At 39.0% G+C, this 144,179-nt stretch overlaps 2 protein-coding genes across 2 annotated transcripts; both read right to left on the bottom strand.

Annotated features, from left to right (window-relative positions):
* Positions 1-6,036: 6,036 nt before the first annotated feature.
* TMEM168 (transmembrane protein 168) lies at positions 6,037-26,193 on the bottom strand. The gene is made up of 5 exons (XM_055122942.1): positions 25,908-26,193; positions 17,062-18,306; positions 13,138-13,280; positions 10,557-10,831; positions 6,037-7,992 (listed from the first exon to the last, which is right to left on the bottom strand). The coding sequence occupies exons 2-5, from the start codon at positions 18,187-18,189 to the stop codon at positions 7,445-7,447; spliced, it is 2,094 nt and encodes a 697-aa protein (XP_054978917.1). The 5' UTR covers positions 18,190-18,306; positions 25,908-26,193; the 3' UTR covers positions 6,037-7,444.
* Positions 26,194-39,396: 13,203 nt separating this feature from the next.
* Positions 39,397-100,436, bottom strand: BMT2 (base methyltransferase of 25S rRNA 2 homolog). Its single transcript, XM_004602083.3, has 5 exons — positions 100,133-100,436; positions 82,498-82,639; positions 57,790-57,960; positions 46,901-47,015; positions 39,397-42,253 (listed from the first exon to the last, which is right to left on the bottom strand). The coding sequence occupies exons 1-5, from the start codon at positions 100,290-100,292 to the stop codon at positions 41,624-41,626; spliced, it is 1,218 nt and encodes a 405-aa protein (XP_004602140.1). The 5' UTR covers positions 100,293-100,436; the 3' UTR covers positions 39,397-41,623.
* Between the last annotated feature and the right edge of the window lie 43,743 nt (positions 100,437-144,179).

The raw sequence follows: 144,179 nt of genomic DNA on the forward strand, positions 1-144,179 counted from the left end.
CTAACAGAGGAAATATGTAATTTCTGGCAGAATTTTCCCAGGACTTTATACAGAAATCCAAAACCGCGCGGACGCTCCCGCGTCCGCGCGACTTAACATTTATAATTGTCATCAATGTGAAAGGGTTCCATTTGAACAGGTCAGACTTGGGGGGGAAACTCCAAATAATAACAGTAAGTTTTTGTTGAAATATTGAAGGTTCTTAATGTAAGAGCCACCTCTGGACTATGAGCTAAGCAAAAGCCCCACGCTGGCCAACGTGGCGTGGAGTACACCATACTATGAGGCGCAGGAAGGGGGATGAGGGGGAAAAATTAAAAAAAAAAAATGGAAAAGGAAAAAGAGAAAAAAAAGAGAGAGAGAGAGTTATGTCAACTATAGTGAGTTTTGTGTTGAATTATGGAATGTAATCAAGGTAAAGAAAAAATGAAGTGAAATTCATTAGTTATACAGTAGGGGGTAGGGGGTGGGGGCGGGGGGTAAACTGGGGTTTCTGGTGGTGGAATTTGGGCACTGGTGAAGGGATGGGTGTTTGAATATTGTATAACTGACATATAAACCTGAGAACTTTGTAACTTTCCACATGGTGATTTAATAAAAATTTAAAAAAAAAAAAAAAAAAAAAGAAGTGGTTTGTGGGTGTGGCTCCCACATATCTAACTTTTGGCCATTTAGTTTCTTGGTAAACTTGGCCCTAAGTTGTTGGGGTCTGACCAAAGGCACAGCAGCAATTTTGGGGTATCTGGAAGTCTGAAGGCACCATCAGGCTGCTGATGCACTCGCCCCACAGGTATAGGCTGACCTGCTGCCGGCACCATACCCCCATGATTCAGCTGTTTTTATTGCAAAATCTTCTAGTCAGTTCTACTGCTAATCCCTAGAACCAGATAGTAATTTGCCCTCAATGTAAAAGCCACCTAAGTCTATTTACTTAGAGAATGCATCCCCTACCCATTGCCCATTTTCTTGATCTAAGTTTGCTTGTATTTACCATGCTGCAATTAAAATGTTTCTTAGGAAGCATTATTTGCCTGAAGTTTACTTCTTTTCTTATTAAATCAAGAATGAAGAAATAAAGAAGTGACTATGCCACCAAGAAAAGAGAATGGGATTCCTTAAAAGAGAGATTTCAGCACACAATCAGAAATCAAAATGGCTGGGGAACCATGAACTGAGAGAGAGGGGCAAACTAGAGGTGGCGGCTTCACAGAAGACACTTCTGGGGAGAGGACTGGCTGGCCAGCTCAGCCCACCCAGGAAGGTTCCAGCATCAGAGGTAAGTGGAAAATGTGCTATTAGATGTATGGATGAAAGATATAATTCACACTGTCACTGTCTGTGTCATCCCGTTGCTCATCGATTTGCTCCAGCAGGCACCAGTAATGTCTCCATTGTGAGTCTTGTTGTTACTGTATTTGGCATATCAAATACGCCATGGGTAGCTCACCAGGCTCTGCCTTGAGGGCGAGATACTCTGCATAGCTTGCTGGGCTCTCCGAGAGGGACAGAGGAATCGAACCCAAGTTGGCTGCATGCAAGGCAAATACCCTACCACTGTGCTGTTACAAATCCCAGTTCCTCAATAAAAATGGTTAAGAAAGCCCAAGAAATAATCATATATATATATATATATATATAAAAGGTTTCTAAGGAACCCTGAAGTAGCTCTTAGAAAACTGCATTACAATGGTGGCTATCTGAAATTACACACACACACACACACACACACACACACACACACACACACACACACACAAATTTTTTTAGTGGAACAAAATAGTTTTTTATTAAAAGAATTTGAGAGAGATGTGAGGGGAGAGCCTGAGAGAGAGATACACATTCAAGATAGAACATGGGTCTCTCCAGAGTGGAAAAAGCAGAGGGAGAGAGAAAAACATGTTCAAGACAGAACCTGGTCTTGGAAAAAAAGTCAAGAAAATGGAGATTTTAAAAAATACGTATGCAATGTTATTAACATCCAATGTTGTATCCAAAGAACATTGTGTTCTGGGGTAAGACTATAACCAGTGATTTATTGAGGAATTAAAACTGTTTTGAATTCATGTGAAACTAAAAGTCATTAAAAACTAAATTTTAAAAAACGTAGACATGTGTTTTAATATGAAAATATTTATATTCCCTATGAGGAAACATGTTGTAGAAGTGTAGGATGCTGTACCATGCTGCACGTGGCATAAGCTAAAATTATTCTTAATTTGTGGCATATCAATATTTATTGGCTTAAACCAAAAATAAACTAAATTGCATTGAAATGTTCCATTTAATTTAAATTCATATTTTTTAAATTGTGAGATCACCACACAACGTGACTGGTCCATATTTTTTATCATAATGATTTTTACGCTAATATTAAAAAAAAAACCCTAAATTAGTTTTTAATTTCAAATGTTTTGCTCTCTACTAGGAAATACTCATCATTGCTAACAAACATAAATGTAAATTGCTTTATCAAAAAATATTTGCTCAAATCAGGAAGGGCTTAAGACTGTTTTATACCTTATACTTTATATATTGTAACTAAGTACTGGGGAAATACTCTCAAAAATGAGAGAATTTTAGTTTTTGTATCGTCCTTAACTTGAATATGCTTAGGAGCCCATTTTTCCCATTTACATTCTAGTTGTTACTGACAAGATCGCCATCGTTTTGTTTCTGAATGTATTTCATTATGACAACTCTCTTCATCCTGTCCATATGTTTTTGTTGTTTCTTTGGGCCACGGCCAGCGGTGCTCAGGACTTCCTCTCGGCTCTGAACTCAGAGCCAGGGCTGCTGGGGAGCCAACTCCGGTCAGCTGTGAGCAAGGCAAGCAGCCATGCCCAATGTACTATCTCTCTGGATCCAGCCATATATCTTTAATGGGAAATCAATGAAAAATGCACTCTTAATCATGAGTCATAAAAACGTACTCAAACCCACAAAAAAAAAAAAAAAAAGAAGTTACTGGTGACATCAACTTATGTTTCAGCCACACCAATATGAGATTTTCAGTCACTGATCTTGGCACTTACTGCTTTAAAACTATAAATATGAGCTCCCCCTCCCTTTTTTCCCCCTTTTGCTGTCATGGTGTTTAGGAATTGTTAACTTAGCGAAGATAATATAGTTATCTGAAAATAGTCATTCAAAACTACAAAGAAGATGTATTGATTTATCATCAAGGTACCACAATTTCCCTTTAGGATTATAAATTCTCTCAATAATGCGTTTGGGTCATACCCAGCTGTGCTCAGTGCTCGCTATTCCTGGCTCTATGCTTAGGAGTGACCCCTGACAGGGCTAAGGGGCAGCTCATGTGTTATCGGGGATTGGAACAGGCGTCGGGCATGACGCAAGGCAAGCACTTTAACCTTTGTTTCACAGGCCCATCTTAAAAACATCTCCTGTACTAGTCAAAAAAACTCTTCTAGATAATTATGTACTAATCACTGTGTCACTGTCATCCCGTTGCTCATCAATTTGCTCAAGCGGGCACCAGTAACATCTTCATTGTGAGAATTATTTTACTGTTTTTGGCATATCCAATACACTATGGGTAGCTTGCCAGGCTCTGCTGTGCTGGCAAGATACTCTCAGTAGCTTGCCGGGCTCTCCGAGAGGGATGGAGGAATTGAACCCGGGTCGGCAGCATGCAAGGCAAACACCCTACCCGCTGTGCTATTGCTCCAGCCCATGTACTCATCAGACTCTTAAAATTAAGCCATTTTCTTTGGATATACATATAATAACTATACATTATCTACAGATAGTGTAAACATTACCTCAAAAGCGATTAAGCTCTAAATGTGAAATAAATTTGAAAAAGACATACCCAAAACAATGTATTTAAATAAAATTTTATAAAATGCAAATAGATTCTAAATATTTTACTTGAAAAAAAATCTATCCATGAATGCATTTTAATCAACAATGTAACATTTTTAAAGCATAAAATGTATGGAAACACTGGTTATAAGAATGCTCTGAAAAAAAAATAAACTTTTATGGAGAACTTAGTATTTAAGTACAAGACAGAAGGCAATGCAAAGACAAATCTAAGTAACCCACGGAGGAAGCATTTAATCAGAGCAAACAAAAAGTTTTGAATGAAGGGTCAGAGTGATCAAATAGTGGGTAAGGCACTTGTCTTGCCCCGCCAGCTGGATCCCTGGCACCACATACGGTACCCAAAGCCCCACCAGCAATGACCCCTGAGCACAAAGTCAGGAGTTAGCTCTTAGAACCACCAGGTATGGCACAAAAGCAAACAAAATTAAAAGTCTGGATGAAATAACAGTTTAAGTGAAGCTATGGGAAGAGAACTTGGCTTCTTAAATTATCACTCAACACCATATACTTAAAGTTATTTTTAGGGTGCAATGCTTTTGAGCTTTAAAAAGGTCTCACATAAGGGAAAAATTAAGTATTTTATGTCCTGAAAAATATCTCCAGGTATTTTTTTTAATGGAATGATAAAGTGTTGCCCTAAAACAATTTGTTATTTCTAGTAACTCCTGCCTAAATACATGCATACAAAATAAAGACGTATAAAAAATCAGTTGTTCAATCTAATTTTTAACTTTTAGGTAAATGTAACCCATTTATTCTTCCTATAATATTCCTTCCCCCTTTTACCACTTCAATGAAGTTGAAAATTTTCAGATGTCATTTTCTGATAAGTAATTTATAATTATTTACTCAGAGAGTTCATCAAAGTGGGTTTTCTAAAACCATTGGCAAATTGGCTTGTCACTCTCTTTGGTTTTATTTTTGTTAGTTTTGGATGACACCCAATGGTGCTCAGGGGCTACTCCCTCTGTGGTGCTCATTCCTGGTGACAGATGATGTGGTACCAGGAACTAAACCAGATGATCCATAAACATGCACTACAGCCCTTTGAACCATCTCCCAGACCCTTGGTTGAACTCTTACAGGAAGTGATCACTATATTCATTTGGTGGCTACAAATGGCTTTTTAGTATTTACTATTTAGTACCATCATGATCGTGATAATCCTCAAAGAATGCATAAGAAAAGGCAAAAACTTAAGACCTGAGAATAAATCAGGCATAAAATAAATAGAAATGTTTTTTTAAAAAAGAATGTACAATATGCCATTATATTGGTGTTCTCAACATAAAAAAGACACTTAGCAAATTTACTAATATTGGCTCAGATATTAAAAACGATTATTATTACATAAATTGGGGGTGGGGTGTGTTTGGACCACACCCAGCTGTGCTAGGATTTACTCCTGCCTCTGTGCTCAAAGAGCCCTCCTGACAGTGCTCGGAGGCCCAAATATGGTACCAGGAATTAACTGGGGCAGATTAACTGGGCCAGTCACCTGCAAGGCAAGTGCCTTACCCACTTTATTATCTCACCCTGTAACGTTGATTTTTTTGGTTTTTTTTTTTTTTTTTTTTTGCTTTTTGGGTCACACCTGGTAATACACAGGGGTTACTCCTAGCGGTGCTCAGGGGACCATATGGGATGCTGAGGATTGAACCCGGGTTGGCCGTGTGCAAGGCAAACACCCTACCCGCTGTGCTATCCCTTCAGCCCCACGATTTAAAAAAAAAATTTTTTTTTATTGAATCACCATGTGGAAACCATGATTTTGTTTTTAACGCTGCATTTTTTGTGTTTGTAAACATGAGCCCATAATTTTAAAAAGCCCATAATTTTATGGCTTTTTCTATTTCTGGAGAGCATAATAGAAATAAATCACCATACTTCTTCTCTGAATGATGCTGATATCATTATATAACCAAAACCCAACCTGCTATTAACCAAGAACTCTTATTAGAGTTGGGCATCTTTTAGTATCTTTGTTTTTGGCCACAACTGGCAGTGGCTAGGGCTTATGCCTAGTTCTGTGCTCATAGAGGGGGGGCTTGCGGGACTATACGGGGTACCGGGTACTGAACCCAGGCTAGCCATGTGCAAAGCAAGTGCCCTACCCATTGTACTCTCCAGCCCTGAGTGTCATTTTTAATACAATAAAGTATACAAGTATTATCTGCACAATACATAAAAATTTTAAAACAAAATTTTATTCAAGGTAGTAGGTAAATCATATTCAAAACACGGAAATAATCAGACTATAGCAATGCTGCATAGATAGTGGTATATAAATTCCCTGACACTAAGTCACTTCTTTCTAACTGAAACTTTAGTTTTTAAACTGTCAGGTAGAAAGTGGTAGAGGCATTATTTCCTCCTGCCGAGGCTGGATAAATGGCTTCAATGGTAGGAAGTCACACCATTTAAACAATGAAGATCAGAATATTCCCCAATTTAATTCTATTTTCCTCTTGCTATTTCTCAGAAATGAAAACCGAGAATTGGAGAGGTGTGTAGACGGTAAATTACCTTTTGGGAGATACCCTAAATCCCCACTTTAATCAAACAAAACACTGAATTAAGGTTAAAAATTAGAACTACACAATTATGCTTAGTTAAAATTGCCTATATGAACACTTCTTTACATAATATATGTTACAAGCAAAAAAATGACCTATCTCCAATTCTTTGAACTGTAGTAGAAAAAAAACCTATTAATGGGGAATTAAAAAATAATTTCTGTGGTAGAGCATTCATCTACAAAGATCAAAATCATATCTGGATGCAGAAGTCTTATAAATCTGTGAAAAACTGCTTTTTGTAAGGTAACATTTGAAAGGGAAGACAATTTATTGGAAGAAATTTGTTGGTGAAATATTGTTCATTATGAAAATACTGTTACCCTGAGAAAGAGTCTTAAAATTGACAGTGCTTTTAGAAGCTTCCAATAATACATAAGAAGCATTTCATGGGCTCCTGCCTTTACAAGTTAACTACATGAAGAATGTTTTGATCCGAAGAGTGATTTGGGTTTCTCTGCTAAATTGGTAATACTGTGCAACCAGACTTCTCAATGTACATAAGCAAATTTTGCTTCTACATCATGCAGACGTTCATTTTCTAAGAAAGCATCTATAATTCTTCAAACCACCTTGAACTCAAACCTACTGTTGATAGAAAAATGATCTCTAAGCAAATTGGTAGAATTCTTACCAGTAGTAAAAAAACTGTCTGGCCTACATTCTCATGCCTAGAAAATAAGGCATTAGTAATTCTTTGCAGGCCACTGCAGTGCAGACATGTGTTTTCTTTCCAATCAGGCATATATAAAACATTCCTCAAAGTGCATTGTTATTTTTAACATGTTACGCATTTACAGTCAGTATTTATGACTCCCCACTTCTTGTATAAAACGTTTCTTCCCAACAGCTTACATACACCATAATTATTTGAAAGACACTGAAAGTCGCCACAGAAGTAGCAAGGTAATTTCCACACAACCCCTCCCCCCCCAAAAAAAATACAATATACAAAAAATGGCAAGTTAGTCATAACTGATGGTATCAATTCTCAATAATACTCTACTTTGGATTTCACATCAAGATTTGACAAGTTTGAAGCCCTGTCCTGTGTCCAGCACCGTAGGAAGAAACCAACTCATTTTTAACCTTTTCAAGCACCTAAAACAAGTTTTGCAGATCCAAAACAGGTTCAGACCGCACAGCCAATTTGCGAGATGTACTACGGGGTACGTAATACGAGGAAAGTGTAACATCCAGTGCTTGGCCACGTCACTTCCGGTTGGCAGATGCAGAGTGTAGTCACTCCACCTCTTTGACACACCATACACCGCTTTCACTGTGCGCCCCTTCTCAGTCCAACAGATGTTATTGCTGGAGTTGCAGTTATACTCCACCCAGTCTTTCGTAAAGTCTCCCAGCTGTGGTGGGTCCGCTTCTTCAATATCAACTGTCTTTGTCATCTCTGCTCCTTGCACGGCAACATACTGGTCATTGACTTTTCTCACTTCTTTCACCCATGGGGTCGAATTCTCACCATCTAATACAATGATAAGTCGGGAACAGAAGGAACCATTCTTTTCTCTCCACCATTCTAAAAGTGTGTCAAGGCGTAGTACGTCTCCACCTGGCATCAAAAAGAATTTCAACAGAATATGACTTCCTGAAGTTTCTCATTAGAAATACACTTTTAAATGTACTTTCAATTCCTAGAATTCAGGCCAGTGAGAGAGTATAGGAGGTAAGAAACTTGCTGTGTATGTGTTAGCGATGGCCACACAAGCCTGGTTCAAATTCTCACTACCAGGGATACTCCTGAGCACTGCCAGGTAGGTGAAAAAATTCTCTGTGTGTGTGTGTGTGTATATGTGTAATGGTGATGACTGGATGTTTTAGATATGTTTACTGTTTGATTTTTTTTGACCACATACCCCAGCACTCAGGGGCTGTTTTTGACAGTTAGAGGTCACTCCTGGCTAATCTTGGTAGCTTGCCGGGCTCTGAGAGGGGTGGAAGAATCAAACCCTGGTCGGCCAAGTGCAAGGCAAATGCCCTACCCGCAGTGCTATTGCTCCAGCCCTTGTCTCAAACAAGTCATGTAGTTTTATTTTTAAGTTAATATTTTGTTTCTGGGTCATACCTGGCAGTGCTCAGGGAACATATGGATGCTGGTGATCAAACCCGGGGGAGGTCTGTGAAAAGTAAGTACCTTACCACTGTCCTATCTCTGTGGCCCAGCTGCCTAGCCTCACTCCAGCCCCAAGCTTATGACGATTTAGAGTTGACTACATTTAACAAATTTTTTTTTCAAATGAGTGAAGATCTCAAAAAATACCTACTTAACCAGAACATGCCATTTCTCTCACCATTGGTAGCAACATGGTGCAGTGAGAGGAATTAAGTAGATTTGGCTTGAACCATGTTTTCATAACTTACCAATAATTATAACCAAATACAGGCTTGATTTTCAAGCCTGGGTTCTACCTTGAGCGTATGTCTTGCTTGCTTGTCTCTATGTCTCTTTGTTTGCTTATTTCCACTCTGGAGAAGCCTGTGTTCTCTCTCGAGCATGTCCTTCTCCCTCTCTCCTCTCATTTTTCTACATAAGTTTCAATAAAAACCGTCTGGCTTCATTAAAAAATATATATATATATATATACATACATACATACATATACATGTATATATACAGTCATCTTCTGGAAAATGAAGAAGGTAGAGGTGATTTTACATGTGTGTGTGTGTGTTATAATGATTTTAAGTGATAATTAAATTTATATTAAGTACTACAGTAGCTGAGTTTCAAATGTGCCTAACAAATGTGTTTGTTCCTTCTTTATTCCGTCTAGATGCACACTGTTTAGTTTTTAAAAACAAGAAATCAAAATACTTTTCTTCAGAATAAAAACTGGTTGTAAATGAGACATGAAATTAGAAAAAAAATATTATGGCTTAAAATCTTCTATACTTTGAGTTTGTTTCATTTTTCCTTTTTGTTTTTAAAATTTGGGGGCCCCACCTGACGATGTTCAGGGGTTACTCCTGGCTCTGTGCTCAGGAATTCTCCTGGCGGTGCTTAGGGAACCATATGGGATACTGGGCAGTAACCCAGGTTGGCCACATGCAAGGCAAGTACCCTTCTCACTGTACTGTCTCTCTGTCCCAATCTTTCAGAATTTTTGGATTAGCATCTCACCTCTTTAACTTCCACTAAAAATTAACTTCCACTAAAAATTAACTTCCACTAATATTTTTCTTTGATCTCAAAATCCATTTCTATTTATATTTTATGACTAAGTCACTTTAAATTCTTGGAATAAAATACCCAAAATATTTTATGGAAAAAATCAGGGTCTAATTAAACCTAGAAGAACTATTTCTAGTCTAAAATATGAAAATTTTCATGATTTACCTATCAATTATCTAAGCACTGTTCTATGTACTTATACTAGGTACAAAGCTCTTTTATAGGTGTCAAACAAATAATAATTCATAAAGCCCATTACTTATGGGTCTCTCTCTAGTCTAGTTTGGAATAGTAACAAATTTGTGTAAATTTAGAAATGTCACATCTCCCTGGCATTAACAAAAATGAAAGCATTTTCTTGGCTACAGTAAACAAAGTTTTTAAATGCCTAAAAGCATCCAAAATATAGAGAATTTAATGCCTTAGAATAAAGTTCAATGAAAGTCACTGATCGTTTAATATCACCCTTTTGTTTCACAGACAAAAGAACTGAAGCTGAGAGATAGTAGGTTATCTACCTAAAATTACTGTGGCAAACAGGATTAGAACCAAAGTTTCCTGACCAATGTACTACCCCTATCACATAGATTTGCCCGCTGTTTAAAATTTTGGTGAGTTTTCCAACATAAACAAAATCGCACATGTGAATGATTACTAAAATTACTATTTATTACCTTTAAAGGCTTAATCAACTTCTGAAAATATGCTAAAGGGAAACTGAGCATAAGTTTCAGATCAAGACCCATATTTTTCCTAATCTAAAAATGTAAATCTCGAAACCTCTAGCTATCACAAAAACTATGCTAAACAGGTATGCCAAAGAATAGAAAGAACAATCATATGTACACTGACTGGGGAAATGGCGAAATGGAAAATGGAGAATCCTGGAAATTTAGAGTTTCCAATGTAAAGGAGAAATTGTTTGCACAATAGTGTGAATTTACCTGCAAGAGCCCATTCGCCTGTACCATGGGTGTGCCCACTGTAATATAAAATGTAGGTATCGTGTCTAGGTCCGTCCACAGTTCGAAGTTCAAGGAAAGATTTCAATTTTGAATGTAGAGTATCAAAAGACAGTCCACTTGTGGAATAATCACATCCGTAAGTCTCAATCATGTGAAAAGCAAAAAATCTTTGGATAGCGTTAAGCATGCCAGTAGACCTCAAATTTAACTCTTGTACATGCTCTGGTGGAAGAAGTGTTGGCTGGCCATCAGGACTAAAAGAGAAACAAAAAGGCAGTTAAGAAGTATTAACTGTTACATTCTCATCCTTTATTTATAATCCTCTAGCAATAAAAACAGTTGCTCTGCACTAATAGCGCACTAAAATTTAAAAAAAAATTACATTCTTATCCTTTATTTATAATCATCTAGCAATCAAAATAGTTGCTCTGTACTAACAGCACACTAAAATTTTTTAAAAAATCAGCTTTCCTAAAATTCCTAAAATGTTAAGAGTTAACTTTCAGATAGCAAAGTCTTCTTCTGTAATTAAAAAGACAGCCTTTGTACAGTTGTGTTACAATTGTATTAGCTTAAATAATTTCTTGTATCACTTATGTCTTATTTAAAATATGGCTACTCTAATAAAGATGATAAACCAAGACATAAATTAGCAGCTTCAAAATACTACCAATATAGCTGGGGGAAAATCATTCTTAGAAAAAAGCTTATTAGAAATTTTGAAAGTTTTTGTTTCATTATAATAGTGAGATTTTAGCTTCCATTGACGGATTAATACGAATGACATATTCATTTAATGATCATAAAAAGTAAAAGAAAGCGGGACACAAGCGGCAGCAGAGCGGGCAGGTGTTTGCCTTACATGCGGGAAACTCCCTGCACTCCACGCAGTGCCCCAAGTCCTGAGCACAGACCAGAAGCAAGCCTTGAGTACCACCAGGTATGGCCCCCAAACCAAAAAAATAAATAATTAATGTCCCAAAACTTCTGACAAAAAAAATTTAACTGCAAATTACTTATTTCTACATTAATTTTTCTACAAAGCTGTTCTATTTTTATGGGACCCTTTTAATTTTAGGAGAAAAAAACTTTGCCACAAATAGTCTATGTTGTATTTCTATATCAAATATTTGAAATAAGAATTTGTGTTTTTGTTTTTTTTGGGTCACACCTGGTGATGCACAGGGGTTACTCCTGGATCATGCACTCAGGAATTACTCCTGGTGGTGCTTGAGGGACCATATGGGATGCTGGGAATTGAACCCAGATCGGCAGCGTGCAAGGCAAAAACGTCCTACCCACTGTGCTATTGCTCCAGCCCCCTGAAATAAGAACTTTTTAATTTCGACTCTTTCCATACCTACTGAGGCACATATCATCAAATTTGGTCATCAGAATTCGTTAATGGCAAATAAATTATTTTTATTTTTTCTATTTTTTAAAATTTATTTATTTATTTTTTAATTAGTGAGTCACTGTGAGGGTACAGTTACAAATTTACCCATTTTCATGCTTGTGTTTCCCTCATACAATGTTTGAGAACCCATCCCTCCACCAGTGTCCATTCTCCACCACCAATGAACCCAGTGTCCCTTTCATTCTCCAATCCCATCCCCCACACCCCACCCTACCCTGCCTCTGCGGCAGGGTATTCCATTTTGTTCTCTCTCTCCTTTTGGGTGTTGTGGTTTGCGATAGGGGTATTGAGTGGCCATCGTGTTCAGTCTCTAGTCTATTTTTCAGCACACATCTCCCTTCCCGAGCAGAATTTCCATCCACATTTTACTTGGTGTTCCCTTCTCTATCCGGGCTGGCAAATAAATTATTTTTAAATAAATGCAGTCAATCACTGATTAAAACTTCATTGCCAATCTTAGACCCCTGGTATTTGTATGGCATTTGTAAATCATGGAAATGCTAGTGGTCAGTGGTCTTAGATTTATAGTCTCATTGGCTCTTTGTAACTACTCTTCTGAAAGAGGCCAAACCTATTATTTGCATTTCAGAGAAGGACCCTGTGGTTCAGAAAAGTTATGATTTACCGAAGGTAACAACTAGAATTTAGGGTTCTCAGATTCAGTGTATATTCAATCATAATTTACACATTATGCCAAAGAAAAGACAATAATACCTTTCTTTAGAAATTCATTCACATTGGGCCGGACAGAAAGCATAGCAGCTAGGGCATTTGCCTTGCACAAGGAAGACCCAGGTTTGATCCCAGGCATCCCATATGGTCCCCTGAACACTGCCAGGAGCAGAGCCGGGTGTGGCCCAAAAACAAAACAAACACCAAACAAACAAAAAGAGAAAATTCATCCACATGAATTTGTATGATCACACTTATCAAGAAAATTTAAAATGAGCTAACATAAAGGTATTAGAAATAAGATGTTTACCAAGATGTTTAAAGTGAAGGTTTTAAAACTTCTTGTGCAAATAAACAATGCAAGGGTATTACAGCTTTGAAAAAAATAAGCAATTACATTTTATGTTCATATTCATAAAATACTAGGAGAATGTTAAATAGTTTTTACTGATTGTACTAGAATTACTATACCTGCAAAAGTTAGTGGGAATCACAATAGCATATCCAACAGATGTTCCTCCTAAACAGTTACCCAATTCACGAAAGAGGCCATGAGCCATGGATTCCAATGGCAAAACAATCAGAAACATACTTAAGAATATTCCGTTTGTTGGCTGAAAGAAATTAAAACAACACGTTTATATGGTGTGTGCAATTATACTTATCCCAAGTCAAAAACAAAAACAATCAATCCAAAAGTTTTAACTGACTCATGCCCAATTCAATCAGCTTAATCAATGGCTGAATAAATAGCAGTGCTCCTACATTATAAAAGAAATAAATTAATTTAAAAAAAAACAAAAGTTTTAACTGACATAACATAACCTCAGACCATCTCCCTGATTCTTTAAAACTGACTTAGTAGAAACAAATATAGATTAAACAAGCCTAGAAATAAATTGACCCAAATATACAACAAAGGGAGCTAAGTTATACACTGAAGGAAAGTCCCTTCAACAAACGATACTGGGAAAACTGAACAACTATAGGTAAACAAATGATGCTATATCATTATCTTACATCCAGTGAACACTATGTATTCTCTAGTGCAAATATTCTCCATATACCAGCCCACATACAGCTATGTTCTTCAATCAGATGACACTAAATTATAAATTAACAGGAAAAAAAGGGGGAAAAAAACCTCAAATTACGGTATCATATGGCAAATTTCTAAATAACCCACAAGCCAAAAAATTTGCAAGTGAAATGATAACATATCTTGTGAGACAGTACAGTATTGGCATAAGAATTAACATCGATTAATATAACAACAACAACAACCTCAAGAGGGCTGGAGAAATAATACAATAAGTAGGGCACTTGCCTTGTATGCAGCAAACCCTGATTCAATCCCTGGCACCGTATATGACTGCCAGAGCCCCACCAGGAGCAATCCCTGATGTAAGCCCTAAGCACAGAAGATAGAGCTCAAAAAACAAAACCAAATCAAACAAAAAATAACAACAAACCCTCAGAAATAAAAGTCATATTTACATTCAATTTAATTCTGGAAATTCAGGGGGGAAAAGGATAATGTTTTCAATAAATGGTGCTGGAACAATTGCAAAGCCCTATTTAAACAAAAAGATCCTTCCACCTCACACAACAAACAAAAATTAACCAGCTGGGAAGATAGTACAGAAATTAAGTGCTTAGGGACCAGAGTGATAATACAGTAGGTAGGATATTTGCCTTGCACGTGGCCTACTGGGGTTCAATCCCCAGCATCCCAGAAAGTCCCCCAAGCACGGCCAAGAGTAATTCCTGAGTGCAGAGCCAGGAGTAACCTCTGAGCATCGTCAGGTGTGACACACACACACAAAAAAAAGAAATTAAGTACTTGGGCTGCACAACCCCAGTTCAATCTCTGACTTTGTACAGAGTCCCTCAAGAACTGCAAGGAGTATTCCCTAAGCAGATAGCCAAGAGTTAAGAAATGAGCATCAGGGGCTGGAGCAATAGCACAGCGGGTAGGGCGTTTGCCTTGCATGCGGCCGACCCGGGTTTGATTCCCAGCATCCCATATGGTCCCCTGAGCACCGCCAGGAGTAATTCCTGAGTGCAGAGCCAGTAGTAACCCATGTGCATCGCCGGGTGTAACCCAAAAAGCAAAAAAAAAAATAAAAAGACATGAGCATCACTAGGCATGACCCTGAACCCCTCACTCAAATTAATTTAAATGGATCATAGAACCTAAAAGCAAAAATAATTATTAGAATAAGACAGATAAATCTTTTTAATATATGGCTGAGTAAAAAAAATCTCTTAGAAATACTAAAAACACAGTTTATAACAAAACTGAAACTGGATCACATAATCTATATTCTTCAAAAGATATCACTAAGGACCAGCTAACATTAAGATATCAAAAGAAAACTAAGGGGCTGTGTTATCTGTACTGTGAATACTTGCCTTGCATATGGCCAACCAGGGTTCATTCCCCGGCACCATATAATCCTGAAGCACCACCTGGAGTGATCCCTGAACAGAGCCAGGAGTAAGCTCTAACCCACAGTGGGTTGTGGAACAAAAAAATAAATAATAACATGAGATAAAGGGTAAAAGTAAAGAGTTAAGAAAAAAAGTCATAGATTAAAAAAAAAAAAACCTCCAAATTTTACTTATAATAAAGGCTCCTATCTAGAACATAAAAACTCTTAAGAGTCAATTACAGGAACTGGGACAATAACTCAAAGGGCTGAAGTGTCTGCTTGGCATGTGGAAGCCTGAGTTCAACCTGCCAGGAGCAATCCTCAAGTACCACCAGGTGCAGTGCACAAAAATTAAAAAAAAAAAAAAAATCAATCATATGAAGACTACTATACTCTAATAACAGACAATTTGAATACTTCAACAACAAACAGAAATGAATGACTAAAATATACATCAAAAGTGCTCTTCAGTTTTTCATTATTTGGGAGGCTGGCGAGGCAGGACTTGGGTCATCCTGTACTTAGAAACTACTCAGCAGTGCTGGTGGGGGGTTTTGGGGGGGTGGGGGGGACATGAGGTGCAGAGAGAATCAAACCCAGGCCTCTAGCATGCAAAACACACCAGCAAGCTCTCTGGCCCAGTTTAGTCAAGACATGCATTACGAGATGCTGCTTCACTTCTTCACACCTCAATTGAGAGGCATTTTCAAGAAGCTCAACTTTGTGAAAGAGTAGACTGGAATGTGAGAATCTGGAAACTGATTCTCTTTATTTTTTTTAAATTTTGCTTTTTAAAAAAATTAAATTCCATTTATTAAGTCACCATGAGATACATCATTAAAAAGCTGTTCATGACTGGGTTTTAGTCATGCAATGTAACTGATTCTCTTTAAATTATCTTTGATGACATACTGCTGGAAAGCACTTTTTATACCTCAGTAGTAAATATACCATATCTGAACACTAGAAAATGAAAAAAAAAAAATTGGTGATAGAAGAAAGAACAAGGTAAGGAAGGGGATGGAAAACTCTTGTTCAGACTTTTCAACATCTTCGCCACTCGGACAGTCCCTAATGCTGACAGTAAAGTGAGGAAGTCGGCCTCAGGCACACCGAAGACGTGGGGTTGTCTTTGTCTTTTGGCCGCACATGACTGTGCTCAGAGTCTGGCTGGCTTGGCACTGAGGGGTCACCCTTGATGGGGCTGGAGGACCATCTGGGGTTCTGGGGATCGACCCAGCGTGGGCCTGGTGCGAGGCAAGTACATTTACCCTCTGTACTGTCTCTCCTGCACCACATTTTATCATTCGGTTGACTCCTGCACAAGCTCCTGGCGAGAACCCACACTGACTAGAAAACACCATGTTCTGGGAAGTCTCCTCATGCTCCTTCTCATGACGGATGCTGAGCAGAGAACTGCACCAAGCAGCGCTGACCCTCCTTTATGCTCTACATCCCAGCTGAGGATGCAAATTATACCATGTGCCACACTATAATAGTTGGCTGCTTGCATGTCTATCTTCTCCTCCTTCCATTAAAGAGACATTTGTTACTCATCTGCGGTACCACCAGTGACCATTTCTCCTCTTTCCTTAAGACAGACTATCTATAATTAAGAACCTAATATGCTTTAATATATCCATACATATTATTAATATAGGTATTAAAAAAAAACCAACAGTGTGACAGTAAGGAGATCCACATAACTTGGTTCTGACTGTAATGCTGGATATGCTTTTTTTGGACTTTCCAGTTTCCTTATGTGTAAAAAGGAAAAAATAACAATATTATTCTCTAAGCATCCTATAAATGATAAAACCTGAGAGTCTTTATCTATGAGTACTTTGTTAATAATTCAAAGATAAGAGGTATACCACAAGTGGGACTTTACAATTTAAAAAAATTCACATCATGAAGCAACAATTATGTAACAACAACAACAAAAAAATCATAAGCTTACCTGCCAAGAAACTGCTCCCAAAATTGCTGTTGCAATAAGACTGAAAAAAACTAACTGCTCTGAAATTAAGCAAAAATGACGCATCCCTTTAGATGCCATGATTCTATCAAGGCTATTGTTATCTATCCTGTGAATAAAGAATACTTTATGGCAGTCATTTAATTTGGTATGGAATCCCCAAAGAGTTAAAAGAAAGATAATATGGCAAATCATCCAGAAAATCCCAAAAATGGAAAAGCCTGGTATAACAAAATACCAGAGATGAGTGTCTCTAAGTTTAAATGCGGAAAGAATGAAAAATGTAAGTTCAATCATTCCAGTGAAAACAACTGAAAGTCTTCTGCAAATTCTTCCACGGTACAAGAAGGGTTTCCACCGTTCAGTTACTGACAATCCACTGAAATATATGTCAAGGAATGGATCAGTTATCAGGTAAATAAAAAAACATGCAAAAGCAATGGGATTCTGGGGGGTATCTAAGGAGGAGAAAAACAATAAGACTGCAAAAACAACTAAGTTTGGGATTGCTAGGAAAGATTTCATTCTCAGGTCAACAAGCAGCATGGCCAAAGCTACAACAAGTAAAATGATACTCAAAGATTTCTCCACTAACATAGTTGTGCTGGCAATGGCGAATCCAACAAGTTCCAGAAATTCAACTGTGGTGATTAAAGTGGGTTTGTGACGAACATAACCAGAAATTCTCTCCACCAAAGCGCATAATATCCTTAGTACTATGGAAGTCAGAAGCAAATATTTGGTTGATTCTTCTTTCACATCATTTTTAAAGGACGAATTATCAAGAAAACACAGAAGGCCAAGTAGGAATCCAAACCAAAGATTGGATAGACTTAAACTTGCTGCTTCCATTGAAAAATAATAATAAAGTATGCTGGCAATTCCAAGAACAAAAAGGCCAAGAATAAAAATCACCAAAATTAAGGAGTTTGCTGTTTTTTCCCATCTTACATAGAGGCCTAAGCATATGGCAACTAGTAAATTGATCCTGGCTAAATAGCCAAGATATCGCACTGAAGAATGCATGTTCACTTCCCGGTTTACTTCTTCCAGTCTTGTCATTGCTAAATAGAGACAATGACTAAAGCAATAGCGCAGTGATCTACACATGTATCTGACAACGGGGGCTTTCCAAAATGTAACTCCTTGTATTTCATCCAGCAAACAAAACGTATTCGTAGCTTCTATTTCAACATTTTCACAGGCAGAATTTTTGTTTATAGTGATCTAAAAAAAGGAAAAAAAAGTGAATGTTAATTTATACAATTACCTTTCATATACAAATATTCTTTATACAAAATTAATAAGTAACAGTTTCTTTTGAACCCCAGTTTAAAACTTGATTTGCATGTTTTTCTGAATTAAAAACTCAACAGTGTGGGCAGTCCCAACCGGGGCCGGGTGCCCGTGCCTCTGCACAGCCAGTGGATGTGGAACGAGCGGGAACCAGAGACAGCTTTAGGATTTGGGGTTCCAGCAAGTGCTTGCACCCATGTATGGAGACTGTGAACTAAGCTTTTGCCCCACGCCGGCTAACGAGGAAATATCCTTCCTTCTTGGTCTCTCTCCTCTCCTGGAGAAGGCGTGGTGTCCGACATTTTGTGGGTCCTTTGAGAAGGCATGAACTTTTGGCGCGGAAAAAAAAAAATGTGTGTTTTGAACTTGAAACAGCTGCGGGATACCGGGGCAGTCCCAACCGTGGCCGGTGCTCGGCTCCGGCCGGGTTTCGGCCCGGGTGCCCGTGCCTCTGCACAGCCGGTGGATGTGGAACGAGAGGGAACCAGAGACAGCTTTAGGATTTGGGGTTCCAGCAAGTGCTTGCACCCATGTATGGAGACTGTGAACTAACTTTGGCTACATGCTGTTCCAGGAAGGGAAATGATTCATTTTCCAACTTAAATCTTCGCGGACTTAATTACTATAATACAGAAATTGTAAACCGCGCGGGCGCTACTGCAGCCACGCGACATTTTATCACTTCATTCTCATCAGTGGAAAACTTATCAAATATTTCCTTGTTAATAGAGCTGTATTCTTGGGGGATAAATTCCAACAAAAATAGTGAGTCTGTTTTGAAACTCTAACAACAATAGTGAGTTGTGTGTTGAAATCTGGAATGTAATCAAGGTAAAGAGAAAAGGAAGTGAAATTATCACTCACGCACGGGGGGGGGGCGTTGGGGGTGAGGGGTGGGATGTATACTGGTTTTTTTTGTTTGTTTTTGCTTTTGTTTCTGTTTTGTTTTTGTTTTTATTGGTGGTGGAATAGGGGCACTGGTGAAGGGATGGGTGTTTGATCATTGTGTAACTGAGATATAAGCCTGAGAACTTTGTAACTTTCCACTTGGTGATTCAATAAAATAAATTTTAAAAAAAATTTAAAAAAAAACTCCTTTTAAAATAAAACAACACTAAAAGCTAAAAAAAAAACAACTCGTTAAATCTGTATAATGCTTTGGGGAGTATTGCCATTTTGACAATGTTTATTCTCCCTATCCATGAGCAGGGGATATTTTTCCATTTCCTCATGTCCTCTTTTATTTCATGAAGTAGCGTTTTATAGTTTTCTTTGTAGAGGTCCTTTACTTCTTTAGTTAAGCTGATTCCAAGGTATTTGATTTTCTCGGGCACAATTGTGAACGGGGTTGCTTTTTTCATGTCCCTTTCCTCTGTCTCATTGTTTACATATAGGAAGGCCATAGCCAGAATCTGGAAAAAACCCGAGTGCCCTAGAACAGATGACTGGTTGAAGAAACTCTGGTACATCTATACAATGGAATACTATGCAGCTGTTAGAAAGAATGAGGTCATGACGTTTGCATATAAGTGGATCAGCATGGAAAGTATTATGCTAAGTGAAATGAGTCAGAAAGAGAGAGACAGACATAGGAAGATTGCACTCATCTGTGGACTATAGAATAACAGACTATAAGACTAACACCCAAGAATAGTATAAATAAGTACCAGGAGGTTGTCTCCATGGTTTGGAGGCTGGTCTCTCATTCTGGGCAACTCAGAGAAGGGAACACCAAGTAAAATGTGATTGGAGGTCATGTGGGGGAAAGATGATGCGGGCCCAATATAGACTAGAGACTGAACACAATGGCCACTCAACACCTTTATTGCAAACCACAACACCTAATCAGAAAGAGAGAACAAAAGGGAATACCCTGCCATAGTGGCAGTGTGGGGTGGGGGGAGACAGGATTGGGGAGTGGGGGGAGGGATGTTGGGTTTACTTTTGGTAGAGAATGGGCACTGGTGAAGGGATGGGTTATCAAACTTTGTAAGGGAGAAACATGAGCACAAAAATGTATGAATCTGTAACTGTACCCTCACGTTGACTCACTAATTAAAAATAAACTATTAAATTAAAAAAAAAACAACTCAACAGTGTATTGAAACAAAAATTTCAGTGCATTTTTACTCACCATATACTAGGATTGCATGATGAATCACCAAAAAAAAAAAAAAAATCAATGGAATTTATTTTTCCAGAGATGGTGAAAAATTCACAAAACCTATTCTTATCTTGACATCTCATTTTTTTTCAGTAATAGGCAAATGTAAGATATTCAATTTAATTTAGATTACAACAGATAAGCTAAGCACAATGGAAAGGCAAACTAAACTATTATACAGAATAAAGTATTTATCACTGGCAATTTTAAAAGTACCAGCATGTAGTAATACTAACCATTACTTCCAGCCTGAAACACATTATACATGTTCTATCTTCTGATCACAGTTCTAAAGACAGTTCTAAAATGCTATAAAATCTTAGTTTTCACTGCTTAACTAATAAACTTTCTAAAAACAAAGTTTAACAGTATTAAAGTTACTAAACCACAAAAGTTTCATAATTCTTCTATGCTTTTCACCCTTACTGAATGTTTACTACTAAGCTGCCTTCCAAATAAAAATATTTCTCCACCTTCTAGCTAAAACTGAGATGAGTGAACACTGACCAACAGTTATCGTACAGTAAGGTTAATCTTACAACTCTAGTTTTTGGGGGAGTATCCTCAAGTGGGGAGGCTTGGGGGTTGGTGTGGGGTGGGGAGTCAAACAGTATGGATATGAGGGCCCCAGGACATAGTGGCGCTCTAGCCTGTGGCGCCAAGAACCACAGGGATCTTCATGCTTGGGGGCCACCAGGCCACACCTGGCGATGCTCGGGATCCTGTGGTGCTGAGGACAGAAACGGGGTTAGGAGCATGTAACCCCTGCACTCTCTCTCCAGTTCCCCAACCAAGTTCAAATTTTAAAAAGCTATCCTACTGATGAATAGACAACCGAGATGATTCTATATTAGGCTTAAGTGCCCTGACAGTTTGAAATAAAAACATGACACAGACCATTATTTAACACCATATACAGAAATAAACAACATGGGCTCAATATATATACATTTTAAACCCCGAACTATAAAATACATTTTTTAAAAAAGCACCCGTGGTACACTCCAGGAGAGCTCTGGGCGGGCTGGAGCCTACACAGTACATGCCAGAGGCCCAGCTTCAACCCGGGCACCACACACTTCCCCGCTAGGTGTGGCCAAACCTCCCCCAACCCCAAGAATCAGAAATTAGTAAAATCTAGAGTATACAAATTTTTTTTTTGGGGGGGGGCTTTGGGGTCACATCCAACAGTGCTCAAGGCTCACTACTGGCTCAAGGATTACTCTTGGAGGAGCTCAGAGACGGTTCCAGGGATTGAATCCAGGTCGGCCACACGCAAGGGCACGTAAATGTTCTATCTGCTGCAGCACTGATCTGGGCCCATAGAATGCACTGAATTTCATTTCTATAGCTTATCCAAATCATTCAAAAATTCATGTTGGAATACATAACCTCAAGGGTCGATGGTACAGTCTGGGCCCAGAATGCAGAAGGGAAAAAAAAAAAAACACCCCCAAAACACAGCACTCTGGGTAAAACAGTTGTCACTCTACATTCACAAGATTTCCTTCTTTTTCCCTGGTGAGCACTCTCTCCCATTCTCCATAACTATGCAACATGTTTGGCCTTTCTCAGACCTCTGATACCACTTGCTACTGCATTTTCTCACAAGATGACTCTGCTCCAAGAGCCATCAGAAGGGAAATAACTTGAGGTTCTGCCGCAACCCACTACTAACCACCACCAACCCAACTCTTACCACATTTCCTGACCAACGAGGGAATAGCCTCTCTTCTCTAGCTAGCTAAGGCTGAATCTTTGAGTCATTCTGCGCATCAGCGCAGCCTGTAACCTGTGTGGACTTCGTGTGGTAGCTGGAACACACATAGCTGTGCTTAGGACTTACTCCTAGCTCTGTATTCTGGGATCAGAGTAGTGGGGCTTGGGAGACCATACACAGAGCTGTGGATCAAATCCAGGTGGGCTGCTTGCAAGGCAAGCACCTCACCTACTGTATTCTCTCTGGCCCCCTCCTTCTGCAATTTTTAAGCTTCATGCTTCCGTCTCCCCGACACTCCCCGCCCCTCCTTGTTCTCCCAGACTCTCATTCCTTCTCTTATCTATCTACTTATTTTGTTGATCACTCCTGGTGGGCTCAGGAGCCGTATGGAGTGCTGGGAATTGAACCCAGGTCAGCTGCATGCAAGGCAAATGTCCGACCCACTGTACTATGGCTCCAACACCACTTACCAATCTAAACAGTTGTAAATCTCTTATATAAACTCCCCTTAAAATCCCACAAACAGGAATAACAAATAAAACAAATACAATTCTCAGTTACTTTACCAACTCCAACACCCTATTTACTTGAGAGCTCATATTTAATGACTCCATTTCTCATCCCACGAAATGGTGGTTCCCACCCTGTACCGATAAGCTGCTTCTGATACACTATGAGCTGATCTATAGACTCCTAAACCCAACGGATACTTTTTCTTCAATATCCCACATACCTCCAAACAGCCCTTCCTTCCTTCGCTCCCGAAGGCCAATCTCCTGGTATTCTTCCTAACGAGTGTCCTCTCCCACACGGTCTCCTTACGGGCTCTCCTCAATTCACCCTCCCCGTGTCCAGCGCCAAATCTAAGCTTTTCTCCCTCTACACAGTTTCTAGGATCAATCTCATTCGTTCCGATGTCTTCAACTATTCTCTCCTTCCCTAAATACACATATAGATTAATCTGATGGGGGAGAGGGGGAGTTTTAAACCATCTCCCAGGGTTCTGCCAGGTGGCCCTCCACCCAAAGAGGCCCAGGCTGCACAGCATCATGGGTCTGAGCGGCACAGCAGGGCAAAGAGTCAATGGCCCTTTCCAGGCAGCCACTCCCCTAAGACAAACAAAAGATGGAAATTAGGTGAATGTAAACAGAACAAAGTATGTCATGTGAGCATAGCCGCATCATAAAATGCAAGCAGTCAGTCTTTTAGAGGTTAAAACAACACGGCAGGTTAACGATTTTTATTTGCCTCTTCAAGCTGTTCTCCATTATGTCCTCTTACAAACGGCCTGAATCAGGGAGCCGAGCCACACTGCAAGGGGGTAGGTTGCATTACCCTTGCACCCGGTCAACGCAGGTTCCACGCCCAGCACCCCACACGGTACCCTGAGCCCCGCCAGGATGTGATTCCCTGGGTGCAGAGTCAGGAGTGAGGCCTGGGCACCCAAAGACAAAAAGTTTAAAACCAGCTTGAAAGAGTGTGTGTAACAACAGAGCACAGCCCTTTTCAATGGGCCCGCGGGTCACTAACCCTGGCATTTCACTCGGAAATTCACCAGGACAGGGCTCTGGGTAAAGGAAATGTCGAGGTCTCTGCTGGGCTCTGTTTTATCAAACCTCTTACACAAAGCTAACCTTCCTCTCCTTCCCCACCTGCAGTCAGTCCTCCCCAAATCCCGCCTACCCTTCCTCCCAGACACTTATTCAATGTTTCTTCTTTGTATCAGCAAGGGTTCAAGATGTATCACCAAAGGCTCCCTTCCCACTCTGGCCAAGGGCTGGTGCTGGAACACTCTACCCACGCTTAGAGTTCGTGTGGCTCTGTACCACACTTTCCCTTCATTTAAAGCCATAAAGAGTGAAACTCCTTACAGTCCCTGGTGCAAGAAAGGCCCTACACACAGGTGAAGTGATTTCCCCCTATCTCTCTCCGGGTCATTTCCCCTTTTCTTCTTTTTCTGCAATCCAGACACAGTGCCAGCCACTCCTTAATCATACAGATGCGGTTCCCTCCTTCGGGCCCACTGGGCTTCGGCCACGGGTTTTCTCCTACAGGTCTGGTGTGATCCTTTACAAGGGCTGACCTCCCCGGATCCACGCCGCTGCCCGCACTTCCTCTCCTACAGCAAGACGACTATCCCTCGCTTAAAACCTGCCTGTCTCACTCGAGGCGGTGCTTTGGCAAGGTTGCCCGCCGGACGGTCTACACGCAGCCTGGCACCAAGGAGGTGGTCTGGGACATGCTCTAGAAACGATGCGCGGACCGAGTTAACAGTGAGCTCGCCGCCGGGCACCGGGATGCACCGGGAGAAATGAATCAAGTGTCCGGGAGCCCCCCCCCCCCACCTCCCCGTTCCTTAAGGAACGGAAGGGAGAGTGCACGCAGCTCGGGGTTCGCTTCCCCCTGGCTCCCAAGCCCCCCCGCGTCACAGGATTCACCCCAACTGGGAGAGCTGCGGTCCAAGTCCCATGTCCCGCGGAGCGCTGGGCACTCTGCAAGCGCTGGCACCCTGGCTCCGCTTAGGAGCAAGAGTCAAAAAGCCCCACGGGGCTGGTCTGATAGGGGGAGTGTGTGTGAGTGTGTGTGTGTGTGTGTGTGTGTGTTGTGTGTGTGTGGGGTGTCTCTGAATTCCTGCAGGTCTGGTGTGTGTGTGTGTGTGTGTGTGTATATGTGTTGGGAGGGGATCTCTGAATTCTTGCTGCTCCACATCCGTTCACAAGCTAGCAGGAGGCTGGGCGGGTCTGTGTGTGTGTGTGTGTGTTTTGGGGGGTGTCTCTGTATCCCTGCTGCTCCCCGAGCAGGAGGCTGGGCGACAGGTCTGGATGTGTGGTGTGTGTGTGTGTTGGGGCTGGTCTGGATGTGTGTGTGTGTTGGGGTTGTCTCTGTATCCCTGCTGCTGGTGTGTGTGTGTGTGTTGGAGCTGGTCGCGCGGGGGGGGGGGGTATGTTGGGGCTCTGTGTGTGTGTGTGTTTGTGTGTGTGTGTGTGTGTGTTGGGGCTGGTCTGGATATATGTGTTGGGAGTGTCTCTGTATCCCTGCTGCTGGTGTGTGTATGTGTGTTGGGGCTCTGTGTATGTGTGTTGGGGCTATGTGTGTGTGTGTGTGTGTGTGTGTGTGTGTGTGCTGGGGCTGGTCTGGATGTGTGTGTGTGTGTGTGTGTGTGTGTTGGGGCTGGTCTGGATGTATGTGTGTGGGGAGTGTTTCTGTGACCCTGCTGGTGTGTGTGTGTGTGTGTGTGTGTGTGTCCCCGCTGCTCCCGGGGCAAGGCTTCCTCACACCCCCCTGCACGCACAGGCTGGCAGGAGGCCGGAGGCCGCGCCCGGACCCCTTCCCCCTGCGACACCCCGAGAGCAAGAAGCGGCGCCTGCAAGAGTCGGAAGCGGCGAGGGGCGCGGGGGGCGCGGGGGGCGCGGGGGGCGCGGAGGGCGCGGGGGGCGCGGGGGGCGCGGGGGGCGCGGAGGGCGCGGGGGCGCCCCCACCCCGCGGCCTCCGCCGCTCCCTCTCGCCAACTTCTCCCGGGGAGGCCGCCGGGGCGGGGCGTGTGGCCGGGACCCCGCGGAGCGCGGGGCGGGGTCGGCGGGGTCGCGCCGGGGCCTGCACCCTCCGCCGCCGCCCTGCGTGCCTCCCCCCCCGCGGGGCCGCCCCTACCTGCCGCGGAAACTTGGGTCCCGGGAACGCTGGGGGCTGCGCCGACACGCGGGAGGCGGGAGGCGGCAGGGCGCCGGGGGAGGAGCGGGGCGGGAAGCACCGGAGAGCCGAGGCCGCACACGGTCAGCACAGGCCCGTCTCGTGGCAAACTTTCTCCGTTACCGGCCCGGCCGCGGCCGCCATGTTGCTGCCGCCGACTCCGCGACGGTACGGGTCGGCGCTGGGCTCAAGCCGCGCCGCGCGTTTCCGCCCGCCCCGAGGGCCGGCCTCCGCCGCAGCCCCGGGGGCTCCCCACCCCTCCCCACCCCTCCACACCCCTCCCCACCTCGGGCGCTCGGCCGGCCCCGGGCGTCCCAACGCCTACGGGGCCTGGAGCGAGCCCCGGATCACCGGGAAACCGGAAAGCCCACCGCGGCCGCGTCCTCGGGCTGGGTGGAAACTGGGACAGCGCGGCCCGGGCGGCCCCACGTGCACCGTGAGCTCGGCGGGGGGCGCGGCCGCTCTTGAACCTGCGGGCCGCCAGCGCGAGCCCACGCTCCTGCAAGGCCCTTCTCTCCCCGGCTTTGATCTTTTAAGCTTCTCGTGGAATGCCGGGGCAGGGCTTTTCCGGCCTCCCACCGCACCCCCCAACCCCCCAGGGCCTCAGTGACTGGCTGTTGCAATGCGCGGCTTTTCCTGGTCTTCACGGGTCACTGGTTCTCCAGGGACCCAAGCTGCAGGTCCTCTCCTACCAGGCGGGCCTAAGACTGTGCCCGGGGGCCGTCGGACCTGTGGAATTTCGACCTGTGCGACCCTTGGTTTCCCTTTCTAGAAAATGGTAGAGCAACCGCCCTTTGGCAGAGATGTTGGCAATAGTAAATAAAGCCTCCCTCCGCCACCGCCTCATATTATAGGCTTGGTCTCCGAACTATGGATCCCGCTTTTCTCTCTCGGAAGCTGTTACTCTCCTAACCCTGTCCCCATCACCGTTTTCTAGTGCTGGGAGTTCTTAGGTCAGTGAACCCCTGTGCACATCAGTTTCCTCCTAAGTAATCGAAATGCTGATAGTACCTGCTTTGCAGGGTTCTGCTAGGGATTAAATGAGATTTATGCAAAAACCAAACAAACAAATCCCACAAAACCTTAAAGCCAGTGCTTGGTGTACTCCGCTTAGAATAAAGTTCAGAATCCTTAAACAGCTGCAGATGGTTGTGCAACCTGGGCCCTTGTATTTTTTATCTCCAGCCTGGCTGGCCTCACTCTACCTGCAATGCTGCACCCCACTTGCCTTCATTTTCATAAATGCTGGGCCAAGTTAGGTTTTGCTTACTTTAAACCAGCCTAGCATAGTGCCTGATGGACAACCGACACTGGAATCACTGTTACTGTCACTGTCATCCCGTTGCTCATCAATTTGTTTGAGTGGGCACCAGTAACATCTCTCATTGTGAGACTTATTGTTCCTGTTTTGGCATATTCAGTATGGCACGGGTAGCTTGCCAGGCTCTGCCTTGCGTGTGTGCGATACTCTGGGTAGCTTGCCGGGCCCTCCAAGAGGGGCGGAAGAATTGAACACAGGTCCGCTGGTGAAAGGCGAATGTCCTATCGCTGTGCTATGGCTCCAGCCCGACACTGGAATGGTGGTTAAAATAAACAGTTCAAAATAGATTCTCAGCCATCTAGTTCTCTTTGTATATCTATCTTCTTGTCCCAGCCTCTCTTAACAATATAAATGTCTTCATTTTCATAGATGTTGGAGGGGTTAAGATAAGCATTACATTATAGCGACTCAGGTGTTTATAACAGACTGAAGCACGTGAGTTAGATTCTCTCCACAACTCCTATGTAACTCCGGTTAGTACCCAACTCTCAAACTTCCTGGGAAGCACCCAGTGAAATGATTTAAAATGCTTGCCAGATAATTCTACTTGAATATGTTGTCATTGCTTTCAGCTTGCTTTCAATAAACATGCATTCCTTTACTTTCCCATGCCTAGTCTCTGAAGTTCTTCCATTCTGGGAAGTTTCCTTGTCTAGGGACTGGGTGGGAAATGCCACATACTAGCTCCATCATGGACAGTGCCTGGGGGACAAGCACACGCAGAGGGTATGGGCAGGGAAGCTCAGGGACTAAGTGGTGAATAGGAAGGGTTCTAGAGGTCATTTTAGGTTTCCAGTATTAGCAACTGCCAGTGATTCAAGGAGCCTGAGCTTAGCCGCTGTAACCCCTGAACCAGCTCTCTTCAGCTCTGTGGTCTATTCTTACTGTTTCTCTGCCCACGCAGATCTAAATCTCACTCTAGCAACCTCCCAAGCCACCCAATATCCTTTAACCAATTCCTGCTTAAATCAGCCACTACTGTTTTAAGACCTCTTAGTGAAACAGTGCTTTTTCATCTTCCACACACATGATCTTCCACCTAGTGGCCTTAAAACTATATTTGATGCTTGTTATCTGACAGAATATTTCAGTGAGATGTGTGTTTTATGGTTAACTATAACTTGCATGCCCCAGAATGTTATTTACATTAGAAAGTTTCAGGATTTCTCACCAAGATGTTGAACACACCAGTGCTTCCGATAGAACTAGGTAAATCAGTACTAGAGGTTGGTTACTAATGTAAAGGATAGAAAGAATTTTTGATTGTGGAAGAGATGTTTAATACAATGGTGGACAGAATATGTGCAGGCACTCTTTCTTTGCACAAATGTTTTATAAGAATTTGGGGCCGGAGTGATAGTACAGTGGATAGGGCATTTGCTTTGCACGTGGCTGACCTGGGTTAGATTCCTAATATTCCATATGGTCCCCCAAGCAGTGCCAAAAGTAATTCATGAGTGCAGAACCAGTAGGAACTCCTGAGCATCACTGGGAGTGACCCAAAAAGCAATAAAAAAAATTTATTTTTTTACTGAGGGTTAGAGGATTAGAGACATACAAAATAGGTTGCTTTCTACATTACTGACCCAGGTTCAGTCTGGGCCCACATATGGGTCCATGAGTCCTTCCAGAGTAATCTATGAGCAGAGTCAGGAATAAGCTCTGAGCACGACTGGGTGTGACCAAAAAACCTCAAAACCAGAATCTGCTGAGTCAGATGGACACCTCTCAGAATGACTCTCCAAGTCTAGGTTACAATTTAGTCCTTTACCACAAAATATTGCTTATGCAGTGTTTAGTCTGCTTGTTGTTAAATATTTGTGTGGTAACATTACATCTGACACGTGCTTTCACCCAGGAGGCAGAATAAAAGCAAGGCAAGACACGGCTAGCTCTCTTTAGTCCTTGAAGACCATTAGTGTTTATGGAGAGAACTAACCATTGTGAGTGCCAAGTGTTGTTTATTTTCATCCAGCACATTTCTCACATGTATCAATTCCTTTCGATTTCCACTGCCATGCTCTTTGTTGAGACTCCAACTCCTATAATTACTTCAGTAACCTCAATGTTGATCGGGGTGTCGGCCTGAGACCCTGCCTCAGCCATCATACAGACATCCTGAGAGGTAGCCTCAGGGTACCACTCTGAGATACTTTTGAATTAAAACCAGCATCTTCCACAGGCTGTGGAATACAGTCCAAAACCCTTAGTCTGGCACCAGAAATCCTCTGGGGCTTGATCTAATTTTTTTTTTTTAATGATCCTATTTGTCCTGAAATGAGAAGTGTCATTCAGTTCCTAAAATCAGGCATATCCACAGCCAAACACCTGGATATAAAGCAGGCGCTTGGGAATTGTTCCAGTGAAAAGACATTGCAAGCCAAGATTTGATGGCAGTTGAATTATCCTCATAGAATGACACAGGCAATTCTCTATGCTATCAGTTAGTATTTCTCCATTAGGGCTTATTTGTCTCCCTGTGGGGCCTCAGGATATTCCAAGAAGTGAAAATTGCATAAATGGGAGCATAGCCAGAGACTGGGTGGGGGGCAACCAGTAGGATGGGGTGCACAGGAAGTAAATGGAGTAGGGGGAAGGGGGTATGGTGGGGAAAGGTTGAGAAATAACTGCTCTAGGTCATTGTTTCTCAAACTGACCACACACTGGGATCTCCTGAGCAGACTTTAATATACTGATGTCTGGGTCTCTCTCTTAGAGATGTTCTAGTATCATTGTCATGGTTGTGGTCCAGCCATCAACCGTGTTATTAGAAATCTTAAACAGACATTAGGAATTTTAAAAGCTCTGTAGGTGATTCAAATCAGAAGGATGGTTTGAAAACTTCGGCTCAGGCCAGCAATTTCACCCAGAAGGATATTTCAGATTAGGAACACCTGTCGGAAATATAATCATGACTTTTATTTTTCAATGGAAGGAAAGAGGAGGACACTGATCTGAAATTATGGTTCAGTCCGACGGTCCATGTTAAGTCATGGGTGAGTTCTGCATGACTTCTTCATGTTTCTTCTTATTTTCCTCCTTCTTTTAATTCTTCAACTCTACCCCGAGAGCAGACGATATTCTGGGCCAACTTGCTGGTATGCCTCCCTATTTATATTACTAAAGCCTGTTTTGATATCAATATATTAATGTTTTAAAAAGGCTTTTATGCCCATTTTTGCTTTTGTCTGATACTATTTTTTTTGGGGGGGGGCTCATATTTGGTAGTATTCAGGACATTCTGGCAGTGCTTGGGACCCTTAAGTGATGCTGGGAATCAAACTGGATGCAGTCATGAGGGCTAAGAGAGGCAGAACAGCTGATAAGGCGCTGGCCTTGCACACACATATCCAAGCAAGGTTCAGTCCTTGGCACCCCATATGGTATCCTGAGCCTACTGGGAGTAATCCCTGAGACAGAGCCAGGAGAAGGCCCTGAGCACAGCTGGAGGTGACCCTCAAAAACAAAAAACAAACTGGATGGAGTCAGCTGTGTGCAAGACAAACAGTTTTTTTTTTTATTTTATCACCATGTGGAAATTTACAAAGTTCTCAGGTTTATGTCTCAGTTATACCGTATTCAAACACCATCCCTTCACCAGTGCCCATATTCCACCACCAAAATCCCCAGTAAACCCCCGCCCCCAACCCCAACTGTATAACTGATGAATTTCACTTCATTTTCTCTTCACCTTGATTACATTCCATATTTCAACACAAAACTCACTATAAGACAAACAGTTTAACCTCCCTATTATTTTCCCAGCTTCTCGTTTATTTTAGTTAACTTATGAAATGGCCGCTTTGTGGCTGCGTGACATCTTATAGCCTAGTTGTCCTAGTTGTCCCTCTGGGAGAATCTGGCAAGCAACCGAGAGTTTCCTGCCCACATGGGAGAGCCTTGCAAACTCCCCATGGAGTTTATGCCAAAACCAGTAACAATACTGGGTCTCATTCCCCTGACCCCTTTTAAAGAGCCTCCAATTCGGTACCATTGGAAAGAATGAGTAAAGAGAGGCTTCTAAAATCTCAGGGCTAGGACGAATGGAAACGTTACTGAGATCACTTGAGAAATTCGACGATCAACTGGATGATGATGATGATGATGATGATGATGATGATGATGTTATGAAATGGATACAGAATCTTTTGTACTTTGACTGAGATTGCAATGGTTTATAGATTAATTTTGAGGAAGGTTGAAAAATGCCCAAACTTGAAATTGTCTCAAATCACAGATTTAGCTCTGATATTTAGTCTTTCCTTCAGAAGCTTTGTAGTGTCTACAGTTTCAGGTCCTCTGGTAAAGTTTTAGTCTTTATATAGATCTTAATGCATTTTATGTTTTTTTGTTACCAAGTATTTTTTGTGGCTTCTGTTTTTGTAGCCATGAATGCTATTTTTTCCATTATATTTGTTAACTGGTTTTTGATGATTTATAGGAAGGTTAGTCTACTAAATTTTCTTATTAATACTGTCACTTCTCTTATGCTTTTAATGTTATCTATAAATAATGAGCTATTTCTCTTTCCAGGATCATATTTCATTTCTCATTTTATTAAATTAAGTCTGTTTATACAATGCATAGTCATGGCGCCATCGGACATGATTGTTCTTTCTGTCCATAATAAAATAGGTCTTGCATTTGTTCACTGAAAATGAAGTTTTGGTTTGGGAGATGGCCCAAAGTGCTGGAACCTGTGCTGAAAAGGTGGGAGCTCAGTGCTCTATCTGCAGCACTGCACTGTCCTCAGAGAGTGCTAGGACTGGCCTAAAACTGTAGCACTGTAGCACTGTTGTCCTGTTCATCTATTTGCTTGAGCAGGCACCAGTAACATCTCCATTGTGAGACTTGTTACTGTTTTTGGCATATCGAATATGCCATGGGTAGCTTGCCAGGCTCTGCCGTGCCTGGCCTAAAAAGAAAGGGAAAATATAGTTTTTTTTCGTAGGTTTCTGATAGATTCTTTTTACCATCTCATGGAATAGTCTAATAGCTTATATATGAATAGGTACTAGATTTGGTAAGTGCTTTTCTCAACATGCAGTCAATACAGTTTTCCCCTTATTTGGGGGATTTAGTCATTTATATCATTATTTATCTATAATTTTGAAAGTTAAAATAAATACTATTCAGAAACAATGAATATTTTTGGAAAGGGGGCAGAGTTATTGAGCTTCAGCCAGTGGTGCTAAGAATTATTTGTGGTTTATGCTCAGGGGTCACGGCTGGTGATACCCATGGGACCATCTGCAGTTCTGGGGGTCAAACTGGATTGGCCACATGTTAGGCAATTGCCTTAAACACTGTACTATTACCCTGTTAGTAATTAATGATGACAATTCTTTTAACTTATTTTGTGTGTGTGTGTGTGTGTGTGTGTGTGTGTGTGTGTGTGTGTGTGTGTGTGTGTGTGTAAGTCCTGAGCACTAACATCCAGTAAGTGTTCAGGGCTTACTCCTGGCTCTGTTGTCAGGTATTACTCCCAGTGTGGCTGCATGCAAGGCAAGCACCCTACCCACTATACTATCTCTCTAGTACTATCTCTGACATTTTTAGTATTTTATTTAGCTTTATATTCATGTTTATAGGTGGAATTTGGCTGTATAGTAGGCAGAATAATAATGATCTGAAGATGTCCTAATTCATGAAAATGGAATGGATACTCTACTAGGTAAAAAGGATTTTGCATTTATGACTTAAAATTTTCCAGTAGGACATTATCCTGGATGATTTGCATTACCCTATGCTAACCATGAGCCTTTAGGAAGAAGGGAAGCCCTTTCCCAGCGGCAGTGAGAGATTGCAAGTTGAAGAGGACAAAAGGAGGTTCAGAGCTAATCATGAAAAGGAGTCAACTTTACATGATTGGATCCAAGGATGGAGGAAGAAGACTATGAACCGAGGAAAACTGATTGTTTGCAGTCAGAAGGGGCTGGGAAAAGGCAATGTGTTCTCTAGTGCCTTCAGAAAGGAATTCAGCATAGAAAGCACTTTGGTTTTAGCTCAGTGAGCCTGAGAGGGGTTTCTAACATGTAGGACTGTAAAAAAAATAAAATAAAATTTGAGGGTGGTGGTGCTGATGGCAATGCTTAGGGACACTCCAGACTTGGTGCTTAGAGGTCACTCCTGTTGGTGCTCAGGGGACCATGCTCAGGTTCTGCTTCTGCGTGTAAGCATGAACCCTGTCATTTCAGCTATCTTTCTGGCCCCACATTAATTTAGTTGGAAGTTTGTTTTTACTTTCGGAACTTTTGATTTCTATTCGTATGCTTTGGAACAGTTTTCTTAAAAAAAAAATCATTGCAAATCTGATGAAACTCACTAGTGAAAAAAGTCTTGTTCTCATATATTTCCTTTAAAACATGTCATTTGCTTTATTGTAGTGGAACTGTGTTTTCTGAGAAATGCCTCGTAACTGCTTTGGTTCACCACAAACTGTACCCATCTAGGCAAGACTGATACATGTTGTGTGTGTTTTTTTTTCTTTTAAATTTTAAATTTGAGGCCTTGTAATTTACAACTGTTAAATTGGGTCTCATGCATACAATGTTCCCTCACATTACCCCCTACCGGTGTCCTTCCTACCCTTACATGGTAAGCTAAGCTCTGTTCCTTTAGTTAGTTGTTGGAACACCCAGTGATGCTCAGGGGTTACTCCTGGGTCACACTCAGGAACCATTCCTCGTGGTGCTTGGAGGACCTTATGGGATGCTGGGAAAAGACCATATGCAAGGCAACTGCCTTACCCACTGTATTGTCAATGTTTTCTTTTCATCTTTTCAAAGAAACTATTTGACTTCTTTTTTTCCAGTTAATTCCGTGTTGTCCGTTTTTTGGTCTTCTATATAAATTTTATATATTACGTACTCTTCCCTACTGAAATAGAAACTTCCCTTTTTTGTGGTGGGGACATGGAGAGACAGCCACTGGGGGTCTGCTGACATTATTAAGGCAAGTGCCTTAGCCTCTATACTGTTTCTGGCCCTGAAAATGGAAGCTTCTTGAAGGTATAACCTGCCTGATTTATCTTGGTGTCAGAATTCATGACATAATGGAATGCCTTGCACACTGCAAACATCCTCATACCGATAGCTCAATAAACTTCACATCCTTACAGTATGCATACAATGCTGTGCTTATGAAACCAATTCCAAATGTATTAATATGTTCAAACAAATATTCAAATATATTCTCAAGACAGCTTCACTGGTTAGGCAACTTAGTGTGGTGAATGCACCAGCTTTGAAATGAGACTCAAACTGCATTCTGCCTGAACCACTTTCCTAACTATAACTTTAAACAATTGCTGAATATCTGAATGATTCCATTTATTTTTCGCTATATACAATAATGGTAATAGTACTTTGTAGACTTGAAAGTAGGAGGCAGTATTTGTAGAGCTATACTTGGTACATATAACTATAGTAATGATACTTATTATTACTATGACCATTGAAAAGACTATTTAAAACTGAATGGTGATTTTCTATTGTAATATTTTGGCTGTTTTCATGTCACAAGGGAATATTAACTTTCCAATCTGTTCTTGCATACAAAGTAATGTTATACAGTTCGTGGATCCAAACAAGTAATCTCTAGGATAAGGTTATATTTGCCACTTGGAATAACAGAAACAGGGAGGCTTTTGTAGAGCCTAGAGCTAGAGAAGAAACAGACTATATTTCAAGAGGTTCTTTTCTATTTTATGTCATCACATCCCTGATCTCTTACTGTAAAGAAAGTTGGTGAAGTTCTGTTTACATAAACTGCCTTTATGTTAATGGAAACTCCTTCATGCTTTAATTTCAGTTCAGTCAAACATACTGAAGAAGTAGTGACCGACTTCTGTGAATTCATTTTTAAAGAGATTATCTTTGCGTTATTTTCTTTTGTAGTTTCCATTAAATTTTGTAGCATCAGTTCGCTGCAAAATTAGCATTTTGTAGGAAACTGGTATCTTATATCATTTGGGGGGAGGGGCATTCATAGGGGAGAAAACAAAAGGAGAAAATTTAGCACTGATCCACTCTGTATGGTTGTTAAGATGTGGCTTTCAGATTTTGAATTGGGAGGCGCTGGAAGGAAAATGGTCAATATACACAAAAGGCAGTGAACCAGCAAAACAGGAAAAAGGTTCTAGTCTATGTGATAAAATAAATAAGTCATCTTGTTGTGCTTCTACTATGTGAGAAAATCAACAATTCATTTATAAAATGAATAGACTGACTACCCTTGCAGGTAGTCAGCCCAAGAAATGATGGATGAGAAGAAATTTGCTCAAGGTTTCATAATGGTTTTTGGTGGAAATCTGCCTGAATATGAATTCAGTGGAGAGTAACTGGAATAACTTAATTCTTTTTTGTTAGTTTTGGGGCCACATCTGGAGGTGCTCAGGGCTTACTTCTGAGTTTGTGATTAGGAATGACTCCTGGCATTTGGGGACTATTTGGGGTGCTGAGGATAGGACTTGGGTCAGCTGCGTGTGACCCCAGAATAACATAGGAACTGAAAAACTGAGACTATAATTTCTCATGAGCTTGAAAAGATTAATTAGCTAAATCTCACTTTTAAATATGTAGTTAGCTAAATAAATGATGGAAAGCTAAATTATTTTATTGGTAATGAGAGGTGAGTGAGGTAAACTTTCAGAAAGTAGGATCTGAAATTAAAGTTTAATACAATTAATTGGGTAGAGATAGGTAGAGAAAAAACAAATTATATAGTGAAGATAAATTTTACACAAATCAGCCAGACTTTTCTGAAGTATAAATTGAGCTATATACTAAGAGTTTCTTAATGTGCCAATTAATTCAAAAAAGAGCTAGATCTTGTCTTAAAAAGATATAGTAATGAGCCTAAATCATCTTTTATAATGTAAAGTGAATTCATTAAAAAATATTTCTCTATCACCTGCTTGTGCAAAATAGGTTAGTAGACTATGGTAGAGATGTCTATATATAGCACTGTAGCACTGTTGCCCCGTTGTTCATCTATTTGCTCGAGCGGGCATCAGTAAACATGTCCATTGTGAGACTTGTTGCTACTGTTTTGGCATATTTAATATGCCACGGGTAGCTCGCCAGGCGCTGCTGTGTGGGCGAAACACTCTCTGTAGCTTGCAGGGCTCTCTGAGAGAGACAAGGAGTCAAACCCGGTTGGCCATGTGCAAGGCAAACGCCCTACCCGCTGTGCTATCACTCCAGTCTGTCTTACATATATATAAAAGGGAAAAGATTCAGGTCTATTAGCAGACTATGCTGATGTGAGAAGATGGTTGTCTTAAGGTGTTGAGATCTGAGTAACAAAAAAACAAAAGTCATAGAAATTCAATATAAAAACTACTTAGTATAAAGAAAGGACACAGGATTGTTGGTGGCCTTTCACCTCCACGCTCAGCCTCCCACCCACATCTGGACTTGAACATGTTGAAAGGTTACTGGAATTAGGAGAGGCATTATTATTTACCTTAGTTAGGTACTCCCATGAGGAGGGCCACCCATGAAGATTCTAGATTGGTTAGGAACAGTGTGCTAAAATAAAAGATCCCACACACGAGGCTGGAAAGCTAGTACTGTAAGATGCTTGCCTTGCATGCGTCTGAACTGGGTTCAATCCCTCGCACCCCACAGGGTCCCCTGAGCTCTCCAGAGTGATCCCTGAGCACAAAGTCAGGAGTGTGCTTGGAGCACAATGAGTGTGGCCTAAAAAACTAAAACAAAGATCTTACACACAGATTTCACTAAGATACCACCAGGTGCTTCGGAGAAAGAATGTGCTATTTTGCAATGTTCAAGTTTTTGTGGTCTCATAATGCATTTTTCTCTTAAGTCCTATTTTTTGTGCTGAGAGTGTAACATACACGTTCCTTATAGTGAAGTCTAGGTCTAGGAATTAATATTAAGCACTGTATTACCTTTTGAACAATATTATTTACCCTTTTCATGGCTTACATGGACATTCCAATTCAACAATGTAGAAATTTTGACAGCTTAATAAAATCAACAAATACCATCTTTGGTACTGTTCAGTCTTAGAATACACATGGACACATCTGAGAAACTATAAAATCTATGATACAAAAGTAATTATCAAGAGTTGATTTAAAAAGGCAGTACATCAGTTAGTGTTATGCACCATTATTAAAAGGTGAATAGTTTTCTATTAATTGATCAAAGTGTTATGGTTAAAAATAAAATTCAAGAAAGTCAAACAATGCTTATGTTCATTAGAAGTGGCCACTGAGTAATGTCATATGTAATAAGACTTTTACTTGTGAAGTGCATGCTAAATTGCTAATTCGAAAGGAAATTTAAGATCAAACATACTTAAGTTTGTTACACAGAGGCAGTACAGTAGGTACTTTCATGCTTGCCTTGCATGTGGCCGATCCACGTTCAGTCCACAGTACCACATTTGGTCACCCCCGAGCAGCAAAAGGAGTGATCTCTGTGCAGTCTGGGGAAGCCATCAAACAAAAAACAAACAAAACACTCCAAAATAAATACAAAAACAACCCTAGGTTTAAGATAAGTAAATCTTAAACTGGGTTTTAATTTCTCTAAGACTATAGGGCTCAGAAAACCAAACGTATTTTTTGTAATACTTAGAGGTTCTTAAATTGTAAACTATTGTAGCTTGTTTAGTGGGTATAATGTAATTATCACTATTATATTCTTGGAGAGTTTGGGGATCATGGATATGAACTTTCTATTATAAACTGTCAGGGAGATTGCAGTCCATTTTTTTTTTTTTTGGAAAGAATAAACCATTCCTTGCAATAAACATTTGCAGTATGTTTTAAACTTAAGACTTGTTTTCTACTTTTGCAATCAACTAGCAATTTGCCATGCCAAGAAGCCATATCTATTCTATGTTCTGCTCAGTGTGTAAACTTTTGAGGAACACTGTTGTATCACCATGAACATAAAGGTGTGGGAAATGGGGCCAAAGTTAAATTCTATTTTTTCTTGTCTATTATAATCAGAATATTTTTTAGTTTGTACATTTCTAGTGGGATGAAAAATAGGTCCTTTTATCTAGAACCTATTTGAATTTGCTCAAGATTTGAGTTTAAAACTTTTCTGCCTCCATTTTTTTCGGGGCGGGCAGGGGGTGAGTGGGTAAATAAAGACAAGGAGGGCAATGGTATAGGACAGATATTAATTCCATGTATTTTTTTTGGGGGGGAGGGAGGCACATCTGGCAGTGCTCAGGGCTCACTCATGCATAGCTCTGCATTCAGGGATCACTCCTAGCAGGCTGGGTATGTGTGTGTGTGTGTGTGGATGTGGGATGCTGGTGATGGAACCCAGGCCAGTCACATGCAAAGTAAGCATCTTGTCTGCTGTATTGTCTCTCTGGCACCCAGGATGATTATCTTCTTTACTCATAAGATCTACAAAAGCAGGGAACTGAAACTATCCCGACTCCTGTTATTTCCCCAGAATACCTACCGCACATAATGAATGAAAATACTTGTTTTCATTCATTGCATACAGGACCCTTTTATTATATCATGAGAAAAAAAAAATCACTCACCCTAAAATAGTACATTTAATTAAATTATTGCAGTATAATTAATTTATGGGAAAAGTAGAGTTAATGGTATGGTTGACAGAAATTATGTCACAAACAGCATGAGTGATTCTTTAATAAAAGGCATGACGTGGAAGTTATTTGAGCTTTTTGGATCTGTGTGAATAAATTTATAAAATTATGGAATTTGACTTCGGAAATCAACTAGGAATTCTAAGTCACTCAAAACTTAAATTGCTTCCCAACTCCGAAATTGCTTAGTGAGATACACGAGACATAAAACTTTCAGTTTATAAGTAATAGACAATAAATATTAGAAAATTTAAAATTTTTAATAAATGTGCTTTTGTTCACAAAATGTGAAAAAATACAACAAACACAAACATACATCTTTAGGTATGCCACCTCCCACCACTTGGCAACTACAATATAAACCACTTGATCTAGTCATGATCTTGAAGAATCCAACCAAATGATCAATTATTTTCGAAACATCAAAGTATTTTGGAGAATCCTGTTGTGAGTGTGACAGGAGGCTTCTTAACTTCTTTAAATTCAAATTAAATCATTCTCGAGTACCCATACAGGTTCTATTAACTTCTATTGTCATTACAAATATAATCTGGCACCAAGCCATGTGACTGCTTATATAACACTTATACACTGAATTGGCTTTGGTGGAACACATATTATTTCAAATCCTGTGCCAACCTAATTTGAATAAGCGGAATTTATAGTAACAAATGGTACTTATAAATCAAAACAAATTTATACTAAGAGGGAGTAGGGATTTATAAAGAGACTTTTCTTTTAAGTACTACTTAAAATACACCATGCACACTTTGAAGCACATGCAGAATCAACATCTGTAAACAATCAGAAGAATTTATAGCACCAACGTTTTAGCTATAACACAAGGCTGACTCCAAGGTCATACATTAACCTCTCAAAAATACTGCTTTCATTTACTTTCAAAGTATTTTTGTTTGGTGTCCTGTTTTCTTTGCGCTTAAGATAGCATTTACCCAAATCAAAGAAAACAGTATGGTAGAAGAGGTAATAAAACACAATTTTTGTGTTCTGAACACAGTGTTTTAAAATTCCTTCTTTTGGGGTTGTTACAAGATGTGACCTGTAGTGCTTAATTGGACAGAAGAGTCAATCCTAATTAAGAAATCTTGAACAACTGAAAGTAAACAAAAAAAAAAATTCAGGTTACTTTGGGCATATTTATTGCATTTCGTCAACTGACCAAATTAATTACAATTTTATCCTCATTAATTTAGAATGTGAAATTTAATTTGAGATACTGGGTATACACACTTAACCATTTTATCTCAATGGATAAATTTTGTATTTCTAAATAAAGTTCAACATTCAAAGTTAACTACAGCAATTCACAATAAGCACAAAAACATCAGTTTTACCAGAGTAAGGAAGTGCAGTTTATGAAATTTAGGATCAACTATTGAAAATGCAAGTTTCCTTTATAAACACACACACACATATACATACAAACATTAACCATGAAATCTGATACTGTGATATTTCAGTGCAAAAACCTCAGTATGAGGTAATTTTAATGTAATAACCACTTGAAAAAAAATCCACACAGTGGCACTCTTAAAAATGATACTTTACATGACAATTGCTGGCTGACAAGACAATGTGGACAAAAGTTCTCAGCTATTTAAACTAACCTTGTCTTGTTTGGACAAATACTTCTTTATCATTTGCTTCTGATTCAGAAACACAGAAAGGCAATTATCAATGTGGAAAGGGGAAATTCCCACGGCCAACTAACGGTTTATATAGTCAAAGAAAATTTTCTGCTAGGATTTAGATAGAATACTAGAGTCAAGCCATTTTTATGAGATTGCCAGCAGAGGGCTCATTTCAAATTCTTCTATGTATTCCCAGACTTGTAGTGCATCACCTCTGTGATGGAAAGGTGAAGACCCTATCAACACTGGTCTAGGTAGAACTTTAACTTTCTTCCAAGTGCAAACCCTTTCACAAAGTTGGTTTAGGTCAGGAGATTGTATTATACTGTTTAAGTAGAAAACTTTGTAAATGAGACCTAAGTTTAAAAAAGTGAACGCTCACAGTTAAATATACTCAACACCGATGCCTAAATCAACACGATGAAAATTCTTTTTGGCAATGGTGTTTACTGTACTGTGCTAATAAAAATAGAGTATGTATCTGGGAGAAATCTCTCCCTCAATGTCTGGTGCTACTAATGAGCACGAAAGAAGGGGAAGTTTTCTGAAAAGTTGAGGAAATGGTGGATCACCAGACAGAAACTAAACAGAAAATAGCTTTCTGAAACATAACAATCCCATTAGAAAAAAGAATATAAGTGCATTATGAAACAGCTAAACCAATCTATTTCTGTTACGTTTAACTTGTGAGTTATCAAAGTGCAATCTACCACTCTACATATCTTGAAGTTTCTCACTGCAGTGGTTTAAAGTCAACACTGAAAAGATGAGAAAAAGGGAAAATACATAGCAAATTACGCTTCATTTTTTTTCACAATAGCACTAAAGACAAAAAGGTACCTTTCTATGATATCTTAGTGCTAAATGCTACAGTAACAGTGGTTTCTGCTATGACAGGCATCACTTTGCATGAAACTTTAAGCTTTCTATAAGAATAAATTTTAAAATCCAGAAGTAGAAAAAAATAGGAAACTCTGTAAACCCTTGCATTTCTTCTATGCAAACCAGGTTAGGTACTGAGTCATGTTAGTATTTCTGATTAGTGTAAGCAATTAGTTTGGGTGTCTGGACTGGAAGGGCCTTTTGCTTTTACATTAACTTAAAAGTAATATGGGATCTTCTAGCTCATAGAAAGGAATAGAGCTGGCTTGACTTTCTCCAGAATCTGAGTCATATGGAGCATCAGGGAGCTCTGTGAAACCATATGCTAGTTGTTCATCTTCTATATCTGATCGAACATAGCAAGAAGGGTTGGAATATTCCTCATCTTCTATACTGTTGAAATCTTGAGGAATATACAACATCCCTGGGTAGTTCCTACTAACCAAGTCACTTGTGGTTTTTAGAGAGATTTTCCTAAATGCCATCAGATGCATATGTGAAAATTTTGAATACTTGAAACGTTTAAAGCCCAGGGACTCGATAGCAATCTTCCAGCTTTTCATCATCATAGCATGACGATTCTGATGGGAGGAATCAGGTGTGATAATAAGCAATAAACCATTTAACACCAACAGTTCATGGGCTTTCTTGCAGCAAATCCATCGCTGGTAGGGTGACGGAAAATAAGAAAGGAGGAGAGAAAAAACAACCACATGGAAAAGTTCTCCGGGAAGAGAATCAATGGGATTTTTCAGCTGCTTCAAAAAGGCATCGATAGCATCCTGTGCGAGCTGGAGCGGCTGCTGAAGCTGCAGGTTCAGGAAGTCACATTTATATACACTCTGCAGAGAAGGGGGAGAAAGGCATATAAGAATTTCATCACCATTTCCATCTTCTAATATGAATTTCCCCCAAAAGTTCCACAGCATTTCTATACAAGTCTAAATGTGCATTTTTCCCTTGTGACCCGAAATCTCCAACTATGATTTTGTAACTGTTTCTTTCTCCTTACTATTTTATTAGTTTTGGTATGTGTATATTTAAAATTTTGTTATTAGGTAGAAAAATATTTAGCATTGGTTTCATACTCATTGAACTGACCTTCCTATCAGTATGAAATGATCACTTTTATCCTTTAAAACATAAATTTTGCTCTGAAATCTTACTTTGCAAGATTCTTGGCCCACCTTCTTGCTCTTAATCAATTTGTGTGTTTATAATGGAAGTGGCTTTCTTTTATAGGTAGCATATATTTGGATCTTGCTTTTTTAAATTTAATCTGATTAGCTCATCCTTTTGAGATACTTAAGTCATGTCTATTATTGTAACTTAGATATAGTTGGTGTAGCTCCATATCTTGCTATTTATTCCAGTTTCCAATGAACATAATTTCCTTCTCCTTCAGTTACCTTTTGGATTACTAAATTTCTTTCTCCTTTGTTGCCTTATTTGTTCAAACTAGTTTGTTATTTTAGCAACTTGCTTTAGTTTTTCTAGGTTACATCTTCATCATATAACTTGCCTTCAAATAAAAATTTTACCACTTCACACATAAGAAGTGTGAAATAGTATATTTCCATTTCTCACACCCCAACTTATATGTTTTTGTTATACATTCTATTTTTACATATATTATAAGCTCTATTTTTGTTTAAATGACTTTTTTTAGTTTTCTATGTTACCATCAACTATAATATACCACAAACTCGAGGGGCTTAACCTACAGAATATATTGTCTCAAAGTCTTAGAGGCTTAAGAATAAGGTTTTATGTAGGGTTGGTTCCTTTTAAGAACTGTGAGAATCTATTCCATGCATTTCTGTAACTTCAGTTGATCTGCGGGCAATCTTTGATTTGTAGATGTAGCACCCCTCTACCTTATACTTCGAATGATATTCTCACTATATGTACTTTTGTGGCCAATTTTTTATAAGAAATACCATGATCATACTGGATTGGGGCTCACCTAACATGATCTTATTTAAATTTGATTATTTATGTATAAACCCTATCTGTAAATAGTCACTTTTTGCGGGGGATGGGGGCGTACCTGTCAATACCCAGGGCTTATTTCTGGTAAGCTTGGGGGCCCATGTGGGGTGCTGGGGATTGAACACAAGTTGATCACGTGCAAGGCAAGCTCCCTACGAGCTGTACTATTGCTCCAGCCCCAAAACCATATACTTGAGGTTAGAATTTTTACTTTTTTGGGGGAAAGTATTCAGTCAAAAAAAAAATGGTATCATTTATCTTAAAGATAAATCCAATCTTTGGATAAGACAAACTATTACATATATGATTTATATACTAACACATATATATATACACATATATGCACATACACATTTATTTACAAGTGTGTAGATAGCACTTTATGTACTTTTCATTCCTTTGTGTATATTCCCATTCCCAGCACTACTTCTTTATCATAAAGTTCTTATTCTTTCACTTTTTGTATTTCTCAAGAGGCTTTTCAGACACTTTTTGTATACATGGGATTCTAAGATCATAAAATTGTACATCTTAGAATATGAACAAGTCTTTCTCCCTGTCCCCTCTCCCACTGGACCAAATATCTAGCTGCTTTACAAAAAATACTTCTTCTAATCTTTTTTTGGGGGGAGGGTGTTGATTACCTTCCCTGGTATTGTTTCTTGAGAGTAGGGTTTGCAAAATTATGATTTGTGTGGGCTTACAGCTTTCATCAAATAAGAAAAATTTTTGTGAGTATTTCTTCAATACTTTTCCCACACACTCACACCCATTTTGGGGGGAATTACAATTATGCTTATATTTGACTACCTGAAATCGTTTTACTACTTGATTCTGTGCAATTTAAAATTTTTTTGGTATTTCTCCTGTGTTAAAATTTAGGTAGTTTCGGGGCTGGAGCAATAGCACAGGGGGTAGGGTGTTTGCCTTGCACGCGGCCGACCCAGGTTCGATTCCCAGTATCCCATATGGTCCCCTGAGCACTGCCAGGAGTAATTCCTGAGTGCAGAGCCAGGAGTAACCCTTGTGCATCGCCAGGTGTGACCCAAAAAGCAAAATAAATAAATAAATAAATAAAATTTAGGTAGTTTCTATATTCATATCTGCAATTTATTTTTTATTTTCTAATATTTAATATGTACGATCATAATATGCAATTTGTTTTTCCATGTCACATTCATTTCTACAAGTTAGATTTAGGTATTTGAAAATATTTTATATTCCTCTACTTAACACTATATCTGAAGAACAATCATAATGGAGTGCAATCTTATTTTACTAAATTACAACCATAATATTTTAATAAATTATAGCTATAATGAATAAAATATTTTAATAAATTACAGTCATAATGGAATACAACAGTTTTAACACTCTTCTCTCCTAATTTTAATATCTATGTCAGATCTCCTCGTTGTGCATCCTACTTTTTTTGCTTCTTTACACAGCTGGTTATTTATTTGATGTCAGACATGGTCAATTTTACTTTGTTGGGTACTGAATTACTCTGGATTGCTATAAATATTCTTGCGGTTTGTTCTGGGATTTAGTTGTTTCTTAGAGTCAGTTTGATCTTTCTAAGTCTTGTTTTTAAGGTTTGTAAGATGAGATTGGAATCATGTTCAGTCCAAAGCTAATTGTTTTCCACGAAAAAAGTTAGTCTCCTCTGTGAACTCTCTCCAATGCAGGATGGCTCTTGAGATTTTCAGTGTGATTGTGTGAAGAAGTAGTCGTTCTAGCCTGTGTATGTGGTAGGCACTATTTAACCTCGCTCCTTCTAGGTGCCACTGTCTTAGTATTTTTTTCACATATGTATTGATTAGCTGGGTACTCAAGGAATACTCTTCGCAGATCTCTGGAAAACCTCCTCAGTTTAGCTGTGTTCTATGAACTCTACTAGCTTTGGTCTCTCCAAATACTTAGCTTTGCCTCCACAACTGAAGGCATCAGCTGGGCTCAGACTGATATTTCCCTTTCTGTGCCATATCTTGGAAGTTCTCAAAAGGCAACATGATGGCTCATCTGTTTTAGTCTTCTGGGACTATAGTCTTTCATTACCCAATGCTGTGAATTAATGGCTATACTTTTTTATTCCTTTACTAGAGGGAAAAAATACCAATATCATCTTTAATCCAATGTCAGTTGGAAACTTAAGCCTTCTCCTTTATTTTTAATATTAGTTACAGAGTTCTGGAATTGATTCTACTATTGAACTTGCCAAGTGCAGTTGTTTTGCCTAACCTAAAGATTATATAGTTTAAAATGTGTACATCTTATCTATACTGAAATTTAGTGTTTAAAAAATAAAATTTAAGGGGTCAAGGATGAACCTCATGTGGCAGAGCACACGGGCATTTGTGTATGCCCGTGATCAAACGGATTTTTTTTTCTTTTTGGGTCACACTTGGCGATGCAGAGGTTACTTCTGGCTCTGCACTCAGGAATTACTACTGGCAGCGCTCAGAGGACCATATAGGATACTGGGAATTGAACCTGGGCTGGCTGCGTGCAAGGCAAATGCCCTACCCGCTGTGCTATCGCTCCAGTCCCTCAAACTGGGATTTGGTCACCACTACTGCATGTCCTCCCCGCTCAGACTCCCATCACAACAACGAAATCTATTTAAGCCTGACGTTTAGAGCAAATGATCGTTATGTCACAACAATCTGTAAAGAAAAGCTAGATTAGGTCTTGAGGAATGAAAGGAATGAAAGATCTATGTCATAAGTAAGCTATACGTTAAAGCCATAGCCCCTGCTGGCACAGGAATGTTCTGCAGTAATAAGCTAAGAATAGCTGTTTTAACAGAAAGCAAACATTTGTCCGTCTTTAATAAGCAGAAACAATAGTAATGCTTTTAGTATTTTCTCATTCCTTGGTGTTACTGATACAAATTCAATACTGACAATCATGTTCATCATAATAATACATAATATATAGATCACATGAAAGATCAGTCTCCACAAAGAAACTCTTCAATGATATCAGTGAATGCTTCTATAAGTGCCTCTATGTGAAGGGCATAATGCTGGATGCTAAACACAATAACCTACGGAGCACGATGCATTATTAACCCCAGGATAGAAGTAAGACACATGGTTCAAGGAGTCAAGCCTAGGTTAAACACTGGATTCCATTCTCTTCAGTAAGTACAAAAAAAGTACTCAATGTTCCAGGCATCTTCTAGGAATACAACAGTCAAAGAAAAATAATTCCTCACACAAACAAAAAGTCCAAACTCTAAAGCTATTTGAAAATCTTTGCACTCTATTAACCAATTACAATGGCAGGTAATAAAGAATGAAACAACCAAATGTGGTAGTGATCAGATTAATAGATGAATGCCCTTTTCATGGTTTGAACAGAAACAATTTCGTCCCAATTTGAATGCAGAAAATCCTATTTTCTGTTTTAGAAATATAGAAACATTACTTTTCCTTTGAAAATACACATGTAAATATGTTAAAGTCTCAAAAACAAAATGAAATCAGGCATACCTCAACAGCAGGTACAATGTCTATGCCAACAGTTAGGAATTCTTCAAACTTTAGAAATGGGTTAAAGCAGCTGCCAACATCAAGTAATCTGATCTTTCCTGAGGTTTGTAGCAACCTAAAAAGAGAGTATTTTATCTTATAAAAGCAAACTGAAGGTATATGAAAAAATTCAAACACATGAGAAAAAAAAGTCTCAGGTTTCCTTTGCATGTTTGAAAAATCACAAGCCCTAAAATAACTTGTAATTATGTGGATCATATCTATTAATAAAATTACATTTAAAAGCTAAAATGGAATAGTTTAAAGCTATTGCAGGCTATAAATTATACTTTAAAATTAAAAAAATACAGATTAATAGGATAGTAAAAAAGTGAAGGACTGTTTTAGACCTGCCTCATAGATGACATATTATTCTCATCTTCATTTTTGTGTTCAACTTTTTTCAACATCACATCCTACATAGACTCTGGAAAACATCACTCTGTACCCATGAATAAGGGTATAAAAGAAAATGATATTTTAATATATAATGAAAATAAGCCCCCACACTGAGTATAAATATGAAGATAAATTTCTGCAGATCACACGCTGAAATTTATCTATCTGGATCCACTCAGATATGAATTCTTAGCAGTCATTTTTCTTTCACTGTCATTTTTTAAAATTTTAATGCATCATTGTGAGACACAGTTACAGGTTTACAAACTTTTACGATTGCATTTCAGTCAAACAATATTTGAGTACCCATCCCTCCACCATTGCCCATTCTCCACCACCAATTTCCCAGTATTCCACCACCCACCCACCCCCCGCACCCCCTGCCTTTGTAGCAGGCACATTCCCTTTTACTCTCTCTGTCCTTTTAGTAACACAGGTACCAAATGGCCATCATGTTTGGTCCATAGTCTACTTTCAGCATGCATCTACTATCTCAAGTGATCCCTCCAATCATCATTTACTTAGTGCTCCCTTCTCCATCCCAGCTACCTTTTCCCCCAGCACATGAGATCAGCTATCAAGCTGTGGATCGATCCTCCTGACCCTTATCTCTACTGACCTTAGGTGTTAGTATTGTTAGTTTCATATTGTTACTTTGTATTCTGCAAATGAGTGCAGTCAATGTCTGTCCCTCTCTTTCTGACTCATTTGACTTAGAAAGATACTTTCCATGCTGATCTACCTATATGCAAATTTCCTGATTGCATTTTTTTTTCTAACACTCAGCAGTCATTCTTAGTCTAACTTCTCTCCTTACACCTAGCCTAGCATATTAACCTTAGGCCAAAATAAAAACGTATGAAATGACAGAAAATAAGGCAATTCCCTGGAAAAGGCACTATACATTAAAATAATTTAACTTAATTTTTTTTAGAAAAGGAATGCAACAGAGCTTCCAATTTTGAGAAAGAACTCGAATGTCCTAACATTTTACAAAAATGACTATCACTATTTGATTCATATAATATGTATATTATATGAAGACCTGTCTAATAGAGTATGTATATGTCACTAGACCCTGTCTAATAGAGTATGTATATGCCACTCTTCATATAAACAATGCGTCAATTAAAAAAATCTCAATAAAATGTTAATAAAGAACTTAGAGAGGGAGACCGCCGAGATGTGATCCCGGGGGCCGCATGTGTGTGCGGCCTCTCCACAGCTGCACAAGCGTGAACCCAGACCCAGCAAAACCTCTTTCGGCATGGGCAACAACTCCTCGCAGAATGTCTCCAGCCTGAGAACTAAGCCTCGGCCCCATGCCCGCCCAGGAGGGGAAAGGTATTTCTCTCTCTTGCCTCTTTCTCTCCGGGGATGAAGGGCGCGGTGTTCGCCATATTAAGACGACCACAGATTGGGTTTTCAAGCCTGCAATGATCCAATATCTGAAAGAAATCTCCCTGGACTTTGTGTTAAAGTACAGAAATTCAAAACCGTGCGACCTTATTTGTCTTCACAGTAGGTCTGAATCTAGTGGGGTACTCCTAACAACAATAGTGAGGTATGTGTTGAAATATTGAATGTAACTAAAGTAAACAGAATGTAAAATGAAACTTATCAGTTACAAGGTAGGGGGTGGGGGTTCGGGATGGGAGGTGTACTGCGTGGTTTTTTTTGGTGGTGGTATATGGGCACTGGTGAAGGGATGGTTGTTTCAGCATTGTATAACTGAGACCTAAGCCTGAAAGCATTGTAATCTTCCACATGGTGATTTAATAAAATAAAATTTTTATTAAAAAAAAAAAGAAACTACAGTTCAAAGGACAAAAGGTAAAAAGAAAAAAAAAATTCCATAGTATCCTCAGGATCTAGCACCAGACTAGTTAGTCAAGTATTACTGAGAGGGGCCCTGCAAGTCCATGAACATCATTTGGGAACTCTCCTAAAAGAGAATTCAAATGTTTTGCATAGCATAGTTCAGAGGATTAAGTAAAAAAAACACAGAAAAATATATAAAAATACCTGGCAGTTGATCAAATTAAATAAATGTAACTTTTCTTCTCCCATTTCCCTTATTATTGTAGAAAAAAAAACCTATGTCAAAATGCTTTTGAAAGTTCTATATAATTTAAACAATTAACATACCAATTGCTCATTTTGAATCTACTACTCATATATGTGATTAAACAATTTGAGTGAATTAAAAAAAAAAGAACTTAGAGAGGGAACTGAAGATATCAAAAGTAGAAACTGCACCAACTCAGTAATTCTGACTATGACCTTCAAATGAATGTCATTTCCTATAAGGATTAGCTAGTAGCACTGCACTGTAGCACTGTCTTCCTGTTGTTCATCGATTTGTTTGAGCGGGCACCAGTAACATCTCCATTGTGAGACTTCTTGTTACTGTTTTTGGCATATTGAATACGCCACGGGTAGCTTGCCAGGTTCTGCCGTGTGGGCGGGATACTCTTGATAGCTTGACGGGCTCTCCGGGAGGGGCAGAGGAATCAAAACCGGGTTGGCTGCGTGCATGGCAAACACCCTACCTGCTGCGCTATCACTCCAGTCCAAGGATTTTCTAGTAACTCCTGTAAAAAAGAGCTGCTTCTAGGGTTCAAGTAATTTTCTATACTGCAGTCAATCTGGAAGTAGATTATTATCTTGAATAATATCTATGCCATCAAGTAACAGTCTGAGAAGTTAAATTCATTGATACTTGAAGCATCACAATATACTTCAAGTATACTGAAGAGGAGAAAGGAAGGAAAAGGGCTAATGAACTCTGTGGCAGCTTTAGGTTGGTTTAGCAACAAAAAATCCAGCAGACAGGAGTCACAGACGTGCCTGAACTGATTAATACAAGTCAATGAACTGATAAAATTTGGTACTAAAATAGTTATTCATTAGAATACATGAGAATCTTTAATAATACATAATTCTATTTATTGCTTAATTTCATTCTAATCCTCTTTGGGACTCCTGTTAAGAACAAGAATTCTGGAATAAGAAAGACCAGGATCAAAACCTGATTTCAAAAAGAAAATTTTGTGTGTTATATGGGGTCAATAATGACAACTGCAAGAGTTGTTTCCAGGGTTTAATAAGATAATAATTCATAATGTCTAATTTTTTGTTGCTAAACCAACTTAAAGATGCTACAGAGTTCATAATGTCTAATGACCTAATACTAGGTTTATGATAAGTACTCAAAAGGTGGTTGGATATTATATTCAGCTGCTACCATGTTACAGATGAAATCTTTTGTGATTTGTTCTCTAAGAATCTTCCTAAATACAGGAAAAGCTGAATTTGCCTTGCACGGGAAGAAAGAGTATTCAGTTTTCTAATCCACAAACATGGCATAGTTCACTGTCTAATAACACTTATTTTGTCTGATGAGGAGAATGAGGCTCAGAGAAGTTAAATAAAACAAAGGTTACATTTCTTTTAATGATTTCTGACGGAACTATAATTTGTCTTAGCAAGTGACCTGAGTTCTTAAGAATTAAGCTTACTATATCTAATAGAGATGGAAACGGCAAACTGGATACAACTTTACAGTTGTCTAGGTACAAAATAAAAAGGTATGAAAATATACTAAGACTGCCATACTTCATTTTGAAAACAAGTTGAACATATACAATAGTTTTCTATTGCTGTTTTAAAACACCAGATAATTCTGTAGTCCAGACTGGCGTGGTTCTAATAAAGTTGAAATAGAAATTCGGGGAAGTTAAGATTCCTTTTTGAGGATAAGGGAATAGATCTGGGACAAAATTCACTTGTAGGTTCACTGAAGTTGGTGGCAAAATTCAGCTCCTTGTGGATCTAAGATCGAAGCATCTATCTTCTTGCTGACTAGCTATTTAGCTTTAGAGGTCATGTGTATTCCATGGCTTATGGTCCTCCATTTCCAAAGCCAACAATAGGAATCCTTTTATAATGTTCAAAGCTCCTCCAAGGTCTATTTTTCCTCATCTTCTGCTGAATTTGGAGAAAAACTTTAATTTTAAATTTCCATGTAATTAAATTAGGCCTACCCAGATAATTTTACTGTTTTAGGATTAAGATTAGTAATCTTAATTAAATCTGAAAAATTTCTTCACAGCACCACTGAAAAGTAACATTAAAAAAAAAAAACACAAGAGATGAAATTTGGGGGAGCACAGGTAGATGGACAGTGTTTTTAGAATTGTTCCGACCACAATGTATTTTGTGGGAAATGTTTGCTTTCTATTGGCCACTAATACTTTCAAAAAGTGTATTTGGAATATGTGATTCTGTACTTACAGAGAGGCAGGAGAAGGGATGAGCTGCGCGTTTATGTGTGTATCACTGTCATCACAGTCATCCCGTTGTTCATTGATTTGCTCGAGCAAACACCAGTAACGTCTCTATTATGAGACTTGTTGTTACTGTTTTTGGCATATTCAATACGCCATGGGGAGCTTGCCAGGCTCTGCCTGTATATATACATGTGTATATACACTGGCGGTATAAAGGTTATGCTGAATCTTATGTTGCCTTTTTGAAGCCATCAATGCATAAAGAGTATAAAGCTAGGAAAGTAAGTCAAAATGAGTACATTTGCTCATTACGTTAAAATAACAATGGCAGGAGAAATTAATCCCTGAATTAGAGACTTAATATAGAAAATATAATTAAATTTTTTTTTTAGAGAGGTTACATTTGGCAGTACTGGTGATGGGAAAGATACTGTGTTGATATCTGGATTTAGGGCCATGCATATGCAAGGCATGTGACATTTTGAGCTATCCCTATGATATCTAGTTTATAATTTCTTAAAGATGTAATGGAGCAAATACCACCTAGCAGTACTGCTTTCAACATATTTTTTGTTATGGAATAATTTGGATTTGAAAAAGTTGCATTCATTCAAAGTTAGTTGTTTTTGCATGTAATTGTTAGAAAACACCATTCACCCCCAAGCCCATTATCTTTATGAAGAAAGCTACAAAACTGGATTAATAATGTAATAAATGTTCCTGTGTAGGAAAGCTGAGCAATGTAAAAATGTTTGCCATTAAAATTTATTTAGTATCTAGTTCTACTCAACACCCCTACTTACTCATTTCGAGTTGGAAGGAACAATGAAAGGGGTGAGGGTACTGAGAAATTAAAATGGAAATTTTAGGAAAAAAACTGATAAAATATCATCCTTTAATTTGTAATGTCATGTGTATTTTATCTTAAAAACATGCAGACCAAATATAACTTGATGAATTATTATGCAATTACTCAAATATAAAAATCACAGACATCGCACATATTTCCTCTGTCAGAAAGATAAAATGCATATCACCTTGAAAGTCATTAGTGAAAAACTACATGAAAAGGGAAAGAAGAAATAATTTTGAAATGGTAAAGTCACTTAAAAAACTTAAATGTCTATAATAACTTTAAAAATAATTTGGTATAATCATATTTGGGCTGGAGCAATAGCACAGCGGGTAGGGCCCCTGCCTTGCACATGGCCAACCTGGGTTCGATTCCTCCATCCCTCTCAGAGAGCCCGGCAAGCTACTGAGAGTATCTCGCCTGCACAGCAGAGCCTGGCAAGATACCCATAGTGTATTCAATATGCCAAAAACAGTAACAAGTCTCACAATGGAGACGTTACTGGTGCCCGCTCGAGCAAATCCATGAGCAACAGGATGACAGTGATACAGTGAATCATAGTCTTAAGAATTTAAATATCCCAACTGTAATTCTTTTCATGTTTATCTGAAAATCCTTTTCCAGTTAGAACAAAGATAAATTTTTAATAAACTTAATAATAATGAACTTCAAATTATATTTTACTATTTTTACTAGATAAGTGATTTACTCTTGAATTCTTATATACTTAATGAAATGAAACATTCATAAGTATTTTCATTGAATTTTAAGAGGGCAAATCTGTTTTTCAAAAGATTAATTTACTGAATCCACTTGTGTACCAAAAAATGCATAGTATATAAAATCATATTTCTGTAGGGGAAGCCCATATCAGAATTACTATTTGTTTATTAACTTTATTTTCATTTATAAAATAATAAATTTAATTATACTGGTACTTATAAATTGTGACTGACAATTGATGATGGTTTAGGTGTTCAAGTGATTGACTAGGCCCATAGAACCCAAATATTTATTTGGTCAAACACAGGTCTGGTATACCATGAAGGTACTTTTTATTTAAGACCTTTGTAGATGGGCAGGAGAGATATGGGGATAATAATTTTTAATTAAGTTTGGGGCTGGAGCGATAGCACAGCGGGTAGGGCGTTTGCCTTGCACGCGGCCGACCCGGGTTCGATCCCTGGCATTCCATATGGTCCCCCAAGCACCGCCAGGAGTAATTCCTGCGTGCAAAGCCAGGAGTAACCCCTGAGCATCGCTGGTGTGACCCAAAAAGCAAAAAAAAAAAAAAAAAAAAAAAAAAAAATTAAGTTTGGTGCAAGGAACATTTCAGGATCCAAGACAATACTGTGGATAATCTAAAGAAACCAACTGTTTTTGACAACTGAGTCCTTGAGCCTAGTGAAGAATAGAGAGTGGCAGCAGAGGGAGGGAGGAAGGGGGGAAAGAGTTATACAATGACTATTGCAGGGTGAAACAGAAGTTGTGGGGGGCATGGTGGGGAAGGGTGAAAGGGAAGTGTGCTGAAACCCAAGAAGGCTGTTTACTGCTTATAGCTAAGGCTTCTTATTGTAGCACTGTAGCACTGTCATCCCGTTGTTCATTGATTTGCTTGAGTGGGCACCAGTAACGAATCCATTGTGAGACTTGTTGTTACTGTTTTTGGCATATCGAATATGCCACGGATATCTTGCCACGGGTTGACATTACTGGTGCCTGCTCGAGCAAATCGATGAGCAACGGGATGACAGTGAAACAGTGATAATCAAAGAACATGAAAAACATTGGAAATATATTGTCACTCATTCTGCATAGCGTATAACTAAAATTTTTCTATTTTTTAAAATGCTATAGAAATAAAACATTATTAACAAAATAAAACTGTAACTGTTCAACTGTCATATGATTCCTTTTGATTCTCCTGAACATTTTTTCAGGTGTTTTTGTGTAGAAGGAATTGCATATACATAAAGAGTGCTTATAGATCCAATGCCATTTAGTGAATTTAGAGTCTAAGTAAAATTAACCCATTCCACACATCTTTCCCTTGCTACAGGAATATAATTTGCATGCCTCAAAAACTGTTCAGTAATACTTGATAGATTGTTCACAAATCAAGGTATAATAGTTATGACAAACACAATTTTTTTTCAGTTTAGAAAATAGAAACTATTTCTTGAATAACTGCAAATGTTTATGTTTTAGTTAATGATACCTGATACCTCACTTATGGTCACTAGTTTTTTATTTAGTCTTTCAAATACAGATTTCCTGATTCCAATGTCTTTACCTTTTCATTTTGCTTGCCCTTGTAGGTCCATGAAAAAAAAAATCCATTTTTGCCACTTGTGATAACTAAAAAATCATCTGACAGATTATGATAACTTTTGTTCTACTCTCTAAATCTAGCCCCCTTTTCTTACGTATATTTTTGAGTATGATTAAATCAGGGATTTAGGTACAAATAAAGACTTAGTTTATAATCCAAACTGGGACACATAGCTTAAAGAAAGGACTATTAACAAGTATAAACCACTATTGTATAAGGCAAGTCTGGACTTATGTCACCCTACTATAAGCAGAGCAGTAAAGTGAAAATTGTAGTGGTGGGGTGGTATGTCTATATAACTAAATCACAGAGCCAACAACACTGAAGGCATGCAATCCAAACTATACAATCAAACTTAAAAATGTGCCTGTCAAGGAGGCAGGCAGGGTTGGTAAAGGAACCTGGGGACACTGGAGGAGAGAAGCTGAAACCAGTTGTGGGACTGGTGCTGGAACACTGTATACCTAACTATGAACAACTCTGTAAATCACAGTGCCCTAAAATTAAAAAGTAGATAGATAGATAGATAGATAGATAGATAGATCTATATATAAAGTGCATGAGTGGTTAAGCATTCTACAAGATAAAATTTGTCTTAATTGACTTTGCTCTAAATAACTGATTATGAGTTTTCATTGTCTTGGTTAAATTATCCAACTATGTTCAAGATACTCAAGTATGAAATGCACTTTATCAGGATTCTGAGAAAATTGGTATTATATGTATGACACAAAGTAAAAAATCTGCATTGCACTATCTACAACATGGCAGTTATCAGATAAATATTTTTAAACATTCTCATCAAAATGTTAAGATGAAGAATGAATTATACCTGTAAAGGGGATTTGAGAGAAAAAAAGGAAGAAACTATATGTACTCTCCAACACCACAGGTAAAATTAGCAAATGTTTTCTAAGGTTTAACATTAACAAGCCAGGTTATTATAATTAACTAGACAAAATGGTATTAACAATAGACCATTCATTTGCAGGGCATAATTAGTGATTTCAGCAAAATTTAAGAATTTATGGACTCGTGAATGGGGATATCTCAGACCGCAGCAACCTAACGGGTAGGAAACCCTGTGTTTCATCTACGTTTCTAACCCAGAAGCAGGGAGTGTACTCTAAGTGCATGACAGAGTGGGCAACCAATAATGGAACTCAAGCAAGTGTGTGACCACAGCAACAAGTGCCTGTCATGCAAAAATAACAAAGGAGTTTTTTTTTTTTTAAATTTTGGATTATAAATACTTCTCTGAAAAATGAGAGAATAAAGCACAGCCTTTAAGTACTTCTTCAGGGTTGTTTGTGCAAAGTAAGATTTTTCTTTTTTTTAATTAAGAAAGTGTGGTGGAATATGTGCACTGGTGAAGGGATGGGTGTTTGAGCATTGTATAACTGAGACTTAAACCTGAAAGCTTTGTAACTTTCCACATGGTGAATCAATAAAAGAATTAAAAAAAAAAAGAAAGTGATTCTGCTATGTATAAGAAAGAAATGGTGACTAAAATTGTAGCATTAATATAATTTACTTTTAAACTCACCCAATTATTTTTTTCCCCATTCACATATTTCTCCTGTTCCTTGGATTTAATTGCTATTCTTTTAATTCTCTTAACTTACTAGTGTTACTGTATTAGTACTAAAATTTAAAAAGATTGTTCTTTTTATATAAGTCATACAAAAAAGTTATATACTATAAGACATACAAAATAAAATGTGTTGGAATCATGTGGGTAGATGCCTGATCTGAATTTCTCTAAAGACATTATCTTATCTTAAACTCTCCACTCAGAATCATTATCCTCTTCAGCATCACTCCTCTATAAATCTCTGAACCCCACCTCAATCTAAACCTAACAAATGATCATTCTTACAAACTTCTATATGTTCAATGAAGATTCTTTTCCATACCTATTATATGTAGCACTGTAGCACTGTCGTCCTGTTGTTCATCAATTTGCTCAAGTGGGCACCAGTAATGTCTCCATTGTGTGACTTGTTACTGTTTTTGGCATATCAAGTACACCACAGGTAGCTTGCCAGAGTATCCTGCCCTGCCGTACAGGCGGGATACTCTCGGTAGCCCTCTGGGCTCTCCGAGAGGGAACAGAGGAATTGAACCTGGGTCGGTCGCGTGCAATGCAAATGCCCTACCTGCTGTACTATCGCTCCAACTAATTTTATATGTGTAAATATTCCCTGAAGTTCCACAATTGAGGTTTCCCTTTCTACCCTAATATCTTCCAGAATGAATCAGGTAATAAGTCAGTTTGTTCAGATGGTATCACCTAGTTCTCTTGATAAGCAGTTCCCAAATGAGTCATTTCTATTTTCTGAACTTTGTTGTTTTGATTCTTTGTATCACTATGGAATAACCATTACTGACATTTAATTAACTGTTGTTTCTCATTTTGGAGAAGGCTAATTTTGGTACAGAACCACTACTTTTTCAGATATTCTATCTATGTTTCAATAGACTGCATATGTAAAATTTTATACTTACCTTCTACTTGACACTACAAACCTTCATTTCTTTTTATATTAATTTTTTTATTTAATAAAGTAGTTCACAATATTTGATTACATTTAATATTCAAACACTAATCCCACCACCATTACACCTTCCCACTGCCATATTTCGGGTGTTTCCATCCCATATCCCAATCCCTGCCCCAAAGCTGAACTGAAATAATATAACATTTTGCCCCATTTTGCCCTAAGGTTGGTTGTCTCCTACTTTGCACCACATTTGATGGGATTCAAAGTAGGAGGAAACCTCATTTCTCATCCTAACATATTGTCAGAGGAACAAGTGAATTGTTCACTACTTGAAGTAAACTGTTACATTACATCACATTACATTACATTATTAAAAACTGCTCACTACTTGGGATGAACCACATTATTTTACATCAGTATGCATTATAGGTATCCCAGGGCAATACTGACAATTAGAGAAGAATACTTACTCAGTTATAAGTTCAGGGTTTGTAAAGCTGAGGTTAGTTAAATGACCTTCAAGTTTAGAAGATTCGTGGGGATTTAAGGCTGGAGTGGTCTGATTGGCGAGTACAGCTCTTTTTTCATCCTTTTCAAGTGCTTTTCTCTTCCCACCATTTTGAAAATATTCTCTGCATACACTACAATGCAAAACAAAATGACTTAGAAGAACCAGATACAACGTAAAAGTAAGACCAGCCTTTACGTGAGTTTCATAATACACATTCCTGCTCTGAAAATGCCCCATAGGACTTTGAGGCACTTGGTGGTACTTTCAACTCTTTTAAATTAACATACAACAAACCACAGATTATGTTTAATAAATGAAAAGTACGTCTGCCAGGAGTATAGATACGCTGGTGTGTTTTGATGAACTAAAACATAACTTCCTCCAGAAAAGCTTAGGTAATTCTGCTACTCAGTAACAACATATAAAAGTTTAATGAATATAAACTATACATATGATACACATCTTATGTATATCATATGTATGGAAAATATAATACCATCATGTGTGTATGTGTGTGTGTGTATTTCTATATCCCAATTTTGCTGACAGCAGGCAGACAGACTTCCAAAGCTGCTTTTTAAAATCCCTCTTGGTTTACAAAAGTCAAGCTGCCAATATATTAAGAACCATTTATCTTTTTGTTTTCTTTCAAAAAAGGGCATAAAAATTTAGCTATTGTAAAATGGAACTACCACAAGATGGACATTCAGGGAGAACAAGGTTGTGAACATAACATTTTATATAATAGCGCGACAGCACAGCGGGTAGGGCATTTGCCTTGCACGCAACAAACCGGGTTCAATTCCTCAGTCCCTCTCACAGAGCCTGGCAAGCTATGGAGAGTATCCCGCCCACATGGCAGAGCCTGGCAAGCTACTGTGGTGTATTTGATATGCCAAAAACAGTAATTATAAGTCTCACTTTGTGTTCCTGGAGTGAGCAGACGCCATTGGGCTACAATAGCACGCGACAGGGACGAATGGAGACGTTACTGATGCCTGCTCGAGGACAGTGCTACAGTGCTACATGAAAATTATTCCCGTTCCCCGGGGCTGGAGTGATAGCACAGCGGGTAGGGCGTTTGCCTTGCACTCGGCTGATGCGGGTTCGATTCCCAGCATCCCATATGGTCCCCTGAGCATGGCCTGGGGTAATTCCTGATTGCAGAGCCAGGAGTGACCCTTGAGCATCGCTGGGTGTGACCCAAAAATCGAAAAAAAAAAAAAAAGAAAAAGAAAATTATTCCCGTTCCCCAAGAGATCATTTAGTACATATAAAATGCAAATGTTCCAAAATAGATCATTTTAAACTCATATACAGTTTATTCTACATCAAACTTATATTCTGAACCAAACACTTAAGACAGCAATAAACTTAAAATTTTCTTCATACCTAGTAAAATTTTAGGGTTAAATAGTCGGGCACCATGCTTCAGTATAAAAGAGGACAACAATGCAATGTGTGTAATATTTTGAAAAATAATTTTGTAAAAGGGGTCAACAAATCTTCACCATGGAATCAACAGAAACACTTTTTTTTTTCTTTTTGGGTCACACCTGGCTATGCACAGGGGTTACTCCTGGCTCTACACTCAGGAATTACTCCTGGCGGTGCTCAGGGGACCATATGGGATGCTGGGAATCGAACTCGGGTTGGCCGTGTGCAAGGCAAATGCCCTACCCGCTGTGCTATTGCTCCAGCCCCAACAGAAACATTTAATCAGATATCAAATCCAAGAAACGTAAGGGGAAAAAGTATAGTAAGAACAAGTACTTGTCCTTGAGTTTATATGATAGGAGCCATATACTTGAGTAACATTAATTGACATAAAAAATTTTAGGTATCTAAACTGAAGCAGAATTTAAACAAATTTTCTATCACATTAGATTGCAAAAATAAACCACTTTCTTTTTATTTACTATAACTTACACTTTCAACAAGGCTAGACTATCTTTACCATCAACATGAGTGAGACTCAAAAAACACAGGGTGATGTAGAAAGGTAGGACAGAAGGTGATTGCTCTTTATCCCAGACACTGCTCAATGTCACCTATGTCCCTCCAGAAGTTAAACCCTGAACACAGTTGGGGGTGAACAAAAAACTAAAACCAAATAAACAAAAAAAACCCCAAAGGAACAAAAAACAAAAGGAAAGAGTTACTATAAAATTGAAACTGGCATATTCAAATAGAAGGGAGTAATGCTTGTTTCTTCTAACAATTAAAGGACGCTGTTAGTTCAGTATCAGTATTTCACTTGTCCTACAAAGACTGAGTCATCATCATTCATATATTTATTAAGCTTTATGTGCCAGGTTTTTAGCTAGGTGCTGAGAAAAAAATGAAACGGTATAGATTCCTTTACGAAGTTTAGACTAATGAAAATAATAAATTATGTAATAATAAAATCCATTTGATAGGACACAGTTGACTGATGTTCAACCCAACCCCAAACCAATAGTACAGGAGGTAGGGTGTTTGCCTTGCATATGGCAGACCTGGGTTTCATCCCTGGCATCCCAGATGGTCCCCTAAGACCAATAGGAGTGATTCCTGAGTACAGAGCCAAAGGCAATTCCTGAGCACCACTGGGTGTAGTCCAAAAAAAACCAGAAAAATTAAAAAGAGCAGGTTGCGGGGCTGGAGCGATAGCAGAGCAGGTAGGGTATTTGCCTTGCAGAAGGCCAACCTGGGTTCAATTCCCAGGTTCAAATCCCCTGAGTACTGCCAGGGGTAATTCCTGAGTGTATGAGCCAGGAGTGAACCCTGTGCATTGCCAGGTGTGACCCAAAAAGGAAAAGAAAAAAAAGAGCAGTTGGGATGGGAGTGGGTTGGACAGTGTATAGGAATATTGGTGGAGAGAAGGAAGTAGATACTGGTGGTGGGATTGGTGTTTTAGAAATTAAATACTTAAAACTCGTCAGCAACTTTGTAAATCATAGTTCTTGTATTAAATATAAAATTAAAAAAAATTGGTGAAGAATAGTATTAAGGAGAAGAAAGCATTCTAGGCAAGGATAATGTGAACAGAATCCTGCAGAGGTGTGTGTAAGTTAAAGAGAGTGAAATCCAAAGTGTTTGATAAAAAACAGAAGGATGCTCTCACAAGTGTAAGTAATCCTGTGACTAGTATACAGAGAGAAAAGTATGGGATCAGATGACACTAGAGAGATTTGCTAGCTGCAAATCATGCGATATTCACAAGTCAATTTTTTAAAAAGCAGACTTTAGAGGTTTAATTTAGAGATGGAGAGCAATTTACTGGTTTTATGGAATTGGTGGGACAGGACTGAGTTCTAAGATGTATAATGGAGCTTTTTGGAGCAGTGATGTTACTATCCTGACAGTGGTGATGGTTAGTAAGAGCATACAATTATCATACCCACTGAATTCACAGAGGAATGGGTGCATTTTACTGTACATATGTAAAACTCAGTAAAGTTAATTTAAAATGCACCCTCTATCACCTTAAATTTAATACTAATATAACACTTCACTTTGGTGTAAAATACAAAGGTACAAAGTCCACTGCTTCCCTTTTAAGTAGTTAGCAGCATATTCAATTGCCCTCATCTTACATAGTTCTGGAGCCACTAAATAACTGCAATTTTATATTCATAGCAATTGAGAAAGTTCATCAAAAATAAGACACAAAGCTGAGGTCATAGTAATTGTACAGTTGGTAGAGTGCTTGCCTTGCACGAGGCCGACCTGGCTTCAAATTCTGGCACCTTCCACACCGGAGCCCTACCAGGAATGACTCCTGAGTACAAACCAGAAGTAAGTCTTGAAACTACTGGGCGTGTCCCCCAAACAAAAAATTAGTAAATATAAAATAAGACACAAAGAAAGCAAGCCACCTGAACTCCTACCCACACATTTAGATCTACTCCAACAAAACAGATTAAATACCTAAAAGAAACGTTCAAGAAACATAGCAACCATACAAAAGTTTCTACTAAAAGAGAAGATAATCAAAACTCTTTAGTGGATAAAAATTCCCAACACCTGAATATTAATTATGTATAAGTAAGGAATAGTAAATATGAAAACCCTTATAACTAAAATTTTAAAACCCGAGACTAAATAGACAAATATTCCATGCATATGATGAGAAACAGTCAGGATAGCCATGATACAGGTATCTGTAAAACTGATCTATACATTTAACAAACAAACCCCAGTCAAAATCACAGCAAATTAATTTATGAATATCAACAAATGGCTTTTCAAATTTATATGAAGAGGAAAAAACCCAGAACAGTCAATACAGTATTGAAGGACAAAAAAGCTGACAGACATTAATGATTTTAACAATTTACTACAAGACTATAGCAATTAAGACAGTATGGTGTTGGCAAAGAAATAAACTGGTCAATGGAACAGAATAGAGAATCCATAAAAAGATTCATATAGATATAGTCAACTGATATTGACAAAGATCAAGGACAATACAATGAAGTAAAGGCAACTCTTTTCAATGAATAGGACTGGGCTGGATATCCATTACCTGCCCCCCAAGTTAACATGCAGATACAGAACTCATTACAAAAATTAATTCAAAATTGATCATAGATGTAAATGCAGAACAGAAAAGTACAAAATTTCTTGAGTTCCACAAATTTCTTAGGAGAAAAGAGATGTACCTGGGCTTGACATTTTAGATGCAACACTGAAGTCACAATGAAATTAATAATCAAGAACCTAAACCTCCCTGAATTAAAAGCTACTGTGCAAAAGACACAGAGTCTCTTGTGCGAGCACCTGGCTGTCTTCCCTAGGGCCCCTCGGAGGGGATGGGCTCCAGCTTCCCTCCCCGCCCTAAGCAGAGCTCCTGTGGGCCAAAAACCTCTGGAACCTAGCCACAGCCATGCTCAAGGCCCCTCTCCACACGTTCGGACGAGCCTCACGCATGAAGGTACTGGCAGAGGAGCCCAGGTGTGTGTAATCCCATCAATGGCCAACACCCAGAGACTTAAAAGAAAGCTCCCAGAAGCGATATCTTATAACCTATTTCTCCCTCTGGGAGAAACTAGCAAGCTACTGAGAGTTTCCTGCCCACATGGGACAGCCTAGCAAGCTTCCCATGATTTATTCATATGCCAAAGCCAGTAACAAGCTGGGTCTCATTCCCCTGAACCTGAAAGAGCTTCCAATGCGGCATCGTTGGGAAGGCCGAGTAGAGAGAGGCTTCTAAAATCTCATGGATAGGACGAATGGAGAGGTTGCTGAGACGGCTCAAGAAATTCGACGATCACCGGGATGATGATGATGATGATGTGCAAAAGACAGTATCAAGAATAACAAGATCCAAATGACTAGAAACCATCCCCACCGGAGAAGAGAGAATGGGGAAGAACTACTGGTTAAAGAAATTACTACTGAGAATTTTCCCTCTCTGAGGATTGAGTCACATACCCAGATCCAAGATGCTGTAGGACTTCAAAGCAAAATAAACACAAACAGAAAAACTCTTAAGACACATTATAATTAAAATGACAAAAGCCAAGATAAAGAGCCTCGAGAGCAGCGAGATCAAAGATAAAAACTATATGGAAATTATTACATACATATATGTTCATATATGTTAGTTTCTTGAAGGAACTTCCAGAAGACCCATAGCAGATGTGAGATGAAATACTACAGATGGCACAATAACAAATCCAACAACAGGCTGTATAAAACATACCAGCACAAATTCTCCTACCAGTTAGGTTAACATTCAAATTGGAGGGAGTGACAGAAAGCTTTATGAACAAACAAGAGCTAAAAAAGCTTATGACAGGTACACCAGCTTTGCTAGACGCACTATAAGGTCTCCATTAAAAAATAAAGAAATTGGGCCAGAGAGATACTACAGGGCTAATGACATTTGCTCTGTATGCGGCTGACTCTTTCAAATCCCTGGCACCACATATAGGTCCCGGAGCACTGCCAGGAATGGTCCCTGTGCACAAAGACACAGAGTCAGGGGTAAGTTCTGAGCACAGTTGAGTGTGGCCCCACCTGCCCCCTCCATCCTCCCAATAATCCAAACAAAAACAAAAAAGTAATGAACCAGAGAGATTGTATAGGAGGTAAGGCCTTGCATCCTAACAACTCAGGTTCAAAACCTGAGCACCACTTACAGTCCCCTATAAGTACTGCCAGAGTCACCAATGAACAAGAACCAAGAACAGCTCCCCAGCATCACTGTGTATGGCACAACACCCGCTTCCCAAGAAGAAAAGCAAAGAACAGCATAATTTCACCTTCTCTTATAGCTGTAATCCACCATGTTACATATTATACACTGCTGCAAGTTAAGATAGAACTGGACGGTGTGATGGTCAATCAAAGTCAGAAGGAAAAGGGCAAATGCCAGATAATCAAATAAACTCACTCATCTGTGGTATATAGAGAAATAAGACTAGAGAATGGAAAGCATGGAAAAATCCCTTACCCTGGATTATGAAACTGAAAATGATGAGTAAAAGTGTGTGTGCATGGGGGGAGAAGAGGGAGAGATGATGAGGTGAACTGGCATCAACACAGAAACATTAGACACTTTGGTGCTAGAGTATTGAGGTAACTGTGTATGTCAAAATCTACCTTTCAATATTACTCTGAACAGGTGTGCCAGACTGTAATAATCAACTTAAAAAAGGTAACCTGGCCAAGGAGGTGGGCTGGGGACTGTGAGACCTTGGTGGGGGGACACTGATCCTGGAAGTGACTGTGTTAGAACATTGGGAGCTAGATTTCTATTATTAAGAATATTATAAACCACAGTGCCTTAATTTAAAAAAGAAGCAGGGTAGTGTGATGGAGGAAAAAAAAAAAGCAAAGAACTCCTATTCTGAAGTAGTGTGATACTAAACACATACAATGGGGTACAGGGGGAGACAACTGAATAATGTCCAGAGATGAGAATCACCTGCTTTGGACTAAGAGGGGATGCAGAGAACTTCATAGGTAAATTATATGGTATATCTCACAGCACGTACACTGAGAGGTCACAACCATGACAAGGCAACTGGAACTTGACTGCTTCATAAATGTCAATATCTAAACAGGACAAGAAAATAAAAGATTTCTATTTTGAGGAAGTTTCTGTTCATTTCTTCTCCTCATTTTTTTATGGGGTCAGAGGTTTTTATCTTGTAAAGTTCTACAAGTGCCTTAATATTAACCACTTATCTGAGGGTATGGGTAAATAATTTTTCCCATTCTGTGAGCTGTCTCTGTATCGTGGCCACCGTTTCCTTTGAGGTGCTGAAGATTCTTAGCTTAGTGTAGTGTCTTTTGTTTAACTTTGCTTCCACTTGCGTAGTCAGTGGTGTTTCATCATTAAAGATGCCTTAAGCTTCAGGGGCTGGAGCAATAGCGCAGCGGGTAGGGCATTTGCCTTGCACGCGGCCAACCTGGGTTCAAGTCCCTGCATCCCATATGGTCCCCCGAGCACCACCAGGAGTGATTTCTGAGTGCATGAGCCAGGAGTAACCCCTGTGCATCGCTCGGTGTGACCCAAAAAGCAAAAAAAAAAAAAAAAAAGAAAGATGCCTTAAGCTTCAATGACGTGGAGGGTTCTGCCTGCAAAGGCATATGAAAATACGTTCCATATGCTCTACATAGCTAATCATCAGGGAGGTGCAAATCAAAACAACAATGAGATATAACCTCACACCACAGAGACTGGCACACACCAAAAAGAGTAAGAACAACCAGTGTTAGCATGGATGCGGGGAGAAAGGGACTTATTCATTGTTTATATAATTTATATAAAGTTATCTGGTCTTCAGTATAAAAGCTACCATGAGGTAAGGGGTAAGGGGTGAGGATGACACTGGAACAATGCTGGAAGGTGTGTTACTGAAATGTTTTATATACGAAACTCTAACAATGACAATTTTGTAAAGCATGTTACCTAAAATAAAATACAACTACTAAAAAAAAAAGCTGAAAATGTGGGGACAGCCTTACTTCTATCAAAACACACTCCAAATTATATAGACACAGAGAGAATATTTTATAATAATTAAGGATTTATACATCAAGAAGACTTACTCTTTCTTAACAAACTCCAAATGGAGGACTATCAAAAATACATAAAACAACTGCTAATAGACCATAGTTAAGATTATCAATAGTAACACTGTAGTAGTAGTGGATTTTAACACCTTCCTCTCACCACTGGATAGATCAACCAGTCCCCCCCCCCTGCAAAAAATAAAATTCTGTACTTAAACATTGATCTGAAATGACAAAGTGGAAGAGAAGGGCTTAACAGACTATATAGAGCTCTCTACTTTCCAAAAGCCAGATAAACATTCTTCTTCCATGCACATTAGACATTCTTCAATACAGAAACAAACTGGACTCAATAGAAATTTCCATAAAACTAAGAGGCTAGAAATCTTATCAATGTATCTTCCCAAATCACAGTGCTTTGAGAGTATAAATTAATCACAAACAGAAACCTGGGTGGGGGAAACTCTTTGAAACTAAATAACTTACTACTGAATAAGCAGTGGGTCAAAGGGCAAATGAAAGACGAAATAAAAAGGTTCCTGGAAATTAATGAAAACAAAGAGTTATCAGACAGAGCAAATGCTGGTCTAAGAGAAAAATTCATAGCAATGCAAGCATCCACCAGGAAACTTTAAAGGGCCAAAAGCCCGAAAAGCAGTTTGAGATACCAGAAAAAGAACAAAAGGAATCCAAAGTAAATAGAGGGAGGAAACAATAAAACTTGAGAGCATACACCAATGGTATAGAAACAAAAATGCAAAAAAAATGAAATCAAGACCTCAGTTTTTTTTTCAAATAACACGATCAACAAATCTTTATGTAGTAAATAAAAGACGCTAGACAAAACAAAAATGAAAGGTGAAAAGTTACAATAGATGCCACAGAAATTCAAAAGATCATAGGGTAATACTATGAACATGAAATTGGAGAATGTAGAAGAAATATATACATTTTTGGAATCCTATAGCCTCCAAAGACTGAGTAAGAAGGAAGGAAAACATTCATCTGATAGACAAACTACTAGTGGGTCACCAGTGGGACTCCTGGTTCTTCCAAACAGCCGTCCCACCTCCTTCCAATATGTAGTCCCAGTATGTTAGGGCAGTGACCCTAACACTGGACCTGCTGAACCCCAAACTCATTGGCCTCCATACTGTATTTACTGAGCTGTAGCCCAAAGTCTGCTGAGGAGAACTGACGGGCAGAAACAGAATTAGGAGAGACCACAGAGAATCAAGTGCTTTGTGGAAGGCCTCTGGGTTGCCTGATTATCCCCTCAGCAATGGCAATACCACCACTGCTGTCTCTGATCTCGTGATAGCCATGATCCTCCCCATCTCAGTCCAAGTCCTAAGAACAAAGGAAAATATCGGCAGAAAAGCCACAGTGCCACCTGCAGGAAAACAATAAAAGCTAGTTCACATGTTGTGAGTAGAAAAATTCTGTCTTCAACCATTGCAAAAAAGATGAAATTCCTCCAAGAAAACAAGTCTCTAGAGGGCAAACTTAAAGGCAGGGAATTGAAGGGGTCACAAAAATAAAGAATCATAGAACAAAAAGCTGAGTAAAAGAATCTCAACTAAACACAAAATAAGCAAGTGTAAGATACCAACAAAAGAGCTACAAGCGTTCTTCAATACAGACTGAAGATATAAGAAACTAACAAATGAGGTTCAGGATATAAAAAGCACGTTTAACAAAATTCCGCCTAATTTGGAAGATGTAACAAAATATACTCAGTCTCACAGAGAAAAAGAACACTCAGAAATGGAAGATACAGGGGCCGGAGCGATAGCACAGCGGGTAGGGCGTTTGCCTTGCACGTGGCTGACCTGGGTTCGATCCCCGGCATCCCATATGGTCCCCCAAGCACTGCCAGGAGTATTTCCTGAGTGCAAAGCCAGGAGTAACCCCTAAGCATCGCTGGGTGTGACCCAAAAAGAAAAAAAAAAGAAATGGAAGATACAATCTCTCAAAAGGCAGAGGACAAGAAAAATGAAGAAGAAAGTCTGTAAGATATCAGACTCCACTAGAAGGAAAAATATACAACAGAAACAAAAAGCACAAAGAAGGGAGCAAAGACAGTATTCAAAGCTGAGAACTTCCCAAAATAATGGAAGATCTTAACACAGATGATCTGGAAGCTGAGAAAATACCAAACGTTCTTAAATCCCAAACTTCGTACATAAAAACATGTCCTTATTAAATTATCAAAAGTAAATGCTAACAAAATCATATTAAATAATTCTGAAGGAAAGAAAAAGTAATGAGCAACGGCAGTTCATGGACCAGCGCACGACGTGGCTGCCTCTGTTTCTGCCAAGGAGCATCCATTTGCGTTCCTCCCTAGCACCAATTTCCCCCAAAGAAATGAACACACCGTCTCCTCAACTGAACATGAAACATCCTCAAGGCCAGATCATATTCTGGTACACAAAAGAAGCTTTAACAAATACATGAAGACTGAAATAATATCAAACATCTTTTCAGACAAAAGTGGTATGAGATTAGGAATCAAGTACAAAAAAGAAAGAGAAAAACCCCGAACACACTGACACTAAACAACATCTTTCTGAATAACTTTCTTCACAGATTTCTTCAAATAAAAAGTTTCCTGGAGAACCATGCAAAAACAGGTAAGTTATCACACACTATGGGACACAGCAAAAGCAATATTAGAGATGGTAGCTTGGACCACAAAGTCTCAAAAAGAAAAAGTGAAGGTATCATGCTCCCCAAATTCAAACTCTATTACAAAGCAGTACCAATTACAACAATGTTGTACTGAAATAAAAACAGGCACACAGATCAAGGGAGTAGAAAACTAAAACCCATCATCTATAAAAACCCGTCATCTATAAAAATTCTACGTCAACTAAGTCAAAACCCAAACTAGATAAAAAGAAATCCTCTTTAACAGTTTAACAGATCGTAGCAGGAAAACTGGACAGGGAAAGAATTAAGAACACTATTTGGCAAAACACACACAAATTAACACAAGATGGATTTATGAATTACACAATCAAACCTGATACTATTAAAATACATAGAAGAAAACATGTGCTCCTCTAGAGGACCTCAGCATCAGAGATGTATCTGGAGACTCGACTAATTACAAAGGGTACAACATAAAATTTAAAAGATCAGGGGTCAGAGGGATAGGACAGCAGGTTGGGTGTTTGTCTTTCATGTGGCAACCTGGGTTTGATCCTTAGCAATCCATATGGTCTCCCAAGTCTGCCAGGAGTGATCCTGAGCACTGAGCCAGGAATAAGCCCTGAGCACTGCCAGATGTGTCCAAAAACAAAAACAGAACAAAGATTCTATTAGCAAAAACAACTACTACAAAACCAAAAGATAACCTAGACAATGGAAGACGATAACTACCCATTTATACACTTGAAAAGAGGTTAATTTTCAAAATATAGAGGCAAGTCATACAATTCCACAACAAAAACCTAAGAGGCCCAATCAAATGACGAGCAAAAGACATAGATACTTCACAAAAGACATTCAGAGGGCTCACAGATATATGAAAAAGTGGTCCACATCACTTATTATTACAAAACTGCAAATCAAAACCATAGTGAGTTATAACTTCATACTTGAGATTTTATCAAAAAATGCTGGAGCCATGTTTTGGAGGCTCTGAAACAATGCTAAGCGCTTGTATGAAAGACCCCAAAAATGTCCATTGAAAGAATATTTGCCCCCCATGTTGATAGCAACATTATTCACAGTTGCCAGAACATGAAATCACCCTAACTGTTCATCAACAGACGACTAGATAAAGCAGCTTCTAGTAAATATACTAAATGGAGTATTATTCTGCCTTTAAAAAAAAAAAAGATAAAACTGTGTCCTTTGGAACAAAATGAATTCTGATGTAATTATGTTAAGTGAAATAAATAAGTGAAAGACAATGAATGGTTTCACATATGTGAAATAGGAATTATTAAAGTAAACAAATTAGTAAGGAAAAAACCAACTTCAAGATCACTGAAACTAAGGTGGGTAGCAGAGGAGTTGGGGGTGGGGAAATTTGGTAGAAATGAGAAGCAGAATCTTTCTGGGGATATCTTGGCACTGGAATTTTGCAGTGGGAAAGGTGCCATATTCACAGCAGTGTGACATTAAACCCACAATTCCTTATTCCAAACCAATGATAAAATAAAAATTAAAATAAAAACCCACAGCAATGAGGTGCCACTATACATGATGAACAGTGACAGCAAATGCTAGTGAAGTTATGGAGCAAGACGCTCACTAATTTTCTGTAGGTGGGAACACAGAGTGATACTCCGCTTTAGAAAACAGTTTTGCAGTTTATTACAAAACTAAATGTACTTTTATCACATGATCCAGAAAATACGGATCAGGGTACTAAAGAAATTGAAAACATTTCCACACAGAAATCTACACAAAAAACGTTTAAAGCAATTTTATTCATAATTGCCGAAACTTGGAAGCAATCAAGAGGTCCCAGACAATGGGCTACTATTTACTGCTAAGAAGTTATTAAGTCGTTAAGCTATGAAAAGACACAGAGAAACCTTAAAGCCATGTTATTAAGTGAAAGACATCACTATGAAAGGCTCTGAACTGTAATTTTAATTATATGACAATCCTAGAAAAGGCAGAACAAAGGAGACGTAGAAAGTCAGCAATTGCAGTGGCTGGAGAGACAGCTCAAAGGGCTGTGTTCATGCTTGGTCTGGGTTTGATCCTGTCACTCTCATAGAAACCCCCGGCACAAAGCTGGGAGTAGCCCCTGGAGATCACCAGGTGTCGTCTCCCACAAATCAAAAGAAAATCTGTGGCTGCAATGGTAGAGGGGAATAATGGGTGAATAGAGGCACATAAAGGATTTTTATAGCAGTGAAACTATTATGTATGGAAGCTTGCACACTTGCCAAACCCACAAATATAAAACAGAAGACACCAAAAGAGAACCCTTATATAGATTAGAGTCTTTGGATAATCCTTATATAAATTAGAGTCAAGGTGGTTTCATTTGTAGTAACAAACATAGCACTCAAGGGGGATGAGTGCTACTAAAAGTAACAAACACTCAACAGTGAAAAAGATTTGTGTATGTGTGGGGCAGAGCATACACAGAAACTATCTGTATTATTATTATTATTATTATTAGCTCAATTTTGCATTAACCGAAAACAACTATGGTAAAAATCTGACTGAATAAATAGGATGTCCAATGTATCTCCTGATGCAATACATTGAGAAATGCATCACACTTGCTGTGCACTATTCTTGCTAGTCATATGCCTAACTTGAATCTGATCACAGAGAAACAATCAGACAAATTCAAACTAAAAGACAAGTCTACAAAATACAAAAAAAAAAAAAAAAGCCCACATTAAGATAGAGTGGTATTTGCAGAGGTTAAGAGGAGTATGCATTACATATCTTATTGTAAATTCTCCATCCCCAAATCTGCCATAATCATTCAAACTAACCAATCCTAAACTTCAATACCATAGAAACCCCATTAAGGCTCTTTCTACTACTTCCCTTCACTCCTGTTTTACTTCCTGGCCAAATCGGGCTTTTCCCTGTGGCCCTACCACAGATGGCATGGCATCTGTTTTAGTCGAGACACATTCAAACATAACCAAGGAGAGCATATTTTAGGAATGCAAGTAAGATTCATTAACATAATTCATTACATTCATGAATCTAAGGAGATGCTGAAAGGCCATTTGACAAAATTCAGCACCTAATCCTAATAAAATTACTCAATAAAACAGGATTTCTTAGTATTTTCCAACAGTATATATATACATATATGTATATGCACACACATATATACACACACATACATATATTCCAAGTCACTAAATTATTTAATGGGAATTACTTATTATTAATAACATAAGCAATACCTACTTATGTAAAGTTTTACACTGAAAATAAACATTGAGTGTGAATCTGTATACCTAAACAATCTAAAGAGGCAATTATAAACTAACACAGTCAGAAAATTATTTAAAAGATATTAAGGCCAAAGATACAGTACAGCTGGTAGGGCACTTACCTTCATACAGTTGACCCAGGTTCAACCCCCTGTATCACATATGGTACCCATAGCACCACAAGGAGTGACCCCTGAGCCCAGCGCAGGGATTAAGTCCTGTGAGCCACCTGATGTGGCCACAAAACTATGTTAAACATACCTGTTAGTTATATAAAGCAAAGATCTCTTCTACACTACAAAAAAAAATGATAAAATAACTAGCAAAAAGTATAGCAAAAATGTATACAACCACTTACAAAAAATATTCAAACACTAAAGGGAAAGTGTGTTATCTTTCACACGGATAGATCTGATTCAACACTAAATTTCAAATTTTTTTTCAGTTATGAAAAAAGTTACTGCAATTCTGATAGAAATTCAAACTTGTCTGACTTAGTTTGATCAACTAATTATAAAGTACATAAGGAAGAAAGCAAAATAACTGAAAGGAAAAAAAATCTAAGAAAGCGGTGGTTGCAGAAAGGGGAAAATGCTACATAAAACAACCTTTGTGACTAAAACTGTTTTATTAGTATGTAGATAACTGATATACAGAATGAAAGAAAACAGACGCCAAAAAAAGAAAAAAACCAAGTGGGTAAACTTGGTATATAAGTTTTAATAAATGTGATATTAAATCACTGCAAAATAGGTGGACTTAAAAAAAAGTAATGAGAAAATAAATATTTGGGGTAATTTCTTTCTATATTTCATCACAAATGCAAAGACTGAACTGAAAATGGGTCAGAGATCTAACAGCAAAATAAAGAGACCATACAGATACTAGAAGAGACTACAAGTGAATTTTTAATAGGAATTCTTGTAATTGGAGAATCAGGAAAGCTTTAAGGAAGTAATCAAAATCTAGAACCAAGCCCTTTGGACCCTGCTGTGGAGCGAGCATGATGGAAGAGCCCAAGGGAGCGCCCTTGGACTCCAAACAGCCCACTGAACTAATTCCGGCATGGGACCAGAGACCCCACGGTGCGCTGAAACAGTGGGAACCGGGCATCCCCCAATTCTTTTAACCTCTCTCTCTCTCCACACCTCCCCCCTGAGCACAGCGCAGGATCCGCGGTTTTCCTGAGCGCAAAATGGAGACGCCGAGCCTCTCTCTAGGCTTCTCCATCTTATGAGCACCATAAAAGGGTAAAAGTTTGTGGTGATGTTATTTCTGGTTGTACTTTCCCTGGACTTTATACAGAAACCCATATTGCTGATGCTAAGATGTCATCTTAGCATCAGCAATATGTAATATGTCCCTTCTTAATGGGTCGGACTTTTGTGGGAGATCCTAACAAGAATAGTAAGTCTGTTGGTGAAATATTGAAGGCAATCAAAGTGGTAGCCATCTCTCTAGACTGAACTAAGCTATATCCCCACACCGGCTGAGAAGAAATATCCTTCTTTCTCGGGAAGAAATGCGGCGTGGTGTCAACCATAGTGTGATGTCCATTAAGCAGACAGACCTGGTGGCATGGGAATGGGATATAAGGGGAAAAATTATGTACATGGAACAGTGGGACGCTGGTGGAATCTCGAGCCGGAGCCGATACCAGCGCAAGCTCTTCGGTTCCAGAAACTGCTTGCAGACACTCTACTAGTCTATCAACTAAGCCAGAGCCCCACGCCTGCCGATGACGGGAAATAACCATCCTTTTCGGGTTTTTTTTCCCTTGTCAGGCAGCGTGGCGATTACTAAACAGGCGTGAACTCGGTGGCGCGGGGCAAGGGGGAAAAAGAAAAGTTATGTAACAAACAGCGGGACTTAATATCTCTATATTCTTAGCAGTGGAGAACTATCAAATGCCTCCTTGGCAATAGGACTGCTTTCCTTTTTTGGGGGAAACCCCAACAACGGTAGTGAGTTGTGTGTTGAAACATGGAATATAATCGAGATAAGGCATAAACGAAGTGGAACTTATCATGTACAAGGGTGGGGACTGGGGAGGTGGGAGGGGGCGGCAGGTATACTGGGGGGGTTGGTGATGGGAGATGGGCACTGGTGAAGGGAAGGGTGTTTGAGAACTGTATAACCGACATAATCCTGAGAACTATGTAACCCTCCACATGGTGATTCAATAAAATTATTAAAAAAAAAAATCTAGAACCAATAAAAGAGATAGTTACACCTAATTATGTGCAAATAAAACAATGCATTAGCAAAAGATGTGAAATCCTCCTCAAACTGCAGAGATTTATAAAGAATTCTTAAAAAAAAAAACAAGGAAAAAAGGACCAAAACCATGAATACCAACTCATAGAAAGGCAAATAATTTGTAAATATATGAAATAGTACTCCATCTCACTCACAAGAACAACATAAGTCACAAAACACCCAGGAGAGCAATTCTCATCAACTAAAAAGGCAATAATTCAACAGGCAGGTAACACTACCTGTTCAATGAGGTTGTGGAAAAACGTTAGTATTCTCGTTTTTATTTATTAAAGTGCAAAATATAATACCAATTATATTTTCAATTTGTCATTTTACCATGCAATTCCACATCTAGTAGGTTATAAATATACAATGTCAAAAATACAAAATGAATATGCACAACATTATTAATTACAGCACATTTGCAACAGAAGAGACTGGGAAAGAACATTAAAAATGATGAAGAAAAGGCTGCACTGATAGTACGTGGACAGGACAGGCTGCGTGCTATCCAATCAGCCAACATGGATCTGATTCCCCAGGACCCCGTAAGGTCTGCCAATCCCTGCCAGGAGTGATTCGTGATCGCAGAGCCAGGAGTAAGCCATGAATATCACCAGGTGTGGCCCCCAAACAAACAAAAACAAAACAAAAAAGGGGCATGTGTATATGTACATTTATGTGAACTGCTTATTTTGTAAAAATAAACACTGGTAGGATAAACAAGAAACAAATGATAAGTTTTGAAGGAACTTGAGTATACTGTTCAAAAAAGCTTTGACTTTTGAACCATGCAACTCTTTTATATTCCCTTAAATTAAAAGTAATGAGAAAGAGACTTATAAAACTAAAAGGTAAGTAAAACTAACTGTATTGCAAGTTGGTAAAACTACCTATACAGAAAGAATTGTTTCAAATAACTTTAAAAAACAATATAAATCTAGCAGAATGGCAAAAATAACAGCAAAGATTTATTTTTTAAAATTTTATTGAATCACCATGAGATAGTTACAAGCTTTCATGTTTGGGTTACAATCACACAATGATCAAACACCCATCCCTCCATCGGTGCACATTCCCCACCAATATCCCCGGTATAACCCCCCTTTCTCACAGTCCCCCTGCCTCCATGGCAGACAATATTCCTCATACTCTCTCTCTACTTTTGGGCATTATGGCTTGCAACACAGACACTGAAAGGTCACCATGTTTGGTCCATTATCTACTTTCAGCACACATTTCCCATCCCGACTGATTCCTCCAGTTATCCTTTTCTTAGTGATCCCTTCTCTATTCCATCTGCCCTCTCCCCTCTGCTCGTGAAGCAGGCTTCCAGCAATGGGGAAATCCTCCTGGCCCTTGTGTCTACTGTCTTTGGGTGTCAGCCTCATGTGATGTTATTCTGTACTTCACAAATAAGTGCAGTCCTTCTATGGCTGTCCCTCTCTTTCTGACCCATTTCACTCAGCATGATACTCTCCATGTCCATCCATCATAAGCAAATTTCATGCTTTCATCTCTCCTACCAGCTGCATAGTATTCCGCTGCGTAGATGTACCAAAGTTTCTTTAACCAGTCATCTGTTCTTGGGCACTTTGGTTGTTTCCAGATTTTGGCTATTGTGAACAGTGCTGCAATGAACATAAAGGTACAAATGTCATTTCTACTGTGCTTTTATGCATGCTCAGGATATGTTCCCAGAAGTGGTATTGAGGGTCATATGAAAGCTCAACTTCTAGTTTTTGAAGGACTGTCCATATTGTTTTCCAGAAAGGCCGGACCAGTCAGCATTCCCACCAAGAGTGAAAGAGTGTCCCTTTTTCTCCACATCCACGCCAGCACTGGTTGCTTTTGTTCTTTTGCATGAGTGCCAGACTCTGTGGTGTGAGATGATATCTCATTGTTGTTTTGATTTGCATCTCCCTGATGAATTAGCAATGTGGAGCATTTTTTCACGTGCCTTTTGGACATATGCATTTCTTTTTTGAGAAAACTTCTGTTCATTTCCTCTCCCCATTTTCTGATGGGGTTGGGGTTTTTTTTCTTATACAATTCTACGAGTGTTTGTATATCCTGGATATTAATCACTTAACAGATGGGTATTGGGTAAATATTCTTTCCCATTCTGTGGGCTCTTTCTGTATTTGGTCACTGTTTCTTTTGAAGGGCAGAAGCTTCTTAGTTTGATGTAGTCCCATTTGTTTATGTTTGCTTCCACTTGCTTGGTCAGTGCTGTTTCATCCTTAAAAATGCTTTTCGCTTCAATGTCATGGAGAGTTCTGCCTACATTTTCCTCTATGTACCTTATAAATTCATGTCTGATATTGATGTCTTTAATCCACTTTGATCTGACTTTTGTGTCTGGCATTAGATAGAGGTCAGAGTTCATTTTTTTTGCAGGTAGCTATCCAGTTTTCCCAGCACCACTTGTTGAAGAGGATTTCCTTGTTTCACTTCATATTTCTTGCTCCTTTGTCAAAGATCAAGTGTCCATATATTTGGGGGTCTGTGACAGGATATTCAACTCTATTCCATTGGTCTGTAGGTCTGTTACTAGCTCAATACCATGCTGTTTTAATTACTACTGCTTTATAGTAGATTTTGAAGTTGGGGAAGGTGATGCCACCCATCTTCTTTTTCTCAAGGATTGCTCTAGCTATTCGTGAGGGTTTATTGTTCCATATGAATTTCAGGAGTGTTTTGTCTATTTCTTTGAAAAATGTCATGGGTATTCTGATAGGGACCGCATTAAATATGTACAGTGTTCTGGGCAGTATTGCCATTTTGATCATGTTAATTCTCCCTATCCATGAGCAGGGGATGTGTCTCCATTTCCTAGTGTCGTCTTTTATTTCTTGAAGTAGTGTTTTGTAATTTTCCTTGTATAGGTTCTTCACCTCTTTTGTTAAGCTGATCACAAGGTATTTGATTTTCTGAGGTACTATTGTGAACAGGATTGTTTTTTCAAATGTCTCTTACATTATTTGTATATAAGAAAGCCATGGACTTTTGGGTGTTGATTTTGTAGACTGTCACTTTACTATACTGAACAGCAAAGATTCTTAAACATCAGTTTATTGTACAAAATAGAATTAGTATTATACTTCTGAAACTATTTTATGTGCAATGTAGAACAAAGAAAATATGTTATTATTACTTAGAACTAAGTTCTTTAAACTTAATAGAAAAGATAAAAATATTTTTTAAAACCCATGTGAATGTAATGATACAACTAAATGGAAAATATAAATTGAGTAAGAATATATAAATACGTATGTATTCACAGCCATGCGATATCTTGTAGCCTACTTCTCCCTCTGGGAGAAACTGGCAAGAGTTCTGAGAGTTTCTTGCCCACATGGGACAGCCTTGCAAGCTTCCCATGGTGTATTCATATGGTAAAGCCAGTAACAAGCTGGATCTCATTCCCTGATCCTGAAAGAGCCTCCAGTGTGACATCGTTGGGGGGGCCCAGTCGAGAGAGTCTAAGATCTCAGGGAAAGGACGAATGGAGAGGTTACTGAGCCCACTCGAGAAACTGATAATTAACAGGATTTCGTGATCGTGATATAAATATACAAATATACCTTTCTCTTTGCCTGAAAAAAACTGAGGACACCCCAGTAGTATATCTAATGCTTAGATCTTAATTTCTAAGAGCAATTTCCCAACGAAAAAAAAATGGAATAGTTTGAATCTATGTCTGGGATAGGAGAGCTAAGGCTCATCTTGTACCATACTAGATAGCAAGAAAGTGACTAGAGGTGATGTTGTAACAGAGAACTTGACTTTGATGAGGCTCCTATTGGTTGAGTATGGGCTAATCTGAGTGCTATACTTTAAAAGATCACTAAATCATTTGTGATGAGACATCATAATTCCATTTTCCAAAAATGGAACACAATTCCATTTTTGGATGTCTCATCAAAAATGGAACTGATGATTACACCAACTTACAGTGAAAACTGGTAATTAAACAAAGAATTCCGTAATATATAAAAATACACACATATATATATAAAACTAAAAATTTGTAGGTACATGTGCATTTTTCCCAGACTTTCTGAAAAGCATGTAATTGCTCACTGTCCTTCTAGGAAATTTACTTATAGACCAATGTCCGGAATAATACACAAAAAGAAAGATTTTGTTTTTAAAATCTATATAGAATTGGAGAAAGAGAGTACAGGATTCAAGTCTGCTTAGAATAGTGAATTGCGCGGCAGAGGAGATTCTTTAAGAAACCCCAAAGCACAGCTGCTCTCCCTATTGGGGAGAATGTTCCAGCTTCTATCTGGAAGATGGATAAAATGAGTCTATTTTATCTATCTATGTATTTACTTATTTTTGCGGGGGCAAGGAGGGGTGTCAGGAGGCAGGGTTTATGTAAAGGGCAGTGGGAAGCTGCTGGAGGCTGGTTGTACAAAGTAGAGAACACTGCCTGCACCACTCCTTGGGATTAGTTCTCCAAGTAATTCTGAAGAGCAGTGCCTCTAGTATACATAGAAGAGAACTCACCCCCAAAGCATTTGCAGCCAGAGGTGAACTGAAATTATAGAGAGAGGAAAAGTAATCCAGCTTCAATTCAGCTGAACTCCTGAAGAGAACAAAGTTTCCATCCTCTCATTCAAGCTGCCTGCAAAAGAAAAAAAGCATGCCTTCTCTGGGGAAAAAAAATAGCATCTATACCATCTAGTCTAAGAAGAATCGATTAATATTTTTAAAAAATTACCAGTATTCAATAAAGCAAGAAAAAAACATAACCAAAAGAAAATCCAAAAGAAACAGACATACAAATAAGCCATATGTTGGAATACAAAGGCAGAGCTTATTATGAACTTAACATTTTCTTAATGGGGAAAAAATTAGCCAAATTCACGAAAAACTTCAACAGAAAAATAAAAGCTGTGAGGATGACTCAAATCATTATTAGAGGAAATCTGAGGAAAATGACACTTTAAAAACTTCTCTCAGTAAATGCTAGGGAAAAATTAGAAAAATACGAAAATGGATACATGATTAACCATCTTGAACAAAGAACTACAAAATAAAGAATATCAAATGTTTTATAAATCAAGCATGTTCTAAATATTCAAGTGTCAAAGCAAATGAAAATTAGGGCCTAAAGAAATGCATCACAAGCAATGCATGAAGCCTGACTGGATTTATAAAAAGTTAAAATGACAGGGCTGGGGTCACAGCCGAGGTCAGGGGCCCTACATAAGGGTGGACCTCAATCTTCAGCGCCATGTGCCACCCATTCATGGCCAGGTATATTGTGGGTGCCAGCGCAGACACCAACACTGCACTACTGGCTGGGTCTGGAAGGGCCCCAGATTCCTTCGCTACCCCCAGTTATAAAGTTTAGAAACAATGAAAGAAATTTATGAACTAGATACTACAGAAAACAAATCTCCGAGGGTTATTTGTATTATGGTCAAGTAAGTAGATCATCGTTATTAGAAGACACATAGGGATGAAATGCCTTGCTACATGTCACACATCTTCAAGTGGCTCACAAAATAGTATTTAGAATTTTTTTGTGCAAGCTACATCTTAGTTTGTGCTTTGTTTCTAGTTTTTATTTTGTTTGTTTGTTCTCTTGCTTTTTGGGTCACACTCGGCAATGCTCAGGGGTTATTCCCAGCTCATGCACTCAGGAATTACTCCTGGTGGTGCTTGGGGGACCATATGGGATGCTGGGAATCAAACACGGGTCTGCAGCGTGTAAGGCAAACACCCTACCCCCTGTGCTATTGCTCCAGCCCCCATTTCCAGTTTTTAAAGACTTCAGATTATAAATAAAAACTTCTTAAAAGAAATCTTACACAGGACTTTTAAGCTAGGCAGTCAATAAAATTTAGCACAGTAATGTCATTAAAGCTTATTTCACACGCAAATTTCTATTCAGTTTTTGAGTAACTATCTAGAAATAAACTTTTGCCAACCGCCTTTTAAAGCCCACTTTAGCTTCAAAGTGACACCGTTCTTAGAATTGTCAACACAGAAAATAATTATATACAATTAAGGCTAGAATTACAGAAAACTCAAGTCTTAAAATTCAATACTGTTTTGAAGCCCCTTTCCCCAACTTAGTTCTAAGTTAAAATTAAAGGCATTATAAAATTCCTTTGGGGACTAAGTTCTACCTACAATAAAATAATTTTTAACTGTACTTTGTCATTTCTTTTTCAGCAGTTTGACCCAAAAATAACCTCTTTCAGAACACATAAGTACAATAACAATTGACAGAAACACAAATCCAAGGGTGGAAAATGAAGTGTGAGGTAAATTTATTATTCAAGTCAAAGGTATCAGGAAAATGTTCCTATGAGGACTTGACATAACAAGGCCCGTTTAAGAAATAAGGTCTGAAAGCCTTTATAATGTATTGTAATGAAATTTAAAAATAGTGCTGGTAAGAGCCAGAATAATAGTTATGAAGAGTAATGATGCTTAATTTCCTGACAAGATTTTATTACTACTTTGTGTTGTAAGAAATAAATTTGCTTCAGTAGCATACTCATAATTTTGAAGGATAAAACATATATTCTGCAGAACAAAGTTATAATCACTTTCTGTTTAGACTAAGCCAAAAAATAAAATGTTTTCATTTTAAGCATTCCATTTCTATGATTATTCTATCATTTCCTCAAGTTCAACTCCATAATTCTTTGACTCCAAAATTCATTGATGGCACTGCCTCTTCACTAGTCCTCATCCACCACCACATAATCACCATAGACAACCACTCACATACTTGTCACAATATATGCCCCGTTAGCTCGCTTGCCCATTGCTTGAGTTGTCATGCTAGTGAGCACTATTCCTATCCAAATAAAACTCTTTCACTACATCTTTGTGCCTTGGTTTTGTAGTAACCTGCTATTTTCCTTATTCCCTTGTCCCCTTTTCTATAGTCTACCTTAACACACAATTAAAATTTATGAATACTGAACACATTTTAAAAGATTAACAGAATCTTCTTATTCATCTTAAAACACCCAAAGACTTCATCTCCCATGAAATAAAAAACAGGATCTTTACAATGTTCTGCATGGCCCTACAAAAATCTGTCTGGTATTTTATTCCCTAAAACTGTCCACTTCTCATTCTTTTCTAAAGTCACACCAGTCTCCTCGCTGTTTTCTGAAACATGCTTTGATGAAGCATGCTTCTGCCGCGAAGGCTTCAGACTCGTTAGAGCTTGTTCTCTTACCTCCTTTGTCCTTTACATCTTTCAATTCAATGGGGCCTTGTCTGTCCTACTTGGAATCATTCTATTTTCCTCGTGGCACTTAACATTACCAGACCTCCCTCATATGTATATCATTTATGTATTATTTCGTTTCTGTAATCCCTACGAGCACATATAAGCTCCATGAAGAACAAGGGTTTGGTCTTGTTTACAGGATATTCCGAATGCCTATGACACAAGGGTTACAAGGCAAACAATCATTAAAATGGTTTATCAGAGACGGGATGATAGCTCAATGGGCCGAATGCTTGCGTGCCAGAGGCCAAGATTGGATCCCTGCACTACATGGTCCAAAGCGACCGCCAAGCCAGGAGAAGCCTCTTAGCACTGCTGGATGAGGCCCCAAACAAACAAAAATTATTTATTAAGTAGATAAATAACAAAATCAAGTATGCATTTTTCAGTGGGTTATTTGTTGAATGAATAGAAAATAAGTAACATTTGAAATAAGCTACAACAGATTTTTTTGAAGAAAAATTTAAAAGAAATATTGACTGGAAGTTATAACAATGAACACACAGAAAGACAATGCTTTGTTTTCCTGAAAATTTTGTTTTAAATCAAATCAGTACATATACCCATTGTATAACAATTTCATAACTTTGGGATAACTGCTCACCTGCATCTTATTTTCTGATGTTTTTAACACTAGAATCTACAGTATAAGAAAGTAAACATTACCAAAAGTCAACGCAACTATTGGAAGTTACTAAAATACACATACACACACACAAATTTAGAATTTTAATCTTTTAAGAGAGTTTCAAATTTTAAATTATAGGAAAGTATTCACTTTTACTTGAATCCAAATATGGGTAATGATACCATAACACATTGAGTCATATTAAATCTTATACTTTAAATGTACTCATGATTAAACATTTACTCCTGCCTCTCGGTTTGGGAGTCATACACAGCACTGCTCAAACATAGGCCACCTGCATGCAAAGTATGTGTAATGTTAAGTATTTAAATCTGCACTTAAAAAAAGTTAAAGCAATTAAAAATTATGTTTTTTATTTAAATAATAAAAAACATTTATTATTATAAAATTGATGAAAAGCTAGGGTTAGGGAGTAAAGAGGGGGAATTTATGTAGAAGATATGTTTTAAAGCATTTCTTCTGATGAATTCCACACAGCATTCCTCAGATTTACTTAAAATGACACATTAAAAAGCGAAAATGTTAGTTCGTAAAAACACTCACCTACAACACCATTCAATACGACCTTCACCCTCACAGGTTTTTGCCCAATGATTATCAGCCAAATTTTTCATTGCAACAGCATATTCACAAAGCGTTTCCTCATCCTCACAATGTTCTCGCCAGATCTTATCAAAATCTCCAACTGAAAGCAAGGAAAAAAATGATTTAAGTTAGCATTACTAAAAACGTGTTTTGAAAAGATGCTTGCACCCCTGGGACCTGAGAAACAGTACCACAAGGTTAAGGTGCTTGCGGCAGATCCGGATTCTAGCCCCAGAACCCCATGTGGTTCCCTGAGCCCCACCAGAAGTGATCCCAGAGTGCAGAGTCTGAAGTACACCCTAAGCATCAAACGGTGAGGTTCAAAAACCAAATCCCCAAAAAAGACATCTGCACACTTAAGTTCACTGAAGCACTATGCACAATAGTCAAAATCTACAGCACCACAGCATGCATGATTTATATATGGTATATATACACAATGGAAAACATATGGTATATATGCATAATAGAAAATGACTTGGTTACAAAAAATATAAAATCTACTGCTACATGGATGGGACTGGAGGGTGTTACTAATAAGAAAAGTCCCAGCAGTAGGAAAGGGATAAATAAAGAACAATCTCTCTCAGATGTGGGATATAAAGAAACATAGTATGGGAGTAGCAAATGGTTAAAGAAAGGCCACAGAACCTGGATCTATCTACAGAAGTGAGCTTACCAATGTGTGATGGGGAGGTGGTTCAAGTAGTGGATAGTAGGGGACCCCAAGGCAATGGACAATGGTGGAGAGAAGGGAACACTCCGGTGGAGGGTATGATACTGGAATGTCAGATGCATGAAACCCATTGCAAGTGTTACAAATAAAAAGTGGTTCAAATAAAAAGTAAAAGTTTCAACATAATCTAAAAGATGAGCATAAGCAAAATCACAAAATGATACTCCATGTCATTAAACTTCAAAAACTTAAAAACATTTATATAACTTATTACATAACACAATTTAACTATTAATAATCAAATTTTTAAGCATGTCAAATTTGTGAAAAGGAATAAAAATACTGAATGTGAATCCACATGTGTATATATGCATAACAGATAAAAACTGCAATGTTGTTTGGTTCTTTGGTTTGTTTTTCATTTGGAGGTCACATCTGGCAATGCTGTAGACTTACTCCTGGCTTTGCAATCACAGTTTTTGCAGTGCTTGGGGGACCATACAGGGCTATACCATCAGAGGATTACACGGGGGTCAGTTGCATGCAAGGCAAGTGCAATATGTGCTGTACTAAATATCTGGCCCCCAGACATATATATGTTCCAGTTCATAAATCAAAACCATGCCGGCAGAGACAACTGCAGCAGAATTTTCTTTTCTAACATTATCTTGCTACCATAGCGCAATATGACCTTGTAATGATAGAGTAAAGCCACATAGGTTTCCTTTCTGCCTGTTAGTTTTTGGACCATTACATATTTATTAGTTTCTAAAATGAATTTATAAGTGAAATAGCAAGATCAATATTTTATTTAGTTATTAAATGTTCTCAATAAAAGCTAGAAGCTAGAATACTGTCTTTGAAAAGAAAATCTTTAAACAATCTTTTCTAGCTATGTTTTTTAATAATCTAACTATCACATTTAACATGAAGTCTGAAGCACTAGTGTGAGTTTTGCTTTTTGTTTTGGGGTCACACGTGACAGTGCTTACGGAGTACTCCCAGCAGGGGTCAGGAGGCCATGTAGGATACTGAACATTGAACTGAGGTCAGTCGCATGGAAGGCAAGCACTCTACCCACTGTACTATCCCCCCACCCCTAGAGTGAGTTCTGATGAAGGAAAGATCTGAGAATGCTAGGGCCAAATAAATGACATTAATATTATTGTTAGGATAAAAGAGTAAATAAAAGAAAAATCTAGAGGGCTTTTCTCAATGTCCTTAAAGCTGTAAGTTCTTCACCTCATATTCAAATGTGGTTATTTGAATATGACAGAATAAACTTAAATATATATGTACATATACATATAGACATTTATATGTACACATATTTGTGTATATGAAACAGCCAAATTTGGAAACAAGACTTTTACTAAAATTAAAACTGAGTTCAAGCATTTCATGTGTGTATGTGTGTGTGTGTGTGTGTGTGTGTGTGTGTGTGTGTGTGTGTGTGTGTAAGTTTTGTGGTGCAGGGGTCTAATCTAGGAACTCAAATAAGCAAGGCAAGTTCTCTATCATTGATCTTACATTATTTTTAAAAATTTTTAAAAGAACAGAAATAACTCAAACACACACACACAAAAACACCTTTTCAAACTTTCAAAAACTAGTGCTAATTTAAGTAAATAATCTAGTAAGTGACACTTAAAAAACGTCATCAGTGATAGTCTGACCAATCAAAATGAGCAAGAAGGGCACACACACATGCACTCAGGAATACACTGTTAAGATGAGTATGTATCAGTCTCAGTTTTGCCTGACTTTATTTTAGAACACTGTTTAAATTTCTCATATAGGACACACTAGGACCAGTGGTGTATGGGGTCAGCAGTGGGGGTGGGGGTGAGGTGGGGAGAAAAGTTGTCATGTGGTACAGGGAATGGAACTCAGGGCTTCACACAAGCTAGGCACATGCTCTAGCACGTGAGCTATCTTGCGGGCCCTTTAGATTTCCCCATTTCCTTCTACTGGCAATGGTCAGGGTCACACAGAGGATGGGCTCTGGTGCTTACCAGAAGCTAGACGGACCCCTTCCTGCAGGGTGAGCACACTACCTGCTGCACTTGTTGGGGGAACAAACTGTCTGTGGTGCTCGAACACCATTGGGTGCTGTGTGCTGGAGACCCCCATACTGCTTTAGAGCAGGAGGTCCCAAAGAGGAGAGCTGCTAGGGCCACTCGGCCCACCTTGGTGATCAAATCTGTAAGCTCAAGCTTACTAGGCGGGCACGTTTGCCATCCCTCTGGCACCTGAACAGTGACTCCAGTAAATCCCAACGAGAATGTAAATGTTTTGTCTTTGGAGAGTTATATTTGTTATACAGTAACAAAAAAGTATAAAGTAAAGTATAAGGGCAGTGAGTGACCCTTAAAAATAAGTTGGAAAACAAATTCTGGAGTGATAGCACAGCGGGTAGGGCATTTGCCTTGCATGCAGCCAACCCGGGTTCTATTTCCAGCATCCCATATGGTCCCCTGAGCACCGCCAGGAGTAATTTCTGAGTGCAGAGCCAGGAGTAACCCCTGTGCATCGCCAGGTGTGACCCAAAAAGCCAAAAAAAAAAAAGAAATGTAAAAAGATGTGCTTGATAATACAATGAGGATATGAGCCTGATAGTCTCTGTTCATATTCTCTGTGCATATCCATGATCTTGAAATTTAAAAATCCTATATTTAAGTGTGATGCATCAAATCCCAAAGACCTGGTAAATATTAGCTGAAGGTCTGGTGGCTATGAAATAAACCAAAAACATAGTATTCAGTAATGAGAAACCTCTGCTTTCTGGAACTCCCAAGAAAGCTCAAAGTATTTAAGTTAAAATAAACATAGAAAGGGAAAATTTCATTATTTACATAGCAGTCTGTTATTTGTTTCACAGAATTAAAAATTATGGTATTCAATCTGGAGAGATCTACAGCAGGCAGAGCACTTACTTGCAAGTGGCCAACCTGGGTTCAATCCCCAGCATCCCATATGGTCTCCTCAGCACCACCAGGTGTGATCCCTGAGCACAAAGCCAGAATTCCTGAGCACCACTGAGGTAACCCACATTCTACCCCCCAAGTAAAAAATTTTAAAAGTTTAAATTATAGTATTCGAGTCGAGCATTTTTAAAGTAATTTAAGCATATGTAAAATGTAAAAAAATTTAGTTGACTCTATCACTGCTCAGTTTTTATATTTAAACTGCCTCTGCTAACTTAGCCAAACTGCATATGTACATATTAAAAAATGTTAAAATTAATGACCATTTTTTGGTCTTTCAATTAGCATATCAATAATAATTAAGAGTTTTTTGTTTGTTTGTTTGCTTTTTGGGTCACACCCGGCGATGCACAGGGGTTACTCCTGGCTCTGCACTCAGGAATTATCCCTGGCGATGATCAGGGGACCATTATGGGATGCTGGGAATCGAACCTGGGTTGGCTGCGTGCAGGGCAAATGCCCTACCTGCTGTGCTATTGCTCCAGCCCCATAATTAAGAGTCTTAGTACTTTTCATTATTAAAAAGCCAATCAGGAACTTCCTAAGGACTGCATCAAAGATATAGTTAACACAATATAAGGAATGTTTAAGTATTCAAGTTCATTCAATCAATCCCAGTTTTCAATGAATTAATATTTAGCCTCAGAAGGATTTTAATATATTGGTTATTTGTTGGGTTGGAATGATAGCACAGCGGGTAGGGCGTTTGCCTTGCACGAGGCCGACCTGGGTTTAATTCCTCAGTCCCTCTTGGAGAGCCCAGTGAGCTACCAATAGTATCTTGCCCGCACAGCAGAGCTCCATGCCCGTGGCGTATTCGATATGCCAAAAACAGTAACAAGTCTCACAATGAAGACATTACTGGTGCCCTCTCAAGCAAATCAATGAGCAATGGGATGACAGTGACAGTAATACAGTGATTTGTTACAATTTTGAGTCATTGTGCCTAATAATCTATTCTTCTACCTATTTCTTACAGTAACCCTATAATACATGTTTTTCAAAATATTAGAAAAGAGAGTGAGCTTCCAATATATAAATTTTTCTTTGCTTAGAGAACTTAGGAATTATTTTTGAAAGGCACAGTTAAAAATATACAATGTACCAAAGCTATCAGCTATTAACTTCAAATTAATACTTAATAAAACATTTTGTGGCTGAACTAAAATTATAAATCCAGAAAATAAATCAGCCCAAATACATAGCTTTTAAATTAAATAAGCTGTGCCAAATCTTGAAAGCTTCTGTCTTACAAAATTCCAGGCCAATTTCACATTAACATGAATTCTATTTGTTAATGATGTCTTCATAACTAAATATTGCCAAACCAAGTTAAATGGAAATCAGTGAAGTAAGTTATTTTGAAACTTGGTCCCAATATCTAGATACCATAATTACTGAGTAAATTCACCTTCATAATTATTTTAAGTCACAACTGAAGAATACATATAAGCTTCTATTTTTCATAAAACGTTATGAACTAAGAAAAATAATAGCATAAACACTAATGAATTCCACTTTAAATTATTTTGTAACTAATTTAAGATATTATTTTGATATAACCTGTCACTGTCATCCCGTTGTTCACTGATTTGCTCGAGTAGGCACCAGTAACCATCTTTGTGAAAAACCAAACACCATAAGTAAGTTATTTATTCAGTCTTTGCTCTTTCTTAATAGCCTTAAGAACACATCTAGGGGTCAGAAAATTAGCAGATAAGATTATTACCTTGCAAATGGTTGACCCAGGTTCAGCCCCTGGCACTCCCCACAGTCTTCTGAGACCGACAGGACGGATCCCTGAGCAAAGTCATGTGTGGCCCCCAAAATACAGACAAATGAACCAAGGGGCTGATCTAAAATCGTATACAGAATCCCTAAACTTTGGAGTTAACATTATTCCTCCTTTATGAGTTAACATCCTGATGCCATTATTTATTTGTGATACCAGGAATTGAACCCATATCTCATGCACACTAGGCATGTACTTTGACACTGAGTCATGTCCTTGGCCCTTTTCCTGCCATTTAGTACAGAAAACTTCTTTCCTTCAAAACAGAACTCAATTCAAATATTTAGAGTTATTATTTCCTTTCCACTTGATCATCTCACAATTCTCTATAAAGATGCATCTGTCATCCTTATGGTACTTCTGTCACTTCCAAATAGTTGATTAAAATCAGATATGACCTACCCATCTGATAGTACAAATTGAAACAAAAAGGCTACTTTTACTTTTAATCTGTAAGATATACAGACTATTAAACTTATGGTGCCCTCAGTAAAGAAAAAAAATTTCTACCACAATTAAAGAAAATATTGACATTAGAAATAAAATCAGTTGCTAGAAAAAAATTTCAAGCTACAGGGGCTAGAGACAGTACAAGGGTCAAAGCATTTCAGGGCTGACGGCGATTCAACCCCTGGCACTGCATATGGTCCCTAGGCACTGAGCATTCACCTGTGAGCACTACCACCAGCTGTGCTTAAACACCACCTCCCCCAAATTCAAATCATAGTTGGTAAGACTGATGAAAAAACAATAAAATTTATGAACTCCAAAACAGTCTTCTCAAAATACAGTTTAGAAACTTTAGCTTCAAAATCAACTTTTTGGAGACTTTTAGTTGGTCTGGGAGTGGGGGTGGGGAGGAGAAAAGGCTGTCTGGTGGTCTTCAAGGGATCACGGCGTACCAGGATCAAACCTAGACGCCTGCATGCAAACAGGCACTCCAGCCTTTTGAACTCTATCTACCTGGTCCTGTTTTAAACTATTTCTTTATCTATACTTTCCAAGAAAATGAAAGCCTTGCAGCTGAAAATATAACTTCTAGTCAGTTCTTAAGTCTTTTTGGAAAATCTAAGCTTGAGGACACAATCAGGAACGCACCCAAACATACAGGGAGTTATATAAATGTGAAAGAAGAACATGATGGTGTTATTGATTGCCTAAGCAATTTTATTTACTAGGACCACTTTTTAGCTTTAAATTTTTGTTTTTTATAAAGGCTTTCACAATAATTTATTATATTCAATATTCCAACACCAATCCCACCACCAATGCACCATCCCACCACCATTATCTCTTATTTTCCCACCCCCGACAAGGTTGTCCCTAAGGCAGACCCTAAATAAGTTACTTTGTATTGCTTGTTGTGACTAATCTGCTAAAAATGATCCCCAAAAGTTTCATATAAGGGCCATTTGATGTTTATAAACTTTTTTTGAGAGGGAACCATACCTTGCAGTGCTCAGGACTTACTCCTGGCTCAGTACCCATGTATCACATCTGATGATGTTTGGGGAACAAGATGCAAAACTGGATGGGTTGCATGCAACGAAAGTGCCTTACCCAATGTACTGTACCTCCAGCCCCGTAGGACCACTTGATGTGTAGATGTACACCAGAAATACTACTTTCCACAATAACTATCCTAATTCTCTTTGAAAAAATGTATGTGTGAAGCACAGAAGAAATGTAATGTGTGCAAATCTCAGGTCAATTTAACTGACACTGTACTTGGAGCTAGCGCCATAGTACTGTGGGTAGGCTGCTTGCTTTGAACTCAGCTGACCTGGGTTAAATCCCCAGCATCTCATACAGTCCCTCAAGCACTTGACAGGAGCGATTCCTTAGTGTAGTTAAGAGTAACTGAGCAACCCCTGAGCATTGCCAGGTGTCGCACAAAAACTCAAAACCCAAAAACTGACATTGTACTCACATAATTTTTAATAGTGCACAATGCAATTATTGTTATATTCAGAATCTGGTGATAGCTTCTCTATCACCAGATTCTGAATATATAAAACTCTAAAATAAACAGACAAACCTAAATCGACAAGATACCAGTGCAGTGGGACTAGAGAAAGAGAATGACTGCAAAGGAATCTGAGGAAATTTGGAGAGCAACAGAGAATATTCTTTAATTTGATTGTGACATTATTTGCATGGGTGTATACACCTATCCAAACTGAATTATGAAATTTAAATGACTTTTGTTACATAAATAAGCGATACTTCAACAATACCATTTTTACATGATGTACTAAAATGTTAGAAAATAAAATTTTATTCAACTTGAGGGTCATCAGCTTATCTTTGAAAGATTTACTTTGTGTATCGCCAAACAAGTCTTGAACTTTAAGATATTTAGAATGATTTGTTTGATTTTTTACTTAGATATGTTGCCAACTATTAGATGTAAAAGACATTATCTGTATATGGCGAGATGACCAAATTCAAGTTCAAAGAACTTTTAAAGGTCATTTCCTCTCGTGACCAAAGGGAAACAAGTTCAGTAGCCATGCCAAGGCATTAAAAAGAAGTGTTCAGGACCAGAGTCTCAAAAAAACAGCTAAGCCAAACAGACCAGCATTCTCAGCATTCTTGAGCACCTATCACAGTGACATACCTATCAGTGGGAGAAATATCAGATTTTAGTGTTGAAGCAGTTCCCACAAATGAAATGAGCTACCTGAAAGCCTAGGTTTGACACGCAACTAGCCAAAAATTATATGGAAAAAGTACAATACTAATGTGCTTTAAAAAAGTGACAGATTTGGGGCTGGAGCAATAGCACAGCGGGTAGGGCGTTTGCCTTACACGCGGCCGACCTGGGTTCTATTCCCAGCATCCCATATGGTCCCCTGAGCACCGCCAGGAGTAATTCCTGAGTGCAGAGCCAGGAGTGACCCCTGTGCAACGCCGGGTGTGACCCAAAAAGAAAAAAAAATTCACAGATTTTTCACCAAAAAAACCCCACCTGAATATAAGGACCAAAGGGGAAATAATTGCAATACTGTAGAAGAATGCAAAACAGTCTAGGCAGAAATTTCAGGAACTCCTCAATCTTAAGTTAGTCTCAAGTACATCAAGGCAGCAGGGCTATAGCTATGCCTTGATTATTTCTTAAATTACGTATTTTACACTTTCCAGATGCTAGATACTGTTCTTAGTACTTCACAAATATTAATTCATTCAATTCTAATACCCATCTATTGAGGCAATTTAAAGATAAGGAAATTAAAGTACAGGGAAATTAAGTAACCTTCTCAAGGGCAATCATCAGATCTAGCAGTCAAATACCAAAGTCCATGAGTCCTCTATGAGTTTTTAATTTATGAACTTTCAAGGATATAAATAAAGCTTTGAACTAGAGCAAAGTACATGAACTCTAACAGAACAATCCAATAATCTTTTTCAACTTAATTGTTTGTTAGATTTCTGGCAGTGGTTTAACTCAGGCTACACATTAGAGTCACCCATAAGTTTGATGTTAACTGGCTGTGAGTAGGAACTTGAGCTGTTTAAAAAATTTCATCTATAAAACATAAGATGAGTTCTCCTTCTCAGAGAATTCAGCAAGCTACCAGGAGTATCCTGCCTACATGGCAGAGCCTAAAAAGCTCCCAATGGAGTATTCCATATGCCCAAAACAGTAATAATGATGGGTCTCATCCCCCTGACCCCAAGAGGGCCTCTAATTCGGCACCTTCACACCATTGGGAAGGACGAGTAAAGAGAGGCTGCTAAAATCTCAGGGCTAGGACGAATGGAGACATTACTGGTGCCTGCTCGAACAAATAGAACAATGGGATGACAGTGATACAGTGAAAACATAAGATTGTTTCCAGGATTATAAAATTTTTATCCTGAAGAGTATAAGAATATATATATATATATATATATATATATACACACACACACACATCACTTTTATTGTTATCTTCCAATACCAACATACTAGAGGCAAACATTATAGCTTATACAATCTTTCTATGGGCAAACCTCTTCTTCAAGTGTCTCTGACACTGGTGAGAATCAACGGATAAGAAAGTAGCAACAGGTGTAGTAAACAAGGAAGAAAAAACTTTTGGCATACAAAATTAAAAAAAGAAGAAAACAATCTCATCCATCCAATATTTATCAAATACTAATAAGGTACTTTATAACATTTATATTTTCCAATATCTATAGTTTTAGTTATATAAAAACAAAGAAACATTATGATAATATGACTAGTCGTAAAAGGGTTAAAGTGACCTAACTATCCAATTTAAAGATATGGTCATGAATTTATCTACAAAAATTTTTACAGCTAAAAGTTAAAATTTTAAACATAAAGATTAGACTCTTTCCATAAATACTTTTGTTATTTACTTCGTATGTGTCTGTGTGCAAAACTAAATTTATGAGGGATGGCGTTAGCATCAAGGATACAGAGATAAAGTCAAGAATTCGTTTTAAAGTGATAGACAGGTAAATGATGTGATAAAGGAAAACCACAATTTTGCTATGAAAGCATGAAGGTAAAAAGGAACGATGCTTACATAAAAATGACATTACTGGTATTTTCCAAGGATCTATCTATCCTATTACACACTTTTGTTCTTCTACAGAGCAGTTTATATGCCCTCAGAGCTTCAATTGTCACAGTGAGGGCTTCAAATCCCATACTTCCAAAAGGCTATCTTTCAAACTAAATCATTACTGCCAACTCTATTTTCAAAGCAGCCCCACATACATGTTCCCAAAATAGATTTCTTCTGGGGGGAATGGAGGGTGGACAGAGAAGAGAGGCAGGGGGACCTGGTGATGTTCAGAGGAGTTATTTCTGGCTCTGCACTCAGGAGTCACTCCTGGTGGTGCCCAGGGTACAGTACTAGGTTCTGGGGATCAAACCCATGTCAGCCACATGCAAGACAAACACTCTACCCACTGTGTACTATATTCTTTCCAGCTCCCTCTAGATCTGGATGAAAACTTCCAAATGGCAACGTCCCTTTTCTTAGGAAAGAAATCTATGTATTAACTGTGTCTCTTCCTTTCTTCTTTCATTAAAATTGTCTCTGTCCTTCAGGAAGATTTTCTCTATTTTCATTATCTCTACCATTATTGACACTAATTTTAGCCCTAAATCAGATTATTGGATCTCTTCAACTGACCACACTCTTCTAGATCAGAATGAAAGAAATCTGGCCCAAAGGCTAAGGCTCATGAAATCAACTATCTTGTCCTGGCACCTGACCAGACAGATGTGTGCTTCTCAGTTGCCTATGGCCTATCTGCCTGTAGGGTACAGACTGCAAATGATGTGATAAATATCCAAATGGCACTTGAAAGAAAAGTTTCTCCACCCATTTCTTCCTACTCTCTAATCTATACAGTACTACAGTATAGCAGTGATTCTCAGTCCTTTATGCATTATATAATTCTGTTTCTCAGTCTTTTCCCTATCATGGTCACTTCAACCTTGCACTCTGTGTGTGTGTGTGTGTGTGTGTGTGTGTGTGTGTGTCCCCCTGTTCTATGGGTTTACTGGTTGGCTACCTGATCTCATGCTGTGGCCTTTCATGCATTTACTTGATATCCCCTTTGTGACCCCTTTGGAGTATCCGGGGGCTGCGAGGAGCATATGCCCTGCAGTTGAGAAATGCTGGTATAACCCAAGCTCTATTCTTGTTTTAGGATTTGTTTCTGGGGCCACATCCAGTGGCACTCAGGGCTTACTCATGGCACTGTGCTCATGAATCATTCCTTGTGGGCTGGGGGACCATTTGCTATGCCAGAGATTGATCTCAGTCTCACAAAAAGCAAACTCCCTGTCTGCTGTACTCTTCTTTTAAGCTCTACGATGAAATTGGAGGGAGGCAGAGTGGTAGTATAGCAGGCAGGGTCCTGGCCATGCATATGGAACCACTTACGGCTCCTTGAGACCCTGAGCACAGAACCAAGAGTAATCCCTGAGCACTACCCAGAGTGCTGCCCCCACAGAAAGTAGGATGCCTATGTTCCAAAAAGTTCCACAGGCTTTAATTTTTGTCTTCACAAAACAAAAAATCTACATCAATATTACTGCTTGCCACTGCATCTTTCAAAATACATATATTTTAAATGTAGACCTATGTTCTCTCTTGAAGAGTTATTTCTCTCACTCCTCTTTTTCCCAACTGGAATAGCCCGTGTTCTCTTGAACACATCTCTCTCTCTCTCTCTCCCCTCACATCTAAATTTCTTTCAATAAAAACTGTTCTGCTTCACTAAAACTCTTAAGGTGGCACCACTTCATTTCACAAAGTTGAAGAATATGAAAGCCATCATACCATGTGACCCTCACTGAACTTCTTTTATCAGTTAGTATTCCTTTTATCTTTCAGATTACTACTAAGATCTTTTCACTAATTTTCCCAGCAGTTCAAAGGCAAAGTTGACTAAGGCAAAGGTAACTTTTTTGTAGACAGTTTCCACCTTATTTATTTTGCTGACTGAGCAAAGATTCTATCAGATAAAAAAAAGCATTTTCTGATGGATTCCATATCAAAATACATGTATCCAGGAAAAGCCTGTCAGAAAGCCAGCAGAATCTTACTGGAAATTTTTTTTCCCAAAGAGAACCTGCTCACTCTTTCTTGGAATCAGGGGTTTCTTGACGGCCAGTGAAGAAAAATGTTTTTTCAAGTAAGAAACGAAAGGCTAGAGTCTGTGAAGACAGCTCAAAAGGTGGAACTGAATGTTTGAGCCAGGTAGCACAGGGTTCCCCAAAGCATCTGTGAGAAACACCCAATATTGATGGGTAGGGCCACTCAATATTTTTTTTTTAAGTCCCCTCGCCCCCCCCCCCCACCAATCTACCCAAAACTTTAAAGTAATTTCAAAACTTTATTTCTGGGAGATTTAAAATGTAACTTCTGGGGCCGGAGCGATAGCACAGCGGGTAGGGCGTTTGCCTTGCACACGGCCAACCCGGGTTCGATCCCCGGCATCCCATATGGTCCCCCAAGCACTGCCAGGAGTAATTCCTGAGTGCAAAGCCAGGAGTAACCCCTGAGCATCGCTGGGTGTGACCCAAAAAGCAAAAAATAAAATAAAATAAAATAAAATAAAATGTAACTTCCAAACGTTCGTGTTCAGAACTTTGGTTTGAGTGTAAAATGATTCTTAATTCAAAAGGTTTTTCTTCATGATTCTCTCACTTAGCTGAAAAATATCATTCAGAGCTGGGCATGCACTACTGTCATTCACCTGGGTCTTTCTTCCCAATAGCCGACTTGCTTTGACCCTCTTCCGGTTTGCTGTCTTAACAATTAAGGATCTGGGCGCCAGCAAGTGCTGTGAAAGGACACAAAGGGAGAGGGTTTTCTGATCGAAAAAGTGATCACATAGTATGGTCAGATCAAGGGAGAGCCTCAAGGCTTGTGTTCCCTTAGGATGTGCAGGGTCTGGCAATGTTAGTGGCAAGCAGGCTGCCCCTCCTCTCGGTCAGCTCCCTGTGAAGGTTCCCAATGCTTGCAGGTGCAGTGTCTGAAGGACCCGGGGGAGTCCCCTATGCCTGCAGAGAATCAGGAGGCCTGGTGCTTCTTCGCCAGAGTCCACCACCCACCCCTCAGGCCTGAGTGGTGATCCCAGAAAAAAAGAGACAATAGACAATAAACAAACAATTATTTTATATTATTTAATGTGTAGGAATTTTGGAATTCCTACCAGGTGGAGACAAAAATAATGAAAATATTGTCATATACAACAAAACACAATTTTAATGCATAAACCTTTTAAGGAATAAAGCAAAAATATATTTTCCAGCTTAATGCTAAAATTTTTCTAGCTCACTCTATTTCAAGCAATGAAGAATATCATTATCAATAAAATCAGACCTCAAATCAGGCTATTTAGACTCTAAAAATGTTATTTACAACTATGAGTCTTTGTAACAGTTTTTTCAACCTATCCTATGTATTCCTTTTCTGCTTCAATACCTATAATCTTGAGTGCTTAAATTACTTCCATATTATCATAATTACTAATAACATTGATTTCTTAATGTGTACAAATATAAGAAAAGTTACAATCCCAAGACATTGAGGATACAACTACTGTTCAATATTTTCTCTACAATGGATAAACTGCATGTCCTAAGATATTCTTCTCTAAATATATATAATAAATAAATTCAGATACTGAATATACTGCTGACATTTGCATAAGGTATTCATGAGATTTAAAAACTACCAAAACTAAATGGGATGAAATTCAAACTTTTATTCCTACTTAATCATACTCTTATTCCAATTTCTTAATTCTACATTTCCTTGGAACTGTATCACTCTTAGGATATATTTTATGAAAAGGTTACATCATTAGAGTTTTATAAAAGTTCTATAGGGCATAGGTGGGAAACACTGTGTCTCCAAGTGGGTTTTCACACAAAAAACTTAATCTGAAAGTCCGAGTCTAGCCTACAAGTGTCTGATACCAGAAATACCCCTTCTCATCAATATTGCAAGATTTTTTCCAACCATTTCCTTCTAGAGACAACTTCATATATCACTGCTGGAACCTTGACCTTTCTATTCAATTCACACACTTTACCCTTATACGAAATGGCAAAGGATCTCACAATGTAACACAGAAGAAGCAGTAAAATAAAGTCAGAGGAGAGGAAGGTGGAATAAAAGACAGTGTATTAAACTTGTTAGGTGTGCCCACTATCCCCACCTCTAGCCTGCTCGTGACAACAAACAAGTACCAATGGGACAAATGGACTGGGCAATGTGGTGAGAAACTTTCCCTACTACAGCAAAAAGAAAAAAAAAACCTTACTTTTACTGTATTTCCAGGTCTACTACCAGTCCTAAGGGAAAATTATCCAAGTCTATACTCATCACTGAGTTCTCACTCCTATTCTTACCCAGTGAATATTCTGCTGCCTTTTCATTCAACCCTGGCCAATGTCCTTCCCCACCGTATATCACCTAGCCTCAAGTGAGGTAACCACACCTATCCCTGTGGTTTGTCCCATTAGAAATGTTAATGCGAATTGCTGCTTTCCATTCCCCCTTCCTACTCCATCAATATTTGGAGTACCACTTGGATTTGGACATGGGAAGAAAAAGTTATTATACTGTATGTAAAATACGTACAGTACTAATGACGAATGATTCAATTTTCAAGCCACGTTATTTTAATATTTGGGGGGGTTCACTCAATTGTGTAAAAGTAAATATCTGGATGAATGGCCACCTTCTGATATTGTTTCCTTACTATCTCTCCACCCCACATTTTACCTTGGGATACCCCAGGGGTCCAAAGCAGGTCAAAGGGCCCCCAGTTCAGAAATGCTGGTTTAGACCACTCTGAAATCTGGTGGATACATTTCCAAGACCCAATGACAGGGATTCTGAAACTATACGTCTGAGGTGGAATGTAGAAATTTTCAAAAAGGGACCCTCACCCTTCCCATTTAGTCTGGTGAACAGCCATGATTAAGAAGAACTGACAAATGCTATAAGTTTGAGTCTAACATTACAAAATTCTTTGCTGGAATTTTTACTGCATTTTCTTTTTCTTCTGATAGGAATTTACTCTGTGTAATTTCCACAGTTATAAGTAATATAGTTAAAGCATATTACTGATTAAATAGACCTTCATAATATCTAATAAGCATATAATTGTAAATAATACAAAATAATAAACATTAGTTTGTGACCACAGCTAACTTGCTGTGAGTTTAAAAAATGATTAAGTTTAAAAATGTTTGTAGACTTAACCATCAGAATTGTAAAGGCACTAATACCTCAAAGGAAACTCTTAATTATTATTTCACTGATACTGTTATGTATGAAACCTGACTTTTTCAGTTTTTTTCCCCCCAGATTCTTATAAAATCACAGCTGTAACTTGACCTACATGTCAGAAGTAAAGATATAGGGGCATACTTATTAAGTTCTTCTACTCACTAGCACATAAATATCATGAAGTCTAGAAAGTGTAGATTATTGGTGAAACTCAGGCCGTTAAAAAGCCAAAAAGTCTCATTCAAATGACTTGTCAGGTCTTCACCTGCTCAGGCGCACATTTCATCTTCTCATTTATGAAAAACAAGTATCTATTCGAGGTTTGGTAACTCCCCAAACCAATTCTCATTATAAACAAGTGTCCCCTTGTTTAATATTCAGATATATAAGACATGTTTCAACATGTAAGAAGTAAGCAAGTATAAACAGCATTTGACATGATGACACATAAGTAGAATTAATTCAAGTGGCACCTATTCACTTATGAATAAATCAATAACATACAATGAGATGATAAAAGGCAAAAAAAAAAACTGTATTGTGATCTTATTTTTTCAAAAAAATAAGTTGCTTAAATCTGACAGTATGTCATGATGGTGTCTGGTCATTTATTTCATTTCTCCAAACAACATAAAAATCTACAGTGGATGCCATTATGTAAGTGCATCTCTGAATATCAAGAATGATGCAATGGTTGCTATGGCAACTACTCATTTTACTGAACAAATTGTGGGTTGAGGTTTAAAGCATTTTTTTTAGGAAAATAAAGCACCCTAGACTTCAACATCTTACCTATCTATGTCAGATAAATCTCAATTGCTATCTATTAAACAATAACTTAAAAGCCATATATGAGTTGACTACGTTACAATTTAAAAAGCTAAGCTTCAGTTACCATCGGGAAGACTTGCAAGTTTGAGAAATGAAACACATCAACCGCACTCAAAAGGACACTTAGTTTTAATCATCCAGAGCAACAGGAAAGGGATATACATTCAAAGTGGTTGATTTCACGTGTCTATTTCCTTCGCTGTCATGATTTCGCCTCTCATCCTCAATTATTAACTAAGCGTTAAGATTACCAGTAGAAAACTGCTGACATTTCAGTTCGTAATTAAGCTAAAGCAAGAACAAGTAAAGAAGAAAAAAAAAATGTTATCCCACATTTTGATACTTAGAAGAAACTTCTTCGGAGCATCTGAAATCTCTGGGAATATTCCGTGTCAAATGCTTATAAAATAGATTGCCAAAAAAAGAGAGAGAGAGAGAGAAAAGAAAGAAAAGAAAAAAAAAGCCGTATTTGAAAACACGGAGTAAACTGGACGCCAGTACTAAAACCTTCCTCAGCCGCCAGGCGTAATTCTTCCTTGGTTTAAAGCTCTTCCAGCAGGAGGGTTGCTCAGCTCAGGGGGTGGAGCGCCAGCCACTGTGTGCCCAGGAGCTTTGGGGGAGGGAGGGGGTGGGTTGCATCGACCCCTCCAACCCAAACCGTATCTGCAGACCCTGCCCCCGATCTCTTCCTGTCCCCCTAAACAAACAGTGATGAAATCTCCGAGGAAGGGGGCGGGGGGCGGGCCGGGCAGGCAAACTCGCCGCCCCAACAAGGTGTAACACCGGCCAGCGGCCCCACAGGCCTTCGGTGCTGACTTTGCAGCCCTGCAAGCCCAGGCGGGCGGGGGGCTGGGGAGGAGCGGGAGGCACCGTCGGGCCCACCGCGCTGAAACGAGGTGCCACGGGGGGCGGGGGGGGGGGGCTTGGAAAAACAAGAGGGGAAGGGGGAGCTGGGGGGGGGGGGTCGCCGGGGCGCAGTGCGCAAGCCTGTGCGGGGCCACTCGGGCTTCCTGGGGCTTGTTTTTCACGCGTGGGTCTCCCTGGGCCCCGGGCTTTTCCCCTCCAGGTGCAGGGCAGAGAGCGACCTGCCTCTCCCGGGTGGAGAGAGAGAGAGAGAGACAGAGGGGCAAGCTACGGGGGTTTGCACGCGACGACGGCGATCTAGGCAGCCCCCTCGAGGGAGGATAGAGGGGACTGGGGGGGAGTGTGCTTGGAGGGGTGGAGGGAGCAAATTCAGTTGCCTACCCCACATCTTTCCCACTCCCCCAGCCACGGGCCTGCAACTCTCCCGAACGGGCCTGGAGGAAAAAAAGGGGGCGGGAAGAGCGAACCCGACGCCCACTAAAGACGAGATCGGGGTGGATGGTGGCTGGGGGGCGGGGGGGGGTAACGTCGGGGCCTGGAAGAGGGGCAGGGGCTGACGTGCAGCACCTTGAGGTTGTAATGGTGGCCCCTGGAGGGGAGGGGAAAGGTGACAGGGGGCTGCGGGATGAGGCCGCCCTTCCCCCGCGCCCCGCTCGCTGTTTACCTTCGCGGTACTTCTTGCGGAGCCGCCGGTGGACGCTCTTCACCACTCCCGAGAGCTTCTCCTGCTCCAGCTTCCGCTCCTGTTCCCGGGGCTGCGGGGCGCTCGGGGGCCCGGCCCTTGGCTGGCGGGCTGCGCTCTGGCCATCGACCCCCAGATCCATATTGCTGTTGCCGCCGCCGCCGCCGCCGCCGCCGCCGCCCCTCGGGTCCCCGCAGCCGCCCGCCTGACTGACGGAGGAGGTGGGGAAGGAGGAGGCAGCAGCGGAGGCAGCAGCCGGAGGAGGCAGAGGAGCCCGAGAGACGGCCGAGGAGGGTGGCACTTTACCCAGAGGCAGCAGCTGATTGGTGGGCCGGGGAGGGCTGGGCGGAAACGGAAGAGAGGCAGGGCCAATGGGCAGAGAGTGCCGGCGGCGCACCCGGTTGTTTGGGAAGGCGAGCAGCTGGAGGAGGCGGGGCCTGTGGAGCCAGCCGAGCCGGAGCGGAGCGCGGGGGGAGGGGGGAGCCCCAGAGCCCAGGGCGCTTCGCTACTCCGCGCCCCTCCCCGGGTCCCGTGCGCAGGCGCTGCGGTGCGGGCCCCCCCCCAACCGGAGAGAGCCTCGCGCTTGCGCATCTGGCGATGGCTGGGTTTAGGCATCTCTCCACTCTTCATTTACACCTTCGAACCATTCAACCCTCTGCCATTTCTGGCCTCATCTGAGGGCTGTCAGGCTCCTTGAATGGAGCCCCCCCCGACACCCCCACTGAACCCCGTCACACGTCGGTGTCTTTGAGCCGCACGGTTCTGAGAAGCACTTGTCTGGCTATGTCTGGAAAGCCCAGGAATTTTAACCTTTCCAGAGACCGAAGCACCGATGCTTGCGTTGGTGCAAGAGCTCCTGGCTGCTGGTTTTATTCACTGGTCTGTTGTGCCAGTACTGGGCAAAATGAAAACGGGGGATGGGGTGGGGGTGGGAGGGAAGAGGAGAATCCAAGACAATAGAACATAAGGGAGGATCTGAAAGGGAAAACGGAAAAATAGAGGCCCTCAGGGTGGGGGTGGGGGGTTGCCCTGGTTGGAAAAGGGAAGCCTGCCCTGGTTTTTTGCTCTTTTTTTCCACATCAGACCTCCACCACTTAAAAACTGGTTTAACCGGCGAGATAACACAGGGATTAAGGTACTTGCCCTGCACGCAGCTGACCACAGTTAAATCCTTGACACCTGTTGTTGTTTTTCCCCTGATCACCTGTGGGACCTACCAGAGCACAGAGCCAGGAGTAGTTCTTGAGCACCTCTGCCTGTTGCCGGAATCTGCCCCCCTCCCCCACCTCCCCCCCTGCCCAAACCCCACCCAAACTTGTTTTGTTTTGGATGACTTCAAGCCCTTTTCATTTGATGGTTTATTCTATGCAGAGTAAATCTCAGTGAGGTTGGCAGCCCATTCTTACTTCTCCCACCCCTCCTCCCCTCTCCCCCAAGCAAGTGGGGAATGTGGCCATAGACTTATGTTGTAGAAAGGTGGGACATCTGCTCTCCTGCAGGTAAATTTCAATTTGCTCACTCAGAAGTGATACCAAGTCCACGCAAGTATCAAACACTCAACATATTGAGAGTCCTAAAGGAACTGTATTAAATTTCAGGAGCCTTCCTTTTCCCACCCCATCTAGCAATGCGGTTACATGGATTACTCTGGAAATTGTTACAATGAACACCTTTTAGTGAATGATTTTATAAAAAATGTATACAGCCTGAAGTATGCAACATTTTTTTCTTAGACCATCCAGTAAATAATGACAACTCTGAAGAACAAAGTATGCATTTCCATTGCACAAGGCCAGAGCAATAGTACAGCCAGTAGGGCGTTTGCCATGCACTCCTAGTTCTATCCCTGACATCCCATAAGGTTCCCCGAAGTACTGCAGGAGTAATTTCTGAGTGCAAAGTCAGAGTAATTTCTGAGCATCGCCGGGTTGACTCCCAATTCAAAACCAAACAAATAAATGACACATTAACTACACACTCCAGGACACTCCAGTCCCAGAGAGATGAGAATGAAATGAAATTTGAAGATAGTGTGTGTAGAACCAGGTTTAACTCAAAAGGGGTAAAGCACATTCTTCCCTAAAAGTGCCCAAATCAGTACTACCGTGGCAGCCAGTGCACTCTCAGGTGTAGCCTGGTAGTTCCCAAGCACGGTTAGGATGACCACGACTAGGGTGACCCTGGAATACGTGGCATAGCCGGGCAGAGGACCACGAAGTGGTGGTCCTTGTCAGAGTGCCACTGAGAAAAACCTCTTTTTTCTTAAATAGAATAGTTTACCCACTGACACTGTGAAGAGACAGCTCAAACACATAAACGTCAAAAGTACTATCACAATTATGAAAAGAAACCTCTGGAAGAGTCAAAAAAGCTGGGGGATATGATGGTTTTATTTGGGAAATTTTATTTGGGAAGATCAGGAAGTTTGAATGACATGCTTCTTTGGGTCTTCATATATTTTAATATGTATGAGAGGCAAAAAAAAAGGTGCAAATAGTAAAAAGAATATTAGTTTGTCACTTTATTCGTTGTCAAATATTGCTTTAAAAAACATCCCTTCATTCTGTACTATTGAATGAATTGGGGGGGTGGGCATTGGGCCACCTGATGATGCTCAGGGTTTACTTTTGCCTCTGTGCTCAGGGATCACCCCTCAGTACTCAGGAAATGATAAAGGGTGCTGTGACCAAACCTGGCTCCACTGTGTGCAATGCAAGTGCGACCAGTTGTACTACCTTTCTAACCCAGTAAATGAATTTTCGTATGCAAAGATGGTATACTGAAGGAAATTTCAAAAATGAAGAAAGGATCAAATGTAAATCACCAGGAAACCCCACTGAAATGAGAGTTAAACAATTTTTTTGTGGGGGAGGGGTGGTTTTGGCTTCTGTTTGTGCTAATTCTTTAATTATAGAGTTCACTAGGTTAACCTACTGAATTTCTGAATCAAAAGGTCAAAACTATTAAGATTTACCTTTTCAAAAACGTTGTTAGTTTTCTACCAACAACAGTTGTATAAATAAATGCCTATTTTACTGCCTCTTTCTCAAATATAGATATTACAAAGTCATTTTTAAAAATATTTTTTTGAAAATTATTTTTTCAGCTAAGTCATCAACTGGTATTTTCACATTTCCCAATCCAAATGGAAATTGCTGCTTCTTGTTACAGTTTTTACCCCCCTCCAAATATATCCTCTCTCTCCTAGGAAGAAGCTAAGACTCTTTTTGCACTGTTAAGATTAAAACACCCAGAGTCACAGCACCATGATTCCTGGTGAGGTAAAATAAGTGATACACCGTGAACATAGAGAGACTGTGAACACAGAGAGACTGTGGCTCTTCTCTTCTTATCTGTCTGGTCACTTAAGGCTGAGTGAGCACCCTGATGCAATGGCCCGGGGGTCTCATCACCAGAGGAGATCAAGCACCATTGTCCTGTGGCTTCCCACTAACGACCTCCCTCCAGGCACCATCCAGGAACAGGAGCCCCAATCTTTGGCATCCTAGAGTGCCCCCCATATGGGGTGCTATTGTCATTCAGAATGAAGAGGATCCAGGAGACAGGGTGGAGGTGGGACCATCGCCCCCGCAGGAGGAGGAGCAGAGAATGGAGAAGGAGGAATCTTGCCTCATTGAAATGCAACAGTTGTTTTTTGTCCATCAGACTCTGGGCCCGCTCCTCCATCCATTTCTGATAGTAGTCTTTCACATGTTTTTCTCAGATTGAGAGTCATGGGTGAGTAATATGTTACACCAGTCACAGTAAAACTTGGGCCTCTACCGGTCATTGAGCACTTGGTCAACCTCAATAAATTTTAAACAACTGTTGAGAAGAAAAACGGTTACTTTCTGCTGGTTATTGGCATTTTGAGTTGGAATAGTAATAACATTACATATTAATATAGTAACAAGTAAAATAAGTTTAATACTTATTTTCATTAGCTCCAGATTTTATTAATTTCAATTTTTATTTTAGGCACTGGGTTTACCATACAGTTGATAGGTATAACACAACCCAGCATCTCTCCCATCCCTAGAGGACCCACTTCCCTCCATTGTTGTCCCAATGTCTCTTCTTCCTAATTTCCCAGTGCCCCTCCCCCCTCTGACAAGCTTCCTACTCAGGACCAGATCTTCTTTTCTGTTGCTTTTACCCCTGCTGTGTTTCTTTATCTTGCACATATAAGGGAGATCATTCTGTTTGACTGACACTACACTTTGCCTACTGACTACACTCAGCATGCCAATCTCCAAATCCATCACTGCAGCAACAAATTTCCTGATTTTATCTTTTCTTATAGCTGAGTAGTTTTCCATTGTGTATGTGTGTATGGTTTCTTTATTTAGTATTCTGTTCTTGGACATTTGGGTATTTCCATATTTTGGCAACTGTGGGTAGTGATGCAGTGAACAAAAGAGTGCAAAGGTCTTTTCTGAATGCAGCTTTGGGGCCATTGGGGTAGATGCCCAGAAGTGGAATTTCTGGGGCATCTGAAAGCTAAATTTCTAGTATTTTTGAGGAATGTCCATATTGTTTTCCAAAAAGGCTGGACCAGTCAACATTCCCACAAGCAGTGATTGAGGGTTCTTTTCTCCCCCATTCATGCCAACACTGGTTGTTTTTGATCTTTGTGATGTCTGCCAGTCTCACTGAGCTGATACCTCACTGTTGTTTTGATTACATTTTCCCGATAACCAGTGATGCAGAGCATTTTTTTGTGTACCTCTGACCATCTGTATGTCTTCTTTGAGGAAGTTTCTGTTTATTCCCCCCAAAACCCTCAAACGCCACATACCACACACACACACCTATCTTAATTTTTATGTTTTTTTTTCCTTAAGAAGTTTTACCAGTTTATATCTTGGATATTAACCCTTTATCAAATGAATAGTGGACAAAAATACTCTCCCAATCTGTAGTTGTCTTTTATCCTGGTCCTCACTTTTTTTTTTCAGTGCAGAAGTTTCTCAGCTTGATGTAGTCCCATATTATTGTTTACTTCCGTTTCTTTGGCCAATAGCATAAATCCTTGAAGAAGCCTCTATTTTCACTGTCAGAGTGTTCTACTTATGTTTTTCTCAATGTAATTTATGGACTCAAGCCCAATATTGAGGTTCCTAATCTATGTTTATTTGACTTTTGTACATAATGTTAGAAAGGGGTCTGATTTTTTTTTTTGCATGTAATCGGCCAGTTTTACCAACATCATTTATTGAGAAAGCTTTTCTTGCTCCACTTCACACTTTTTGCTCCTTTGTTAAAGGTTTACTGTCCATATATCTGGACAGTATATATATATACCTGAGGACCTATATCTGGACTCTCAATTCTATCTCATTGATCTGAGTTTGTCCTTATTCCAATATCACACTGTTGTAATTACTACTGCTTTGCAGTACAGTTTGAAGTTGGGAAAGAGTTCCAGATTTTATGTTTGCTTTACCTCTCACATTTCCGTGTCTAGCAATTAAGTAATCATAAATTAGACAGCTGAATTTCATTCTAAATTTTTGTTAACTGAAAAAAGTGCAAGGCCAATATGTCCTGCAGGGTTTGCATTATAACAATCATGGCATCTGGCCACAATATACAAAGGCAGTTTGAAATGTTCCTCCATTGTAATTAGCAGTATTGGAAGAAGTCTGTTCAGGTAGTAGAAGAATCGGATTTTCCACTTAAGAAAAATCACTGACCTACATTGCTGGAAAGAGGATTCACTAAAGGTAGTTGGTTTACTACCACATGCAGTGAGTGCTACGCACAGGGAAATATTTGCACATTTGTAGTGACAGGATTTCATTTACTGTAAATAACTTATTTCTTTTTCTTTTTTTCCTTTCTCTCTCTCTTTTTTTTTTTTTAGTAAAGCAAGATGGCTTTTATTTAAACTTACTTAGAAAGATGTGAGGGAGGGGGCTGGAGTGATAGCACAGTGGGCAGGGCGCTTGCCTTGCACGCGGCCAACCCGGGTTCAAATCCCAGCGTCCCATATGGTCCCCTGAGCACCGCCAGGCATGATTCCTGAGTGCATGAGCCAGGAGTGACCCCTGTGCATTGCTGGGTGTGACCCAAAAAGCAAAAAAAAAAAAAAAAAAAAGATGTGAGGGAAGAGAAAGAGAGGGAGTATGTGTTTAAGAGAGAACATGGACATCTCCAGAGTGGAAAAAGCAAACAAGGATAAAAGCAAACAAGATACGTGTTCAAGGAACAAAACAGAGAAAATATTTTTCTCTAAAAAATATTTAGAAAAAGCCTCTAAATATTTTTTCAAATGTCTTGTAATTGTTTTAAATGGTGGTTTGGAAAAGGGGTATTGAGGTAGAATGGTATTTACTGACTCACTACTTTGAACAATACAAGCAAATCTAGAAATTTCTAATGATTCTATTAAACTATAAAACCCTTGAATCCTACATTTATTATATTTAGTGTTTGTCTTCCTGACCAACTTCTGCATCTTTCCTGATGTAAATGAAACGTGTCCCAATAGCTTCTTAGGTTATAAAACCACTCACTATAGGAAAAAATGTCCTTGGCAAGGAAGTATCTTGTCCTATGGTTTACATTGTATTATTATAAAGAAAGCAAATTCCTATAGTAAGAAATAAAGCATTTGCTATTAACAAGAAGAGTAAATAAATATTAACCAGAGGCAAAAATTGTAAGCTTTTAACAATTCATATTAATATCAAGATATAATGTAGCAGCAAAAGCATTTGGCTTGCCTGTGGTTATCTTAAACACTATACCATTTCTCTGCTGACAGTAGGGTTTTTTTTTTTTTTGGTGGGGTCAAGTATTGGAGATGGGGGTGGAGGAGTGCCACACCATGTGGTGCCCAGGATTTACCACTTGTTCTGTGCTCAGGGATCACTCCTGGCGTCGCTTAGCAGATCATATGGGATGCCAGGGATTGAATCTGGCATAGATCAGTACAAGGTAAAACCATTATCCTTTGTACTATATCTCTGGTCCCAATGGTGCACTTTTAAGTAGATAAATTAAAGCAAAAATGTGGACTGGATAACCTGAAGAAATATAGCTTACATTGGATGCCTGGGAAACCTCCTCCACCCCAGTCCTTTTGGACATTTGTATTATTAAGAAATTCCACCTTCCTGTGTTAAAGTATAATGCAAAATAGCACTTTAGACTTAAAAAAATTAACTATTCAGCACGAGAAAAAGTTAAAAGGTAAACATTTCTATTAAGTTGAAGAGAACACTTCAAGAAAGTGAGCAATAGTGAAGCATGAGGTTCTCACAAATAGAATTGTGCTTAAGTTACCATGTTAAAGCATGTTAAGGAAGAAAGGTAGTGATTGTGCCCCAAATTTAGTGTTTTAAAATTCTGAAATTTAGGTGGAATTGAGCAAGCTATCAGGTCAATAGCTCGACTGCTCCTAAGAAACAACTTTTAAGAGGATCTCACTCACATCGCTGGTGTGAAGGATGCTATCTGTTTTAGCCAGGAATCCAGGGCCGTGGGACTTGCTGCCATACATGGGTAGTTTGGACTTCCCATGGCATGAGAAGACTCTAGGTTGTGAAACATTTTCAACTTCCCTAAATTGCCCCTTAGCATAGATATTTCCAGGCCCTCCTCAGGTGATTGACAATTCTAGATCATTTCTCAATTTGTTTCCTGGACCTCCAACTTCCTCTCTAGGCTGTTTTCTTAATGTACACCTTGTATTTTCTCCAAGACAAAGCATAAGGACATTTTCTCAGAAAAACTTTTCTAACTGTTGATAAAGCTACTTCCTCATAAAATCTGATAGGTCTTAATAGCTGTACTATTTATTTATTTATTTATTTATTTATTTATTTATTTATACATACCATTTATTTATTTATTTATTTATTTTTTAATTTTATCACGATGTGCAAAGTTACAGAGTTCTCAGATTTATGTCTCAGTTATACCGTATTCAAACACCATCCCTTCACCAGTGCCCATATTCCACTATTTTTAATGAAAATATGCTATCATATTATTATTTACTTTCCTTGTGCATAGAAAGTGAATGAGTACTTTCTATCCAGTGAATGAGTGCACTTCTAATCGTATGATTCTTGACACAAAAACCAAAGGACCTGGGAGATGACTGAACTGGCTGGATAACAGGCAAAAGTCTTGGGATCCTGTCTGAAACTGCTTTACTTTCTTCCCCCCTCATTGTCCCCCTAGGTAGTGCAAAAGTTCCAGAGGTATTACAATCTTTCCATGAATGTCACCAGGTATGGTTCCCTCCAAAATGAAATACCTAAAGTCCATATCTCTATATCATGATGATACAATGATATGTCACAATGACAATGATATAAAACAGTGACACCAAGCTATATAGTGAGCAAAATTAACACTGGATAGCAAGGGTAGTGACAGCTGGGGCATTCTAATATACATTTTAGACTATATAATTCCACTCAAAATGATGTGTGCCTTGACCTTAAAATGATCCTTTGAAAAATCCAGTTGAGAAGATGTTTACCTGTACTACTAAAGAAGAATTTAAATTACTCATTAGGTATAATGAGTTTGGATCATTTATTTTATTACATTTTTTAATGTTTTTGCCCCACTTCTTATCGCTTGTCTTTCTCACTGATCCAAAGAAGCAAAGCCTTCTTAGAATGTTTAGTATCAGTAAGGTGAGCCTAGAAATGCAAAAATAAAACTAGTTAGCATGGAAATAATCAGTAAGAATGTTTATTAACCTAATTGTCTTGAACTGAAGAGAAAACTGAAGGAAATTTAATAGTAATTCTTTTTCAGAACCACATTAGCTCTATCAACAGAGCCATGATCAACACATAAATGAATGTGGTCCTCTATTTCTCTGTATATTTTCCTGAAGAGTAATAAATATACTATTACAGTAAGGGAGAAAAAGTCATGCAAATAGAATGTTGATAGGGATAAAGCTGAATCTGTAAATCAATGAATTAAATTTTATAAAACGTCTTGACCAACAGATGTGTCAGCATCTTCAAATGTAGTTTCTTTTCACGAGATTGCCATGATTTCAGTTCGAAGGAGTTTCTGAACTTTTTACTCAAGGTAATGAGCCAGTTAATAGGAGACTGGGTTTTGTGTAGGAAGCAATTACCCCGATTGATAGGAAACTTTAGAAAATGAGCACAAGCTTTAATGAGATCTGCAAAAAGGTCATGTGTCTAAGAGCTGAGATGGAGTAAAAAGGAATGATGGTGGAAGAAATCATTAGAGACAATGCCATGAAAACCAATGGAAAGAAAGATGAGATATGTTGTCTCTATCTTTATCTTTCTAAAAGGGCACAATTAATTTATTTAAAGTAAGATCTTTAGATATTTAAGAATCAGAAATACATGGTTCAATTGGAGTTTTGTCAGTGACTTAGTGTTTGTTCAAGTCAATCTAGAGAAAATGTTTTAGTAGAATAAACAATTATATACTGATATGTAGGATTACATAGCCTCAGGTAGTTTAGATTTATTGGGTTACTCCCATTACAGTGCTCCCATTCCTCTGTGTTTATTTGTAGCTTCTCTCTTAGTGTTCTGTTGACTTGTAAATATTGTTTTTCTCTTCTCCTTGAGTCCTTTGCATAGTTTATTCAGAGCAATGTCCTTTTTGTATGGACACAGGAAGACTTAGCAAATGCTTTGTTTTTGTAACCTGGCAGTCATTTGACTCTACATGATATTTTCCTCCTGGGCATCTGTTCTCTCAACCTAAACCTCAGCTGCCCTTACTTCCTAGCACCCCCAAAAGCAGGGTCCCGACAAGGGACAAGACAGACCCAGGGCAAGCGGTGAGTTGTGTGCTACCCTGGCATTGAGATGGGCCTGGCCAAAGTGCCTAATGCTTAACTATAAGTTAAGAGCTTGATCATGGACAAATGTTGTCATGATCCAAATAATGATAACTAGATTTGGACCCTGCTAGGGTTAGGAATGATTAATCTGGCCTGAGTGCTGTATTCTGAGTCTGTGGCAAGATGTTCCCAGGAGAGCTGCCTTGCAAGCCTCAATGTATCTCTTGCTATGCCCATACAAAAATAACTAGTATTAAGATGTTAATGAGTGTTTGGAATAAGGAGAGGAGAAAAAACCCTTAAGAGGTATCTTGCCTACTGGCAGTCAGGAAGGGCTTTGGAATGCCCCTAGGTTGTGTTTCCTTTGAACCTGACAGCCCTCAGGAAGGGCTTTCTTATGTTGATTTTGCTACCTGGCAGTGTGTAACCTAGGGGCAAGGGCAAGAGAGGAAAAAGGGAGGAGAGATGAGAATCCAGGCTGCAGTTGATCCAGAGAGAGGACGGAGCTGGAAGTGTCGGAGATGAGAAACCTGGAAGATTGAATAAATGGCAACTAATCAGCAACCAGTTTGGTCCTCGTTCTTCCTTCGCCTGTTCTTGGCCAACGGCCGTCCCAATCCAACCCATACACAGTGGTTCCAGAACACCGAACATGGGTGGTGAGACATAGACGCCCCGAGGGCCTGAGAGTGCACACGCCCCTTGGCATGCTTTAGTTTTTTACACTGATACATATTTTAGATTCTAGTTTATACATACTTTTGAGGAGCGATAGCACAGCGAGTAGGGCGCTTACCTTGCACGCGGCCGACCCAGGTTCGATTCTTCCGTCCCTCTCGGAGAGCCCAGCAGGCTACCAAGAGTATTCTGCCCGCATTGCAGAGCCTGGCAAGCTACCACTTGGAGTATTCGGTATGTCAAAAACAGTAACAACAAGACTCACAATGGAGACATTACGGGTGCCCGCTCAAGCAAATCAATGAACAACAGGACGACAGTGACATAATTTTGAAAAGACCAGGTCATAGGAACTGCTTCCCTTCCTCTTGTCTCAGTCACTTTTCAACTAAGTCCAATTTATTTGCTTGTTTTTCTTCCCTCCTGGGCCACATCTGACACTTCTCAGAGCTGACTCCTGGCTCTTCATTCAGGGCTCACTCCTGGATATCTGGGTGACAATATGGTGTGCTGGGGTTTGAGCATGGGTCGATGTGTGCGAGGCAAATGCCTTACCTGCTGTACTATCTCTCAGGTCTAACCTCACTCCAATTTGATTTCCACTCTCACCACTCTACTTAAATAGTTCTGATAAAGGTCAAAATCGATGTGACTGTCAAATATGTTAGCCTCTTTTTTGCTCTCAATCTGTTTTTCCTCCTAGCAAAATTTAAAATTGTTGATCATTTTCTTGCTTGTGAAGTTCTTTCTTGGCTTTTTGGGGAGTGATCTCTTATTCTTTGTATATTTCTTTTTATCCAGTTATTCTGTTGGAATTTTCCAGGAGAGTTACAATCTTTTCTCACTCTTTATTATCTTCCTGAGTCATTTCATGCAATCCTACAGATACTGCAATCATAACTATTATCTATATGATTTTCAATTATTTCTCAAATTCTTTTGATCTTTAAATATGTTATTGAAATTACAATAATTCTTCAGGCTTAGTACTGTCTATTTGTGGGATTATTTTTGTCTTGTTTCCAGTTTTCCATGTCACGTCTATCAATAACCTTTTTGACTATTGCTAAAGTTAGAAATTTGAAGTAATCTTTCTTCTTTTTGGCTTCTTATATTGCCCATACTGAAGTCTAGTTCATTTAAGCTGTGAAATATGTCTGGTATCAATCCATGAGATTTCTTTACTCCCAGTACTACTAGTACTATCACAATCCAGGCTTTCATTATATTTTCCTTGAAATTTTTCTTAGTCGTTTCCTGAGTGAACATATCTCTTTGAATTTGTTTAGTCTCTGTCACTAGTTACCCCTCATATTGCTGTTGGTTATCATTTTTGAGTGATGGATTTGATCAAGCTATTCATGTTACAATTATCTTCATGATTTGAAACTTAACTGAGTAAATATCTTTTTAAAAAATTCTATGAATTTAGCTGCTACTTCATCCACCAAACTTCCAAAAATCATACTTACTGAATAAAACTCCATGGTCAAGCCGTAGTAGAGTGAAAGAGGAATTGATAACTGAGCTGAGCTACTCGTTCTCCCTCCTGTGAAAAAATAAACTTAGTGTGTATAGTGTTACCTTACTTTTATATGGGAAGCTCTGGAAATAATAGTACAGCAGGCAGGGTACTTCCTTACATGTGTTCGATTTGGATTCTACCCCCGGCATACCATATGGTCTTCTGAGCCCTCCAGGAGTGATTTCTGAGGGCAGATCCAGGAGTAACACCTGAGCATTGCTGGTATGGCTCCAAAAATTTTAAATATTTGTGAAAAGGACAAGAAATAAACAGACTGATACATAGAAGAAGAAGTAAGTGACAAAGTAGAAACAGTGTTCCAGCTCTTGGCCTGCTGCTTCTGCTTTCCTGGTCTTTGATTCTATAAGACCCCTGTATTCTTATATTAAACACACCACTCATTTATTTATTCAATTTGTTATCACGATCAACCAAGTAAATATCATGATAACCAAGTATTTGTGAGTGATAAGGTTATAAAACCAAGTTCAAACTCTTTGGAAGGCTATGATAATCTTTGAAAAAAGTGTTTTTTAATCTTAAAGTTTTATCTCTTCACTGCCTCTACTTTCTGTTAAAGTCTCAAAAGACATGATAATCTCCATGAGACCATCTCCTTCCTTTTCTAATTATACTTCCTTCTCAGAAGTTCAAGTATTCATTGCCTTTTCTGTATTTATTGATAACTTTATCTTTCATTCTACTGTCATCTTATCACCTCCTATACCCTCTCTCTTCTTTCTCCCACTTAGACTCAGTCTCTTGAGAATATTCTTGGCTACCATGAATTGGTTAGGAAATAACTCTCTTTAATTTGGTTAAGAAATAACTCACTTTCCCAGACTTTTTACATTACATTATAGTATGTTATAGTATTTCACATATATTTATTTCTAACCTATATGACCTCACACATGAGAGAACTGACAGAGGAACCCAGGTATGCGGGACCCATGGCAGAGATCTCCAAGCCTGCTCAGATTGGGACTGGGCCTGCTCCACCCAGATCCCTAGTTTTCCAGTAGCTTGGCAGTCACACCCACAAACTTCCCCAGGCACCATGTAATCTCATCAACTGCCAATATCCAGAGATTATAAGACAAAGCTCCTGGAAGAGAGTGATGCAGAATATCACACAGCAGAGCCTGGCAAGCTACCTGTGGTGTATTTGATATGCCAAAAACAGTAACAATAATGGGCTTCATTCCCCTGACCCTGAATGTAACAGAGAGGAATAGAGATATTACTGGTGCCCGCTTGAGCAAATCGATGAGCAATGGGATGACAGGTGATACAGGTGAACCTATATGATAGATGTGTTTAATTTGTGATAGGAATACTTTCTTTCCTGACCCACATTTTTGTTTATGCTTCAGCATCCCCATCAATGTACAAATTTACTCTGGTATCACCTCTGGATCTAAAAAATTTATTTAAGAAATCATTGCTTGTTTCTGATTTCCTTCAAAACTACCACTTTTCTACTCCTGCTTACTCTATTGTCTTAGTTTCATCACCCAAATTTTATCTATTTTTCTTTAGTCAATATCACCAGTAGCCTTAATTATCCCATGTCTGACAGACACTTTACTGCCACGTAGTGTCATTGGATATATAAGATCACTTCTTGAAACACTCTTATTTCAAAGGAGAGCTTTATATTTTAAATATCTCCTCTCTCCCACACTCCCTTGTCAATATACCTGGTTTCTTTTCTATCCCAACTAGAACATAAAATTGATTAGTTTTTTCCCATGTAAATAATATTTTTCTAAACTTCCAATTCTTATAAATCACAAATTGGATGTATTATTGATTCTTTTTTTTTAACCTGCATTCAATTCCCCACCAACTCCTATTACTTCTCTTTCTAGATGTATTCAGAGATGCTCACCTTTACTTACCTCCACTGTAATCTTTGTAATTCGTTATCCTTATCATTTGTCATCTAGTCTTCTATAAGGACTTTCTAACAAATCTCCAATACCTCATTTTTATCAACCATATAATCTATTTTATATATTTATTTATCATTTTCATTGTGCTATTGTATTGCTTAAAATAACTAATAAACACATGTAGTGTTAAAATAAAATTCATATGTTCTACTGTGGTTTACCAGGCTGTGAATTTAATAGCCCCTCCTACTCCTCTTTGAATTTGTTCCACTGTCATTGGTCCACTGGTCAGTAGGTTATTTCAGTTCCTGAAGTCTGCCAAGTTCTTTTCAACCACAAATATTTTAAATATGTTCTTTCCTCTGCTAGAAATCCTACATGCACTTGGCATTCTTGGCTTCTTCTCATCATTAAAGTCTCAGCATAAACGCTTCCTTCATAGAGGGTTATTTCCTAACCAATATAAAATAGTGCTCTTCACCAAAAAAAGTTCTCACCTAAAAGCCTTCATCATATTTTGATAATTTCTTTCACAGAAGTTAATATAATTGTTATGATTTGTTTCTCTTTTTAGCTTCATCCTTCTATAAACAGTACGGACTTTGAAGACAGCATTATTGGGAAAACTGGACAGCTATATGTAAAAAAATGAACCTCAACATCAGATCTGAATCCATAAAGTACATGGAGGAAAACACAGGCAAAACCTTCCATGACATTGAAGCTAAAGGTATCTTCAAAGATAAAACACACTGACTAAGGAAGTAGAAGCAAAGATTAGAAAATGGGACTACATTAAACAAAGAAGCTTCTGAACCTCAAAAGAAACAGTGATCAAGATACAAAGACAGCCTATGGAATGGGGAAAACTATTCACCCGATACCCATCTGATAAGGGCCTAATATCAAAGATACACAGGCACTGGTAGAAATTTAGAAGAAAAAAAGTCCAACCTTCTCAAAGAATTGGGAGAGCAAATGAATAGAAACTTCCTCAAAGAAGAAATTCAAATGGCCAAAATGCACATGAAAAAAAAATGCTCTGCATCACTAATCATCAGGAAGATGCAAATCAAAACAATGAGATATCATCTCACACCACAGAGACTGGCACACATCCAAATGAACAAGAACAATGAGTGATGTACTTTTCAAATGTGAGACATTATCTTATATCCACACTATCTGCATGTATATACTATATTTATGTAAATACTATATATTTATGTATATACTGTATATCAAGAGAGAAGAGAGAGGTACATAGACATACACAAACACACACATATATCTCAAGAATGAAGAACGTATTCCTATGGTTATTCTACCAATATAACAATTGTATGTGGGGAGTGGAGATTTTGACTAGAGTGGAAATAAAGTAACTTTTTAGACTAAATAAAACATTTCATATATTGCTCAGATTGATGCTTACATAGTTTTACTCAACTATTATAACTTATTTGTGTGTAGATTTCATCTCAATAAAAATGGTATTTTACTATCTATAGACTTCATGTTTACTTATAAAATTTAAAGTATTCAGCACCATTAGAGAATATGAAACAATTGCATGTCATTATTATACAAGAAAATTCCCTATAGTTCTCCACATAATCAAGTGCAAATACTTAATATAGAAAGTAAAATGTATATATGAAAAGGGAACAAGAAATTTTCCCATCTTACAAAATGTCACTTACTCGGGAAAGGGAAACTAAAAAGATATTTTCTGTTCCATACCAAAATTCTTTTTGTCTTCAGGATTAAAATTCACATTCAGGGGCTGGAGCGATAGCACAGTGGGTAGGGCGTTTGCCTTGCATGCGGCCGACCCGGGTTTGATTCCCAGCATCCCATATGGTCCCCCAGCACCGCCAGGAGTAAGTCCTGAGTGTAGAGCCAGGAGTAAGCCCTGTGCATCGCTGGGTGTGACCCGAAAAGCAAAAAAAATTAAAAAAAAATAAAATTCACATTCAGTGAAACAGGATGAAAACTGTCCACTCCTTTGGAAAAGTTTCTATGGTCAAGTATGAAGAATAAGTATCAGATCTTTGTAGTTTATATGCATTTATATTTGAAATAAAGACATTTACTAGGATGTCTTTAATTTATTCTATTTATGGGATATTTTTAGACACGTAGAACAAAAGACTGACTGGTATTGCTCAGGGTTTACTCCTGCCTCTGTGCTCAGCGATCACTCCTGGCCATGCTCAGGGGACTATTCGCAGCCCAAAGGACAGTGCCTGGGTCAGTCAGTGCAAGGCAAGGGTTCTACCCATTATACTATATCTCTGGCCCCTAAGATGTCTTTTTCATTTGATTATAGTGCCTTTCACCGTGCAAAAAGTTTTAAGTCTGGTGTAATTTTTGCTTCCTTTTCTTTGATATTGGAAACATGTCCCCAAATACATCACTGAGACCAATGTTATGGAGTGTACTGGATATTTTTTCTTTTATGTTTTTAATAGTTTCAGTTTTTTTACATTTATGTCTTTAATTAACAAGGAATTAATTAATATGAAATTAATGTAGGTCTTTAATTCTTATAGAATTAATTTGTGTATGGTATGAGATAGTGGTGTAATTTTATCCTTTTGTGTGCAACTCTCCAGTTTTCTTCGAATCATTTAAGAGATTTTCTTTTCTCTGTTGTATGCTATTGGCCTCATCATATGTGAATCTGTTTCTGGTTTCTCAATTCTAGTCTTTTGTTCTGTGTGTCTATTTTTATTTTATGACCATGTTACATTTTGATTACTATCGATTAGTATTATTGTTTGAAGCATGGCAGTTAGAATTTGGAGCCTGATCCTATACTCCTATACTATTTTTTCCCCCTCTGGATAACTTTGACTAAATGGGGGTCATTTTTGGTTTCATACAAATTTCTGCAAATTTGTTCTAATTCTTGGAAGAATGCCATTGGAATTTTGATAAGGATAGTATTAAATGTAAAATTCTTATGTGAAAGGCCTAACCCTCCAGATACTCTCCTTAGAAATGAGAGTAATATTTAAGGAGGTAAATGAAGTTAAGTGATGTCATAAGGATGGGACCCCCCAAGCCATTAAAATTAGTTTCTTTTAAGAAGAGGAAGAAACAACAGAATTTTTTTCTCTTTTCTGCATGAATCAACAGAGGAAAGGTCATGCAAGGATATTGCCAAAGCAGTCTTTGCTCAGGAACAGAGCTTCTCCCTAGAAACCAAATTTCTCAACACCTTGATTATAGATGTTTTTATTCCATGAAAAAATAATTTTCTACTGCTTTAGCACCCCACCCCCGAGTTTGTGATCCTTTGCTATATGAGTCATATCAGACTAATGCATCAAGATTTAAACCTTCTGGATTACATATTATGTAACTCCTGATCATAATAACTAAATTTCACAATTAACAGATATTTAGAAGTTCTTGGCCTGGTAATAATTGTTGCTAAAATTTCCTCTCCTCCATCATTTTATTTAAAAACCATTCAGATATACAAATCAGGAGGCAATGTTTTAATCACATCACCAACAAGAGAGTAATTTAAGAAATATATAAAGGACATGATTTTTCATATCTTTAAATTATTCTGAAATTCTCTAGAAATGTGAGAAACCTTATAGCATAGTATTATTCCTGTAATTTAAAATGTGGTATGAAACTTTCTTGGTTTCATAAAATGTCAAATGTGCCACTCGATTTTATCTTTAGATGGTAGATATCACTGAAATTCAAACAGAAGATAGAGAAAAGAATTTTGAAAAATCACTTGTCAGTTTTATGCTTAGTGGAAAAATGGGGATAGTTTTGTTTTTTCTGTTTTTTTTTTTAGTAGACTGATAGCATTGTTCAGTAAATAAAACTTTTTTCCACAAGTATCTGCAACCCAACAGCATAACTGATTGTGTAAAATTTTATAATACTAGTATATGTGAGTCACTTTCAGTATGCTACGATATATTGGAGCATAATACTGGTTCACGCATGGGGGCCCTGGAACTGGGCAGTTCCATCTCAGCCTCCAGTCTACCCCTGACCCCAGAAGTCATGTCCTCAACCGGCCCCGGCTCCATCTTGCCACACTCAGCAGTGAAGAATCCTGGCCGGTGGGCACACAACGCTGGAGAATGCTCTGGACCCCAGACCGAGCCAATAACATCGGGGTGCCCCAGATGGAGCAGGTGCAGTCTCCCAGCCTTCTCCAGATGGAATCCGGCGACCATGAGCTTCTACAAACATGGCTTCTGCATGTGGGGACCAAGACTATTTCTCCAAACCACACGGCTGCTTATGTGGCCGTGCGACCTTTTCGGATATACCCAAAAAAAAAAGCCACAAAAAAACCCGCTCAGAAAAGGCTCCTCTGCCCCTGAATGGCCATAACCCCAAATTCCACAAACCAATTTTGGAAATGCAGTGGCTGCTGGCAGAAATGTTCCTGGACTGTGAACTAAGCTACAGCACCGTGCCTCCCCAGGAGAAGGGTTTTTGTCCCTCGGCCTTTTCCCCTTTGCGGCAGCATGGCGACCACCACCTTTCAGAGCCAATTGGACAGAGAGGTAGGAGCTTTCAGTGATGGGGTGCGCAGGAAATTTTGCGATTGGGGTGGGGCGGAACTGGCCCTGCTCCCCGCCCAAACGAGACCCCAAGTGGCTGCCCACTAATGGCTCTTCTGCTCCTGAACGGCCATGATCCCAGAGGCACACAAACCAATCTTGGAAAGCAGCGGCTATTGGCAGAAATACCTCTGGACTTAATTACTAAAATATCAGAATTCCAAAACTGTGTTGCAGCTGTCTTGGCCATGTGACATCATATGCTCTTCATTATCAGCAATAGAAAACAAACTATCTAACGATGCCTTTTCAGCAGGTCTGATTGTTGGAGGAAAATTCCAAATAATAATAGTGGGTTTTCTGTCAAAAATTGAATGCAATCAAAGTTAATGGAGAGTAAAGTGAAAATAATCTGCCACACAGGCAGGGTGGGGGGTAGGAGGGGGGTTATACTGGGGTTCTTGATGGTGGAACATGTGCACTGGTGAAGGGATGGGTGTTTTATCATTGTATGACTGAGACTTAAACCTGAAAGCTTTGTAACTGTTCTGATGGTGATTCAATAAAATAAAATAAAATACTGGTTCATTGTGAGTATTTAATCATTTTTCACACACAAAAGAAATAGTTTTAAACTTAGAGGCATGAAAATATATTGAGGAAAACATAAAACACATTGGTATCTCCTGGAACTTGAGTCCATCAGCAAGGAAAATAGAAGCAAAATAAGCAAATGGGAAGGCTGAAGAGAGAGTCCAGCAGATAAGTATGCCACCCCAGGTTTGATTCCTGGTACTCCCTATAGTCCTCTGAGCCCTGCCAGGAGTTATCCCTTGGCACAGAGATAGGAGTAAGCCCTGAGCACATCTGGGTGTGATCTCACAAATAAATAAATGAAATTGTATAAAATTAAAATGCTACTGCACAGCCATAAGTTATAATAGTTTTATCATTGAAACAAAATTTTCTCCTTATTAATGTGAGAAAATCTCACAAAAATTAACTCAACTCAACTAAAATAAATTACCCTATCAAAAATGAAATACTATTGTTATTAGAAGAGATGAAAAAAATTTCTTTCGCTTTAATATTATTGAAGTGGAGGGCCTCATGCAAAGCAAAGGAATTCAGGAAAAAAGACAAATATTAAGTGATCTCATATCTAGGATGCAGAGAAGCAAAGTAAGGGAGCAGATAGTGCCCAATAAAAACAGTCTTCTTCCTTCTCTCACTTTGAAACTGAGATTACCAAGTTAGGTAGGAGTGGACTGTAATTGTGGCAGGGTCCAATAAATTGTGCCCAGGGATAGTGGCATTGGGTGATATATTTGGTATGGTGACATTGTATTCATAAAATATACAAATATTTACAGTTTTGTAAACTAACATAGTCTCTAAAAACAAATGAAAAAACAAGTTAACTCTTTTTTTTGGGGGGGAGGGGGCGCATCCGGCAATGCTCAGGGTTTGCTCCTGGCTCTGGAGTCCGGAATTATTCCTGTCAGTGCTCATGGAACCATACGGGATGTCAGGGATTGAACCTGATTTGGCTGCATGCAAGGCAAATGCCCTACCTGCTGTTCTATCACTCCAGCCCCACAAGTTAACTCTTGTAAAGAAATAAGACCAATATAGTATTTGTTCATAGGAAAATAAAATCCTAAAAATTGCACTGTCGAGAATACCATGTAGATTGTGATTTTCGTATTTAAAGAGACTAACATTTCACTCTTCTGTATATGTTATAACATGCTGGATATATCTTATAATGTCAACTTAATGGGCCAATTGAAATAAATGTTTATTAAAACCTGAGTTTCGGGGCTGAGAAATAGTACAGAATTTGTGGTACTTGCCTTGCATGTGACCAACCCAGTTTTGGTCTCCAGTAACTCACAAGGTCCCTCAAGCACTGCCATGAGTGAATCCTAAGCACAGAGCCAGGAGTAAGCCCTGAGCACTGTCAGGTGTTCAGAACCAAAGAATTAAAGAAACAACATTTGCTGGATAACAAAATGATTGGGCTATATATGATATGGAATGAACATTTAGGTGGTAAATGAAATTTCCTGTAATTTTATCTTATATTATGTGTTTTAGCATCCCTCTTTTACAGATGATGAAAGAAACTTTCATAGAAGCTGATCTTAGAAATTCCTTAAGGAAGAGAAAAAATTACAAACATTGACATCATTTATTTCTCTGTATTTGAATTCCATTGTAAATATTTCATAATAATTTCAGCAAGTATCCCATGTCCTATGTATGTAGAAATCAGTTGTTTTATCTTTTTTTTGCATTTATTTCGTGTTTATTTCTGATGCCTGAATAACAAAAATCCACACTCTAGGACTGAGAAATGAGAACTACAGTGGTGAAATGGGGTTATACTGACAGAGCCGATTGTATAGTAGAAACCTTTTCCTTTTTTTCTTTCTTTCATTTCTTCCTCCATCCCTCTCTTCTTCCCTCCCTCCTGCCTTCTCTCCTTCCTCCCTCCTTCCTTCCTTCCTTCCTTCCTTCCTTCCTTCCTTCCTTCCTTCCTTCCTTCCTTCCTTCCTTCCTTCCTTCCTTCCTTCCTCCCTCCCTCCCTCCCTCCTTCCCTCTTTCCCCCTTTCCCTCCTTACTCCATTCCTCCCTCCCTCTCTCTTTCCCTCCTCCCCTCCTTCCTTTCCTTCCTTCCTTCCTTCCTTCCTTCCTTCCTTCCTTCCTTCCTTCCTTCCTTCCTTCCTTCCTTCCTTCCTTCCTTCCTTCCCTCCTTCCTTCCCTTCCCTCCTTCCTTCCCTCCTTCCTTCCTTCCTTCCTTCCTTCCTTCCTTCCTTCCTTCCTTCCTTCCTTCCTTCCTTCCTTCCTTCCTTTCTTCCTTCCTCCCTCCCTCCCTCCCTCCTTCCCTCTTTCCCTCTTTCCCTCCTTACTCCATTCCTCCCTCCCTCTCTCTTTCCCTCCTCCCCTCCTTTTTTTCCTTCCTTCTCTCCTTCCCTCCCTCCCTCCCTCCCTCCCTCCCTTCCTTCCTTCCTTCCTTCCTTCCTTCCTTCCTTCCTTCCTTCCTTCCTTCCTTCCTTCCTTCCTTCCTTCCCTTCCTTCCCTTCTTCTCTTCCTTCCTTCCTTCCTTCCTTCCTTCCTTCCTTCCTTCCTTCCTTCCTTCCTTCCTTCCTTCCTTCCTTCCTTCCTTTCTTCTTTCCTTCCTTCTTCCTTCCATCCTTTTTGATATGAAATGTGATGAATGAAAGTAAGAAGATACCAAGCTACATCTTTAAAAATATTTGGTAAGATTCAAAAATATTTATGCATTTTTGAATTTCTGATCTTAATTGCCTTAGCACTCTGACTCTAACAGATGGTGTATGTCTCAAAAAATTTGGTGAGTTCTCACTTTTTCTGGGTAACTTACCCTATAATATCACCATACTTTCTGATGCAACTGAATCAATTATTCATTCACATTCTTTGCCAAGTGCCAGAAAACATCGTAAGTATGTATATAGAAAAAAATAACTCAAATTAGAAGGAGAAGGAAAAATACAGAATATCTCTCATATGTGGGATATAAAGAAACATAGTAAAGGGAACAACTATTGGCCAATGGCATCTGAATTGGACAGATGATCTAGGGAACAGAACTTACCTGTGGATAGAAGTAGTCCTTGGGACACAGATGGAGTGAAGGAGACATTCTTTGTGCAATGTGTGCATGCCTGAGGCTATTCTTAACCATATTATAAATCACAGTGCCACAATTAAAAATGGAAAAAAATTACTTTGATTTCTGTATCTTGACTTTATAATCTTATTTATCTGTTCATCTTTTATCAATTCATGGAAAGTTGAAAAACCTACAGGTAAGAAAGTCAACAGTTTAAAGGGTTGGAAATAGAATTGATACAGTGAGTGAGTGATATGTGAAAAAGAACAGCTCAATCAGGAATAATTCAATTAAAGCAAGACCTTAAGGATTCCTAATTCTATGTGATGGCTTGAAAGAGCTCAAGGGGAGATAAGAATACTACCCTTTGCCCAATTTCTGTGATCTGAAAATATAAAGGAAAAAATACAAGTTAGGAATGTAGTTATAATTGTCTAAAATTTCTAAGGATTGATGTTACTGTTCTTTTTGATATTTACCTAGATTTACATAGTAAAACTTGAAATTTCTGTATAGATTTTATTTCAACTTTACCATACTCTGTACTGTTGAAGTAATGCTTAGTAAATCAAGAAGTTGCATAAGGAAGTGCTTTGTATCTTCTGGGGAAATGATCTAAAAGAAAATGATCTGAAAAATCTGACTTGCACTTTCTCACCAATTTTCTGGAAAAATTCAGACAATTTGCTAAACTTCACTGTGAAGTAATAGTTTACTTTTAATATAAGGGTATTGAACCAGATGTTTCTGAAATATGTAGCATATTTTGTATTTCTAATCATTATTAGATCTGAGTAAAAATAATATTTGATCTAAGAATGGAGTACACAATTCATGACAAGATGTAGATAAACTATTTCCAGATGAAAAGAATCTAATTTGTTTTCCCAGCAAAAGGGTCATTTTACATTATAGAAGCTCTTTGAGGATCAAAGACTTAAAAGTTTGCTAAAACTCATAGGAAAGAATTATATAAAACTAAGAAATTGAATATAAATTTGTAGTGCTTTAGTGATTCTAAGATTGAAATAATCTATCAAATACATTTAGACTTTCAAATCAAGGTATTTAAATTTATATGAACTACTCTTAAGATGATATTAGATTTTAAAACAAAGAAAACCCTTTTTAAAACAGATTTTAATTTAGGGATGAAATTCCAATAATTAATTAATAAATGACAGTAAGATCAGATGACTTAAATTTTTACAGAGGCATTAAAAAGAGATTCAGGACCAAACAGTAAAAGTGGTGAGAAAATAAACTTTCCAAATGTGCAACTATTGTATCAGACAATAGAGATAATCTGGCATTCTAAATGCAGAGAACTGGAATGAAAACAGAGACATTTACATTATTAATAACTCTCTCTCTCTCTTTTTGACTGCTAATTTAGAATTTTTTTGTAACCAGCAGATTTTGTCAGGGTTTTTAGTAGCATGATCAAAGACCCTTAATAAGCCCTTGGGTATTGCAAATTGGGTAACCAGCAGAAAGCTTGCATAGCTGCAAGAAAAAAAATTGATAATACACTTGGCAAAAAGACTCATTGGAGTGGAGAATTAGGAAAATTAAGGCCATCACAGGAAATGCACACACAAAAAAGTGGAGGATCTACAACTCTGTAAGCACTACGGAGAAATTTGAAAAGCCACACCAATGGCGGGATGAAATTTTACATTTTGAGTTCTTTGTCTCTTTTTCCAGAGACTAGCTATGACCATTGGGTGCTATTACTCAATGGCTCAGATTGTTTAGTAAGTTTTCTCCTTTTTAAAGTTCCCATTCTTTTCACCACTAGTATACATTTTAAGGGGGTAATTTGATAATTTGTAATAATTTGATTGAGGAGATAGACATGTGGGAGATATCCAATAAATAGTAGGGGAGGGCTATATATTTTCTCTCCCAAACGCACAATGTGATGATATATTACAGTGAGAGGAAGCCCAAATGTGTGATATGACTTTGTAAAGTAATGCTTGTTGGTGAAAAATTGTTATTCAGCCACATCTATAAACTAAATCATTTTAGGAACTCTGAGAAGAAAAATGCCCTTTTCTTAGGGAGAGGAACTGTGTATGTTTGTGGTGGGAAATGTACACTGGTGAAGGGATGGGTGTTGGAACATTGTATGACTGAAACCCAATCATGAACAACTTTGTAACTGTGCACCTCACTAGGATTCAATAAAAATATAAATTTAAAGTATTTTAAAAATACATTTAAGAAATGTCCCAGGAGTGTTTAGATATGCCTTAGAGCCATAGTTCATTAAACTGGGTACTCTGGGAATTACAGATTTTACTCACCAACAAAATGGTTGGTGTTGATAAGTAAAATCTGTGAAAAAGATATTGCCTACAAATTGTAGGAGGCCCTTTGGTACGATCCTTTCAGTGAGGGAGGTAACTCAACCGTTAGGTACAGTTCTGCTTCAACTTAATTGGCTCAGGTACATGATGATAAGTCAGACTTCTCAGCTACCCACCATTACTAAAACTGTTAGTATTTCTACCTGGTTATTATTTAAATACTATAATGACTGCTTAGCTACCGAGAGTATCCCACCCACACGGCAGAGCCTGGCAAGCTACCCGTGGCATATTCGATATGCCAAAACCAGTAACAATAAATCTCACAATGGAGACGTTACTGGTGCCTTCTTGAGCAAATCGATGAACAACGGGACGACAATGCTATAGTGCAATGACTGCTTATTTTTTGTCTATTTTTTAAAAAATTTTATTAGTGAATCACCATGAGGTACAGTTACAAATTTATGAACTTTCATGTTTGCATTTTGTTTCCATCTCTTCACCTGACTGCTTATTTTTAATGTTAATTGTGTTACACACAGGCTTAAACTTGGAATTTTCTTAATTTATAATAGTTTCCAGCTCCCTAACCTAAAACACAACACAAATGTCCTAACTGGGGATGGCCTATAGAGATATGGACATATATGTTATCTGTAGAATCTCCACAAAATTAAATGTCTAAAAAATAAAGTATCATGCAAAGTTTCTTTTCACCTCAGCCTTATCCATGACTGTATGTTTATATGTCTTTTAAGCAATAAATAAATTCATTGGAAGGGAAAAAGAATTGTAACTATTTACAGCAGTGTTACTGTGGTTGAACTCTGTATCTGAAAGGCCTAGGATTTATAACTATGACTGATACACCACAATTTTGTAAACAGATTGGGGGAAAGGTAATAGGTCAACCATTATTTAGAGTTTCTGACATACTACTTAAAGATTTATGCCTGACAAAATAACCTAATTGGGCCATTAGCCTTATTCTAGCTTTTTATTGAGTCTTAAAAATACATATATTTTCTTTTATCATGGGCAAAGGAGGAAAAAACCTGGCAGGTACTACAAGTGCTGAATCTGTAGATTAAAAAAGGAAGATAAATTTCTTCCAGGTTCCCAGATAGGTTTACAATAAGGAGTAATGATTTTCAAGGCCAATGCAAGTGAGGCTTTTGTGTTAGGAATGGGGCTCAGGGACTCTGGGTTAGAAATGGGGACCAAAGAGTCGGCTGAAGGCCTTTCCTGGAAATTTGTCTTTGGAAATTTACCATTCCCCACTAAAAAACTCGAGTAGGGTATTTTGGAATAAATATGTTTTGAAAGTTTTCTTCTAGAATTTCTGAGATATGTTTTTTTGAAATACAAAACAATTTGATAAATGAAGTTTTAGCAAAATGAATAGATTAGCATAAAAGAGCAAGCACAGTATGCAAATATGAAAAAAAATGGCCTGCTTATAGTGTAAAGTGAAGAAGATGCACTTAGCGTGATATCCTTCCTTAATTTTTATGGTGTAGTTTTATTATTTTTTTCTGCTACACGTGTTTGTGCAATCTCTGTATGGTTCTAATTTTAGTATATGTGCGGTGAAAGTGAGCACAAGACTAATTATTATTATTATTATTTTTTGAGGCACACTCTGTGGTACTCAGGGCTTAATCCTGGCTCTGTACTCAGGGATCACTTCTGACAGGACTTGGGTAGTCTTTAGATGGTATTGGGGATCAAATCTAGGTGGGCCACATGCAAGGCAAACACCATGTGCAAATCAAATCAAATCGAATTTGCCATTTGGGTTACTGGGGATTGAATCTGGGTCAGCCACATTTAAGGCAAGTGCACTGCCTGTTGGACTCTCTCCAATCATGAGAGAGATTCATTTTTATATATGTTGTTTAGAGCAGCTTCCTGCTTGACTGGTATTAGATAAATAAATGTGGGAGACATTCGGAGGGTTAGGAGTATAGTTAGCCATTTTAATATTATAAGCATCATATTGACTTCATGACCATTAGAAAGCAAATTCCAGTAAAACCTTTTTGCTCACTTATTGTCTTGTCTACAGAGCAAGGCACTATAGAATGAACTGTACCAGAACAAAGTATTGTTGAAAAATGATAGTCATCTAGATATAAGCAAATTAGAAATATTTGGAAAAATGTAGATAAGTAGGATTTTTATCTATGAATTTAAAACCAATTCAGAACAAAATAGCATTGAATTTGCATAATTAAACCTTAAGATATAATTGTCAATTTTGTTCTTTAAAGAAGTAAATGATTAAAGCAGACTACTTTAATCATTCTTTCCTGAAAAAATCTAAAATTTTAATATATCACTTTATATTAATTCCCTCATTTGGTAAGTATTCATAGATACTTTTACTGAATTAAAAAGTAGAAGACAAATGTAATTATAATAGCCCATATATACAAGCCATTTACTCTGTACCATGCACTATTCTAAGCATCACATGTGTTAATTCTAATCTTCTCTTATGGGTCACATGTGTTGATTTTTAATAATGAATATTTCACACTGCTCTCTATATCTGTCAATGCGCAGGTGCTACAGTTTTGGTCAATGACTATAACCTGTGGTTATGAGACAGGGAATCCAGGAGAGGCACTGACTAAGTGAACTGTGCCTGAAAATAAAGCAGCTTTCCTCCCCACCCCTGCTCAGGGTTTACTCCTGGTTCTGTTCTTAGGGATCACTACTGGTGGGACTTGGGTAGCCTTTAGGTGATTTTTGAGATCAAAAATTGGAGATCAAGTTTAGGTGGGCCATGCAAGACAAGCACCCTGCCCGCTGTACTATCACTCGGGTCCAGAAGTATCACTTGTATCACTTGTCATCCTGTTGATCTTCGATTTTCTGGAGCAGGTGCCAATAACGTCTCCATTTGTCCCTGTCGAGTGCTAGTGTAGCCCAGTGGTATCTGCTCACTCCAGGAACATGAAAAGCCTCAAACCATTCATTCAGGATTTTAATGAAGAAGTCTGACCATCTCATAGGTGGGCGTCCACGTGGTCTTTTGACGTCCCACGGAATCCAGTCGGTAACAGGTCTAGTCCAGTGGTCGTCTCCAAATCTCATACATGTCCAGCACATCTGATTTTTGATGTCTTGGCAAATGAGACAGCATCCTTGATTCTTTTTTTCTTTTTTTTTTGCTTTTTGGGTCACACCCAGCGATGTTCAAGGGTCACTCCTGGGTCTGCACTCAGGAATTACCCCTGGCCGTGCTCAGGGGACTATATGGGATGCGGTCGGCCTCGTGTAAGGCAAACACCCTACCCGCTGTGCTATCACTCCAGCCCCATGCCCCTGATTCTTGAGGGTCAATGGAGATCAGAACTCCAGATTCCTTCTCTCACTTGAGTGAAACGTAATATTACAAGAATAGCTCTTTCGATTCCTCTTTGGGATACCTGAATAGCGTTCTCATCCTGTTTTCATAGGGCCCAGGTCTCTGAGGAATATGTTAGTGCAGGAAGAATGGTGGAGTCAAAATGATGTGCCCGGAGCTGGAGGTTCTTTGTCCTCTTAACCACTTCTTTGAGGCTCTTGAAGGCATTCCGTGCCACTCTCTTCCTCCCGCGCAGTTCAGGTGCCAGGTCGTTTGTCACGTTGAGTTCTCGACCTAGGTACACATAACTGCTGCATTTGGAGATGTTTGTTCCGTTGAGGGCAAATGGAACGTCAGAGACTAGTTCGTTTTTCATGATCATTGTTTTGCTGAGATTCAGCTGCAGTCTGATCTTTCCACACTTGCGGTCGAAGTCAGCCAGCACTTGTGCCGCTTGGCTAATGTTTGGTATTATTAGAACGATGTCATCAGCGAAGCGGAGGTGGTGTAGTTGCTGACCGTCTATCTTCACTCCCATTCCTTCCCATTCCAATCATCGCATGATGTTCTCGAGAGTGGCACTGAAGAGTTTCGGTGAAATGGTATCGCCCTGCCGAACCCCTCTCTTTACGTCAATGATCACTTCCTTGTAGAATGGTGAGATCCTGGTGGTGAATTCGTAATACAGCTCAGGGAGGATCCCGATGTACTGAGTTTGAATGCCCTGATTGGCTAGGGATTCAATGACTGCTTCAGTCTCAACAGAATCAAAGGCCTTCTTTAAATTGATGAACGTTAGAGCAGCATCTTGAACTCTCGCAAAACCTCAATGGGTTTGTTCACCGTCTGGATATGGTCGATGGTGCTGAATCATTTTCAGAACTTGGCTTGCTCACATGGTTGTCCTTTGTCTAGTGTTCTGCCAATCTTATTCAGGATGACTCGAGTGAATAACTTGTAGATTATGGACAACAGACAGATCGGGCGATAGTTGCTGATGTCGTGGAGGTCTCCCTTCTTGTACAACAGAACGGTCTTGCTGGTTTTCCATTGGGATGGAACCTTGCATTCAGACAGGTAGCGTGTGAAGAGCTGAGCCAGTGTATTGACGAGTACTGGTGGCAGATTTTTCGGATGTTTGGGTCCGACCTTGTCTGGACCGGGGGCTGTGTGAGTCTTTAGCGATGAAATGGTGTGTCGGATTTCAGAAGGGAGAACGCTGGGGACGACATATCCATTCTGCAGAATTTGGTATGTGGGCAGGTGGACGTGGCTGTCAAAGAGATTTGAGTAGAGGCCGTGAAAAATCCTCTCCATTGCTCTTCTGAAAGATGTGACAGATCCCTCAGGATGTCAGAGGGCAGTCATCTTGGTCTTGTAGTTGGCGAAGGACAGGTGAGTGTTGCGATTACTTTTCTTGGCTTCTGCTGCATCGGCCAACACTGCTGCTCTTCTCTCTTTGAGTACTATCACTCGGGTCCCAAAGTATACGTTTCTTAAATATATGAAGGATGTATTAAATCCTCCTTAACGTAATGTGTTAAACATGGTATCAGCAGAAGTTGCTTACTTCAAATGTAGCAGAGTTTTTCTCCCCTCTATAGTATATATAGAAAAATCAACTTTTAAGATGTCACAGCAGGTCATGTTTCTGAATTCTAAATTTTTAGCTGATTTGGCTGATAACAGGAATATTTTTCCATTAACAGATTGCTCATATTTTTATTCAATGACAGGCCACTCGAATATTTTAGGTCTTTTGAAAGTCTCATTGCACGAAACAAAAGGTATCTGCTCTCAAGAAGCTTATATTAAAGAGAGAATAGACAAACAATAAATAAAAATTATAATAAATATGCTGAGAATCAGCTACTAAAAGATGATAAATACTATGAGAAAGAGAAAGTAGATCAGAATAAGCAACATCATTGGTATAAAGGAGAGAATAAAATTGCTAGGTTAAACAAGGTGGTCATGTAACTTCACTGAAAGGTAATTTGAGCAGAGAAGAACAGTCTAATGTTTCAAAATGATCTCTGCAGGTAATAGGAAGAAAGGATAAAGCCAGAGCAGTTTAGAGGCAATTGTCCTAATTCAGGGAATAATAATTCATGGAGACATAAATTACTGTTAGCACTGCAGTGGGTTTGGGGGCTATGAGTGAGAAGTCAGTTTCTGGAAGTAGGTTGAAGGCAGAGCCGTTAAGATTTTCTGAAGATTGAATATGGGTTATGGGAAAAAGAGAGGATCAAGGAATACTCCAAGGGAAACAATGCAGAGCTTTTAAGAAGAATTTATTTTCTATAGCTCTGATGGTTCATATATTACAAAAGCCTGCTGCCTTCTCTAGAGCTGCAGAAAACAGTGATACATTAGAAAATTCCCAGGGTGAAAGAGTCCAAGCTGAACAAATAAATCTTCGAACACTGCTCAATTAATGATGATTGGATGTCTGCACTTCAGTGTTGCTGAACAAGCTGCCTAACTTGAGCAATGTCAAGTTCTGCAAAAATCTTCTTCAGCAAGAATTGAGTTGACTGACTGTGAGGAATGGTCATATAGGTTGCCTAAGGATATTATTTCCCCCCAATTGTAGTTTTCACAGAGACTTATAACATTAAGCTTGTACAGATACAATTAGTGCAATCCACCGAGAATTTCCAGCAATGTACTGAAGAGTAGATGATCTTAGAACTAGGAAAAATAAGATTCAATTCTGAGAGCTAAATTATTCAAAAATCTTCCTCTTATTGGTTCAGATTGAACAAATCTGTAGATATTGTATTGGTTAAAGTTGCAAGAATCATGTCTGCAAATATGATATTAATGACGTTCATTAGTTAAACTAATTAATGATACTAACATATCTTAAGACAGACTGGTTTACAAAAGAGGGACAGTCTGAAAGATTCTGGAGAGGAAACAGTAGCAAGAGTCTGTATGTGTTTTGCTCTCACATTCTGCTTAATCTGATCAGAGCATATGTAGTTTTACAATTTCTTATATTGAAGGATGGCTTCAAACTAGCATAATGAAAAAGAACTCAGTTTTTTGAAACTTCCTTAGCTTTTAACCAAAGTGAAGATCCTCTCCTCAGTGCCCTTGAAGAAGAAAATGATTGTGTCTCTATATTTGCCTCTTCTAGGCATTTGAGATTTTATGCAGTCTTGTTGCTCAATTATAAACCTAAAATGGGATTATGCTGAGTCTTTTTTTCTGAAGATAACCTAGTCAGATATTGATTACGAAGTTAATCATCCTATTGAACTATTTATTTTTTTGAATCATAATCTCCTTTGTTTAGTCCAGCTTCTTTGGAGAATATCTCATGAAATCTATTCACGACAGTGATAGTTTGGTCAAACTATAAGTATGAAACTCTGGGCATACATTCACACTTATCCAAGCCAGTTTTATTATATTACTTTCACCTTTGACATGGTGAACATGGTGAAAGTAATTTAATTGAAGGAGCAATATTTATAACCTAATTTGCCTCTTGTATCTGATAAATAAGTATTTTTGCTTCCTTTCTAGTTCATACTACCTTACCTATTTTCCAAATTGTAATAGTGATTTGCTTTTTCATTATATGTTTATGTGGTATTAATTCTTTGACTAACTATTTTCTGGATTCCTAAAATCTAAATGTAAACATAATATAATGCTTGTCCTTAAGGATCTCACAGTTTCTAAGGAGATATGAACAAATTAGAATAACTTCTTTTAGAGTGAAATGTAACCATAAACCAAGGGATCATAGTTTAATGAAATATTCAAATATGGTTATTATGATAGCTTCATGTTGCACCTTACCACTTATACTATCTCTCTTATCCTCATGTCACTTTTGATTTGGCCTTGGAAAAAGATAAATCTTCTAACTGTGAAGAAAAATCTCAGACATTGCAGACAGATTCATGTACTACTGAGCAGAGGAGGGTTAGCTGAAAATGAGACTGATGTTGTATTTTCCTTCAATAGAGTGAAATTTAGGGCCTCTTTCAGGATCAGGGGAATGAGGACCATCATTGTTACAATATGCCATTGAGCTACACTAGCACACTATAGGGACAAATGGAGATGTTACTGGCGCCCGATAGAGCAAATTGATGAACAACGGGATGACAGTGATACAGTGATATGGTGATAGTGAAAATAAGATATGCATATTTTAAGAGTCTTAAGAGAGGACAAAAGCTTGTATTGTGAAAACTTGGATTCAATCACAAAAAAATAAACTAATAAACTAATCTTAAGGGATATTTTTGGGGGTGGGGTGGGGGACATGCCCAGCACTGCTCAGAAAGCATTCCTGGCCTTGTGCTTAGGTAGTTAATCCTGGTAATGCTCAAGGATTGTATGAGGTGATGAATATCTAAACAGGCCTAGCAGGGTAAAAGGCAAACACCTAACCCCTCTGCAGGGTATGAGTTGTTTTGGTCCATGGCTTATTCTTTATGCTTCTCAGGGATCATTTCTGGGCTGAATATGGTGTTTGGTGTCAAACCTAGGTTGAAGGCAGGTGTCTTACCTACTATAGTATCTTTCTGGTCCTCGACTCAAGTTTTAAGATGTTCTTAACCAAATAAACACAATACTAACTCATACCAACTGTAAATTATATGATGAAATAGAAGGAATTCTTAATATTGCATATCTATAATAATTGGTGTTCTAGCTATATTTTAAAGAAAGGTATCTTCCAAAGATACATACTGAAAAGCTTATAAATACATGTAGCAATGTATTTATGGGTAAAATTATATGAGTGTCTGGAATTTCCTTGAAATGTCAGTAGATGATAGTGACGGGAGAGAGGGAATATGGGTATGGATATAGAGGAAGTAAGACTAACAAAGTGAGTGTTGGTGTGTGGTTAACAAGTTTATGAAGGTTCATCATAGTTCATTTCTACTCTTGCGTTTGTTTGAACTTTTAATAACAAATGGTTTGAAGAGAGAATACTACTGGAACCTGATTTACTGGATCATATCAAAGCCGAATAACTTGATCACTGCTGTGGCATGTGGGAAAGAGAGGATAACAGTGCTCATCCGTGACTAGGGTGGCCGCTACTTACTTGTATTTGCCCAATTTGTTTTGAAGTGTGTCAGCTCTGCAAATAGCTTGAAAATATCTGTTAACACCTGATATAGAGCTTATGGTAGCTTTTGTCTATTGGTGTGAAAAAGGATTTTCATTTCGCCCCAAACGTTTTCAGATATTTAAGAGAAGTTTGAAATTCTAATTTTGGAGAGTGTTTTACTCCACTTATAGGGTAAGGATCAGGAAGGGATACAAGTTAATGTTGCAAGGTCTTCAATTTGATCCTCTGCACTATAGCCCCTGTGGCCCTGAGCACCACCAATTGGAGTCTTACCTTTTTTTTTTTTTTTTTTATAGGCCAGGGGTACAGCTAGTGGTGCTCAGGGTTTACTTCTGACTCTGCATAGGAATCACTCCTGATGGGGCCCTGGGGACCATATTGAATGCTGGGAATAGAACCACATGTGAAGCAAGGGTCCTACCCACTATACTATTGCTCAAGCCTCTTTAACATATTTTTCCTGATTAAAAACAAAACAAAGCCAAAAATGTTCTAACCTCAAGTATGAAAGATTACACTATTTATTCACTGTACAATTTCAGTATTAGCTGCTATCTAAAACTAAGTTTAAAACTTAGCTACTGATGGGGCTGGAACAGTGGGTAGCGTGTTTGCCTTGCATGCAGCTGACCCGGGTTTGATTCCCAGCATCCCATATGGTCCTCTGAATGCGACAGTTCTCCTGAGTGCATGAGCCAGGAGTGACCCTGAGCATTGCCAGGCGTGACCCAAAAAGCAAAACAAAAACCAAAACAAGAAACTTAGCTACTGAAAATACAGATTTTCATTGTTTTTTCCTTTGAGGGCCTCTGCAGCAGTGCTAAGAGCCTCCAGGGTTACTCTTGGTGGTGCTCAGAAGGTCTGGTGATGCGGGAGTAAAGTAGGGTCCTATGCATACCAGGACCTTGCACTTTGAGTGAGCTCCTCACTCAAACACAGTGTTCGTATTTGCTTGTATGTATGTGTTCCACATTTTTTGGAGGCATCGGAGAGTGAACATAGCTTCATACATGTGAGACTTATGCTCTATCACTGAGCAACAGCCACCTCTTCAACTCCCAGAGATCCCGTTTCTAATTGTGGAAAATATCTCGTAAACTCTTATGGGATCACAAATATCTCATTTGACCTGTCTCCTCATATGCACCATTCTTTGCTTATCAAAATCTTAATATGATTGAACCATCCGGAAATGTGATCTAAGGACTGGGTAGCCACTGCTTGAGTCAGGGGTGCATGCAAACCCTTGCTTCGATTGCTCGAAGTTCATGGCCCCCTCTCCCCCAGCACTGCCAGATGTGGTCCCGGTGTCCTCCTGAACATGGTTAGGGTTTTCCCCTGGAGGTCCCGGCCACTGCTGAGCCCAAGCAGTACCATAGTATCCTTGGGCCACAGCAGTTTACTGTCCATTCCAGGTGACAGAGTATCACGTACAGTGGACTCCTGAGTGAGGGTCCAGGAAGCACTCTACAAAAATAAGACAAATTAAATATAATCAAATTTCTGATTAAATTTCTGAGTATTATAATTTGTTAGTAATACAGACTACTGGGCTAAGGAAATGTAAATTTTATATGTAAATGTAAATGATATATTATATATATATATAGACAGATTGTTTTAAAATGAAAAGTCATGTTCCTTTAGATAACAAAAACAAGTAGATTTATAAGTGTACTGAAGGCTGCCATAGGCATTACCCAGGGGAAATGCAGTGTGATCCCAAATAAGCAATGCAAATTTGAGTTTAAACAAGGCCTGGCTCAAAAGGGGGAGGAGAGTGAGTCTGAGAAAGGAATATAGTCAGAAAAGGAAAGTTTTCTGCTGATTTTAAAAAAGCTGTCACTTGGAAGTTTTACTGGGAAATATAGGACACATGCTACCTTGATTTCTTTCTGTCAAATCCTATAGAAAAAGAACTCAGAAGCAAAGGAAGGTAAAACCCTAAAAGTTTACTATTTAAGATTAAGTTAAATAGATTACAGATAACTACATTAAAACAAGAAAAGTTGGGGCTGGAGCAATAGCACAGCGGGTAGGGTGTTTGCCTTGCACGCGGCCGACCCGGGTTCGAATCCCAGCATCCCATATGGTCCCCTGAGCACCGCCAGGGGTAATTCCTGAGTGCAAAGCCAGGAGTAAACCCTGTGCATCGCCAGGTGTGACCCCCCCAAAAAAAAAACAAAAAAAGTTGCAGTAAGATTTCAGTTCCAGTTGAAGAACTTTAGAGTATCAAAATTTTTAAAGTTTTTAAAAATTAAAAAAAAACCATTCTGTTGAAATCTATAGGAAACCAAATTTCATTGATATGAATAACTTTTACAATTTAAGAAATGTCAAATTTCCCCCATTCATACTTATTTAAGCTTTGTTCTAGATATCTAATCTTTAAAATATGTTTTTATTTTATCATTTGTTCTAAACTTTGTATCTTTTAGTTATGCCATTTTTTACTTCACTGTATCACTGTCATCTCGTTGTTCATGGATTTGCTCGAGCGGGCACTAGTAATGTCTCCATTCATCCCTGTTGTGTGCTAGTGTAGCCCAATGGCACATTGTGGGCTCTTTCAGAATCAGGGGAATGAGACTGTCGTACTTTTTTTGACATGTGGAAAGCAGCCTGGAGCGTGGTGGTAGTTGGGTAGTGGAGGTCAGCTGCTGGGGCTGGGCCTCTTGGGGTGGGGAAGGCTCTCGCCCACCTGCCTCTGGGATGCCCCAAGTGAAAACAGCCTGGTGCGGAGTCTGGTGGCATGGTTATGGGGCTCTAATTTTATGCTCCCTTCTGGAAGAAGCAGCCGTGAGTTCTGGAGGGTGGCTGATGAGGAGATAAGTAAGTAAGTAGCACTGCAGCACTGTAGCACTGTTGTCCCATTCATCGATTTGCTCGAGCGGGCACCAGTAACGTCTCCATTGTGAAACTTGTTGTTACTGGTTTTGGCATATTGAATACACTATGGGTAGCTTGCCAGGCTCTGCCGTGTGGGCGGGATACTCTCGGTAGCTTGCCGGGCTCTCCGAGAAGGACGGAGGCTTTTGGGGCAGCCTCTAATAACCTTCACAGACTGTTCTCAGTCTACTGAATGTAAGCTTTTGGTCGACTGGCAAGTTGTAACAATCTGCATACTGAAAAACACACACCTGCCTGCATCTCTGGGCAGCACCTGGGACATCTGCAGCCTCAGGTTGATCTCCTTGAGGCTGATGGAGTGTGCTTGGAGGTTGTTGAGCAGCTGGCAGAGCAGGACTCTATCGCAGAGGGTATGTGCCAGGTTGAACACCTGCGCCAAGTCCTAGGTCACCCAGTGGTTGGCGGACAGCACCCCACAGTGGATGAGCCACTATGCGCATGGCGCAGCGGCTCTATGTCCGATGGTACTTTGAATCGGCGCAGCCAGGGCAGGGGGCCATGCTGAGGCCACTACCGTGGTTTCTCCATGTCCCACCGACACTATTCTGTCCGAATCTTGCAAAATAGTTGGCGATGTCCATCAGGAATCACACATAGAGTTCCAGCAGGGATCACACGTAGAGTTCCATGCCTGGCATGCTGAGCCACGCGTCGTCTAAGGCGAGATGGTGAGCCAGGTTTGGGAAAGTGTGAGAGGTTCGGGCAGTGTTGGCGCCATCTTGTCTCCAATTTTTTTACTCATTACTTGTTGGAGAGCCTTGCAAACTCCCCATGGCTATTCACATGCCAAAACCAATAACAATGATGGGTCTCATTCCCTTGATCCTGAAAGAGCCTCCAATGTGGCACCATTGGAAAGGACGAGTCAAGAAAGGCTCCTAAAATCTCAGGGCTAGGATGAATGAAGACGTTACTGAGACCACTCGAGAAATTCGACGATCAACGGGATGATGTTGATGATGATGACTTATTGGAGTGATAGCACAGTGGGTAGGGCGTTCGCCTTACACATGGCCAACCTGGGTTCTATTCCTCCATTCCTCTCGGAGAGCCCCGCAAGCTACCGAGAGTATCCCGCCTGCACGGCAGAGCCTGGCAAGCTACCCATGGTGTATTCAATATGCTCAAAACAGTAACAAGTCTCACAATTGGAGACGTTACTGGTGCCCGCTCGAGCAAATCCATGAAAAATGAGATGACAGTGCTAGAGTGTTACAGTGCTATTTATTTACTTATCTCATTGGCCTCCCTCCAGAACTCATGGCTGCTTCTCCCAGAAGGGAGCATAAAATGAGACCCCCATAACCATGCCACCAGACTCTGCGCCAGGCTGTTTTTATTTGGGCACCCTAGAGATGGGTGGGCAAGAGCCTTCCCTGCCCCAAGAGACCCAGCCCCAGCAGCTGACCTCCACTACCCAACTACCACCACGTTCCAGGCTGCTTTACACATGCTTGGGCCGAGCCTCACACATGAATGAACATATTCCTGGACATCATCATAGAGGGAAATAAATATATATGCCTCTCAGAGAGCCTGGCCAGCTACCAAGAGTATCCTGCCTGCACAGCAGAGCTTGGCAAATTCCTCATGACATATTCAATATGCCAAAAACAGTAACAATAATAGGTCTCATTCCCCTGACCCTGAAAGAAGCCTCCAATCATTGGGAAAGACGAGTAAGGAGAGGCTGCTAAAATCTCAGGGCTGGGACAAATGGAGACATTACTGGTGCCCGCTCAAGTAAATTGATGAACAACGGGATGACAGTGATATAGTGATACAGTGAAATAAATACTTATTTACATATTTACTTACAGTAGTTTATAATATATTAAAATATTGTTTCCACAGAGAAAGGGCCAGTGGTTGGAAATGATCACTGGAGTGTAGGAGGTGGAGTGTAGTTAAGATAATGGAGGGCTCATTATGACAGCATTAGTAAGAATTGATCAAATTATCAAATGCTTTCTTTTCAGCAGATCGACTTTAGGGGGGAGAAACTCCAAATCAATAATAGTGAATTTTTTTGTTGAAATATTGAATGTAATCAAAGTAAAGTGAAAGTAAAGTGAAATTTACCAGTTACACATGCGGGGTGGGGGGCTAGGGATGTGGGGGGCAGGGGGGAGGTATATCGTGATTCTTGGTGGTAGAATATGTGCACTGGTGAAGGGATGGGTGTTTGAGCATTGTATAACTGAGACTTAAACCTGAAAGCTTTGTAACTTTCCACATGGTGAATTAATAAAAGAATATAAAAAAAAAAGAATTGATCACGAATTGAACAAGAACTGAGCGTTGAAAGTAGGTAAAGGGGTATGCATGATAACCTTTCATTATCTGCATTGCCAACTATATTACCTAAAATGAGAAAGAGAGAGAGAAAAGAGAGGTGCCTGCCATAGAGACAGGCTGGGATGGGGGGCGGTTGGGGAGGGTGGGAGGGAAACTGGGGACATTGGTGCTGGTAAATTACATGGGTGGAGGGATGTGTGTTAGACCATTGTATGACTGAAACCCTATTGTGAACAGCTTTGTAAAGCTCTATCTCATGCTGCTTCAATAAAATAAAAAAGTATTAAAAATTAATAAATAGATAAATAAATATTGTCTCATTTTGGTTTGTGTACTTGAGTTGAACAAGGCTTTAATCATCTGATGAGCTGTGAATCCATTCATGAGCTTTCTCATCGTGTTTTTGATGTCCTTTATTACTGACTTGATAAACATTTATAGGTTGTTGAAATTGCTATTTTACAGCTGAAATAAAATATCAAAATGTGAATAAATGTCTTGTAGAAATAATATAACCAAGTGAAAATTTATATCACATGCAACACCTGTCATCCCATTGCTCATCAGTTTGCTTGAGCGGGCACCAGTAATGTCTCCATTTATCCCTGTTGTGTGCTAGTGTAGCCAAATGGCATCTGCTTGCTCCAGGAACATGAAGAGCATCAAACCATTGATTCAGGGTCTTGATGAAGAAGTCTGATCATCTCGTAGGTGGGCGGCCAGGTGTTCTTTTGATATCCTGTGGAATCTCACGAAGACAATGTCCATGAGACATGGACTAGTTCCTGACGTTCCATTTGCTCTCAACGGAACAAACATCTCCGAATGCAGCAGTTATGTGTACCTGGATCGAAAACTCAACATGAAGAACGAGCTGGCGCCTGAATTGTGCAGGAGGAAGAGAACAGCGCGGAACACGTTCAAGAGCATCAATGAAGTGGTTAAGAGGATGAAGAACTTCAAGCTCTGGGCACATCTTTTCGACTCCACTGTTATTCCGCACTAATATACACCTCAGAGACCTGGGCCCTATGAAAACAGGCTGAGAACGATATTCAGGTCTCCTAAAGAGGAATAGAAACAGTTATGCTTGGAACATTACATTTCACTCAAGTGAGAGAAGGAAGCCTGAGTTCTGACCTCCATTGATGATTCAGGATCAGGGAAGCTGCCTCGTTTGCCAAGGTGCCGAAAATTAGATGGGCTGGACATGTAATGCGATTTAGAGACAACTGCTGGACTAGAGAAAACTTATATGTATTTAATAATATAGTAAGGCACTTTTGTCCACTGGTTACCTAAAGACAGGAAATTCAGATACTTAGCAGAGAGGAAGTAACCCTTGGAGGCTCTCCTTGCAATTTAAAATTTAAAATAAAGTGACAACGAAAGTTAGAGCACGAAAAGCAAACTTTGAAAAGTTAGCCCCATTTAAATACTATCCACCTTGGAAAATATAGCAGTAATCTGGAACATTTTTTAATATGTCCTGATGACAGCTTGAAATAAATTAATTATTCTTTTATCATTATTATTCATAGTATGTTCTTTGAAAATGAAACTTATTCAGCAAATAAAATTTTTGAATGCATTACAAGGCATGAGATACTGTGCTTTACAACTTGCTAAAGGTTCAAGTAAAATCTCAGTGCAAAAAGTCCCATGCAAACAATGTCAGTATTTACATTTAGCGAGATTTCCACTTCTGCTTAAAAAGTGTTAAAGAGATTCTCTTTCTTCTCCTTTTCTCCCACTTTCTCTCATCCTCCCCCTCATCTCCTCATCTCTTCATCTCTCTCTCTCTGTCTCTCTCTCTCTGTCTCTTTCTCTTTCTCTCCTTCCTGGTTACACTCCCAGGAGCCTGGAGCTTGGTACAGTACTCAGAAGAGGACCTGTCATTGCTTCCTGTGGGTAGAAATACACAGTCTTCCATTCTCTCCTGAACACTGTGCTTGATGTTGCCTTGACGTCCATGAGTCTTGACAGTTGAACTCAGAAGTCCTCAGACTCTTGTGCCATGCCCCAATTTTCAGAAAAAAATGACGTGTGGATATTTAGTGCCCCAATAAATCCCAGAACCACAAAACCAAACCAAAACCAAAAAACTAAATTGTCTATGTTTAAAGCTGAATCACATTTTTTTTAGGCCTGATACCTAGCCAAGAGGCAGAATGATGTCTCTCATATGTGTAATATAAAGGGACATACTATGGGAAGAACAAATAGTCAAAAACAACAGAACTTGAGAACTGTTCTACAGAGCTGAGCTTATTGGAATTTACCAAGGGTTGGGGGCGGGATGGAGATAAAGGGGATCCTGAGACAATGAATAAGTAAGAGGGCACTCTGGTGAAGGGATTGCTGTATGCATGGAGCCATATCATTGACATTATTGTAAATTACTGCTTAAAAAAGAAAGAAAAGAAAAAAGAAAAAGAAGTCCCATGGAACAACTTGGAGACCAGGTAAGCAAACCAGATTAGACTCTCTCCATCCTCCTATTAGCTCTGATGTTTCTCTATCTGTCACACAATTGTATAGGAGCTTGCAGCAGATGTAGCCCTGTAGCACTGTCGTCCCATTGTTCATTGATTTGCTCAAGCGGGCATCAGTGCAGCAGATGTAGTTGACAAATGTTAAGGTAATTTTATTTCAGGATTGGTTCTGACACCCAAGAGCATAGATATTTCATTACTAAACACAGGCTGATACCTAGCCAAGAAAATCTGTAGTTGTAGAGCAACCTGACTTAGGAAGAGAAATCAGTTAAGTTCCCTCAGACTCACTTGTTTGGCCCTTCCTTGGGAGGGTATACGTGTTTGTGCTACCTGCCTGGAAGCATGAAATTGGTGGACAGTGTACTTTGAGTTTAGCCCTACTCTCTTTACAAGTAGAAGCCATGATTCTTTAACCTAGATAGAAGGGCGACTCAAAGTATTCAGTAAGAATTCATATTCCTATCAATGGTTTTACTTTTGCAACAAAACATATCTCTTTTGATTATAGAACTTGTTCTCTTTTAAACTAAAGGCGGCTGTTTCATTACCTGTGACTGCACTTCCCTCTCTCCAACCCCATTCTATGACCACCATTATCCTTACAAAGAACAATGAGTTTAGGTCACTTAAATTAAGTCAGACCTTAAGTCATCAAAATGTAACATTGCCTTATATTTCAAAAAATATCTATGGAGCTAAATTTGACATCACTCTGTAGTGTAATGAATTGTCAGTCAAAAACATACTCCTTTTCATTTTGTTACTAAAATATTTTATGTGACTGGGGTCGAAGAGATAGCACCGGGATTAAGGCATTTAACTTGCATGCGATTGACTCAGGTCTGATCCCAGCATCATATGTTTCCTGGAGCACTGCTAGGAGTGACTCCTGAGCAGAGAGTCAGAAGTAAGCCCTAAGGACTGCCAGGTATGGCCCCAACCCTCCCCCCAACATTATGTATATATATATATTATATATACACTCGCACACATTTATATTTATGGGAAAAGAAATGTAATTAATTTTACTTAACTCTTTTTGGCTGGTCATTTATTAAATAAACAGTGACTTAATACTCTCAAAAGACATTATTTATATTTTTCTCTTGTAAAATTTTCTTGGATTAAGTTGTAAATTTCTAGGTATCATTTTGGAACCAGTACAAACCTAAGCTTTATGTAGCTTAGCTACTACACATAGCAAGGGATTAGAGCAAATGAAAAACTGAAAAGGATTCAAGAGATGTTGAATACATAGGTAATTGAGTCAGAGAAAACTATTACCATGTGATAAGAACCAGAAAAGAATAATTTCAGAAATAACAATTTCCTTTATGCTTTCTGAACAGTAGGTTAAAGCTCAACTGATTTTTTTTTAACATAACAGGGCGCCAAGGAACCTTGTTAATAATGCATCACTGCAAAACATTTGCCCAAAGTGTAAAAAGCTGTTACAACCGAAATGTATCTACCTGGCAGACATTAGGGTTTCAAGGTCTTCAAGCACTTTACTTGCAGCAGGGGGTGTGTATTCATTACTTGAAAGGGTGACTTGTTAATAGGATCCCTAGTATTGGAATCTGTCACCCCACCCATAGATAAAACTTGATGCAGTGAATAAGTTTTGAAATGAATACCAGAATAGGAAAAAACGCTCTTAATCACTATTAACTAATGTCATTATCATCTATGTATCTAGTATTTTTCCCTTTGCTATACGTTATCTGTTGCTGAAAACAGCTCATGAAATTCACCTTTAATATTTTTTCATGCTGATACTCACCTCTTGGGTGGAGTGTGTGTGTGTGTGTGTGTGTGTGTGTGTGTGTGTGTGTGTGTGTGTGTGTGTGTGAATGTAACTCCCATCTCCTGTGGGTTTTTAAGGGCTGTCTCCATAGTGATGGCCAATGAGAGGAGAGGATTTTTCAGGTTTCTTTCTCAGTATATGTGGCACAGTCATCTCTTTTTGTGTCCTGTTTGTTCCCTGTATGCCATTACTTGCTGCCTCCATGGCAACAGCCAATGAGGGGTTGCACATACGTCATTGCACCCTCTGTGTGTGCTCCTCTGTGTGTGCCCTCATGCACTCCGTGGTATCATAAAGCATCTGAGAGCCATACATGTCCAGTCAGTTGGTTTTGTGCCCCTGGAAACCTCTTCTTTCCATACAGTTATCTTAAATCTCCTTGCTAGACTTTGCCTACATCAGGTACACATGATCTCGTGGATTTTCTAGTTCTCATGGATTCAAAATTTTGATATATTTACAGATAGACACATATTGGCTGCAACAGCTTTGTGAGAGTCCTAAATTGTAAAATATGGAGTCTCAACATAGAATAACAATTTAAGTCTAGCAGTAATTTCACATAAAAGAAGATAGTCTGCTCATACAATTTGGCATTTCATAGTGTTAGTAGGATCTAAAGCATTATAATTTTGCATTTTTAAATAATGTTGAGGGACTTTTTAATGTGTAATTTTTTTCCCAGAAGAAAACATTAAATCTACCTTAGAGAACCTTAATTATTTTGATAAAGGTTTACTGTACTCACTTATATGAGAGTATAGTAAATTTTTATGATAAGTAAACTCATATGATAAATGCTTAATGGAAAGGAACTAGGAAACTCTGGTGGAGGGAAGACACTGGTAGGGGGATTGCTGTTGGAACAGAGTATGTCTAAAACCCAACGGTAAATACCTTTGTAAGTCATGGTGCTTTAATTGGCTAAAAAATTTACAAAAGAAAAGGATTATAGTTATTCCAAAGTAATAACAAGAAATAAAAACTGCACAGCTGAAAGTGAAAAAAAGGAAAAGGAATTAGCATCAATTGCAAATAGAATATGGACTTGCCAATTAAACTAACCTGTTAAAAATATGTGACCATGAATAATGTAGGTGATTGCAAGTCCTTTTTTTTTTTTTTGAGAGAGAGAAAGGGAGAGTAATAAAAAAAAAATGGCAGGCTAGTTTGTGTGTGTCTGTGTGCATGTGTGTGTGTGCATGTGTTTGTGTGTGTGTTTAGATTACACTCAGTGTTGCTCAAGAGGGTACTCCTGACTGTATGTTTGCTCCAAATAGTACTCAAAGAATCATATGATGCCAGGAATAAAAATGTGGTCAGCTGCTTGCAAAGCAATTATGTCACTTGTGTACTGACCCCAATAATTTGCTCTAATTTCTATGTGAAAATAAAATAATGTTATAAGTAGCCTTGAACATTACTGCTATATTGCAACACATATATTTGGGAAATGTATGACTGAAAGATAAGAGTGTTTTGAATTGGCCTTAATTATTCATGGATAAATGGACATAAGGGTATAAGTATATTTACAATAAATATTATACTGGTTATTATTAAAGTTTCTTGCTACTTATATGTGTGTATATGTATGTACATATATATATTTATTTGTGTTTTTGGTCTCCCCT

Source organism: Sorex araneus, chromosome 1 (genome assembly GCF_027595985.1).
Source record: "Sorex araneus isolate mSorAra2 chromosome 1, mSorAra2.pri, whole genome shotgun sequence".
Taxonomy (NCBI): domain Eukaryota; kingdom Metazoa; phylum Chordata; class Mammalia; order Eulipotyphla; family Soricidae; genus Sorex; species Sorex araneus.

What these genes read in the sequence shown, in the direction of transcription:
- TMEM168 (XM_055122942.1), bottom strand. Translation starts at nt 18,189, where the DNA reads ATGTGTAGATCACTGCGCTATTGCTTTAGTCATTGTCTCTATTTAGCA. An exon ending in TGGGAGCAGTTTCTTGGCAG is followed by an intron (nt 13,281 to 17,061) that starts GTAAGCTTATGA and finishes AATTTCTTTCAG; the next exon opens with CCAACAAACGGAATATTCTT. An exon ending in ATTCCCACTAACTTTTGCAG is followed by an intron (nt 10,832 to 13,137) that starts GTATAGTAATTC and finishes TTTCTCTTTTAG; the next exon opens with TCCTGATGGCCAGCCAACAC.
- BMT2 (XM_004602083.3), bottom strand. Translation starts at nt 100,292, where the DNA reads ATGGATCTGGGGGTCGATGGCCAGAGCGCAGCCCGCCAGCCAAGGGCC. An exon ending in CGTATTGAATGGTGTTGTAG is followed by an intron (nt 57,961 to 82,497) that starts GTGAGTGTTTTT and finishes TTTGCATTGTAG; the next exon opens with TGTATGCAGAGAATATTTTC. An exon ending in ACATTGTACCTGCTGTTGAG is followed by an intron (nt 42,254 to 46,900) that starts GTATGCCTGATT and finishes CCTTCTCTGCAG; the next exon opens with AGTGTATATAAATGTGACTT.